The sequence below is a fragment of the Lithobates pipiens genome, unplaced genomic scaffold (assembly GCF_037356315.1).
Source record: "Lithobates pipiens isolate NorthernLeopardFrog02 unplaced genomic scaffold, aLitPip1_a1.2 Scaffold_1, whole genome shotgun sequence".
In the NCBI taxonomy this organism is placed as follows: domain Eukaryota; kingdom Metazoa; phylum Chordata; class Amphibia; order Anura; family Ranidae; genus Lithobates; species Lithobates pipiens.
The window spans coordinates 96,004,510-96,148,688 of NW_027507685.1; the positions used below are offsets into that span (position 1 = coordinate 96,004,510).

General features: G+C 46.6%; 2 protein-coding genes and 2 non-coding genes across 5 annotated transcripts; 3 read left to right on the top strand and 1 right to left on the bottom strand.

Moving 5' to 3' along the window:
• Positions 1-20,865: 20,865 nt before the first annotated feature.
• On the bottom strand, positions 20,866-84,777 carry LOC143951543 (transmembrane protein 47-like). Its single transcript, XM_077465196.1, has 3 exons — positions 84,418-84,777; positions 61,087-61,227; positions 20,866-23,131 (listed from the first exon to the last, which is right to left on the bottom strand). Exons 1-3 carry the CDS (start codon positions 84,626-84,628, stop codon positions 22,962-22,964), a joined length of 522 nt encoding a protein of 173 aa, XP_077321322.1. The 5' UTR covers positions 84,629-84,777; the 3' UTR covers positions 20,866-22,961.
• A 9,019-nt stretch (positions 84,778-93,796) lies between these two features.
• Positions 93,797-117,576, top strand: DKC1 (dyskerin pseudouridine synthase 1). Of its 2 annotated transcripts, XM_077465197.1 has the most exons (17): positions 93,797-93,905; positions 93,994-94,046; positions 97,954-98,040; positions 99,455-99,546; positions 101,642-101,826; positions 103,423-103,487; positions 103,808-103,934; positions 109,364-109,494; positions 109,700-109,843; positions 109,932-110,052; positions 113,580-113,698; positions 114,298-114,401; positions 115,124-115,175; positions 115,914-115,976; positions 116,202-116,252; positions 116,847-116,957; positions 117,276-117,576. In XM_077465197.1, exons 1-17 carry the CDS (start codon positions 93,890-93,892, stop codon positions 117,321-117,323), a joined length of 1,569 nt encoding a protein of 522 aa, XP_077321323.1. In that variant the 5' UTR covers positions 93,797-93,889; the 3' UTR covers positions 117,324-117,576. The 2 variants fall into 2 exon arrangements, with proteins under 2 accessions (XP_077321323.1, XP_077321324.1); XM_077465198.1 differs by lacking the exons at positions 115,124-115,175; positions 115,914-115,976; positions 116,202-116,252; positions 116,847-116,957; positions 117,276-117,576 and having other exon boundaries at positions 114,298-114,405.
• Positions 109,205-109,277, top strand: LOC143989700 (small nucleolar RNA SNORD83). Its single transcript, XR_013277063.1, has one exon. It is a non-coding gene; the product is annotated as a small nucleolar RNA SNORD83 (small nucleolar RNA).
• Positions 114,129-114,201, top strand: LOC143989693 (small nucleolar RNA SNORD83). The gene has a single exon (XR_013277062.1). It is a non-coding gene; the product is annotated as a small nucleolar RNA SNORD83 (small nucleolar RNA).
• Positions 117,577-144,179: the final 26,603 nt, after the last annotated feature.

Here is a 144,179-nt window from a genome sequence, read left to right on the forward strand (position 1 = left end):
GGTTGTAAGATTTGTTGTTTCACCGAGGAAAGAGCCACCCCCATTGCCTCTGATTTCGCATAGTTGATTTTAAAGTTCGCTAATGCTCCATACTCTTCAACTTCCTTCATTAAATTTGGCAATGAAACATGTGGACTGGCTAGAGAAAACAACAAATCGTCTGTGTATGCAGAGATTTTATAGTTGCAGTCTCCTAGTTGGAGACCCCAGATGTCTGGATTTTGTCTGATTTTATTCAGTAATGGTTCTAACAAAAGGGCAAATAGCATGGGGGAAAGTGGACATCCCTGTCGCATTCCATTTGATATTTTAATCGGCTCCGAGAATACCCCATTAACTTTAACCAGGGCCTGAGGGGAAGTGTATACCCCAGATATCCATTTTAACCACTTGCCGACCGCCGCACGCCGATGTACGTCGGCAGAATGGCACGGGCAGGCATAAGGGCTTACATGTACGTCCTTGCCTGCCCGCCGGTCGGGGGCCCGATCGGGCCCCCGCCCGGTGCCTGCGGCGGTCGGTATTCGTTCGGGAGCGATCCCGGACAAGGGGACGGCCATTCATTCATGGCCACCCCCTCTCGATCGCTCCCGGCGAATGAAAATGTCCGGTGACATCACTTCCTCTCCTGTAATGTAAACACAGGAGAGGAAGTGATGTATTCTCTCCTCCGTGTCGGTAGTTTTCGTTCCGGCACCGAGGAGAGAGGTTCGGTGAGTTGCACCAACACACCCCACATACAGTAGAACATGCCAGGCACACTCACACCCCCCCTTTACCCCCGATCACCCCCCAATTACCCCTGCCCCCCCAGTCACAGTGACACCAATTGCTTTTTTTTTTTTTTTTTTTTTTTTGCATTGGTGTCATTTGTGACTGTAGTAACTGTTAGGGCAGTTAGGGTTAGCCCCCTTTAGTTCTAATGTGCCCCCCCTAACCCCCCCAATAAAGGTTTAACCCTGTGATCACCCCTCGTCGCCAGTGTCACTAAGGCTGGGTTCACATTGCAGCGGTTTATGAGAACGAATGTGATTCGCACCGCACTGCAGTGCAAATCACATCCGATCTCTGTGCGATTCGAGTTCAGCCATACAGATAGTATGGCTGAATTCGTGTCGCACCCGCCGCAAATTCGCACGGGACCCTTTTTTTGGCCCGCAGCAGAATCGGATCGCATGGGTGTTCACACCATGCGATCCGAGTTTGCAGATCGCACTGCGATATGCGAACTGATCTGGGGGTGTCATTAACATTTCACTGACACTCCCAGCAGTTCGCATAGGGCAGTGTGAACTGCCGCCGGGAGGCATGCGATGCGGGAACCCGCCGCGGATTCATGGCGTTCCCGCATCGCTCCAGTGTGAACCCAGCCTAATAAGCGATAGTTTTTCTGATCGCTGTATTAGTGTCACAGGTGCCGTTTGTTAGGCAGGTAGGTATTTAGGTTCGCCGCAGCTTTTTATAGCGCCAGGGACCCCCATATACTACCGCATAAAGCCCCCTGATTGCCCCCTAGTTAACCCTTTCACCAGTGATCACCATATAACTGTTACAGGTGACGCTGGTTGGTTAGTTATTTTTTTATAGTTTCAGGGCACCCGCCATTTATTACCTAATAAAGGTTTAACCCCCTGATCACCCGGCGGGTGTCATTTGTGACTGTAATAACTGTTAGGGTTAGCCCCCTTTAGTTCTAAGGTACCCCCCCAACCCCCCCAATAAAGGTTTAACCCCGTGATCACCCCCCGTCGCCAGTGTCACTAAGGCTGGGTTCACATTGCAGCGGTTTATGAGAACGGATGTGATTCGCACCGCACTGCAGTGCAAATCACATCCGATCTCTGTGCGATTCGAGTTCAGCCATACAGATAGTATGGCTGAATTCGTGTCGCACCCGCCGCAAACTCGCATGGGACCCTTTTTTTGGTCCGCAGCAGAATCGGATCGCATGGGTGTTCACACCATGCGATCCGAGTTTGCAGATCGCACTGCGATATGCGAACTGATCTGGGGGTGTCATTAACATTTCACTGACACTCCCATGTGATGCGGGAACCCGCCGCGGATTCGTGGCGTTCCCGCATCGCTCCAGTGTGAACCCAGCCTAATAAGCGATCGTTTTTCTGATCACTGTATTAGTGTCACAGGTGACGCTTGTTAGGCAGGTAGGTATTTAGGTTCGCCGCAGCTTTTTATAGCGCCAGGGACCCCCATATACTACATAAAGCCCCCTGATTGCCCCCTAGTTAACCCTTTCACCAGTGATCACCATATAACTGTTACAGGTGACGCTGGTTGGTTAGTTATTTTTTTTATAGTTTCAGGGCACCCGCCATTTATTACCTAGTCTCACTAGTGTACCCCTAAATTTAGGGGTGTCTACTTTCCAAAATGGGGTCATTTGGGGGGGGTTTGTGCCATCTTGGCATTTTATGGCCTTCAAAACTGTAACGCCCTTAGAAAGCCTGAAGGCGGTGCTTGGTTTTCGGGGCCCCGTACGCGGCTAGGCTCCCAAAAAGTCCCACATATGTGGTATCCCCGTACTCAGGAGAAGCAGCATGATTTATTTTGGGGTGTCATTTCACATATGCCCATGGCATGCGTGAGCAATATATCATTTAGTGACAACTTTGAAAAAAAAAAAAAAAAAAAGTTTGTAATTTTCCCGCAACTTGTGGCAAAATATAAAATATTCCATGGACTCAACATGCCTCTCAGCAAATAGCTTGGGGTGTCTACTTTCTAAAATGGGGTCATTTGTGGGGGTTTTGTGCCATCTTGGCATTTTATGGCCTTCAAAACTGTAATAGGTAGTGAGGAGTGAAGTCAAATATTTACGCCCTTAGAAAACCTGAAGGCGGTTCTTGGCTTTCGGGGCCCCGTACGCGGCTAGGCTCCCAAAAAGTCCCACATATGTGGTATCCCCGTACTCAGGAGAAGCAGCAGAATTTATTTTGGGGTGTCATTTCACATATGCCCATAGCATGTGTGAGCAATATATCATTTAGTGACAACTTTGTGAAAAAAAAATAAAAAAAAATTAAAGTTTGTAATTTTCCCGCAACTTGTGGCAAATATAAAATATTCCATGGACTCAAAATGCCTCTCAGCAAATAGCTTGGGGTGTCTACTTTCTAAAATGGGGTCATTTGTGGGGGTTTTGTGCCATCTTGGCATTTTATGGCCTTCAAAACTGTAATAGGTAGTGAGAAGTGAAATCAAAAATTTACGCCCTTAGAAAGCCTGAAGGCGGTGCTTGGTTTTCGGGGCCCCGTACGCGGCTAGGCTCCCAAAAAGTCCCACATATGTGGTATCCCCGTACTCAGGAGAAGCAGCAGAATTTATTTTGGGGTGTCATTTCACATATGCCCATAGCATGTGTGAGCAATATATCATTTAGTGACAACTTTGTGTAAAAAAAAAAAAAAAATTTTTTTTTTGTCATTATTCAATCGCTTGAGGCAAAAAAATAAAATATTCAATGGGCTCAACATGCCACTTATCAATTTCCTTAGGGTGTCTACTTTCCAAAATGGGGTCATTTGGGGGGGTTTTGTACTGCCCTGCCATTTTAGCACCTCAAGAAATGAGATAGGCAGTCGTAAACTAAAAGCTGCGTAAATTCCAGAAAACGTACCTTAGTTTGTAGATGTGACAACTTTTGCGCAAACCAATAAATATACAATTATTGACTTTTTTTTACCAAAGACATGTGGCTGAATACATTTTGGCCTAAATGTATGACTAAAATTGAGTTTATTGGATTTTTCTAATAACAAAAAGTAGAAAATATCATTTTTTTTTCAAAATTTGCGGTCTTTTTACGTTTATATCGCAAAAAATAAAAATCGCAGAGGCAATCAAATACCATCAAAAGAAAGCTCTATTTGTGGGAAGAAAAGGACGCAAATTTTGTTTGGGTACAACATTGCATGACCGCGCAATTACCAGTTAAAGCAGCGCAGTGCCAAATTGTAAAAAGACCTCTGGTCATTTACCAGCAAAATGGTCCGGTCTGAAGGTGGTTAATATATGCTCTCCCAAACCCATATGCCTCAACACTTTGAACATAAAACACCAACTAACCCTATCAAACGCTTTTTATGCGTCAGTACTCCGAAAGATAGAGGGAGTTTTTGTATGATTAGCATAATGGACAAGGTTGAGTACCTTAACAGTGTTGTCTCTCGCTTCCCGGGTAGGAATAAACCCCACTTGATCCCGGTGTATCAACTGGTTTAATAGCGGCTGGAGGCAAAATGCCAGCAGTTTGGTAAAAAGCTTTAGATCTATATTCAGCAGTGAAATTGGGCGGTAGCTCCCGCATTTAACGGGATCTTTCCCTTCTTTTGGTATTACCGAGATATGTGCCCTAAGTGCATCCGGGGGGAGGACAGCCATATATGTATACCTAGAGTTGGGAAAAAGTTCTTATAATATTGAATTGTAAATCCATCTGGCCCCGGCGCCTTCCCGTTTGACTGTATTTATCACTGCACTTAATTCCTCTAACGTTATAGGGGCTTCCAAACTTCTACGCTCCAGGGAGGATAGCCTAGACAGGCGTGCTGAGGAGAGATATTCTTCCATTTTAACCCGAGGTACAGAAGTTGGTGTCAGATTATATAGAGAAGAGTAGTATTCTCCAAATCTCTTAGCTATATCTTTAGGTAGGGAAATCAATTGTCCATTTTCTCCCTTTATATGGGGGATATATATTGTCCTCCCCTGTTCTTTAAGCTTCCCTGCTAATACTTTACTACATTTATCTCCTAATTCGTACGTTACTCTCCTACCTGACTGAATTGCTACTTTAGCTTTAAATCGAAGGAGATCAGTCAATTGTCTCCTCAGATGTGCCAGCTCATTTCCTATGGATAAAGTCTGTACTCTTATTGTGTGCTTCCAGGTTCTGGATTTCTTCTGCCAATTTTACTATCTGCGCTTCCTGTACTTTCTTTAATCGAGAACCATGTTTAATCAACACTCCTCATTACAGCCTTATGTGCCTCCCATAGCATGCCCGGGTCACTCCCCGGGGTGTCGTTCATCCGGAAATATGCTTCCATTTCTTTTGCTACATCTTCCTGTATTTCCGGAATCTGCAGCAAGCTTTAATTTAGTCACCATCGCCACCCCGGGGAGGGAGCCAAGCACGACAGGGATATCTGGAGTGTCACTGGTGCATGATCTGACCATGTTATATTTCCTATCGTCACCTCGTGTACTGACAGTAGTAAGTAATGTGGTACCAGGAAGAGATCAATGCGGGAGTATAGTTGATGTGGGTTGGAAAAAAATGTACAGTCTTTCTCCTGCCTGTAACAACCGCCATGCATCCACCAACTGCATCTCCTGCAACTTCCGCATGATATTCCCCCTGGTGCCCCTGGAGATGAAGAAAATCCCTATGACCTATCTACCTTAGGGTCTAACGGTAAATTGAAATCTCCACCTAAAATCATTTTCCCTTCTGCAAATTCTGTTAATTTAGTCAAAGTTTTACTTATAAAGATATCTTGATGTGTATTTGGTGCATGCACCGTAGCCAGTGTAACTTTTACACTCCCAGTTTGTCCTTTTAAAAATAGGAAGCGTCCATTCACATCCAACCAACTATCCGTGAGGGCCCAGGGTATCCGGTTGGAAATTAAAATGGATGCCTCCCTAGACTTTGATATTTGATTCTGTGCATGGTATGCACAGGGAAAGAATCTATTCTGGAGATACGGAAGTCCACCCATCTTAAAGTTTTCTTCCTGTATGAAGGCCACATCCGTACAGGACCGCTTTAACTCATTGAGGAGCATCCTCCGTTTCTCCGGTACATTAAGTCCTTTCGCATTTATGGAGGTTACCCTTAAGGAGGAGAGAGGAAGAGAAAAAAAAACCCACCCTTCTTCTAATCCGCCCCTATCCTGCCCCCTTCCTACCGACCCCTAAGGGAGGCACCCACAACTGAACCTCTAAACATATGGTTAACGTGGGTGCAGACCTAATTAGGGGCTTGGCTTGAATCGGCCAGAGTGCTCCACTCCTATATCCTCTCACCCGCATCAGCCTATTTCCCTCCTCCTACTTACTCTGCGCTTTCTGTTTCGTAAAGAGGAGATTAGTTCCAGAAAGTTATCTTTGCTGTCTTCCTTCTTTTCCCCCCCTTCTCCTTTCTTCATCTCTCCTCCCCTTCCCCCCCCCCCCCCCCCCCTCTATTCTCTTAATTGTTTCATAGTTCCTATTCCAAGACCAATTCCTCGTCTTCTTGTCCCCTCTATCTCCTTTCTCCCTCCTATATTTACCTTTCCATTAGTTTTATTTCACCCCCACTTCCCTCCCCTTTCCCCCCATAAACCAAATTTCTATCTCCAACAATGTTAGTCCTTTATAATCATTGCGGCATCCCTTTCCTTAACATCACTCTTCTTATCCTACTGAAACTCCTAGCTCTTCTATTTGACTTCCTCAGATCCACCTCGTCACAAGAACATACCCAACCAAAAAATTAAATGGTGTACCCCCCCCCCCCATATCATCTTTCTTATAGTTATCCCCATCTCCCCCCCTCCTTCTATTCCTCTTTCCTTCTGTATACACCTTAACCTCTTAATTGGCAATATTAAATACATTATATGTGCCCTTATCCCACCCCTATTTCAGTCAGTGTCTATATAAGTGAATAACTTCCTAGTGCCACATTATTGAAAGAGGAGAAAAAAAAAGAAAAATTAAGTTACTTCCCGCAATATGGTGGATCTCTCCTGATAGGTGTTTTCTTCACTCAACCTATTCCCCGTGCCTGATTATTAAGGGTGGGGTGTTTGGAGACAGAGGGGGGGGCCCTGCACCGGCTGTCTGCTTCTCTAATTTCAATGAGATCAGCACTCTATTTATTTATTACCTTGTCAATATTATATATCTCTCCCTCCCATCCCTTATCCTAAACCTACCTATGTTTTTATTTTGTTTCATCTTTTATACTTTATATAGATCTTTGTATCAGCTTTAGTCTGAGCCCTCGCCCCCCCCCCCCCCCCCCCCTTAGAAAAAAAAATTCCATACCATCAGTGCCTATAGTGCCCAGGTATACATTCTATAACAAAAAATAAAAAATAAAATTTGTGCTTAATAACCACGTTCCAAAAAAAAAAAAAAAAGGGAGGGGGCGCCCTATTAATCTGTGGCACGCATGCATATGAACTCCACTTTACATCTTTATATTTAAAATTAAGCTCACTAGATAACTGTAGTGTTTTAAGTTAGGCAAAAAGGGAGAACCCAAGAAAAAAGAAAAAACACACACACAACTACACCTCAACATCTGTGATACCGAAAAAAAAATAGGGGGGGGGGAGGGATCTAATGACTCTCTCTTAATACCAAGCCTTATACTTATTTTCTAAGGGCTATTCCACAAAAGGGAGAGGGGAGAAAAAAAAAAGGAAGAAAAAAAAAAAAACAATATAAATCAAACCCCCAAGGAGATCCAAAAAATTCTCTTCAAATAGAGGGGGGTCTTACTCCATATCCCTCTATCAATTATGGAGACTACTATCTTATCTCAAAAGCCTCCACTTCTAGAAAGGAAAACAAGTCTGGGAGCTCAGCCGGATGCCGCAAGATGAAGGTCGTCAAGTTTTTCTTTCTAGTCAGCGATTATTGGGTATCCCCACCTTTAAGTCCACCCTAGTAATTTAATTCTGTCCAAGAGTGGGCGCATCATTGCCCTTCGCTGTAAAGTGGCACGTGATAGATCTGGCAATACTTTCACCATAACTCCCTCATACTCTATATCTCCTGCTTCACATGCCTTACGACTTATTAGCTCTTTATAGACAAAACAATAAAATCGGCATATAACATCTCTCGGCCTATTCGCATTTACTGATGGGGGCCCTAGAGCTCTGTGAATTCTCTCAAACTCCAGGTCCTGAGGGGGGAAAATTGCTTGGACCGTAGACTGCAGTGCGTCCCATCCCACCGCCTCAGGGATCCCCCTGAATCGAAGATTCTGGCGGTGACTGCGGTCCTCGAATTCCTCTAATTGCAACTGCATACTAGAAACATATGAATTTTGTACAGTCTGTATCTGTTCCAGATGTTGAACCCGCTTCTCTAGAGATGCCTGTTGATCTTCCTCTCCTTTGAGTCTTTTAGATAGGTGCTGTACTTCAGTTTGTACTAGCTTCATCTCCCGCCGGAGTGCATCTTCAAACCGGGTCGCCATTGCCTCTATATGTGCACGGGTAGGGAGCGCTTGAAAGAGCGCTCTTAGCTCTGGATCCCCCATAAGCTGCAGTAGATTTCCTTGATGTTCCTGGGGGTTCCAACCCCCCCCCCCTGCATCCTCTCTCTGTGCTCCCCGGGTCATACCCACTTGGGCCAGGGGGGTAGACAGTCCTCGCTCCTGCATCACACCAGTCTCCCCGCCGGGCTGCTCGTGTAGACACTTACTCGGCCTGTCTCCGCCCGCTGCTGCGTCACATGTTCCCGTCGTTTTTTTCCTGGACACCGTGGCTCTTGTGTGGGGGAAAAAGCGTTCTATCTCTGGCTGTTACCCCGGTTTTTGAGGCCCCTTCTTCTTCATCCCAGGGTGAGCACTGCTTCCGTCTGTGTCCTGCTGTATAAGGGGGGAGGAGAGAGCTAAGTGCGCTGAATCCGTAGCATCAACTCTGGGCGGACGGGTATAGGGTAGGAGCTCTACGAGCGTGTGTCTCTCCTACTCCGCCATCTCCAAACCACGCCCCTCCCCAGCTGGCGGACATTTTCAGTGTGGGCAAAGGACAGCATGCTTCTGGGCTTCAAGCGGCCATTTTCCTGGTGATTCCCTATTCTGGACACTGGCGGCCATTTTCTTGATTTTGTGCTCTAGCAGCAGCTTTTTCTTTATCGTACATCATAGGACACAGAGTCTCAAGTAATTACTTGGTGGGTTATAGGCCTACCTTCAGGTGTTGACACTGGTATAACCAATACAGGAAGTTGACTCCCCTATATAACCCCTCCTCCTTCCAGAAGCACTCAGTTTTTTCGCCAGTGTCTAAGGTGTTGGTCACGAGTGAAGATGTGCTCTGCGGAGCTCCAGGAGGGATTCATGCTGGATTTAAAGAAACCTCCACAATCAGACCCATCCTCGCCACTGAGGCCATAGGATGGTACCTGGACCTCGATGCAAGAATGAGGTTTTGCCTGTAATGCTTCTCTCTGAGAGCTAGACCCTAGGAACCAGGACTCTTTTTGGTCTTGCTACATTTCCTAAAATTGTCCTGAGGGGTGCTATACAAGGCCCAAAGGAGCGGAACCCCTTTTAAAAGGGCCCCAGTCTTTGAGCGTGTTTTTAAACGCAGCCCGCCGTGCTGGATGAAAGTTGGATCTGTCTGTTAAATCAGCAGTATCCTGCAGGGAGGACAGGGTAAGGGAAAGACGCTTTGCTTTTTCCTTCAATATACCTTATATGCCTTATAAATGTCTCCTCTATAAGGAGTAACTTACACTACCTATGATGCGTCTTAGTGCAGCTCTGTCTCAGAACATGTGTGATCCCAGCAGCAGATGGGCTTATTACTTAAATAGATCTTGTGGGATGTGATAAAAAATACAGCAGTTGCTAATACAGAGATGTGTATAAACTTCTCTATGGGCGGTGGCTGATTGGTTGACGCAGCTGCTTTAGCTGCATGGTTTAATTACAACCCAGCACTTCCACCTAGTAACATTGGGGAAATGCTTCTGTGGTTTAAAAAAAAATATATATAAATCTGCTGACAGAACCCCCCCTTCCCCTCCCCCCTTGTAGAGGTGTATAGTACATTCACCTTACTTTGTGTTGGCCATTCGAGTCCCTAGCAGGGCCTGAGAACGCAGAGGAGCATGTCTGCAAGGTCACGTGGCACTGTGTATGGATGTAACGTCCACACACACACAGCACTCGCCACATAGCCGGCAGTGTATCTGGCTCTAGAAACCTGGACCTCCAGGTTTAAAGAATTGTCCTGCCAGGATCCAGTCCGACAATGCCACGGCTGTGGCATATATCAATCACAAGGGGTCACCAAGAGTCGCTCAGTGAGAGGTGAACCAGATTCTAACTTGGACAGAAGAGAATGTCCCATGCCTATCGTCAGTTTTCATTCCGGGAGTAGAGAATTGGCAGGTGGACTATCTATGTCGCCGGCAGTTATTCCCAGGAGAATGGTCTCTTCACCCCAAGGTGTTTCAGGCTTTGCCAAAGATGGGGGACTCCGGGCGTAGACCTTCTAGCGTCCAGATTCAACACTAAGCTAGTCAACTTTGCATCCAGGACAGGGGACCCACTCGCAACAGATGCGTTGGCGACCCTGTGGGATCAGTTTTTACTGATCTATGCACTTTTGCCCGATTCAGTTGCTACCTCTACTTTGATTAATGCTAGGAAGCCAGCTTCTAGAGCTATATATTATAGAGCCTGGAAAGCTTATGTTTCCTGGTGTCAGTCCAAGGGTTGGTACCCTCGGAAATATATCATAGGCAGAATTCTTACCTTTCTACAATTAAGGATAGAGATGAAGTTGGCCCTGAGTACTATTAGGGCCAAGTCTCAGCCTTATCAATTTTTATTTCAAAGACTGCTTGCTATGCATTTTTTAGTCCAGGGTTTCATGCAAGGAGTGCTGCGGATCAATCCGCCAGTTAAATCACTCTTAAGCCCTTGGGACTTAAATTTTGTTTTGTCAGTGTTACAAAAACAGCCATTCGAACCGTTGCAGCATGTTCCCTTAGTCCTTCTGACTAGGAAGCTGATATTTTCGTTTGCTATATCCTCAGCAAGGAGGATTTCTGAATTGGCTGCTCTTTCTTGTAAGGAGTCATATTGGATTATTCATGAGGACAGAGTGGTGTTACGCCCTCGTCCAGGTTTTTTGACAAAAGTGGTTTCAGGCTTTCATCTGAATGAAGATATTGTCCTGCCAGGGTTTTTTCCCAAGACCTTGTTCCAGGGAAGAAAGGTCGCTACATTGTCTTGATGTAGTGAGAGCAGTAAAAATGTATTTAAGAAAACTGCTCCGATTCATAAGACTGATGTCTTATTTCTTCTGCATGAGGGTCCTAAGAAGGGACAGGCAGCGTCAAAATCCACTGTCGCTAAGTGCATTTGGCAAGTTATAATTCAAACTTATGATTTAAAGGGAAAGATTCCCCCTTTTCAAGTTAAGGTGCACTCTACCAGAGTGGTTGGTGCTTCTTGGGCAGTGCGTCACCAGGCCTCCAGGTCTCAAATCTGCAAGGCCGCGACTTGGCCTTCAGTACATGCATTTGCAAAATTTTATCAAGTGCATGTAAGATGGAATGAGGATATCGCCTTCGGGCGCAGTGTGCTGCAGGCTGCAGTATAAGTCCTCAGGTCTGGGGGTTACCTTACAGGGTTGTGTCTCCCTCCCCTCAAGTAGCATTGCTATGGGACATCCCACCAAGTAATTACTTGAGACTCTGTGTCCTATGATGTACGATAAAGAAAATACGATTTTTAAAACAGCTTACCTGTAAAATCCTTTTCTTGGAGTACATCATAGGACACAGAACACCCGCCCCTCTGTTTTATGGGGTGAGAGTATATTACTTATATTGCTTGGCTACAAAAACTGATTGCTCCTGGAAGGAGGAGGGGTTATATAGGGGAGTCAACTTCCTGTATTGGTTGTACCAGTGTCAACACCTGAAGGTAGGCCTATAACCCACCAAGTAATTACTTGAGACTGTGTCCTATGATGTACTCCAAGAAAAGGATTTTACAGGTAAGCTGTTTTAAAAATCCTATTGTGTGTCCTCAGCTTCCTGTTTTGTCATTACTGAGCGCTGGACACCCTTCTATGTATTCTGAGCACGTTTTTCAGATTGCTCAGTGATCGTTTACCGATCGTTCTGACGGACTGCCACGACACAGTTTTGGTTCCTCTGCATCTGGGAGCGCTAGGGGTCTACAGGCACTGCTGTAAACAGCGCAGAACTCCTCAGGGCAGTGAGTCCGTCAGGTTAGAACCCCTCAGTCAGCGGCAGCAAGGAGGGTGGGAATGTCACTGTCCTAAGTCCCCTTCGGGTGGCAGACAGGGTAGGGTCAGCATGGCTTCAGAAACTGGTGTTTCTTCCCCCGAAATCCAGGCAATTGCAACCGGGTCACCTGCGGGTGGCACAGTCCCCATGGACACCCTGACGGCTGTCCTCAATTCGTTCGTTGCCAAGATGGAGGCGGTGCGCAGGAAGAAAGGTGCTAAAAAGCAGCCCTTGCCACCCCCCCCCCCCCCCCGTCCTCTGGGGAGAGCTCTGACGCAGACTCAAGTCCTGCTGAGGCCGGTGACCCCTGCTCTGTCTTGTCAGTTGACGCTGACCAGGACCGTTCGGACAGCGAGCATGAGTCCCCGTCCGTGTCCGGGCGCGACAAAGCATTTGCGCACTTATCACAGCTGTGCGTGATACCCTGAAGATTCAGGAGCCAGCGGATCCATCTGCTGATGTACCGGTCCCTTTTGGGTCCGGAAAGCCAGCACGTTCACCCAAGGTATTCCCGTATCTGATTTATTTTGACAAGTTCATTTACAAGGAATGGGGTTGCCCGCAACGGACCTTTTCAGGCCCCAAATACATGGCGGTGCATTACCCCTTTTGAGGAAAGCCTTCTCAAGAAATGGTCGGCTCCTCCGGTCATGGACCCCCCAGTATCCAGGTTAAATAAAGTAACCACAATCCCGGTTGAGGGGACTCCTGCATTCAAGGATCGCACGGACAGGAAGGCAGAGGAGGTGGCTCGTTCCTTGTTTACGGTTGTGGGGTCAGCCGTGCGACCTGTACTGGCATCCGCACTTGTGTCGCAGACACTGACTGAGTGGGCAAAACTTTTGCACCACGAATTGGGAGAGCAACAGGCTTCCCTTGTCTGCATGGAACTAGCAGACCAACTAGTGCAAGGCCTTAAGTACATCTGTGACGCGGCCCTGGATACTTTCCCCCTGTTATCCAGGGCTTCAGGGTCAGCTGTGGTGCTGTGGTGCCTAATTTGGCTAAAATGCTGTTCTGCTGACCAGGCATCCAAAAAAGCCCTGACGGATCTTCCTTTCCTTGGTGACCAGCTCTTTGGAGCCTTGTTAGATTACATTATTAAAAATGCCACAGGTGGTAAGAGTACCCTACTCCCACAGGCCAGGAAAGCTAAAGAGCCACGCCGTAGGCAAGAGCCCTCTTTTTCCACTCACAAATGGCTTTTCCGACAGGAGTTTCAACAAAATGTCCCCAGCTCCACAGGACGCCCACGGATGGTCAAAAACGTCCTTGGAACCGCAAGCCTAATAAGCCTGCGAACAAAAGTGCTACCGCATGAAGATTTGCCCCCACCCATGTCTCGGGTGGGGGGTCACCTTCGGGAGTTTGCAGCTCGCTGGTCCTCCCGGTTATCCGACCAATGGGTCTGCGATCTGATTTCCACAGGCTACAAGATAGAGTTTCTCTCTTGGCCGCCAAACAGATTCTTCCCCTCCAGCATACCCGTATCCCCAGTCCGCCGGGAGGCCCTGTTGGGGGTGGTAAGGAATTTGCTGAATCGCGGGGTGATTGTACCGGTTCCGGACTCGGAATGCTTCCAGGGATTCTACTCAAATCTGTTTGGACGTACCCTTTCCTTCTTGGGAACCACAATCTTGGACTTAAAAGTGGGGTGCCCCTAAAAAAAAAAAAATTAAGTCAGCAGCTACAAATACTGCAGCTGCTGACTTTTAATAATCGGACACTTACCTGTCCCAGGGGCCAGCGATGTGGGGGAACGAAGTCCCCCCTCTTTCCCCGCTCCGTTTGCAGCGCCGTCATTCGTATTGTTCGAGTGGCACAGAGCGCCGTGATACGCCGCACAGTCACCTGGGACACGTGATGACTGTGTGGCGCGAGGGGAAGTGATGTCACCAGCCCGGGCAAGGAAGAAGGCAGACTACGAGGGACCCCCTAGCAACAGGTATTAGAGGAGTACATTTTTTTTTTCCCAATAAGTTTTTTATATATATATTTTTTTAAGAATGTTAAACAATTTTTTATTTTTTGGTGGCAACACCACTTTAAAAGCCCTCAATCACTTTGTAAAAGTGCAGAGGTTCAGAATGGAATCAGTTTGCTCAGTAGTCGCTGTGCTCCATCAAGGGGACTTCCTGGTGTCCTTAGACATCCAGGTTGCATACCTGCACATGCCCATATGCCTTCGGCATCAAAAGTTTCTGCGTTTTGCAGTTGGGGAAGCCCATTACCAATTTGTGGCTCTTCCCTTTGGTCTGGCATCAGCCCCCCGAGTCTTTACCAAGGTACTGGCTCCAATTTTGGTGTTGCTGCGACAACATGGGATCGCGATAGTGTGATACCAAACGATCTCCTCCTGAGAGCATCTTCCGCCTCAGAATTAGAGGAGGATGTGGCAATCGCCATGCAGACCCTGCAAGATTTTGGGTGGCTGTTGAACCTAAAAAAGTCAGTGCTTGTGCCGACCCAGCATCTGGAGTACCTAGGTTTGTTGTTGGACTCCAGGAAAGCGAGAGTTTTTCTCCCTTCAGACAAATTGCAGACTCTCAGATCCGGTCAAACTACTGATGAACCGCAAAGGGTCATCGCTCTGGTTATGCATACGAGTACTGGGACTCGTGGTATCCTCCTTCGAGGCAGTACCTTACACCCAGTTCCACAACAGAGTTCTACAGAAGGAGATCTTGTCAAAATGGGACAAATCTCAGTTGTCCCTGGATCGACAGATCTAGGTGAGCCAGTCAGTCAGGGACTCACTGATCTGGTGGTTGAGGTCCCCGGTGATTCAGTCCGGAAAATCGTTCCTTCCTCTGAAATGGACGGTGATCACAACGGACGCCAGTCTATCCGGCTGCGGTGGAGTGATGTGAGTTTAGTCGGCTCAGGGCCTCTGGTCGACGGGAAGAATCCGAGTTGCCGATCAATCTGCTCGAATTGAGAGCGATCAGGCTGTGTCTCCGCACATGGTCGATGAGACTTCAAGATCAGGATACAGTCAGACAATGCCATGGCTGTGGCATACATAAATCACCAAGGGGGAACAAGAAGCTCAGCCGCTGCAGGGGAGGTCGCTCACATACTTCGTGGGCAGAGCGACAAGTACCGGCCCTGTTGTCCATTTACATCCCGGGAGTGGAGAACTGGCAGGCAGACTATCAGAGTCGACAGATGCTGGACCCAGGAGAATGGGCATTGCTTCTGGAGATATTCAGGCTGCTGTGCCTGAAGTGGGGCACACCAGATGTGGATCTACTGGCCTCCCGTCTCAATCAGAAGGTGCCAAGATTCGTGTCCAGGACAAGAGATCTGTGGGCAGATGCGTCAGACGCGCTGGTGGCTCCGTGGGATCAGTAACAGCTGATCTACGCCTTTCCTCCACTGAAACTGTTGCCACATCTGCTTCACAGAGTGTAAGCCGAGGGGATCCCAGTAATATTGGTTTCCCCAGATTGGCCTCAGTGTCCTTGGTATGCAGATCTGGTGCTTCTGGTGGCAGACGCTCCCTGGCGACTGCCGTTGTGAGAGGACCTTCTATCTCAAGGTCCAATTCTCCATCCTGCTTTACCATCACTGGCTATAACAGCATGGTTTTTGAGACCCAGGTGTTGAGAAACTGGGGTCTGTCGGACTCTATAATTCCAACTATGTTGAGGGCATGGAAATCTTCTTCTCAGAAGATATACCATCGTACCTGGAAGGCCTACATCTCCATGTGTGTGCCATATCCAGGATCCTGCTGTTTTTCCAGCAAGGAGTTGACCAGAGATTGGCATTAAGCACCATCAAAGGACAAATTTCAGCCTTGGCTGTCTTTTTTTCAATGACCCCTGGCATCACACTCCTTAGTGAGTACTTTTGTCCAGGGGGTACGACACATAGTCCCTCCGGTGCGTCCACCGTTGCCCCCCTGGGATTTGAACCTGGTGGTGTCGGTGCTTCAAAGACCGCCGTTTGAAAATATCAGGGAGATTCCCTTGTTGACTCTTTCTTAGAAAGTGGTCTTCCTAGTGGCCTTCACATCGGCCAGGAGGGTTTCGGAACTGGCGGCCTTGTCCTGCAAGTCGCCCTATCTAGTTATCCACAGGGACAAGGTGGTGTTGCGTCTGCAACCGTCCTTTCTACTGAAAGTGGTCTTGGCTTTTCATATCAATGAGGACATTGTATTACCTTCTCTGTGTCCGAAGCCGAAGCACCCTAAGAAGGTGGCCCTTCACACTCTAGATGTGGTTAGGGCTCTGAAGGTGTACTTGTCTGCCACGGCTCCCTTTCGGAAGTCAGACTCACTGTTTGTTTCGGTGGCTGGTCCAAAGAAAGGCATGGCGGTCTGAAGTGTTGTATTACAACTTTGCCTAGTATCTCCTAGTGATAGGGCTAACAACCCATTTTGTTACAGAGAAAAGGATTTTATGGTGATTACAAAAAATCCTATTTTTTATGTCATTAAACCATGTTTAAAATACATCTTTATCTTAACCAGTCAAAAGCCTAATTTTAAATCCCAATTCCCTTCTTTTTGTTTGACGATGGGGATAGTGTTCTTGGGGTCATAAGCAGCATTCCTCCTCCTCCAAACACGTTGAGTTGATTTGATTTTGATCTCCTCTGACCACAAAACTTTCTCCCAATCCTTCTCTGAATCATTCAGATGTTCATTAGCAAACTTCAGACGGACCTGTAGATTTGCTTTCTTGAGCAGAGGGACCTTGCGGGAGCTGCAGGATTTCAGTCCTTCACGGTTTAGTGTGTTACCAATTGTTTTCTTGGTGACTATGGTCCCAGCTACCTTGAGATCATTGACATGATTCTCCCGTGTAGTTCTGGGCTGATTCCTCACCATTCTCATGTTCATTGAACCTCCACAAGGTGAGATCTTGCATGGAACCCAAGACCGAGGGAGTTTGACTGTTATTTTGTGTTTCTTCCATTTGTTAATAATAGCACCAACTGTTGTCTCCCTCTCACCAAGCTGCTTGGCGATGGTCTTGTAGCCCATTCCAGCCTTGTTTAGGTCTACAATCTGGTCCCCGGTCCTTGAACATCTCTTAGGTCTTGATGATGGTGGAGAGATTGGAATCTGATTGCTTCTGTGGACGGGTGTCTTTTATACAGGTAACAAGCTGAGATTAGGAGCACTCCCTTTAAGAGAGAGTGCTTCTAATCTCAGCTTGTTAACTGTATAGAAGAGACCCGGGAGCCAGAAATCTTGCTGATTGATAGGGGGCCAAATATTTATTTCACTCATTAAAAAGGAAATCCATTTAGAACTTTTTTGAAATACGTTTTTCTGGGTATTTTTGTTGTTCTGTCTCTCACTGTTAAAATAAACCAACCAATAAAATTATAGACTGATCATTTTCTTTGTCAGTGGGCAAACGTACACAATCAGCAGGGATCAAATACTTTTTTTCCCCTCACTGTAACCATTTACTACCAAATGCAAGCCCGATTTTCCTGAAAAATAAGAATAATTCACCTGGATGCACAAAGTAGTTGTGGTGATATGTACAGTTTTTCTAACACATGTCAAGTTGCAAAATTGAGCTTGGGCATTTAGATTTGTTTTACTCTTAGGTGTAAAGGGGTTCAAATATCTCTAAACCATTTTTTTTTTTTGATAGAATGGTGAGAGTTTAGCACTCCTGTTGGGTTTTGATTTTTGTTTTTATCTCTGCTGGGGAAAGTAACCACTGTTAGAGTGATGGGAAATCCAAAGCTTTACAGTTGTCGCTGGATTAAAGGGGTTGTAAAGCTTCATGGTTTTTCACCATAATGCATCCTATGCATTAAGGTGAAAAAACACCTTGCACTCTCCAGCCCTCCCCAGTCCCCATTTAACTTACCTGAGCCCCGAATCTCCGTGAGCTCGATCCCGCGTTGCTTTCTCCCAGATCCTGTGGGCTCTTCATTGGATGATTGATAGCAGCGCAGCCATTGGCTCCCGCTGCTGTCAATCAAATCAATAACGCGGCGCCGAGTTATACACTTGGTGGCGATGGCTGCTGAGTATCACACGGAAGCGGGCCTGCAAGCTAACCCCCCTGGGAGAGCACTTCCCAGAGGGCGGTTAGCTCTTACGGGGAGGAGCCAAGACAGCCGCCGAGGGACCCCATAAGACGAGGATCAGGGCCACTCTGTGCAAAACGAACTGCACAGTGGAGTTAAGTATGACATGTTTGTTATTTTAAAAAGAGAAAAAAAAAGAGGAACCTATACAACCCTTTTAAAGTGGTTGTAAACCCTTACAAACCACTTTGACCTACAGGTAAGCCTAGATTAAGGCTTACCTGTAGGTCCAAGCAATATCTCCTAAACCTATATGGTTTAGGCGATATTTGCCCGAAAACGGGCACCGCTGTCTACGGCGCATGCGCCATAGACAGCGGCGCGCAGGCGCACTGAACGCGGCAGTTCCAAGAATGGAGCTGCCGCATTTGTCGACTCCTGTGCGCATGCGCGGGAGTGATGTAATCGCGGCTTCGTCGAATGACAGCGGCGGAGCTGCGAGACGCCACCAGCAAGATGGATGCGGCAGACTACAGGGGACAGCGGCTACTTCGCTGGCTCCTGTGTCAGGTAAGTGACACATAATGGGCTACTATGCGATGCATAGTAGTCCATTATGCTTTACCTTTGCAGGGAAAAAAAGAGGAAGTAAACTCATCAGGGTTTACTTCCTCTTTAAGGTTCCATTGGACAATTCACCCTCACCTCTTGTCTCAAAGACGGGAATTCCCCTCGCATTGTAGAGATTTCTTCCTCGCTTCCTGCTGTCCTCCATTACAGGAAGTAAAGAGGAATCTCCCCCAACGGGACACAAACAAGATAAAATCTCAGTCAGTTCACGTTTCCAAACTTTTTTATTGAAAATATTAAGTACAGAAAATTATAAATATTAGCCAAATTCTTTTATTTAAAATCCACATTCACAAGAACAATGTGTTGCATCACTGCTATGAACTTAGCTTTGTTGCTGCAAACAAAGTTTTCCTGTTTCCCCCCCCCCCCCCCTTATTTCTAAAGGCTATGGTGTCGTTGCACACAGTTGTGCTTATAAGTTTACATACCCTGACAGAAATTATGATTTGTTGGCCATTTTTCAGTGAATATGAATAAGGCCGCGTACACACGGGCGGACTATCCGTCCAACTAAGTCCGTCAGACAATCCGACAGACAGTCCGTCCTACTTTTGAATGAACGGACTTGACCACACACGACGAACAGACAGTCCGCTGAAAGCTTGCGCGATGACGTGTACAGCACGTACGACGGGACTAGAAATACGACGTCCAATACACTGCAATGCAATCTTCGGCCGTGTAAATCCTTTCTGAGCATGTGCCATACTTAGTCCGTCCAACTTGCCTACTCGCGAGCAGACTGTCCGCTGAAACCAAGTTTGGACGGACAATATTACGGAAATTCCGAAAGACTTAGTCCGCCAGACTGTCCGCTGAAAAAGTCCGCTGAAGCCCACACACGAGCGGATTGTCCGCTGAAACACGTTTCAGCGGACCAAGTCCGTCAGACAGTCCGCCCGTGTGTACGCGGCCTAACACAAACTTTTCTTTCACTCATGGTTAGTGTTTGGCTGAAGCCATTTATTATCAATCAACTGTGTTTAGTCTTTAAATTATACTGACAACAGAAACTACCCAAATGACCCTGATCAAAAGTTTACATACCCTGGTTCTTAATACCGTATATTGTCCCCTTTACCATCAATGACAGCTTGAAGTCTTTTGTGGATGAGGCTCTTTATCTTCTCAGATGGTAAAGCTGCCCAATCCTCCTGGCAAAAAGCCTCCAGTTCCTGTAAATTTTTGGGCTGTCTTGCATAAACGGCACGTTTGAGATCTCCCCAGAGGGGCTAAATGATATTGAGGTCGGGAAACTGAGGTGGCCACTCCAGATCCTTCACTTTATTCTGCTCTAGCCAATGACGGGTCCACTTGGCCTTGTGTTTTGGATCATTGTCATGTTGGAATGTCCAAGTACGTCCCGTGGGCACCTTCCTGGCTGATGAATGCAAATGTTCCTCCAGTATTTTTTGATAACATACTGCATTCATCTTGCCATGAGTTTTGACCAAATTTCTTGTGCCTTTGTAGCTCACACATCCCCAAAACATCAGCGATCCACCTCCGTGTTTCACAGTAGGAATGGTGTACCTTTCATCTTAGGTCTTGTTGACTTCTCTCCAAATGTAGTGTTTATGGTTGTGGCCAAAAAGCCAAATTTTGGTCTCATCACTTTGTGCCAGAAGGTTTGAGGCTTGTCTCTGTGCTGTTTGGAGTATTATAAGTGGGATACTTTGTGGCGTTTGTGTAGTAATGGCTTTCTTCTGGCGACTCTAACATGCAGCCCATCTTTCTTCAAGTGCCTCCTTAGTGTACATCTTGAAAAAGCCACACCACATGTTTTCAAAGAGTTCTGTATTTCACCTGAAGTTATTTGTGGGTTTTTCTTTGCATCCCGAACAATTTTCCTGGCAGTCATGGCTGAAATTTTAGTTGGTCTACCTGACCATGGTTTGGTTTCAACAGAACCGCTCATTTTCCTCTTCTTGATTAGAGTTTAAACACTGCTGATTGGCATTCTCAATTCCTTGGATATCTTTTTATATCCCTTTTCCTGTTTTATACAGTTAACTACCTTTTCCCAGAAATCCTTTGACAATTCTTTTGCTTTCCCCGTTACTCAGAATCCAGAAATGTTAGTGCGGCACTGGATGAAAGATGAAAGGGTCTGCAGGAGTCCAGAAACTCATTGAGCTTGTATATACACACACACACACACACACACACACACACACACACACTAATTACAAACAAACAGATCACAGATGAGGATGGTTACTTTTAATAGCCATTCCAATCCCTTTGTGTCAACTTGTGTGCATGTTATCAGGCCATCATGCCAAATCACCAGGGTATGTAAACTTTTGATCAGGGTCATTTGTAGTTTCTGTTGCCATTATAATTTAAAATAAGCAAACACAGTTGATTTGATAATAAATGGCTTCAGCCAAATGCCATCCATGAGTGTGTTTTTGTGTTATCATTAGTATTCTCTGAAAAATGGTCAAGAAATCATAAATTCTGCCACGGTATGTGAACTTATGAACACAACTGTATGTTAGATCTGGGGTCTCCAAACTTTCTAAACAAAGGGCCAGTTTGCAGTTCTTCAGATTTAAAGTGGATGTAAACCCCATTTATGAAATCTGACTTGGGCATATATCTATAGTGTTTACTTATCTCTCTCCAAAGCCCTAAGTGCCTTGTCTTTCTACTGCTCAGTTCCTCTGTTATCAGCATGAGAACTTCTTACAATCTCTCCGACACAGGAGATAAAAGTAGCTGGAAATTTGTGTTGGAGAGGGAGCTTGGAGACAGATAAGCAGAGAGCTTGTCTATTCACAGTATAGCTGTGCAAGTTCCTCTGCCTATGTGAAGGGGGGGGGGGGGTGTGTGTGTGCCTTTCCTCCAATCAGCTCACACACCCTGTATGCCCAGACTCCCCTCCCACTGCTGAAACTGGAAGAAACCTTTCTAATACGATGTGCCCTTTCTAAAGAATATATGAAGCTGAAGACAGCAGATATACATGTAAAACTAGGGTAGGAGGATTTGTTTAATCTCTGTGTATCATCTGAGGCTGTTCACTTAGTATATGAAAGGGTTTACATTCACTTTAAGAGGGACTGGACTATGGCCATTGGGAGAAAAATAGGTCCCTACATCAATGCATCATCTTTGGTATCAGTGGGATTAACTGTGCCCTATCATTGATGTCATTGGGCCCCATCGTTGGTAGCAATGGAAGGAACTGTCCTCAATCATTGGTGTTGGTGAGAAGGATAGTGCCCCCATCATTGGTGTCAGTGGAAGGAATAGCACCCCATCGTTGGTATCAGTGGGAGGAACTGTACCCTATCATTGGTGTCAGTGAACGGAATAGTGTCCCATCGTTGGTGGCATTGGGAGAAATTCTGACCCTTTTTTGGTGTTAGTGGGTGGAATTATGCCCCATTGTTGGTATCAGTGGAATAAAATGGCGTCCCAAGGGCTGGATAAAAGTAAATCAACGGCCGAAGTTCAGAGACCACCATATTGTATCATAATGTGTGTATTTTTCTATCTGTGTGTGTGTATATTTGTAGATGTTCCTTAAAGATAGTCAATCTTTAAAGGGGATCCCCACCTTGTGGCTATAGCAGCCTCCATTCTTCTAGGAAGGCTTTCCACAAGATTTGGTGTGTGTCTGTGGGAATGTGTGGCCATTCAGGCAAAAGAAGATTTATGATGTTGGGGGAGAAGACCTGCTTGCAATTACCAATGTTCCACACGATTGGGGTCAGGGCTCTCAGTCCACTTGAGTTCCTCCGCACCAAGCTGGCCCAACCATATCTTTATGTAAATGGCTTCGTACACAGGGCCACAGGTATACTGCAACAGAAATGTAACCTTTCCCAAACTATTGCTGCAATGTTGGAAGAGTACGATGGTCTAAAATGTCTTTGTATGCTGTAGCAAGTACCCTTCACTGGAAACATCTGATCTTCATTATATGGAGGGGTATGCACATACGTTTGGCCTTACCGTGTATGTTTTTTTGCTATGCCAAACCAGAGTTCTCCTTTAATGTGCCCTATGCAAGCTTCAGTCAGTGTTTCCTTTCCCATTTCTTCACATGTGAGAAATGCCCACAATTCATATCTGCACTAAATGAAATACACACAGCTGTTAATCTCATAGAACTCGTTGAATCTGAGCTGCCTTATTTCCTGGATGGAACAAAAAAATCTGACATTTGTATTTAATAAAGCAGTTGAGTGTTCACACATTTTAGCTTTTTCTACAGAGGTCTTCAGGCAGTGATCCCTGCGATTTGTAGTGTTTCCATCTCATTTCAGAGGTTACGTGTGAAGTAATGGGGGTCAGTCCAAAGAGAGGCCAGTTCTCAAGCAACTTATCACAACTGTCCCAAGCATGAAGATGCAAGACCCCCATCCAAGTCCATAACCCCAACTAAACTGGGAGGAGCGGGGGAGTAATTGTGCTGCCAGAAGAAGTGAGAAGAGCAGGAGAGCACTTATCTGCAAGAGAACTTCAGAGACACAATAGGATTAGTAAACACATAATCAAAGGTAACAGCTACAGTCTAAAGCCTTGTACACACGATCGGATTTTTGGCCAACCGAGCGTCAGACTTTGGCCCGAAGGGCGTGTGCCAAGAACTTGCCTTGAATACAAATGGCACACAATTTTCGGCCAACAAACACGAACGTAGTGACGTACTACGTGGAATTTCAGCTCTTGAGTGCCACCCTTTGGGCACCTTCTGCTAATGTCGTGTTTGGTGAGCATTGATTCCGAGCATGCGTGTTTGGACTTCTGTTTGACGGACTTGTGTACACATGATACGAAAATCTGACAACAGACCGTTGTCCGCCAAAAATTTACTAGCCTGCCAATCAACATTTGTTGGCCGAAAATTGGACAATTGTCTGATGGACGGTCGGATTTTAGGCAAACAGTCTGTCATCACACAATTCCCTGCCGAACATCCGATCGTGTGTACGAGACGTTAGGGCTCCTGAAACTTTCTAAACAGAGTTCACTTTACTTCTGACTTAGTCTTTATGCACACCTGAGCATAGCACGTTTTTATGCGCAACTTGCACATTTTTATATAGCATTTTTGAGCTTTGACGTTTTTTTATTAGCCAATAGCAAAAACTATTCTGCATCATTTTTTGCTAGGTATTTCAGCTTTTTTTTAGCTTTTATTTTTATATTATTCATTTTTCGTTGGGGTAAGGTTAGGTTAGGCGTTGGGTTTATTTTATTTTATTTTTTTGTTAGAATGTTACTACTTCTACTTCTATTACTTCTACAACTTCTAAATCTACTACTACTACTGCTACCTTTTTACTTGTACTTCTACTATTATTTTACTACATCTACTACTTTTACTACTACTACTACTGCTACTACTTTACTACTAATAAATAAATACATAAATAACAAATAAATGGATACTAAAAATAAATTAACCCCTACCCTTAAAAAAATAAAAATAAAAAAATACAATAATAATAGACAAAACACCCTAACACATAATAAAGAAAAACATTCTTATTTTATTTTTATTTTGTTTGGGTGTTTATATTTTTATTATTATTATTACTAATAATAATGTAATATTTTGTAAGGTTAGGGGTTAATTATTATTTATGTATTACATTTTATCTATGGTGATAATTTGTAGTTAGCGGTGTATTTTTATTTAATATTCTTCATTTGGGCAGAAAAACTTTTCCATTCATTTCTATAAGAATAAAAGTGCGCCAAAAAAGTTTAAATCCTGACCGATTTCGAGCTACAAAAAAAACTCCAGAACTTTTTTTGAGCTTCAGGCGACTTGTAGTTGAGATGTAAACCGTCTCCATAGAGAATATTTGATTTTTATTTTTTTTTTCTCCTCGTGTTTTGGAGCTTTTAGCTATAAAACGCTGATATGTGAATGGGACCTTTAAAATGTTACTAAACCCACAACAGTAAAATCAGTCTGTATATGCAGTAAAGCATGCTTGTGCAACCTAATCATCTGCATTGTGTAAAAAGGCTGTTTGATCCTGTCTCCTCTGATCCTCCCCTTCTTCTACTGTCCCCAGTCCATCTCCTGATGGTACAGAGCCTTGAAGGCACTCTGCACATGCTCAGTTTGGTGTGTTTTGGGAGGGTGCATGTGATCAGCATGGTCCAGTCTGCACTGCCCAGACAAAAAGTCAGGGGTTATGCAGCCTCAGGACCATGGGAGAATGAAAACTACTACAGGCTTTAACCAAACACTGTTAGAAGTCACAGTACTGATATATACTGCTGATGAGAAAAGGTATTTAGAAGTTTATATTTACTAAAATAATTGCATTTGCATGTTCTGTGTACTGTCGGAGAGCAGATATAGTGATTGCAGGGTTTAGTAACACTTTAAGAAAGGCCAGACTGTGGCCAGTGGGAATAGAACATGACCTGGTGTCATTAGAATTTGACAATCTTCTTGTTGCAGTAGTGAGTGGGAATACAAAATGCCTCAGAGTTGGTTGTCAGTGGATGTAAATGTAACAAAACATCCCACACTCCGCTTGAGTGCTTTCGTCATATACCGCTTCCTCCCAGTCAGAATATAGATATCAGATATTCCAACCACTGCTAACCACGAACAAGACAATTCTCGTTTGGTTGCTGAACATGAACTGTTTATTGAAAACAGAGGTACACTACTCTACACTAATACTCAATATGGACAATTCCCCCACCTTTGCATTTTGGGCGGGGTAGACTGGCCAATCAGCAGTGAGAGCTTTTGGAGGAATTTGCCAACAATCTCACAGCTCATCTATTAAAGACACAGGGGCACTTACACATGGGTGCATGGGGAGCTGAAACAAGGTTCTCCCAACCACCCCCAAGGGATTCTGGGTTCCATGGGCCCCCCTGCCCAAAGTGACTTTGTCACAGTAAATGACCGACCTCCTGTGGGATACTGGTAAGGTTTAGTAAAAAAAGCACAACCTTGTCCTTTTAAACTACGCATGGAAGAAGGAATATTTCTCCATCCCGTGTGTCAATGGAAGGAACGGCCAGTTGCCCATCATTGGTATCAGTGGGAGGAATAGTGCCCCATCACCATCAGTGGTGGTAGGAAGAATTTAGATCCATCATTGGTGTCGATGCTCCTTTGAAGTGAGGAGGAATAGTTCCCCATTATTGGATCTTAGGCTGGATTCACACCTATGCATTTTTAGTGCTTTTTGCGTTTTGCAGATTTGCACTACAGAACGTGTTCCATAGGAAACTATGTTAAATGGACTGTAGTGCAAAATGCAAAAAGCACTAAAACTGCATAGGTGTGAATCCAGCCTTAGTGGGGAAGAATAGCTCCCCATCGTTGGTGTCAGTGGGAGGAATAGTGCCCCATCATTGGTATCGGTGGGAGGAATAGTGTTCCATCATTGGTATTGGTGGGAGGAATAGTGTCCCATCCTTGGTGTCAGTGGGAGGAACAGTGCCTCATTATTGGTATCAGTGGGAGGAATAGTGTCCCCTCATTGGTATCGGTGGGAGGAATAGTGTCCCCTCATTGGTATCAGTGGGAGGAATAGTGTCCCCTCATTGGTATCGGTGGGAGGAATAGTGCCCCATCATTGGCATTGGTGGGAGGAATAGTGCCCCATCATTGGTATCGGTGGGAGGAATAGTGCCCCATCATTGGTATCGGTGAAAGGAATAGTGTCCCATCATTGGTGTCAGTGGGAGGACTAGTTTCCCATCATTGGTGTCAGTGGGAGGACTAGTTTCCCATCATTGGTGTCAGTGGGAGGAATAGTATCCCATCATTGGCATCAGTGGGAGGAATAGTATCCCATCATTGGCATCAGTGGGAGGAATAGTGCCTCATCATTGGTATCGGTGGGAGAAATAGTGTCCCATTATTGGTGTCAGTGGGAGGAATCATTTCCCATCATTGGCATCAGTGGGATGAATAGTATTAGAGGTCGACCGATATGGGTTTTTCTCTGGCCGATGCCAATGCCGATATTTAGAAATCATGGCGGCCGATGGGTGATATATGATGCCGATTTCCTCCCCTCCCCCCCATCTCATTAAATTTGACAGACACCTTTCCCACTGGGGCGTTTTTCAGGCGCTTTTGGGCTAAAAATAGTGCCTGTAAAGTGCCTGCAAAATGGCTCCCCTGCAATCTGTGTGAAAGCCCTAGTGCTTTCAAACTGAGGCGATGCACTGGCAGGATGTTAAAAAAAAAGTCCTGCAAGCAGCATCTTTGGAGTGGTGTACACCACTCCTCCATCACTCCTGCCGATTGATATGAATGGGCATCACTGCCGGAGCGCATGCAATGCGATTTGGCAGCGGAGCTTCACGGGCGCATTTAACCTCTTCCTCGGCTGCTAGCTGGGTTATATGCGAATAGCACAGCTAAAACTAGCAGAGTTTTATCGTCAACGCCTGCCCGCTCCAGTGTGAAAGCAGCCTTAAAGTGGTTGTAAACCCTCCCCCACAACTTTGTCAAATGTAAATAAGCATAAAAAACCTAATGAACACTGCTTGTAGATATCTCCTTTACTTGCTTAGTATTGTTGTAATCCTTTTTGTTCTTTTATTTTTCTTTTTTTTTTTTTTCTTTTTTTTTTTTTTTTGCCAGCTCAGTGAAATCGATTAGTAGCCGTAGGACCAACCTCAGCTTGACGCTCAGCGTCCCTTTTGTGCACTCACATCATTGTGGCATTTTTACAGTATAACATTTTTTTTTTTTTTTTTTTTAAATGCATATATCCATGGTGTACACAAAACAGAAGCTCACCTAGCTAGACATATTCCCCTCTTATCTAAACACTATCCCTCTTACCCACCAATCCCCTTCCCCCTCCCACCGACTATATCTGCCTCCCCCCCTCCCCTATCCTAACTCGTAGATCATTTTTAACCTAACAATTGCTCATATCTATACCCGTTTGGGTTTAAACCCGTAATCCTTCTGAGGTGCTCCAGCTCCTTTTAAATGCTTGCCAGCTATTCCATTTCTCCAGCGTGTGTTTATTACTCCTGCCCCTCGAGCTATCCTCTAAGCATTCCATCTTATAGATCCCTTCTACGGCATCCACCCACTCCCATATTGTAGGTGCCTCCGGCTCTTGCCATTTTTTTGGAATTAATTTTTTCCCGGCATTTAAGAGATGTGGGGTCAAGGACATCTTATATCGCTCCGTGCTGCCCCCTGTAGCATGAAACAGGACTGCCCATAGGTCTGCGGTTACCACAGAACTGGTTATAGTTTTAATATGCCGTAGAATCTGGTTCCAATACCTCTTAATTTTTGGGCACTCCCACCATATATGAGCCATAGTACCTAGTTCCCCGCATCCACACCAACATTTCCCTGCCGTATCTGGTTGGAATTTGCTCTTTCTATCTGGGGTGTAGTACCACCTTGACAGGCATTTATAGTTTGTCTCTGCGGTTTTCGCATCAATGGCGGAGCCATGGACCAATTTAAATACTTTGCCTAACATTACCTTATCCTTTTGTGAACCTAATTCCCTTTCCCATTTTTTGACGAATGGAGGTATTCCCGACTCCCCAGCTGCCAACAGCAACTTATACCATCTGGAAACTAACCCTTTAGAGTTCTTTGTTATAGATAGTTGTTCCACCGTACTCAATTCGTCAGCTGCCCTTATCGGTTGCGGTAGTTTGTTGATAAAGCGGGAGAGCTGGCCGTACCTCCACTCGTCAATCACCATTATGTCAATTTTTTGTTTTATTTCATGATAAGGTGCTATATTGCCATCCTTCATTACATCTTTAAGCTGTGCTTCCTTTTTTACCCAGTTGCCTCCTATCTCCGAGCAACCAGGTAAAAAATATTTATTGTCCTTAAGTGCCATAAGAGGTGAGTTATATTTTCCATTAATGTGCTTATATACCCTGTCCCATATTCGAAAAGTGTTACGTGTTAAATTGTTTCCTATCCCTAGTTTCAGCCTCTCATGTGGAGGATTTCATATTTGTTTACCTAATTGTGCTCCACAACTTTCGTGTTCAAGTTTTACCCACTTTTTTTCTAAATTATCCCTTTTGGTCCATTCGCTCACCCTTGACAGGACCACCGCTTTGTAATATATCTGGATGTCCGGGATCGCCAGCCCACCTCTCTCTTTTGGTTGTCTCAAACTTGCAAAGGCTATTCTGGGTTTTTTATGCTTCCATATAAATTTATTTAGTACTAATTTTAGTTTAGTAAAATATGCATTGGGCAACGCTATCGGTAGCATCTGAAAACAGTATCAAATTTTAGGGAAAATTATCATCTTCACTAAGTTTATTCGCCCTAGCCATGATATCGACCCCTTACTACATCTCTTACACTCCGCCCGAATATCATTCAGTAGTGGCAAGTAATTGACTCGAAAGAGTCTCTTCTCCGATTTAGCAAGTTTTATGCGCAGATATTTAAGCTCTTTTCTCAACGGAAAGTTCCAGTTCTGTTGGATTTTTTGCGCCTCGATCTTGTTGGTATTTATATTCAATATTTCGGATTTCGATCGATTTATTTTGAAGTTCACCGTATTTTTCTAATATCCTTATTAAATTTGGGATTGATCGTTTGGGATTGCATATATAAAAGAGAATGTCATCTGCGAAAGCAGATAGCTTATGTTCCTCATTCCCAATTTTAACCCCCATTATATCCTGACACTCTCGCATTGATGCGAGGAGGGGTTCCATTGAAATCACAAACAGGAGGGGCGACAAGGGACACCCCTGTCTGGTCCCCCGTTTCAATTCGAATTTAGTGGACTCCTGACCGTTGACTTTTACCCGCGCAGTGGGTTGGTTATATAGAACTCTCACCTTCTGTATTATTTTCGGGCCCATTCCCATCTCAACCATTGTTTGAAACATGAACCCCCAGTCCACTCTGTCAAAGGCCTTCTGTGCATCTGTAGACAGAAGCAGGCTGGGGGTCCCTCCCCCTCGCATCCGCTGAAGCAGCAATAGGGTTCTGAGGCCGTTATCTCTCCCCTCCCGCCCTGGTACAAACCCCACCTGATCTGAATGGACCAGGCTCGTCATCAGGTGCTTTAGTCGCTCCGCTAGAATCTTTGCGTATAGTTTTGTATCTGTATTGAGTAGTGAGATTGGCCTGTAGCTAGTGCATTGTACTGGGTCTTTCCCTTTCTTATGAATTAGTGTGATTGTGGCCGCTAGGCCCTCACTGCTCATGCTTTGTTTCTCGCCCAGCCCGCTAAAGTAATGGCATATTTTTGGTATTAAAATTTCTCTGAATATTTTATAATAAAGTATTGTGAAACTGTCTGGTCCAGGGGTTTTTCCCAGCGCTGATTTTGTCAAAGCCTTGTTTATTTCTTCGGCCGAAATTGGCCGATCCAGAATCTCCCTTTCCAGCGTATTGATTTTGGGTAGTCTAATTTTTTTTTAGGAAGGCTGCAATATTCTTTGCGCGCGTCACGCCCTGTGCCTTCTGCTCACTGTCTGAGTAGGTCTCTTCAAAATATTTCCTAAATGTTTCTGCAATTGCTTTCGTTGAGAATGCCATATTACCATTTTTATTCGTTATTTTGCCAATGAAATTTTTTGTTTTTTCGCTTTGTACCATCTTGGCTAGGTATTTAACCGTTTTATCCCCCCAGAGATATCGTTTACGGTCCCGACCGTTAAAGACCCTCCTGGCTTCTTGTTCCAGATGGTCTTTTAATTCCTCTCGAGTTTTAGCAAATTTTTTGTATGCTTTATCCCCTTGGGGCTGGCTTTTTTTTTATGCTCTTGTTCTAGATTATAGATTTCATCCATTAATCTTTTGGTTTCCATTTCCCTCATTTTTTTTTTTTTTTGGACCCTACTGCGATCAGTATTCCTCTTATGTAAGCTTTGTGTGCTTCCCACACTATTTGACCTGGAATTTCCGGGGTATCATTTAATGCAAAATACTGTTCAATTTCTTTGCCAATCCTAATTCTATCCTCTTCATTGTATAGCAGATCTTCATTTATCCGCCATGTCGAGGGTCTTATCTTATTGCTTAAATTATTTATTTTGATCTTCACGGGAGCGTGGTCTGAGAGAGTAGTTACTCCTATGCTAGCGTCAATCACCTGATCTAATAACCCGTGGTCTATAAAAATATAGTCAATGCGGGAATATGTCGCATGTACCAGGGAGTAGAATGAGTAATCTCGGCTCTTTGGATTCATAACTCGCCAGGCATCAACCAGCTGGTTGGTGTATAGTTTTTGCAAGATATTTCTTAGTTGATCATTTCTCATCCTCTGTTTCCCGGACGTGCTATCTAATCCCGGATTGAGGGTAAAATTAATGTCTCCTAGCATTATCACGTATCCCTTCTTAAACTTGGTTAACTTGGTTAATATCGACTTTAAAAACCCCATGGGATTGGCATTAGGAGCATAGATATTTACTATAGTACAGTCTATCTCGTCTAATGTACCCTTCAGGAACAGGTACCTCCCTTCCACATCAGTCATCCTATCCACTAATTGGAAATTCGTTTTTTTTGAGAAGCCTATCGCTACCCCTCTACTCCTTGTGGATATTGTATCGCTGTAGTACCAACTAGGGAAATGCTTAGAATATAATCTAATATTTGATGTCAGGGAGATGTGCGTCTCCTGGAGGGCCACCACATCTGCCTCATATCGCTTAAGCTCTGCCAGGATCTTATGCCTCTTGGTTGGGGTGTTCAAGCCCTTGACGTTATATGTTAAGAAATTTATACCATTCATTTGGCTAAAGGTTTTACTTCCCTGTCACCTCCCTTCTCATATCTCGGGTACCAATTGTATTTTTCTAATGATCTACTTTTCCACCCAAACCCTTTTACCACCCTCCACATCCCCCTCCCCCTCCCTCCTCCCCTCCCCCCTTCCCACCCCCTCCTACCCCCTCCCAAACCCCCCTCCCCTACCTCCCCCCCCCCCGTACGGCCAAAACCCGGCCCTTGTTTGGTAGATGGTCGTGTAAGCCCATACCATCTCCAGACGCATTGTTCTGAGGGTTTTGGGCTCCTTGGCCTGCGCCTCCTCTCTCCTCTCCTAATTAGGCAGGATAAGAGGGTATAGTACCAACATCCCTTGTCTTCCTCCCACCTTCCTCCCCAGTCACCTTCTTCCCCCTCTTCCCACCCAGTCCCCCCTGACTGGGTTCTGTCTCGTGATTCCTCAAAATTAAGATAGGTCCTGCGGCTATCCTGTCCAGCCTGGGAGATCCGGAATACACAGATCTAATCTCTTGCAGAAATCTGCCAGATCTTCTGGAAATCTCAACTTCACAGTTTGACCATTTTTAAAGCCCATTAAACATGCTGGGAAGCCCCAACTGTATTTTACATTCCGCGCATTCATCTCTGCCAGCAGCGGCTTCATAAGCCGTCTTCTCGCTAGAGTCGCATGTGATAAATCGGGGAAGATTTGTATCTCGTGTCCCTTATATTGCGGTATGGTCTTCCCTCTGAGCTTCCTCCAGAGTGTTGCCTTTTCCTCGAAGTAGGTAAATCTTACAATAATATCTCTGGGTCTCTCTGTAGCCGGTTGGCGTATTTTACCTATCCTATGGATCCTGTCGATTTTTGGGGGATTTTTTCTCCCGTATCCACAGCACTCGGAGACTATGCTTTCAAATATCTTCCTTAAATCTTCTCCCTTCTCCTCCAGGACTGATCGAATCCGCAAGTTTTTCCTTCTACTTTGGTTCTCTTGTTCTTCCAGTTTATACCATATCTCCCGCTGCTCCTGTCTCATTGCTTCTACTTGCTCCTTCGTTTTACTTACTTCCTGGGATTGTTGTTCAATGCGTTCCTCCGTGGCCTCTACTCTCTCAAGCAGGCTTCCGAGGTCCTCTCGGAGCCCACGGATGTCTAGCTTAATTGCGTTTTCGAGACTCAGGAGCATCTCCCGCATTTCTCCTTTAGTTGGAGGAAGATCTATTACCCTTGACTCGTCCGCTTTGCTGTTGTCCATGTCACTCTCTGTCCCAATATCTTCTCTTAGGTGCGCGGTAGTGTTATCTTTATGTTTACCTAAACCTTTTTTGTGTTCTTGGTCAGGGTGTTGTCTCTTGCCAGTATCTGTATGTTTGGGACTTCCTCCTTGCATTAAATATTGTTGGATAGTAGTATCTAAGCCCTTCTCTTTAGAGGATCGTGAAGTTCCGCTTTTAGCGGCTTTATTCGCCGATTTACTCATGGTATCTTATACGGTTATTTACCTCCTTCTTTTTGATTGCTTCGTTCTTCTCCTTTCCCCCCCTCTCCTCTTCACTTCTCGTTTTACTTCCCGCCTATAATATTGAACTACCCGTAATTTTGACGCAGTGCTGCTCCAGTTGTAGTAAAATATAAAAACATGTAAACAAAAATTTGCGGTTATAATTGGTCTCGTAGGACTATTTCCTTGTTTTCTCCATTTAGAGACGGGTTTGCAAGGCACAGAGGCTCCTGTGTGTTGAAGCCCCTTACAAAGCTTTTAAGGTCCTTCTATGAAGGCATCCTTTCACCTTAATGTGAAAAAATCTACTTAGCTGACCTGGCGTATGTTGCACCCGGTGTTAGCATTATCAGATTACTGATAGAATTAGGCATGTATTTCGGGACCTACAGCAAATGTATGGGACGGCGCCAGGGAGAGAAGGGTATGAGGGTATGAGAAAAACACCAGAGGAATCAATATCTCAGTTCAATTTGTTAAAGCCGACCAGGGTGGGTCCGTATGACTTGCCAATATTGGTCTTCGCTACTCGTTCTCTCTGAGAAAGGTCTATTCATGTGCGTGAAAATGTTATTAGGACGAAAGACGAATAGCTATTTATATATTACCTGCTGAAGAAGGATTGAGACTAGGTTATAGCTGAATGTACCTGACAGCAACGCCTCAATAATTCTGCTTATATCTGAGGATTTCTGCGGGGTACTCTTCGTTTGAATTATACTACACTTTGTAAGTGAGATGTAAACCTGTAGGAAAAAAAAACATTGACAGTGGGGCACCCCCGAGGTCTGTCACGCTTGATTTATCCGGAATATTCCTGGTCTCCCAATCACCATGGAGCATTCATATAATAATGTCTATAGTTTTATAGAGAGAAGATCACGAGTAGGAAGAATAAGCACTGCAGACCAATAGCTATAGCTTTACCTACTGGGGGGGGATATACAGGATTGTTTCAGAGTATATCGCATTTAACTTAACACGTGCCTTATAACTGAGGCGCCCTTTCCGTGTAAATGTCCCTAGGCAAAGCAATAGCTTGTCTGTACGTAAGAGTCCTTTGGCAATGAAGCCCTGGAATACTTAGAGCAATTTCCTTGCTGGACTAGGGTTACAATTCACCAGACTCAACAGGCAGATAACATACAGCTGTGCATATAACAAACATTTAAGTTCTGACAGTTTAGTAGGTACGATACCGTCCTTTATGTATGTGCCGATGTTGTCCTGGTATTCGTCTGGGGTTCCGTCCAGGCCTCTTGTTAATATGGAGAGGGGGTATAGGAGGATCCGAGAGCCGCCGATCCGCAGCGCTCTGTTCAGCCGGTCAGTGTCTGGGAGTATAGCACGGGATGCGGCACAAGCGGCGTGTTGTAGCGGGGGGGTGCTCGCGTTCGCTCCGGACAGAGCCGCTCACTTCCTCGGATGGGAACGCGGCGCCCATCTCCCTCTCCCCGAGCACACGCCGCCCGGTAGCGCAGGTCAGCCCCTCCCCTCGGGCACGCCCAGCGACCTCACGTCCTACGCCCGCCCATCAGCGTGTGTGAGTTGAAACCGATGGACCGTTGAAATCCTTTTTGTTCTTAAAGAGGGATTCCACCTACAAAAAAAATATTAAAAGCCAGCAGCTATAAATACTACAGCTGCTGACTTTTAATAAATGGACACTCACCTGTCCCGGGGTCCAGCGATTCCAGCAGCCGAGGCCGATCAATCGATCGCTCGTCTCTCGGCTGCTGCCGCCACCATTCTAGGTGAGAGAATCAGGAAGTGAAGCGAATTGGCTTCACTTCCCGGTTCCTTACTGCGCATGTGCGAGTCGCGCAGCACAATAGGAATTGTCCGCGCTGTCTCTGGGATCCATGTGTGTCCCAGCAGACAGCGCGGCAGGACAGGAAGAAGCATAGACTCCCACGGGAGTCTATGCCTGGAAGTGGGTGTAAATACCTGTCTTTGACAGGTATCTCCACCCCCCTCCCCCCTGAAAGGTGCCAATTGTGACACCTGAGGGGGGAGGGTTCCGATCAGCGGAAGTTCCACTTTAGGGTGGAACCCCGCTTTAAGAATGATGTCAATGAGCATGCCCAGATCTCCCCTGATTTATGGCACACTCTCTGTCTTATCTATCTGTTATCAGGACCTCCTACAGCACACAGCACTGAATTCCCAGGAGGCTGCTAATCACTCGGAGCTTCCTCCTACACACCATGTGACCTCACATGGACAGAAATAACTGCAGTCTTATCAGCTGAAGCTGATAGGACTCATACAAGCAAACACTAGGTAATCAGTAGAAGTAAATACTATGAAATAAAACAAGTCAGCTATGAACAGGGAAGCAGGGTTTCCATAGAAACATTGGATTGAGAAGGAGGCTTGGTTAACAGTACAGGAAGTGATCAATGTAAGGGCGGAAATACGCTCCACTGTGGACTCAGAAAACAATACTTAAGATAGCGCTGCCTAACCCCTGGAAACAAGATTTTTAAAGGCCAGGCGTCGCACCTATTGTGGTGGGAGGCCGTCATATGACGTCCTCCCGTTTAAACAGAGAATGCGCGCTATCATGCGTGCTCATCCCTGTTCCTTCGGTGGCGGCGTGTCACGGAGACACTGCTTGCCACCGAGGGGGGTGAACAACCATTGGGCATGGCTGTTTACCACGTGATGGTTCCACCCCCACTGTGCACGGCGCGTGCGTGAGATCGTCGGCATCGTGTTCCCGGGAACACTGCTCAACACCGACGCTGGTAAACAGCCATTGGCTGGCTGTTTACCCACGTGATCGGCTGTGATCCTTTCACAGCCGATCACTAAATGTAAGCAAACCTCGGTAACGAGATGTTACCGGGTTCTCCTCACACACTGATTGTGTGTGAGGAAGGCATTGTGGTACATCTCGTTACCGCTTACAGTACACATCAAGCACACTGATTGCACCTCCCCCCATAAAGAGGACCTGTCACCACCCATCATAGTACCTGTCACTCACAGTCCATCAGAGTACCCAAGTACCTGTGACAGTCCATCAGAGTACCTGTCACGGCCCATCAGAGTACCTGTCACGGCCCACCAGAGTACCCGTGTACCTGTCACGGCCCACCAGAGTACCCGAGTACCTGTCATGGCCCACCAGAGTACCCGAGTACCTGTCACGGCCCACCAGAGTACCCGAGTACCTGTCACAGCCCACCAGAGTACCCGAGTATCTGTCACAGCCCACCGAGTACCTGTCACAGTTCATCTGAGTACCCGAGTACCTGTCACAGTCCATTTGAGTACCTATCACCGCCCTTCAGAGTACCCAAATACCAGTCACCAGGCCATCAGAGTGCCCCAGTACCTGTCACCAGGACAACAGAGTACTCAAGTACCTGTCACCAGGCCATCAGAGTACTCAAGTACCTGTCACCAGCCCATCAGAGTACCCGAGTACCTGTCACTAGGCCATCAGAGTACCCGAGTACCTGTCACCAGGCCATCAGAGTACTCAAGTACCTGTCACCAGCCCATCAGCGTACCTATCTGCAGCCCATCAGAGTACCCGAGTACCTATTTGCAGCCCATGCCTCATAGAATATACGTTGGGGTGTTTGCTTTCCAAAATGGGGTCATCTTGGGGGTAATTCCATTGTCCTGGTGCTCCAGGACCTTCAAAAGTGTGATGGGTAGGAATGAAATGAGATGTGTCCTTTATGCTCCTAGAACGCCTGAAGGTACTACTTCAATGTTTGGCCTCTGTATGTGGCCAGGCTGTGTAAAATTCCTACACATGTGGTATCGCCATACTTGGGAGGAGTAGCAGAATGTGTCTTGGGGTGTAATTTTTGCTATATACATGCTATGTGTAAGAAATATCTTATAAATTGACAACTTTGTGTAAAAAAAAAAACATGCGTTTTAATTTTTTTCCACATTTTCCAAAAACTTCTGGAAAAAAATGAACCGTTCAAAAGACTCATTATGCCTCACAGATTATATGTTGGGGTGTTAGCGTTCCAAAATTGGGTACTTTTATGGGAAATTCCATTGCCCTGGTACTCCAGGGCCTTCAAAAGTGTAATAGGTGGTTGTGAAATGAGATGTGTCATTTTTGCTCGTAGAACTTCTGAAAGTGCCACTTCAATGTTGGTGCTCTGTATGTGGCCATGCTGTGTAAAAGTCTCACATGTGGTATCGCCATACTCGGGAAGAGTAGCAGAATGTATTTTGGGGTGTAATTTGTATGCATATGCTGTGTGTGAGAAATAACCTCATAATATGACAATTTTGTAAAAAAAAAAAAAAAAAAATCTTCATTTTGCAAAGAATTGTGGGAAAAAATTACAACTTAAAAAACTCACCATGCTACTTTCTTAATACCTTGGAATGTGTACTTTTTAAAAATGGGTCATTTGAAGGGTATTTGTACTTTCCTGACTTGTTAGTGTCTCAAGAAATGAGATACACCTGATCAGATGTGATCAATTTTCAGTGATTGGCACCATAATTTGTAGACTCTATAACTTTCACAAAGACAAAATAATATACACTAATGTGGGTTATTTTTACGAAAGATATGTAGCAATATCAATTTTGGCCAAAATTTCTGAAGAAAAACTACTAATTAGCAAAATTTTATGACAGAAACAAAGAAAAAAATGAAAATTTATATCAAATACTTACCGTAATTTTCCTTTCCTGATAGGCTCCATGGCAGCATAAGGGTGGGTAGCCCCGCCTCCATAATTACCCAATAGGACCCAACTCCCATAAATCTTTGCTCCTAGCTGCTATCCGTGTTCCGTAACTAGCCTACTCCAGACATTTGGGAGGGAACTCTTGCTGCCATGGAGCCTATCAGGAAAGGAAAATTACGGTAAGTATTTGATATAAATTTTCCATTTTCCTGATAGGCTCCATGGCAGCATACGTGTGGGAAATAGCTCGCCAAACACACCCGGGTGGGCAAAATGTTGAGCAAAGAACTAAAGTTTATTTAGTATTATCAACCGACAAAACTTGCAAACCAAAATTAACAGAAGACAGAGCAGCTGGCTCTACACAATAATGGGAAACAAATGTATTAATGGAAGCCCAAGAAGCCGCTCTGCAAATAACTTCGGGCGCGACATTCTGAGAAGCTGCCCACGACATTGAGATACTTTGTGTCGAATGAGCCATTAATGCCTCAGGAGGAGGAGCCAAGCCCTTTGCTCTGTATGCCCTCTGGATGGTCTGAACGTTCCAGGAAGAGATAGATCTGGCGGAAGCTCGCATTCCTTTGTTTTTGCCATGAGGAAGAACAAAAAGAAAATTTGTCTAAAAGGAGCTTCCAAATATTGTCTTAGTGTGTGTCCTACATCCAGAGGATGAACATCCTGACTATCCGATGATTTGAAAGTAGGAAGCACAATTTCCTGATTCTCATGGAAGACAGAGGTTACTTTGGGGTTTGACCCCAACATGGGAATCAATACTGCTCTGTCCGGAAAAAAGGTCAGAAAAGGTTCCTCCGAACCTACTGTAGATTCCTAATCTCTGAAATTCTCTTGGCTGAGGTTATAGCTACCAAGGAGATGGTCTTGAGAGTGAGGTCTCTCATGGACAGAGGCTCAATAGGATCCTTTCCAAGGTTTGAAAGAAAGTCCAGCACTAAAGGGAGGTCCCATTTAGGGAACCTTGGTCTTCTTTGAGGTCTGAGCCTGATGAATCCCTTAAAGAATTGCTGTACTAGCGCATGATTCGCCCATGAAATTCCCATGAAAGCTGAAATGGCCGACACTTGCACTCTCAATGAACTGATTGCCAAAGGTAAATCAGGGCCTGATTGGAGAAAGCTCAATATATCTTGTACTGTTGGAGAATTACAAGAATTTTCTCTGGAGGACATATGGAAAGAAAACCTGGACCATATACACTCATATACCCTATTAGTACTCTTCCGTCTGGAATTAAGAAGGGTTGGAATAGCTTCTTCCGGACAACCAAGAGCTTCTAGCCTTTCCCTCTCAAAAACCATACTCTGACGTGTAGACATGACGGGCACGGATGTAACATTGTGCCTTGGGATAGTAAATCTGGCCTGAGAGGCAGGAGAACAGGATCTTGATAACTGAGGAGCAGCAACAGAGGGAACCAAGGCCTGTTGGGCCAGAATGGAATCACTGCAAGGATCTCTACCTTCTCTGTCATGAGCCTCCAAAGGAACTGTAGAATCACTGGAACTGGAGGGAAGGCATAAGCTTTCTGAAACCTCCAATGATCTGTGAGAGCATCTATCCCATATGCCTGAGGATCTCTGAACCTCGAGTAATATTTGGGCAACTTACGATTGCACGGGGAAGTGAACAGATCGACCTCTGGAGACATTCCCAATGTCAGAAGCCACTCGAATACTTCTCTGTGGAGGGACCATTCGTTGTTGTCCATCTCGACACACGTTAGGAAGTCCACCTGAACATTCTGCACCCCTGGGATGTAGACCGCAGAAATGTTGGACAAGTTCTTCTGAGCCCAGTTCCTTATCAGCTCTACTTCCTGTAACAGGGACCAGTTGCGAGTTCCCCCTTGCTTCCTTATGTAAGCCACCGCGGTTGCATTGTCCAACCTTAGCATTACCGAGGAATTCGCCACCAGATGGTGAAATGATAAAAGCGCCTGGAAGGCCGCCCTCAACTCCAGAAAACTGGAGACAACCCTTTGTCCACCTGCCCTGAGCGACATCTGAAAGGCAATGAGCGCCCCATCCCTGACTGCTGGCATCTGATGTTACCGTGACCCATGAGATGGGAATGATCGAATGGTGGTTGCGCAGATTCTTCCCGTGAAGCAACCAAAGAAGAGAAGTCCTCATGACTGGGGTGAGGAATATGCGCTTTCTGGCTGGATGAATCCCACTGCTGCAGAAACCCCTTCTGAAAGGGACGAGTGTGCCACTGGGCCCACTTCACCATGGGAATGGTGGCTGTCATTGTGCCAATCACCTTCAGGCATTGGAGAGCAGAAAGATGAGATGACGCAAGGGCTGCGTGGGCCCTGTCTTGTATGACTCCAACCTTCTCTTCTGGGAGGGAGATGGTGCCTTCCACCGTGTTGAACTGAGCCCCTAGAAAGATAAGAGATTGAGTTGGATCTAGATGACTCTTCTCTAGATTCAGAAGCCACCCAAACTCTTGCAGGGTAGAGATAGCAGCTCTTGGAGCACAAAAGTCTAGTTATCTGTCCTGAGATAGCAGAAGAAGGTCGTCGAGATAGTGGTGGAGATGAACACCTTTGACTCGAAGAAGGGCCACTACTGCTAAAAGAACCTTGGAGAAGACCCGCAGAGACTTCGTTAACCAAAAGGGAAGACATGTAAACTGTAGATGCTGTTCACCTACCGCAAAGCAGAGAAACTGTTGAAACTCCTTTGCCACGGGCACGTGAAAGTATGCATCCTTCAAGTCGATTGATATCAACCAGTCCCCCAGATGCACTGACTGCTGGATAGTAAGCAGAGATTCCATCTTGATTTTTTCCGTGCGAATAAAGGAATTGAGATGGGTCATATCTATTACCGGCCTCCACCTGCCGTTTTTCTTCCGAATCATAAACAGAGGGGAATAGATGCCTTCGCCACGTTCGTCTTCTGGAACGGGTACGGCTGTGCCTTGATCCAGTAAAGAGCTCACGTAGGTCAATAGGACTTGTTTCTTCTCTTCTGATCCTGGAAGAGTTGTGGGAACTAATCTTAACCTTGGGGTGTTGACAAAACCCCATTTGTGACCTGAGGATACTGTTTTGACTGTCCAAAAATCTTGAATTGAGGCTGCCCAAACATACCCGAAGTGGAGAAGATGAGCCCCCACCTGACATGTTTGAGTGGGCCCAATTTCAAAAGGATTTAGTGGAATCCTGCTTGCCAGACGAACCCCCTTTTGAGGTGTTTTTGAAGGAAGACTGCCTGGATTTCCATGATCTTGAGAACTCCCGACCAGGCCTATAGCTGCGCACTTCCCTGGCACGATCAGAGCTCTGCCTCCTTTGAAATGGACATTTTTGTTTCTGAAGACGTCTGTCCTGGGGGAGAAACCCAGATTTCCCACCTGTGGCTCGGGATATGGCAGTATCCAGCTTATTACCAAGCAAAGATGTCCCCTCAAAGGGGATACGGCACCAAGCATGTTTAGATGCTGGATCCGCCAGCCATGGGCGGAGCCATAATGCATGGCATACTGAAACAGCCATCAGGCGAATAACATCAATAGATGCCTCCCCCAAAAAAGCAGACGCCATTCTGATTTCTTGGATAGGAGAATCTTTGGCTGTTTTGATAGAAATACCCCTCAGGAATTCTTCCACATTATCAGCCCAGGATTCTATAGCCTTAGAGACCGCTGCCATTGCAAGTACTGGTTTGCATGCCATTCCAGATGTCAGGTAAATCCTTTTCAGGTCTGAATCGATCCGCCTTTCCAAAGGATCTTTAAAAGATACCGTATTTTCCAAAGGAAGAGTTACATATCTCACCAAATGCATGAGCGCTGCATCCACCAGTGGAGCTGACTCTAGGTGTTTCACATCCTCTTCCTTAAAAGGGTACAGTTTCAGGATCTTTGACTGCATGGAACTCTTTTTATCCATCTTGCTCCATTCATCAGTGATAATGTCACCGAACACCGAAAGGAAAGGGAAATATTGTCGCTCCTTATTAAGCTGCTTAAAAAATTTCCTCTGCTTTGGTGGGGAAGTAATAGGGTCTTCCCACTTCAGCGCCTCTCTCACTGCCTTGACCAATGAGGGAACCAGTCCATAATCAAATCCTAATCCTGGATCTTCCAAGTCAGATTCACTATCTGAGATAGGAGCAGAGTGGCGACTTGGTGGAGAGGATTCCCACGTCTCTTGCAATAAGTTTTCTCCTGCTGGAGTGCATAATAAATCCAACGGGGATTCACATGGATGTAGCGCTTCCCTCTCCTGCAGAGACTCCTTCACAACCCATCTTACTATTGACTCCAAGAGCTGGTCTGCACCATCCCTCTCATCTGCAGCTCTGGAGAAGCAATGATCGCATAGGGATTTGTCTAATGGAACAGGCATCCTGCACCCCCAGCATTATTTTTCCGGCCTCTTACTAAAGTGAGCAGCAGGGGGTGAGAATAATCCTTGTCACGCTGTTCAGACCTTGACTTATGATGGCTAGACCTTGAGGAGGATTTATGGCGGTGTGATTTTGGCGATCCACTGCGTCTAGAAGCATTATGCTGTGGATCAGACCCGGAAGGGCTGTGAAAACAGACAGAAAAGAGAAAAAGACACACAGTCATTCCTACCTATGCTTAACTCTCTCCAGAATATACACATAGATACTAACAACCTACCTAACATGAGCGGGCTAGCCACTAGGAGGCAGTAAGGCATCCATATCCCAATGGATCAATAGGAAAAAGAGACACTGCAAGCCAAAGAGAAATAAATACATTTTTATTTTTATTTTAAATAAGAAATGAAAAGCAAACATATCCCTAGCCTAAGGGACATGCTCTTACCTCAACCGCCGCACTGTCAGCCCCGGAAAGTCGCTGTGTCCTCTGCAAACAGTCCCAGGGCTCTGGCAGCTCCAAAAGGTTTTTAAAAGTGGCGCCCATGACGTCATTGCCGACGTCAGATGCGAGGCGCGCATGTGTGGAAACCAAGCCTCAGTTTCACTTCGGGTTGGCACATGCGCAGAACGCCTGTGCAACCCGGAAATAGGAGAGAGAGGTTTGCTGGAACGCGGAAGCGTCCGCAAAAAGCACAGAGAAGACTACCTAGACTCAGGACAAAGAGCAAATACACATAAACACTGCTGCCATGGTTAGACATGAAGCTCACCACTCCACCAATGATCACCTGGCTGAACGGACTGGAACAGACACACCGCACCTCCCAGCAGATAATGGTCACCCATAGCAATGGGAAAACAGACCGTGTACACTTCAAGTAAGAAGAACCTTTCTTCAGCGCTACTCTGCAATTACACTCCATACCCTGCTTAACAGCCAGGGCCTATCGGAGGACAAATCTTAGTCAATCGGCCGATCGATCGTCGTGAAGTTTTGTTCTGGGAAAAGAAACCACCTGGTCCTACGGGGGAGGACAAAAAAGGAACACGGATAGCAGCTAGTAGCAAAGATTTATGGGAGTTGGGTCCTATTGGGTAATTATGGAGACGGGGCTACCCACATGCATGCTGCCATGGAGCCTGTCAGGAAATGCATTTTTTTCACAAAATTTATGTTTTTTTTTATTTATAGCACAAAAAATAAAAAACCCACTAGTGATTAAATACCACTAAAAGAAAGCTCTATTTGTGTGGAAAAAATGATGCAAGTTTCATATGGGTATAGTGTTGCATGACTGAGTAATTATTCAAACTGTCAGAGCGCTGAAAGCTGAAAATTGGTCTGGTCAGGAAGAGGGTGTAAGTGCACTGTACTGAGGTGGTTAAACAGTGAGTAATATGTGATTTGGGCTGGATTACAGTGGCTATACTTTGATAATTACTTATTATAATGGACTAAATGAAAAGAAGAAGCATCAGAGTGGGAGAGTTTACTTTCTCTTTAATAAGTGATATAGCAAATTTCTTACATTTAAACATTTATTAAACAAAACAAACCTCCAATCAGTTTACTTGTATGTATAATTTAGATTAAAAAAAACTATATAGTAAATATTAAATAAAGACAGGTAATCAAAACTTTTGGACCAAAAAAAAATGGGCTAACTTTACTGGGTTTTTTTTTTTTAAATCATTAGTGTAATTAAAAAAAAAAAAATAGCGTTTGAAAATGCCGTGTGACATAAAATATTGCAACAACCGCTATTTTATTCCCTAGGATCTCTGCAAAAAAATATCTATATATTTTTTGGGGGTTCCAAGTGATTTTCTGGCAGAAAATACAGGATTTTTACTTGTAAGCAACAAGTGTCAGAAAAGATTTAGTCTTTAAATGGTTAAACTGAGAACTCTACACACAGAGCTCAGTTCATTCATTAGTGTAAACATTGTATCTCTTTGCTCTTTTCTTGGCAGACTGCCCAGAGAGGAAACAAGTCTTCACTGAAGACTCAGGCAACTTGCATTGACTTCTATTACAGAAGTCATTTGCAAGTCGTGCTGTAGTTATAATCAGACTTTTTATCAGCACAATCGGCCGATGACGATTAATTAAAAAACGGCAAATATCGGCCGATCTCTAAATAGTGTCCCATCATTGGTATCAGTGGGAGGAATAGTGCCTGTGACAAAACGTCTCACACTCCGCTTGAGTGCTTTTTTCATATACCGCTTCCTCCCAGTATGAATATAGATATCAGATATTCCTACCGCTAACAACAAGACACTACTCGTTTGCTTGCTGAACATGGACTGATTTATTTGAGATGACATACAAATATATATAGAAGGATGACAATACAAACTGTAACCAGAAACCTAAATGAACATTAGCTAATTATCTAATCATTTACCCAGACTTGGTGACTCAGAGACCTTTTTGGAGTAAACTTGCCGTCTCCTCACTCACAACTTACAATACACATAAGTATAAACGCATCCTCTAATAGTTTGCTAGGAGACAAAGGTGTGTTAATGAGCAAGATAAACAATTGCGTGAAAGACTCTGGCTTTTCCAGATCTCATTAATCAGCATTCCTTTCACATACATCTGTCTACTGAGTCTCAAGCATGCAGAGACCATCATGGCCTTCTTAATAATGTCCTTTTGCATTACATAACAGAATATCTTCCTAAATGCTTGTAGCTCCCTCAAATGCCAGGGCCCATAGTCGGTAGGCTAGAGGCTAGCATTCAGACCCCTCCAAAAGCCCCTCTCCCGTGTGAGTCTGTCACAATGCCCCATCATTTATGTCAATGGGGAGGAATAGCGCCCCATCATTGATGCCAGTGGGGAAGAATAGTGCCCCATCATTGATATCAGTGGGGAGCAATAGTGCCCCATCATTGTTATCAGTTGGGAGGAATAGTGCCCCATCGGTATCAGTAGGGAGGAATAGTGCCCCATCGGTAAAAGCGGGGAGGAATAGTGCCCCATCATTGGTATCAGTGGGGAGGAATAGTGCCCCATCATTGGTATCAGTGGGTGGAATAGTGCCCCAAGGGCCGGTTAAAAGAAAAAGGCTGCAGTTTGGGGGGGATCTGGTCTGAATGATAAGGAGGCAAGCTTGTGTGGAACCTCTCAAATCAGGAAACTGGAATGGTTAAGTCCTGTATTGGGTATGTGTGTATTATGCTTTAGTTGGTGGGAGTGTAAGACTAGGCTTTAACTATTCCTTATTCTATTCAAAATAGTAACCAAAGCAAGACATGCTTTGACCAAATAAGATATCCATTGCAAATAAATACTCATCTTACTGCCCACATGCAGGCAACATTGTACTCCAATGGACACAAGGAAATTTAAGGTGGGAGTTGCACTTTTTGGTTCATAATCATGTCATAGGAAAATTAATATTCAGAAAATGATAAGCAAGATCTTGTGATTCAAGATATGCCATTCAATTAATGAGGTAGTGTGTGTTGAAAAAACTAGTTTGTAAGAAGAAATAGACTTATAAGTCCTGACTGCATGACAATTAAAGATTTTTCCTCGCCCCTTGAGGGATACGCAAATTCATTCACCTGACTGCAGGAGGATTAGACAATGGCAAACAAAAAAAAATCTGTAGGCCATCTCATTATAACCCCTAGCTTTTTGCTGGCACTTTTCTTATGGCAAGACTCTTCTCTAGTTGGCTGCTAGAACTTTGTCTCTTTGATAGCAGGTATGCATTCTCTTCCGCAGCACCACATCTGGATCCTGCTGGACTGGACATTGCGAGATGGCTAGAAGTGACCTTCTGGTAATGTTTTCTACATGATGTTCTTTGCAGACTCTGTTATAGTAAAAGTTATACTATATTACCAAAAGTATTGGGGCGCCTGCCTTTACATGCACATGAACTTTAAATGCATCCCAGTCTTAGTCCGTAGGGTTCAATATTGAGTTGGCCCACCCTTTGCAGCTATAATAGCTTCAACTCTTCTCGGAAGGCTGTCCACAAGGTTTAGGAGTGTGTCTATAGCCCCGTACACACGAGCGGACTTTTCAACATCCAAAGTCCGTCAGACCGAGTCCATCAGACTATCCGATCGTGTGTGGGCTGCAACGGACTTTAGCTTCGCAAAAGTCTGACGGACTTTAGAAATGAAGCATGCTTCAAATTTTCCCGACGGAACTCCGCCGGACCCGGTCCCCTTCGAAAAATTCGCTCGTGTGTGTGCTACTCCGACGGACTAAAACCGACGCTAGGGCAGCTATTGGCTACTGGCTATGAACTTCCTACGTCGAATCCAGTCGTACGTCATCACGTTCGACTCCGTCGGAGTTTGGTGTGATGGTGTGTGGTCAAGTCCGTTCGGTCGAAAAGTCCGCCAGAACTCCGTCGGAACTCCGGCGGAACTCCTTTGGAGGTCTGTCAGACTTAATCCCTCTCGTGTGTACGGGGCATATGAGAATGGTTGACCATTCTTTCAGAAGCGCATTTTTGAGGTCAGGCCCTGATATGGACGAGAAGGGCTGGCTCGCAGTCGCTGCTGTAATTCACCCCAAAGGTGTTCTATTGGGTTGAGGTGCAGGCCAGTCAAGTTCCTCCACCCCAAACTTGCTCTTCCGTGTTTTTATGGACCTTGCTTTGTGCACTGGTGTGCAATCATTTTGGAACAGGAAGGGGCCATCCCCAAAATGTTCCCACAAAGTTGGGAGCATGAAATTGTCCAAAATGTCTTGGTATGCCGATGCCTTAAGAGTTCCCTTCAGTGGAACTAAGGGGCCAAGCCTGACTCTTGAAAAACAACCCCACACCATAATCCCCCCTCCACCAAATGATTTGGACCAGTGGATGAAGCAAGGTCCATAAAGATATGCATGAGCGAGTTTGGGGTGGAGGAACTGGCTTTCACAGAGTCCTGCCTCAACCTGGTGGAGCACCTTTGGGATGAATTGGAGCAGAGAGCCAGGCCTTCTTGTCCATATCAGTCTGACTTCACATATGCGTTTCTGAATGAATGACCAAATGTTCCCATAGACAGACTCCTAAACTTTGTGGACAGCCTTCCTAAAACAGTTGAAGCTGTTATAGATGAAAAGGGTGGGCCAAATCATTATTGAACCCTACAGACCAAGACTGGGATGCCATTAAAGTTCATACAAAGATGCAACTATATCAAGCACGGCGCTGTCCCATCCTATCCAGTTCCTCCAGAATACTTCTAAACAATATATATATTTGTTACATCCACTCCGGGCGTTGCTGCTCTTACTTGGGTCCACTGGGTGGCAGACAGTCCTAAAAAGTACAAGAGTGAGAAAGAGCGCACACCAGCCCTAGTGCATTAACGTTTATTAAACTTAGTAAAAAGATAAAAAAGCCAAGTATATCACTCACAAACAGCCGATTTAGTTGTTGCATTAACAGTTGAAGCCTCCACGGCTACCTCCTTCCCCGATTTCAAGCTCCCTGCAGCGGCTGATAACAGAGGTGACCAGGCACTCACTTCGCCTGCTTGCTGCAGGTACGCTATCCCTCTCTCCACGCCTCACACGCACGGACCTGCCGGCTGTGAATGGCGTCACTCGCGGCGGGGGGCGGATCTATCGGCGTGTGTGCTGACTCTAACGCTGACTTTAGCAGACTGTTTCCGTGACAACATGTTTCGGAGGCGTGGCCTCCTTCTTCAGGTGATGCCCTAGTGTGTGTTTACAATGTAAATACGCTGACACCCTCCCTGCTAGTGCCAATCACAGGGAGCTTAAGATCTGGGGGAGGGGACAAGCCCATCTACCAAACAGGAAGGGCAACATGGAAACAAAGGCAAACTCATAATTACAGATATTCTAAAGATACTCTAAAAATACTATAGTAGTGGTCACTATTGGAAGTGAATCTTTGTCTTTCAGTATATATCTGTGTATAGACCATAACAGAGTAATAGATTAATTCTACATAATAATGAAAAAGAAAAAAAGGGGAATTAAAAATAAAAATAAAAAAAATAAATAATAAAAATAAACATAAGAAATGAAAATAAAAATAATAATAAATAAAAATAAAAATGAATATAAAGATAAAAATAAAAATAAATGTAAAAATAAGAATAAAAATAAAGATGAAAATAAATATAAAAATAAACATGAAAATCATATGAAAAAATAGAATAACACATTATGAAACATCCCAAAAGTAACCATACAGTTACGATGGTACTAGAGGGAGCCAACACTATAACAGATATATCCATAATATATATAAATATAAATAAGAGAAAATAAAAAGTCGCCACTAGATACATAGAAAAATATATATATATACATATATAGGAGAATATACATACATATAAACAATATATATATAGAAAATATATATATATGTAAAAGAATATACATTTAATAATTTTCTTTTTCCTTTTTCTCCTTTTTCTGGCAGAGGGTGAGATCAGTCTCTTACAGAAAGGCCTAAATTTTGCCCCAAGTAGTAATGCAAATCTTTTTAAATTATTTAAGGACTTACATAAATATATTAGAGATATCACGGTGAGGCGTTTTTTTGGTTTAAAAACAGATGAAAATCCAAAAAAGGATGGGAGTATAGCTATGGGTGAACTAAGTGATACCCAGAAGGAATCAAAAAGTGTTTCTGAAATAGTCTGCGGTAACACTATAAGCAATAAAGCAGAAGAAGAAGCTCTAAATATCCTTGAGGAGCTATTATGGGAGGGGGGAATGGAGATGGAGGCACTTATATCTACACCATATGCCAATAAGATCATTGAGTCCACATTCCGCCCAAAGTCAATATTTTACCCACATCATGTGAAAAATTAGTTCATTAAAACATTCTGTGCCATGGTGTATACAGATTTTAAGAAAATATGCGAGGCACAGCACGGTAAAATGAACATACACAATTTATCGAAACAAGAGAGAGATGCGCTGTTGGCATTTAAAGAAAACAGAGACCTGGTGATCCGCACGGCGGATAAAGGAGGCGGTATTGTGATCCAGGATAGGGAAGAATACCTGAAGGAGGCACATAGACTCCTATCGGATAGTGCTACCTATGAGATACTCCGACATGACCCTCTGCAAGGCTATAAAGAGGAACTTACAACACTGATGAACCAAGCCTTCACTCAAGGATTAATACAAAAATCTGAAAAACATTTTTTTGTAACCAACTATTTCAAAACGCCATATTCCTATCATACACCGAAGGTCCATAAGGACCCGATATGTCCACCTGGCAGACCCATTGTAGCCAGTATGGATAGCATTACTAGTAGAGTGTCTCAGTATGTAGATGTGTTCCTAGAACCTCTAGTAACCTCCCTCCCCGCATATATAAAAGACTCTTCACATGTGTTAGAAACTTTACAGCAGTATAAGTGGGAATCAAGGTACCTTTGGCTATCTTTGGATGTCAGCTCACTCTACACATCAATCCCCCATTAGGGTGGATTAAGGGCAGTAGAACACTTCCTATCTGAAGCAGAGTTTATGAACCCTAATCAGTCCAAGTTTATATGCCAGTGTATCCAGTTTGCTTTAGAAAAGAATGATTTTAGTTTTCAGGATAAATTTGATAGGCAGATAGCGGGCACAGCAATGGGTGCGCATTTTTCACCCTGCTATGCCAATCTTTTTATGGGATACTGGGAAAAATTCTGTATTTGGCAACATAACCCATTTGCTAAACATCTAGTGTACTATGGTACATTGATGATATTCTTATCATCTGGGATGGGACATTGGATATAGTCCAAGAGTTCGTCTCATATTGTAATAATACCTTTGGCATTCACTTTACTCATGTAGTGGATGCCAGGTCTTTGGTAGTTTTGGATCTTGAGCTTAGCAATGACAAAAATGGTAACATCATGTCAAAAACACATTTCAAAGAGACAGCAGGCAACTCCTATTTACATCGTAAGAGCTGCCACCATCCCAGATGGAAAGAAAATATACCCCATAGCCAATTTTGTAGATTACGGAGAAACTGCAGCAACACTAAGGATTATGAAGCTCAGGCGGCCATATTGTCCAAAAAATTCTTGGAAAAAGGATATGATGAAAAACAAATAAAAGAAGCAAAGAACCGCTACATGAATGGAATTCCTGATAACAAGAAGGAAAACGTGTGGGAAAAAGACCAGCGTGATATACCTTTTATCACTACCTTCAATGACCAACACTGGGCCATAAAAAGAGCAGTACAAAAGTATTGGCCTATTTTGGGGCAAAAAAACCCCAGGTAGTGTTCAGACGCGCTAAAAACATAAAGAGCATTATTGCCCCCAGTCGTATCAAAAAGGTGAAAAGTTACAACCAAAATATGCGTACCATACCCCAGCTTTTTGATATTATAGGCAGCTTTAAATGTAAAAACAAAAAATGTAAGGCATGTAGATTCATTACACATGAACTAACAACATTTAACTGCAAGGATGGCCGTAGGTTTCAGATTAAACAATTCATATGTTGCAGTACACAGTTTGTAATCTATGGGTTAAGGTGCCCCTGTGGGTTCCTCTACGTAGGTAGGACAGTACGCGAAATGAGGACCCGCTTTGGTGAACACAGGAGATTCATAGAGAAGAAAATTGAAAAACATAGTGTACCCCGCCATTCCAAACACAAGCATGAAGGTAGCACTAAAGGGTTAGAATTGTTTGGTATAGAAGCCATTCCGATGTCCATACCGGAGGGTGAACGTTTTGACAGATTGTGCAAACGTGAATCCTTCTGGATTTTTACGTTAAATAGTATGGCGCCGGAAGGGCTAAATGAGGAGCTGGAAATTGGGGCCCTCATATAACCACATGCTGTGTATACCGTCTACCAGATGCAAGGTGTGTTTAAGTTGATAATATGCATGCTGGTATGCAGGGGTGTGCGTATGTATGTGCATGCATATACAGATATAAATGTATGTGTGTGTGTATGTATACACTTGCTACAAATAAATAGTTCTTGTTTCCATATGAAGAATCTATATCTCTAGAAATCCACTCCTACTGATCCCCCATAATAGACTATTTAACTTTTTAACTTTTTATTGTTTATTCATTCATTTATTTTTAAAAAAACGTTTTGAACCTTCTAATCACATATCGATCTTCCAAAAGGAGAAAAGGGAAAAAGAAAATTATTAAATGTATATTCTTTTACATATATATATATTTTCTATATATATATATATATATATAAATCTAAACAAAAGGTATATTTCAAAAACCGCCCTATACTATACCCCTCAGCGCAAATCAAGGACTGCACCACAGATTCACAAAAATATATTAATGTATATCCCTATGTATATTTCTGCATATGAGATATCAATAGAACCCACCAAACTGGAAACAGGTATGCCAGGTCTATTATGACCAAGCAGTCCGACCAATACTAGCATCCGTTAAAAAATATGATAATTATATAAACCAGTAATACAAATAAAAAAAAATATATATATATATATATATATAAAAATATCTGTATTAAAACGGACTGGGGAATATAAGCTGGCTATTGCCGTCGTGTGGCCACGCCCTCCGTAGAAGTCGGAAGTGACGAAACGCGTCAGCGCGTGGCCTACACGACGCTCCCGGAAGTGAGGTGTGCGTTCCACCGCTGACCAGTAACGAGGAAGCCCTTCACAGTGTACACAGAGGAACATATGTGGACGGCCCTGGGATCAGGAACACTGGTGAAACATACACACTTTTAAATGCTTATTGCTGTCTTTATTAATGTACGCAGATATTGAGATGGGGATATTTTTTGTGTTTGAGCAATCTTTTTAAAGAAATAAAACGGTATTATGCTATATGCAAACTTTGTTTTATTCTATGATAATCTTGGAGTATTGCTGTGAACCTGACCCCTGAGTGAGGACGTAGAATTTCTGGGTGACCACTTCTTAACCACTTCAGATCCGCGCTATTGCCAAATGACGGCATTAGCGCGGACCTACATTTCCGGGACTACGTCTATTGATGTCGTCCCGGTTACGAGCGGCCTGCGCGCCCCCTGAGGGGCGCGCGCGGCGCGCTCTGTGATCGGTGAGTCCGTGAGACTCGCCTGATCACCGATCCGTGTAAGGGGTCGATCCCGACCCCTTATCACGTGATCAGCTGTCAGCCAATGACAGCTGATCATGTGATAAAACGGAGCCGGTAATCGGCTAGTATTCCTCCTCGCGCTGACAGCGCGAGGAGAAAAAAAAAAAGCCGATCGCCGGCGGCCGTGTTCGGGACATCAGTCCCGATCACGGCCAGCAATTCAAGCGGACACCTGCCCCCTGCCAGTGCCCACCTGCCACCCGCAGTGCCATCCTGAAATAAAGTAAGTGCCCCCCTGTCAGTGCCACCCAGCAGTGCCCATAGTGCCCACAGTGCCACCCAGCAGTGCCCACAGTGCCACCCAGCAGTGCCCACAGTGCCACCCACAGTGCCACCCAAAATCTGCCTCAAAGGTGCTGCACCCCAGTGCCGCCCATCAGTGCCCAGCAGTGCCGCCCATCAGTGCCCAGCAGTGCCGCCCATCAGTGCCCAGCAGTGCCACCTATCAGAGCCACCTATCAGTGCCCATCAGTCCCATCTATCTGTGGTACCTATCAGTGCCCATCCGTGCCACCCATCCGTGCCACTTATCCGTGCCACCCATCCGTGCCATCTTATCTGTGCCCATCTTTGCCCATCAGTGCCGCCTTATCTGTGCCCATCGGTGCCGCCTTATCTGTGCCTATTAGTGCCGCCTTAACTATGCCTATCAGTGCCCACCAGTGCAGCCTATCAGTGCCCACCAATGCAGCCCATCAGTGCCCACCAATGCAGCCCATCAGTGCCCACCAATGCAGCCTATCAGTGCCGCCTAATCAGCGCACTTCAATGAAGGAGAAAAATGACCCGTTTGCAAAATTTTATAACAAACTATTAAAACATGATTTATTTTTTATTTTTTTTTGCATCTTTTTTTGTTTGTTTAGCAAAAAATAAAACTCCGAGCTGTAACTAAATACCACCAAAAGAAAGCTCTATTTGTGGGAAAAAAATGATAAAAATTTCATTTGGGTACAGTGTTGTATGACCGCGTAATTGTCACTCAAAGTGCATCAGCGCTGAAAGCTGAAAATTGGTCTGGGACTGAGGGGGGTTTAAGTGCCCAGTAAGCAAGTGGTTAAAGCTGATTTTATCAACGGTGTCTGGTGAGTTTAACCCCCTGTGGGGGATGCATTGCATGCGGTGAAGCACTCCCAATTTATGGAGGAAGAAATGTCAACAGCACTTTGAACACCTCGCAACGTTGATTAAAATACTACTACTCTCACCTTTTCTGCACATTAAGGACTTTTTTTGACTGTAGAGCTCATGCATGATTATTTGCGAAATTAGTGAACTCTATATAGAGCGCTGTTTTAATACGGATATTTTTATATATATTTTTTTTTATTTGTATTACTGGTTTATATATATATATATATATATATATATATATATATATATATATAGTTTATATGTATGTATATTCTCCTATATATGTATATATATATTTTTCTATGTATCTAGTGGCGACTTTTTATTTTCTCTTCTTTATATTTATATATATTATGGATATATCTGTTATAGTGTTGGCTCCCTCTAGTACCATCGTAACTGTATGTTTACTTTTGGGATGTTTCATAATGTGTTATTCTATTTTTTCATATGATTTTCATGTTTATTTTTGTTTTTATTTTTATCTTTATTTTTATTTTTATTTTCATTGTTTATTTTTATTATTTATTATTTTTTTTTTTATTTTTTTTTTTTAATTCCCCTTTTTTTCCTTTTTCATTATTATGTAGAATTAATCTATTACTCTGTTATGGTCTATACACAGATATATACTGAAAGACAAAGATTCACTTCCAATAGTGACCACTACTATAGTATTTTTAGAGTATCTTTAGAATATCTGTAATTATGAGTTTGCCTTTGTTTCCATGTTGCCCTTCCTGTTTGGTAGATGGGCTTGTCCCCTCCCCCAGATCTTAAGCTCCCTGTGATTGGCACTAGCGGGGAGGGTGGGGAGGGTGTCAGCGTATTTACATTGTAAACACACACTAGGGCGTCACCTGAAGAAGGAGGCCACACCTCCGAAACATGTTGTCACGGAAACAGTCTGCTAAAGTCAGCGTTAGAGTCAGCACACACGCCAATAGATCCGCCCCCTGCCACGAGTGACGCCATTCACAACCGACAGGTCCGTGCGTGTGAGGCGTGGAGAGAGGGATAGCGTACCTGCAGCAAGCAGGCAAAGTGAGTGCCTGGTCACCTCTGTTATCAGCCGCTGCAGGGAGCTTGAAATCGGGGAAGGAGGTAGCCGTGGAGGCTTCAACTGTTAATGCAACAACTAAATCGGCTGTTTGTGAGTGATATACTTGGCTTTTTTATCTTTTTACTAAGTTTAATAAACGTTAATGCACTAGGGCTGGTGTGCGCTCTTTCTCGCTCTTGTACATTAAAGTTCATGACCGTGTAAAGGCAGGTGTCCCAATACTTTTGGTAATATGGTGTATTTCTGGAGCGCTTTCCAGAACTGCTGGCATTGCTTCAGTGCTTTCCCTGTCTCCATGATTAGGCCGGTCAGTGCCTTTATTTCCCATGTTTTTGGCCATGCAAGAGATAACAATGTGGGACTAAAGCCTCGTACACAGGGTTCGACTGTTGGCAGGGGATTGTCTGTTGGCAGATTGTTGTCCTAAAATCTTACCGTTGGTACGCTCCTTTTGACAACTGTTGTCCAATTTTCCGCCAACAAAAATCCGTCGCACAAAAGTCGAAAGTACAAACACGCATGCTTCTAAATCAATGCTCACCAAACACGAAATTAGCAGAAAGGGCCCAAAGGGTGGCGCTCAAGAGCTGAAATTCCTCGTATGTCACTACGAACGTGTTTGCGGCACGACAATTGTGTAACATTAGTATGCAAGACTAGATCCTGGCACACGCCCTTTTGACAAAAATCAGATGCTCGGTTGGCCAACAATCGTACCGTGTATACAAGGCTTCAGTGTAGATGTTTTCTGCTGGGTGGAGTGTCACTGAGTGCTCCATACTCTCTTTTGGGTCATTTGGCGTTAAGCATATTCCCGCTGCTGCTCCTGCTTGCAAGAACAACGTGCAACTTCAGTCTATTTCTATTGCCAGCCTAAGGTGACCTTGTGACGCTCACCTGCTACCAACTGTCTGGGGTTTAAGTACCTGAGGACTTGTCCCTTACCCTGAGCTTATACAATGTCTTACTACTATGCGCTTGCATCAGATTCTTGACACAGTCTTGCTGTACCAGATGCATCCAACTTGCTTTCTATCAGTGGCTCTAGGGCTGCTTGCAGTATGCCTACTGACGGTGCTGAGGTCTGCAGGCTGGAGTCATGTTGCCTTTTGCTCTTGGAGTCCGTTCTCTCCTCTTGTGTTAATACTGCTTGCTCTTCTGCCATTTTGGTCTTTAGCTGGCCAATACGCATATTAAAATTCGGCTGGTCCCACCTTAATTGGCTGAATTTGGTCAAAGTCTGGCCTCCCCCTGCTGAATAGAAGGTAATTATCTAATTGACTTCTGTCAAAGGGATGTCGAAAAATGTTGGGCCAGCTTAGAGCACAAGGGCCCCAGTGCCCCCTCTAGAAGAGTCTGTATCTGTTTTGCCTGCAGCCCTATTGGCTTCCAAGCCAACAACTAAGATGCTCCAGTCTTAGACAGTTCCATTTTTGAAGCCTGTATAGCTGTAATGCCGCGTACACACGATAGGAATTTTGGTCAGAAAAAGCTCTGATGGTTTTCCCGACGGGATTTCGCTCAAGCTGTCTTGCATACACATGGTCACACCAAATTCTGACCGTCAAGAACGCAGTGACGTACAACACGTACGATGGGACTAGAAAAAGGAAGTTCAATATCCAGTAGCCAATAGCTTCCATCTCCAATTCAATATGAGCATGCGTGAGTTTTTGCGCGTCAGAATTGCATACACACGATCGGAATTTCCGATAGAAAGTTTTTCCGTCGGAAAAACTGGCAGGAATTCGGCTAGCTAAATTCCGATGGAGCATACATACGGTCACATTTTCCGATGAAGAGCTCTCATCGGTCTTTTGCTGGCCGAAATTTTGATCCTGTGTACACAGCATTAAAATAGCTATACAGTGGCTGCATTTGATTGGATGCAGCAGCAACCCCCCCCCTTTTTTTTTTGGTGGGGTGGGAGGCAGGAGATGGCCACCCACTAATCAAATTTTGTACAGTGTATGGCCAGCTTTAGTGTACAGTGCACACTTGTCCGGAACCAGGGGATTGGCCTTAGTGCTGTTTCCAGCCTTGAGGTTGCCTACAATGCCTAATATCCCTACACACGATCAGCATTTTGGTTGGAAAAAGCTCTGATGGTTTTCCCGACGGGATTTCGCTCAAGCTGTCTTGCATACACACGGTCACACTAAATTCCAACCGTAAAGAACGCGGTGACTTACAACACGTACAACGGGGCTGGAAAAAGGAAGTTCAATAGCCAGTACCAATAGCTTCCATCTCGTAGCTGAATCTGAGCATGCATGAGTTTTTGCGCGTCAAAATTGCATACACACGATTGGAATTTCAGACGGAAAAATTGAGAACCTGCGCTCAATCTTTTGCTGGCGGAAATTCGGCCAGTAAAATTCTGATGGAGCATACAAACGGTTGCATTTTCCGACAAAAAGCTCTCATCTGTCTTTTGATGGGCGAAATTCCGACCGTGTGTACGTGGCATAAGTCTGCAAAATGTTCCCTTTCACTTCCTTAATACAATTTTTGCTCTATGGAGATTTGGAAGCATTTTGGTACCTTATTTGCTCTCCCAAGCACTTATTAGCCCTGTAATCCATTTGGTGAGGATTTTGTACAGAAGTGGTCAATCCTCAATGTGGATCCAGCCTACGTCACGTTTTAACGCATTTAGTATTCCAGTAGTAGAGGCACCTGTCTCCAGCCAATTAGCGGTTGAAAGCCCTTTCTAGAGCTCTTTTCTCTCTGGCAAGTCATGCGCCTCACCTGACCCTGGCCGCGCCCTTCATTTGGTAAACCATGTCTGGCTGGTTAAAATCGTTTAAGAGATCTATCCACTGCTGCAGTTGAACCTTTTCTTATTAAACGTGTGGAGCCGATGACTGACTTTAGCATTAAACTTTAGCTGTGGTGGTTTGATGGAAGCCTCTCATCTCATTTCCTGCATGTCTCTCATGTTGGTTCAAATGCATTTTAATTTGGCTTAAGTGGTGTACTGCAGAACCCTTTTGTAGAGATGTCTGACCTGAAAAAAACATCTTTGGATTGCCTTTGGATAATAATAAGGATGCTACTGGTGGCAAAATCACCCTTCATCCTCAATGGAAGAATACTAAGGCCCAGATTGGTAAGTCTTCTCCTTTCCTGACTGTTAGAAAATATATTTTTAATTTCTGCACTCCTTTGACCTCCCTTTCAAGACCCGCCTAAGCTCATCTCCCAGTCCTCCTACAGGGTATTGCCCTCAGTTTGTCAAATTTCCAGACAAGCCTTCCTCTACATGAAGATACACCTCAAACTACAGAGTGGGGGGAGGACATTTGCTAATCTTGCATCTCAGACAGTTGGGTGCAGAAGGAGGTATCCTAGGGCTACAATCTGTCACCTCCTTGGGTTTTCACCTCCAACCTTCCTGTCTTACAGCACAGATTGTAAGATCTCTATTTAGCCCTCTACAGCTTTCCGGCTCAAGGCGTAATTCTTTCCCTGTGGCAGGACGGTTTCAGGGGGTTTTACTCCAAACTGTTTACTGGGGCATCAGCATCATCTTGGATCTGAAAATTCTGAATGTCTTTATTTAGGGTTAAAAATTTCATATTAAATCCACAAAATCTGTTGCCTTCTTGCGACCAGGGAGACTTTTTGGCTTCTGTGGACATCAAGGATGCTTGCCTTACCATCTTTCCAGTGCTTCGATAATTATTACAATTTGCTGTATGACTCCTGCACTACCAATTCATGTCCCTGCACTTTGGGTTCTTGCCTGCACCAAGGGTATTCATCAAGGTGTTGGCCCTAGTATTAGCCATGTTGCACTTATGTTGCCTCCCCATTGTGGGATACTTAGGCAACCTCCTTTTGAAGGAACAGTTGCTGTGGACTCTGTTGGACATTTCTCTGGCTGTCCGGGTGTTACTGTTGAGCTGGATCCTAAGCCTATATAAATTATTGTTGTAATTGACTCATCATTTGGAGAACTTGGATCTGTCTTGGACACAGCTCAGGCCATAGTGTTCCTTCCATTAGGAAAAAAAATTCAGACTGATCTCAGGTCTCAACTCTTTAGTCAAGGAGTGATCGTCTTCTCCACTTTTGACACTCCTTCAAAACAGTACTGTTTTGCCAAGTTTCACTCCAGACCTCTAGTGCCCAATAGTCTGTCATCCTGGGGCAAGTTGATCTGGACAGGTTTGTTTGGTGCCTCTGGAGTCACGTCCTTCCTGTGCTTAAGAGGATCTTCACAACGGATACCTGTATGTTTTGCTACTCAGGCATGCTTGTAGTAAGGGGTTATCCTGGGCTGGCGTACAATTAATTTTTTTCTTTTTTTCTTTCAAGTGTCCAGTCCTGTAGGTGGTAGTATAAACCAATACGCAGACTTCCTGTCACCCTAATGGACTCCAAAAATGATTTTACAGTGAGTACAAATATCCTATTATAATTAAAGAGGAAGTAAACCCTCATGAGTTTACTTCCTCTTTCATTCCCTGCAAAGGCAAAGCATAATGGACTACTATGCATCGCATAGTAGCCCATTATGTGTCACTTACCTGACACAGGAGGAAGCGAAGTCACCGCTGTCCCCTGTAGTCCGGAGCGTCCATCTTCTCGGTGGGGTCTCCGCCGCTGTCATTCGGCGAAGCCGCGATGACGTCACTCCCGGGCATGCGCACGGGAGCCGACACACGCGGCAGCTCCGTTGTTGGAAATGCCGCGCTCAGTGCGCCTGCGCGCCGCTGTCTACGGCGCATGCGCCGTAGACAGAGGTGCCTGTCTTCGGGCAAATATCTCCTAAACCGTATAGGTTTAGGAGATATTTCTTGGACCTACAGGTAAGCCTTAATCTAGGCTTACCTGTAGGTCAAAGTTGTTTGTAAGGGTTTACAACCACTTTAAGGTATTTGTATACAAAATAAGACACTAAATATACATATATAGCAGGGGGTTGTGTCAATCGGGGTCGTTACTACTGATTCACAAGCCTGTAGCTCATTAAATCAGTGCTTTGAAAGCACAACATACTGCTGGTCAGAACTGCTGCACTTTTACTGCCCCCTCCAAAACTGCTACCTTCATTTAGGCTTTCAATGGAGTCAGTTCACATGTATGCAAGCCAGTTACAGTGCGTATTAAACAAGGGTCCTTTGCATTATTCAGTCCGGTTCAGTGTCAAATTTGCACTTGAACCACGTAGTGGAAACCGCACCCGCATATGCACTATATTACCAAAAGTATTGGGATGCCTGACTTTATACACACATGAACTTTAATGGCAATCCCAGTCTAAGCCCTTTTACACACAGTCGGACATTCCGATGGACAATGTCCGATAGCACCGTGTTGTCGGATAATCCGACTGTGTGTGGGCTCCATCGGACTGTTTCTGTCGGAGTATCCGACGGACCAAGTTTTCCAGCGGGGCTATAAAATTTTCCCACAACATGATCCGATCGGACTTTGTCCGATCATGTGTAGAGAACTCCGATCAGACAAAGTGCCATGCATGCTCAGATCAAATTCCTAGACCAAAGCTATTGGCTACTAGCCTGAACGTAGTCCCGTCCTAACAAAATAACGTCATCACGTTAAGTACGATCGGATTTTCTGAAAACTTTGTCCGACTGCGTGTATGCAACATTTTCAGCCAAAATCCGACGGATTTGGTTGTCGGAATGTCCGACCGTGTGTACAAGGGCTTAGTCTGTAGGGTTGAATATTGAGTTGGCCCACCCTTTGCAGCTGTAACAGCTTTAGCTCTTCTGGGAAGACTGTCCACAAAGTTTAGGAGTGTGTCTATGGGAGTGTTTGACCATTCTTCCAGAAGAGCATTTGTGAGGTCAGGCACTGATGTTGGACATGAAGGCGTGGCTCGCAGTCTCCACTCTAAATTTATTCCAAAGTTGTTCTATCGGGTTGAGGTCAAGACTGTGCAGGCCAGTCAAGTTCCTCCACCCCAAACTCACTTATCCATGTCTTTATGGACCTTGTTTTGTGCACTGATCCAAATCATTTGGTGGGGGGGGGGGATTATGGTGTGGGGTTGTATTTCAGGGGTTGGTCTTGGCCCCTTAGTTCCAGTGAAGGGAACTCTTAAGTTGTCGGCATAACAAGACATTTTGGACATTTCATGCTCCCAACTTTGCGGGAACAGTTTGGGGATGGCCCCTTCCTGTTCCAACATGACTGCGCACCAGTGCACAAAGCAAGGTCCATAAAAACATGAATAGGCGAGTTTGGGGTCGAGAAACTTGACTGGCCTGCATAGAGTCCTGACCTTAACTCGATACAACACCTTTGGGATGAATTTGAGCGGACACTGCGAACCAGGCTTTCTCGTCCATATCAGTGCCTGACCTCACAAATGCGCTTCTGGAAGAATGGTCAAAAATTCCCATAGACACACTCCTAACCCTTGTGGACGGCCTTCCCAGAAGAGTTGAAGATGTAGCTGCAAAGGGTGGGCCAACTCAATATTGAACCCTACGGACTAAGACTGGGATGCCATTAAACTTCATGTGCGTGTAAAGGCAGACAGACGTCCCAATACTTTTGGTAATATAGTGTATGTATGTGAACCCAGCTTTAGTTGCAGAGGCAGCGGCTGGGTTGTTCAAATGCTGCGGAATTAACCAAGCATAGCACCCACCTAACGCAACCCATGCAATGAACCTGGTTAAAGCGGGTGGTATGGAGGCGACTCCTCACCGCCTGTCAAATGCTCTGCGAAGAGCGATCTGAGTGCAGCTCTGTCTTCAGAGAACAAAGTGCAAGTGAACTAGCCCAAAAAATGCTGCATTTTACAGTACAGGAGGCATGAAGTACCCCTAAGAGAATTCCCGTAGCTAAACCTTTCATATTCAAAATGTTACCTGATATAATGAGTAGAAACGACAGATTGCGGAACTTCAGAGGCTGCTTCACTTGGCAGATCCACAGAACACTCGCAATGAACCACAGGCCAGAGAGAAGCGTGGCACATAACACAAGGATAAGGGAAGCCACTTGCCAGTCTGAAAATAACAAAAAAATTGTTAAAGAGAATATTGCAACAAGGGAGAATGAATAGAGGATATACAGAGTTTAATTTGGATAGATTCAGGGTTAATCTGGATCTATTGTGTGCCCCATCTTTAGCTCCACCAGTTGTCACCAATGTAACATCCCACAATGTACCATAAACAGCTGCACATTGCTCTTTTTATTACATGTCCCAGACTGATTTGTCGTGCCCCGATGTAGAGATGTGGACTACGTGAATACTACCCCCATTGTATGGGATGAATATTGAATTGCTTAAACATTTCCTTGTAATATGGATGTACAGTACATCTCTACACCGGGGCGCGACAAATCCCAGGCGTCCCGGCGACTAGAAATTGCCTCCTGGCGCCTGGGCTTTAGTCAGCCCATTTACTGCTGACACCACCCAGCATGCTCCAAGCCTGGCGCAGAGGGTTCCCCATGATTAAGCTCCAAGGGGCTGAGCGAAACGCATTGGAGACATGGCCTGGCTGGAGTCTGGGCTGAGACTATTCATCTCACTTCATGCACATGGGTCTGCCTCCTGATGTGCAGCTTATGGACCTTTTCCTTCGACATTGATGGGGCTGGGTAGGCGGGGTTTCACTCTGAGGGTCGGGCAATTAAATTCTATTTACTATTTACTCTTGCTTGAAGGTGGCTCCTGTCTTAAAGGGGCCGGACCTTCCATCTCCTGGGGCGTGTGCTGGGCCAAGCTATGAAGCTGATTGGGTGTGTCCTTCGTTCTGGGGCCTGGGCCCTGTGTGGAGGTGGGCAGCTCCCTATCTCAGTCAGTATGGCAGTGTGGGGTGTAGCAGGCTGTCAGCATTCTGCTTTGCTCTCCGGGTGATTGGGCGGGAGGAGGATGGAGCATCGCCGCCATGGGCTGCACGGTAAGCGCAGAGGACAAATCGGTTGTTCCACACACCCCGCGTGTGTCTCGGGTTCTGCTTGCCCACCTGTGGGCCCACGCCTGGCATAGCAAGTGCCACCAGGTACTTCCAGGTCCCTATTGACAGTTTCCTTGGCCATCAAGGCTGGGAAAGAATGTTGCTTTACATTCAGTGAAGCACAGGGGAGACACCCTCACATTTTTGTAAACATTTTCTTCTATCTTTTCATTTGCCAACACTGAAGAAATGATACTTTGCTACAATGTAAAGTAGTGAGTGTACGGCTTGTATAACATTGTAAATTTGCTGCCCCCTCAAAATATATCAACACACAGCCATTAATGTCTAAACCGCTGGCAACAAAAGTCAGTACACCCCTAAGTGAAAATATCCAAATTGAGCCCAAAGTGTCAATATTTTGTGTGGCCACCATTATTTTCCAGCACTGCCTTAACCCTCTTGGGCATGGAGTTCACCAGAGCTTCACAGGTTGGCACTGGAGTCCTCTTCCACTCCTCCATGATGACATCACGGAGCTGGTGGATGTTAGAGACCTTGTGCTTTTCCACCTTCCGTTTGAGGATGTCCCACAGATGCTCAATAGGGTTTAGGTCTGGAGACATGGTTGGCCAGTCCATCCCCTTTACCCTCAGCTTCTTTAGCAAGGCAGTGGTGGAGGTGTGTTTGGGGTGGTTATCATGTTGGAATACTGCCCTGCAGTCCAGTCTCTGAAGGGAGGGGATCATGCTCTGTCACAGTACATGGTGGCATTCATGGTTCCCTCAATGAACTGTAGCTCCCCAGTGCTGGCAGCACTCCAGCAGCCCCAGACCATGACACTCCCACCACCATGCTTGACTGTAGACAAGACACACTTGTCTTTGTACTCCTCACCTGGTTGCCGCCACACGCGCTTGTCACCATCTGAACCAAATAATTTTATCTTGGTCTTATCAGACCACAGGACATGGTTCCAGTAATCTATATCCTTAGACTGGCCATATACCTATAGATTATCTGCAGATTTTCTATGGTCAGATGGAAAAAGTGGACCAGATTCCTCCATCTACGCTGAACTGTGTGGGTGGAAGAATCTCCCACTGGCCCAAGCTTCCATATCTTGCTAGGCGGCCCCCGCTGGCTCTCACAATACCTGAACATTCTGATTGGGTGCAGGCATTGTTTAGGTTGAGAGCCAGCGGGGCTGACTAGCAAGATAACAAAGCTTGTCTCAGTGGGAGATTCCTCCATCGACACAGTTTAACATACATGGAGAAATCTGTTGCGCGTTTTCCATCTAACCATAAAAAATCTTCAGATAATTTATAAGTGTATGGCCAGCTTAAATCTACTTGTCTTCAGCAAACTGTTTGCGGGCTTTCTTGTGCATCATCTTTAGAAGAGGTTTCCTTCTGGAACGACAGCCGTGCAGACCAATCTGATGCAATGTGCGGCGTATGGTCTGAGCACTGACAGGCTGACCTCCCACCCATTCAACCTCTGCAGCAATGCTGGCAGCAATCATACGTCTATTTCCCAAAGACAATCTCAGGATATGATGCTGAGCATGTGCACTCAACTTCTTTGGTGGACCATGGAGAGACCTGTTCTGAGTGGAACCTGTCCTGATAAACCGCTGTATGGTCTTGGCCACCGTGCTGCAGCTCAGTTTCAGGCTCTTGGCAATCTTCTTATAGCCTAGGCCATCTTTATTTAGAGCAACAATTCTTTTTTTTCAGATCCTCAGAGAGTGTGGAGGAGTCTGATGAGGGCCTTATAGAACAACGAAATGCAGTGCAAGGGAGAATCCTTGGGGTAAAACACTACCTCAGTTTCATTTAGAGTTTTGGGACCTCTTAGTGGTCGGGGCAAGGCCCCCAGGAAGCACTGCAATTGTGCATACCTCCACCTGTCCAGGAATGTAGTCGGTTTAGCGCAGAGTATTTCCGAAAAAAGGCTTAATGGCAGTGTTCCGGAGGACCTGGTGTAGCATCAGGGGCCCATCCGAGGACCAGGCACGGAAGCCTGGATCTAGTAGTCCTGGTAGAAAGTACCGATGGTAAAGAAGTGGCATTAGAGGGGAGTTGTAAGACCAGCAGAACTGTTTGTGTAAGTTGTCCCATACAGCCAAGGTGGAGGAAGTAAGCGAGGAGGTTTCAGCGCCAAGATGTCTGTGTATTCGAGGGATCCACAGTGCAACCGTGAGGTCTGCCCCACATAAAGTGTTCCATGGACACCCACAGCTTGGCGTTAGCAGCGTACTTCCAATCTGCTATCCTGGAGAGTATGACTGCATAATAATACATCCTAAAGTTTGGTACGACCAGGCCCCCAGCATCTTTGGCACGGTATAAGACATCCCTGGATACTCTGGGATGACTGTTCCTCCAAACATAGCGGGAGATCATGGTCTGTAACGTTGCAAAAAAACCTATGGGTACCCCCATGGGGATCATTTGGAATAGGAATAAGACTCTGGGCAATATGTTCATTTTAATAATGTTAACTCTCCCTAGCCAGGAGTGTGAAAGGTTCTTCCATTTTCTCAGGTCTTCCCTGATATTGTTCAGTAGTGGGAGGAAGTTATATCGAAAAAGAGAGTGAATATTTGGTGTAAGGTAGATTCCTAGGTATTTCATACTGCGCTGAATCCATTTAAAAGGAAAGAGGGGTCGTATTAGATCTGCTTCTCGTCTGGGGAGATTAATGTTTAGAATTTCCGACTTAGAAAAGTTAATTTTAAAGTTTGAGAGTTTTTGGTAGGTAGAGAGGGCCGACGTTAGATTAGACAGGGAAATACGGGGCTGTTGAACAAAAAATAAAATGTCATCAGCATACGCTGCATATTTATGGGTTGTGGGACCTATCTGAACCCCATGGATATTAATATTATGTCTAATTGTGGACAGGAAGGGTTCGAGGGTAAGAGCAAATAGGAGCGGGGATAAGGGGCAGCCCTGTCTGGTCCTGTTGTACAGCGAGAATGATTCACTCAGAGAGCCATTTATGCGGACACGAGCTGTGGGAGTGGAGTAAAGTGAGGTTATGCGGTAGAACATTTTAGGGCCAAGACCTAGGTGGTGCAGAGCCGTTTTTAGGTAGTCCCAGTCCACCCTATCGAACGCCTTTTCGGCATCCGTAGAAACAAGTAGGGTGGGCTGGCAGCACCGTTGAACGTATTGAATCAGGGATATGGTCCGGAGGGAATTATCCCTGGCTTCCCTACTAGGTATGAAGCCAGTCTGATCCTTAGAAATCCAGCTAGGTATTAAGGGAAGTAGCTGATTGGCCAGGACCTTAGAATATAACTTGACATCCACATTAAGCAGGGAAATTGGCCTATAGCTGCTGCACGCTGTGGAGTCTTTACCTGGTTTAGGTATGACTGTTATGTGGGCCGCGAGAGATTTCGGGCGCAAACAGGATTTGCAAGATATAGAGTTGGCGTAAGCCGTGAGGTGGGGGGAGTAGAATGTCACTAAACGTGCTATAATAGCAGACAGTGTACCTGTCAGGGCTGGGGGCCTTTCCCGTGGGAGATGACTTTAGGGCTGCCCGGAATTCCTCCACCGTAAGGTCCTCTTCTAGGGCCTGAAGTGCGGAAGTTGATAACGTGGGCAAATTGGCCTCTCTTAAGTATGCCTGTATGCGATTGCGTTTTTCCCCCGGAGTTAGCGAGGCCGCTTCGCTCTGTACATTATACAAATCTGCGTAATAATCGCTAAAAGCCGCAGCTATGTGGGGAGTAGCGTGTATTAAATTGCCATTGGGGAGTTTTATTTTGGGGATGAAAGACCTGGTTTGTTTCGCCTTGAGGGATCTCGCCAGTTGCCTACCGGGTTTATTTCCCCACTCATACAACGACTGAGCGAAGCGTTGGAATTTCCTGTTAGTGTCTAGATCAAGGAGGGTTTTTAATTCCCCACGTTTCAGAGTGAGGGCTTTTAAGTGAGCCATGTGTAAGGTAAGTTTATGCTGCTTGTCCAGTTCTGCAATTTGACTGATGACCTGTTCAACCTGCCGACCATGCTCCCTCTTCTTCCTAGATCCCAGTTCAATGAGTCGTCCCCGCATGGTAGCCTTGTGAGCTTCCCACACAACAGAGGAGGAGGACTCGGGAGAAGTATTTTCGGTGAAATACTGTTTCATATGTGAGGCTAACTCAGTGTCACGTACCTAGTAGTTGAGCCTGGAATGCAGGGAGCGGCCCCTCGTATCCCCTGGCTAATGAACCCCTGGAGATGGAGACAGGTATTCAAAAGTTCAGGGGGCACAAGTGCCTGGCAGATGGGACCGGTCCAGATAAGCAGCTGGGCACCGACAGCGAGTAGGTAGAGCTGATGGTACTTGACTGTAGCAGGCAGGCACAAGTGAGGAGACTGGCAGGCAGGTGGACGTCAGGAAATACAGGAACCCCAACAGGTAAGCAGGAACAGCAGGGTCAGGTGCAGGCCGGGTCAGCAGGAATCGATCAGCAAGGTACAAGAGGATGAGGCAGAGACGTGGTCAGACAAGCAGAGGTCGTAGGCAGGCAGCAACGGATCAGGGTCAAAGAACAAGCCGGGTATCAGGAATCAAGGTAACAGGTACAGGTACAGGAAGCAAGGTCACGGACGCGCTGTAGACTGGACAGCATGGATGGAAGGGAGCAAGTGCCTTAAGAAGACCTTAGGGCGCCAAACGGTCGTACGACGGGTCAGCGCGCCCCCGCGAGTAGACGTGCGCCCGTTCGTGACCCGCGTGCGTGCGCTCGTTCATGTTGACGCGAGTGCGTTTGTTAGCTTTAGCGCGCGTCAAGGGGAAACGACGGGTTCTCCACGACAGGTTTCTACGGGTAAGTCTCCTGTGTACGGCCGAAACGCCCGAGTGATCGTGACATTGCCCCCCCCCAAGGGGCAGCCTCCGGATGCCCAACTGAGCCAACTTATTCGGGTGGGAATTCTTGAAGGCACGGATGAGTCTCTTGGCAGGAATGTTAGCTTCTGGCTCCCAGGAGTTCTCCTCGGGTCCGTACCCCTTCCATTTGACTAAGAATTGGACCTGGTTCTTTCTCTTCCTACAGTCCAGAATGGCCTCGATTTCAAACTCAATCTCCCCATCGACCAACACAGGTTCCGGGGGACTGGAGGTCCTGTCAGCGAAGGGGTCCGCGACTGCGGGTTTGAGAAGCGATACATGGAACACTGGATGAATTCGGAAAGATTCAGGAAGTTTGAGTTCAAACGCCACGTCATTTAATTTCCTCTTGATCGGGAAGGGACCCACGAATTTCGGGCCCAACTTCTTGGAGGGACAGGACAGTCTAAGATTCAAGGTGGACAACCAGACCCGATCCCCAACTTTAAGATCCAGCTCCCCTCTTCTCCTTCTGTCGAAGACTTCCTTGTTATGCTCCTGTGACCTGGCCAGGGTTTCTTGTAAGAGCTTGTTATTTTCTTCAAAGAAGTTAAGTCTCTTCTGAACCGCTGGTACCGAACACTCGGGAAGACTGCCAGACAAAAACAACGGATGGAACCTGAAGTTCGCATAAAAAGGGGACTGCTTGGTGGCCGAGTGGATTGTGTTATTGTAAGCGAACTCAGCCATCGGTAACAGAGAGACCCAGTCGTCTTGAGAGAAGGACGAAAAACAGCGAAGGTACTGTTCCAGTGTCTGATTCGTCCTCTCGGTCTGACCGTTGGTCTGCGGGTGGTAGGCTGAGGACATGCAAAGATCGATCTTCAGAGTTCCACAGAGCGCCCTCCAAAATCTTGAGGTGAACTGCACCCCCCTATCAGATGTGATGTTGGCGGGAATGCCATGGAGTCTCACAATTTCTTTAACAAAGGCGTTAGCTGTCTCTGCGGCTGAGGGAGTGCCCTTCATGGGCAAGAAGTGAGCCATCTTAGTGAGTCTGTCGACTACGACAAAGATCGTTGTATGGTTCTCCGAAGGGGGGAGTTCGACGATAAAATCCATGGAGATCATCCTCCATGGTCTATCAGGAACAGGTAGCGGTCTTAGTAGACCCCAGGCTCTTGACTTGTCGCCCTTACTCCGAATACAGGTGGCACAGGCCTGTACATACCTCTTGCAGTCGTCCTTCATCCGTGGCCACCAGAATGTACGCCTGAGTAGTTCCAGGGTTTTGAATACCCCAAAGTGGCCAGCCAGAGGGTGGTCATGACAGGAGGCCAGAACCAGGGTCCGAACTGCCTGGGGGACAAAGATCCTGTTCCCATGCCACAGAAGGTCATCGTTGGAGGACAACAGGGCACCGGGTGGAGGTGTAGCGCCTACGGAGGCCCGCTTGACCTGAGACACCACATCTCCCTGGAGTAGAAGAAAGTTCCCAGCAGAAAGAATGGTATCGGTAGGTGGCGAGTTTTCTGGCTGACTAAACATGCGGGATAAAGCGTCTGGCTTAGTATTCTTGGATCCGGGACGGTAAGTGATGTAGAATACAAATCTTGAGAAAAAGAGTGCCCACCTGGCCTGACGAGGCTTCAATCTCTTAGCTGTCTTTAAATATTCCAAGTTTTTGTGGTCGGTATAGACCAGGATTGGATGGATAGCCCCCTCCAGCAAGTAGCGCCACTCCTCGAGTGCAGACTTAATTGGTAATAGCTCACGATCACCGACGTCGTAATTTCTTTCGGCCTCTGATAATTTGCGAGAGAAGAAGGCAACCGGATGGAGTAAGGACTTGGGTCCCTGCCTCTGGGAAAGTATAGCTCCGACTGCTATTTCTGAAGCGTCAACTTCGAGGGTATACGGTAGAGCGGGATCGGGGTGCTTCAGGACCGAGGCTGAGACAAACAAATCCTTCAGGGTTTTGAAGGCCTCTTGTGCTTCGGGGGTCCAACGGAACCTTTGGCCCTGCTTGGTCAGCCCGGTAATGGGGGCGATAATAGAAGAGAATCCCTTTATGAACTTACGATAGAAGTTAGCAAAGCCCACAAATCGCTGAACTCCCTTCCTATCGGAGGGGGCAGGCCAGTCCTGGATTGCGGAGATCTTCTGGGGATCCATCTCTACCCCTCTAACCGAGATGACCAGGCCGAGGAACTGAATACTCTCCTTTTCGAAAACACATTTTTCGGGCTTGGCGTACAAACCGTGAAGGCGGAGACGGGTCAGAACCTTCTTAACATGTTCCCGGTGGATGGCTAGAGTGGAGGAAAAGATTAAGATGTCATCCAGGTAAATAATTACAAACAAATCAAGATAATCTCTAAAAATGTCATTGACAAAATGCTGGAACGTGGCTGGGGCATTACACAACCCGAATGGCATCACTAAGTATTTGTAGTGCCCGAAGCAGGTACGGAAGGCTGTTTTCCATTCATCACCCTTTCTGATACGGACGAGGTTGTAGGCACCCCGAAGATCCAGCTTTGTGAACAACTTAGCGGAACCCAGTCTCTGGAAAAGTTCAGGTACTAACGGCAGGGGGTAGCGATTTTTAATGGTGATCTTGTTTAGAGCCCGATAGTCCACACATGGGCGCAGGGAGTGGTCTTTCTTTTCCACGAAGAAAATCCCAGCGCCGGCTGGGGAGGTAGAGGGTCGGATAAATCCTTTTTCAAGGTTATCATCCAAGTAGGACTTCAGGGTACTCAGTTCAGACTCGGATAGGGGGAAGATTCTTCCGAAGGGGATTTCTGCCCCCGGGAGCAGTTCTATAGGGCAATCATATGGCCTATGGGGAGGAAGAGTCTCTGCCCCCTTCTTACTGAAGACATCCAGAAAAGCATGGTATTCCTTAGGTACAGCTTGTCGGGTTTCATCATCCGATTCCAGACAGAGAAGGGCCGAGGAGTCCCCGTTGGGAGTCGGGCAGCAATGCTGGAGACAGTAGTCCGAGGGGAATTCAATTATTCCAGTGGCCCAATCAATGCGTGGGTTGTGTGCCTTCAACCAAGGCATACCTAGAATGATGGGGAACAGAGGAGACTGGATGACGTCTAGGCAAAGGAGTTCTTGGTGAGTTCCGGCGATGATAGGGGGCTAGTCTCCTGGGTCACTGGTCCTGATCCCAAGGTAGACCCGTCAGCCAGGTATACCGAGAGCCCCTTCTCTCTCGGTCTAAGGGGAATCCTGTTTTTTCGGGCGAAGGACGAGTCTACAAAGCCACTGCATGCCCCGGAGTCAATAACTGCGTGGGTTGAGACAGTCCTTCCTGGAAGCTGTAAGAGAACAGGAACAGCCAGATGAGAGATGTTATCAGACAACACAGGTGAGGGAACAGGTGGAACAAGGAGTCACTTACGCATCTTAGCTGGGCAAGAGCGAACAAAGTGCCCTGGTTCTCCGCAGTACAGACAGAGGTTGTTGACCCGGCGACGTTGACGTTCTTCTGGAGTCAGAGATGGGCGGAGTAGCCCCAGCTGCATGGGTTCCGGGGTGTCCAATGTGGATGCGACTGGAACAGGAGGAGTTGGGTGACTAGGCACCCGTGGTAGCATCCAGATCGGGCGAGCAGTTGTGGAAGAACGTTCTTGGCGGCGCTTCCTCAAACGCCTGTCAATTTGGACAGAAGTGTCTATCAGGGCTTCCAGAGTCTCAGGGACACCCACACGTGCCAACTCATCCTTCAGAGCCTCGGAGAGGCCCATGCGGAACTGATACCGCAGGGCTGCGTTGTTCCAGTCTGTGTCTGCGCTCCATCGTCGGAACTCTGAGACGTAGTCCTCCACAGGCCTGCGACCTTGTTGCAGGGCATGTAAGGCTGCTTCTGCGGTTGCGGCGAGTTGGGGGTCCTCATAGAGTCTGGACATTGCCTGGAAGAAGGTGTTCATGGAGTCTAAGGATGGGTCCTTCCATTCCAACAGACGGTGTGCCCAGGCCTGGGGTTCATCAGTTAGCAGAGAGATGACAAATCCCACCTTCGTCGCCTCAAGGGAGAAGGTCCTAGGTTGCAGGGCGAAATAGAGTTCGCAGGAGTTGCGGAAGGCCCTGAACTTGTTCCGGTCTCCTGCGAATCGTTCCGGAGTTGGGACCCTGGGTTCGGGTGGCAACATCATGACTGACGGTGGAGCATGGGCCCCAGGAGCAACTGGTACAGAAGCGGATAGCGCCTGGACTTGTTCCTCCAGTCTACCATAGCCTTCCTGTAAACTCTTAACTGCCTGAGTAAGGCCGGCCAGGTGGTGGCAGAGCTCGTCCATGGGGGAGGCTCCCTGCGCAGGCTCGGACATGGCTGTCCAGTACTGTCACGTACCTAGTAGTTGAGCCTGGAATGCAGGGAGCGGCCCCTCGTATCCCCTGGCTAATGAACCCCTGGAGATGGAGACAGGTATTCAAAAGTTCAGGGGGCACAAGTGCCTGGCAGATGGGACCGGTCCGGATAAGCAGCTGGGCACCGACAGCGAGTAGGTAGAGCTGATGGTACTTGACTGTAGCAGACAGGCACAAGTGAGGAGACTGGCAGGCAGGTGGACGTCAGGAAATACAAGAACCCCAACAGGTAAGCAGGAACAGCAGGGTCAGGTGCAGGCCGGGTCAGCAGGAATCGATCAGCAAGGTACAAGAGGATGAGGCAGAGACGTGGTCAGACAAGCAGAGGTCGTAGGCAGGCAGCAACGGATCAGGGTCAAAGAACAAGCCGGGTATCAGGAATCAAGGTAACAGGTACAGGTACAGGAAGCAAGGTCACGGACACGCTGTAGACTGGACAGCACGGATGGAAGGGAGCAAGTGCCTTAAGAAGACCTTAGGGCGCCAAACGGTCGTACGACGGGTCAGCGCGCCCCCGCGAGTAGACGTGCGCCCGTTCGTGACCCACGTGCGTGCGCGCGCTCGTTCATGTTGACGCGAGTGCGTTTGTTAGCTTTAGCGCGCGTCAAGGGGAAACGACGGGTTCTCCACGACAGGTTTCTACGGGTAAGTCTCCTGTGTACGGCCGTAACGCCCGAGTGATCGTGACACTCAGATACTTCAACCTCGGTAGAGAGGAGAGAGTCATTGAGCTTCCAATTATTGCAGCATTGTGCTAAGGAGGGCATGGTCATGCACATCGACACAGGCGCATGATCAGATATAGTGGCTGTACCTATATGAGCGGACTGCAGAAGTTGAAGATGATGGTGATCTAAAAAGATATCAATGCGCGAGTATGATTGATGCGTTTTAGAAAAGTGAGAGTAATCCCTGTCTTTGGGGTGGGGTATACGCCAGACATCGATCAATTGTAGCTCGATGAGCCTGCGTTTTAGTGTGGACAATCTTTTAAATGGAATGTGGGAACGGCCCTGGGAGGTGTCCATGATGGGGTCAAGAGGTATATTGATGTCACCCTCTAGGATAGTTAAACCATCGGCGAAATGGGCTAATTTAGAGAGAATCTAGGAAAGGAAGGCAGGTTGATGCTGGTTAGGGCAATACACGTTAGCCAAGGTGCAGCGCGTATTGCCCAGAAATCCCTTTAAAAAAAGATACCTACCATGATCACCCGCTAGCATTTCAACAAGACGGAAGGGAACACTGCTGCTGAAGCCTATGGCCACTCCCTTCACTTTATTAGTATCAGACAGGCTGTAGTACCATTGCGGAAATTGGGGGGAGGTCAGCTTAACCAGTGTTGTAGGCGTCAAGTGCGTCTCTGGAAGAAAGGCAATTGAGCATGCAGTTTTTTTCAATTCACGGGTAATCTGGTGTCTTTTTGCGGCAACATGTAGGCCCCTCACATTATATGAAGAAATTTTTAGTGAAGCCATATCATCAGCAGAGTGTTACCTTTAGGCTTAAATTTCCACGCAAGCCACTTAGGGGGGAGTAAGAGGGGAGAGAAGGAGACAGAGGGAAGAAAGAGAAATTGAAGTAGAAGAAACAGTCTGAAGCTTCTAAAAATAATTTCTGACCATTGGGAACAATTAGTAAGTCACGCAGTAATCTGCAGTGATCCCTGGGGGGAAGGGGAGAGCAGGCGGCAATTCCATCCTCAAACCAGGAGTCAGGATTCATAAAGTGAATGCCATCCGCTCCTCTCAACCCCAAAAGGGGGGGTAGGGGGTTTACTAAGCGAGAGGCACATGGGAGCAATGTGCCCCGCCAGCGTTCAGCAAAGCGTTCATGTAGAAGAGAACATAAAAATACCAATATGAAATGTATTAAGTAGCAGCAACTGAAACCTTCGACTGCACTTAAGAACCGGCGAGCCTATTGAACAGTGTCTCGGCAGACAGGAATATGTACTTGCAGGGTACTCCCTTCGGTCCAGGACATAAAAAAAAGACAAAAAACACAACAGACCCCTACTCGAAGTCCACTAATGTAGTGCATAGCAGTCAAACTGTAAGGAGTTGTGGACCCACTCTCAAAAGGTAGGCATGTTTGATCCAAACAAGGGCCATGAACGTCCGGTAGTGTTGAACAAGTGATCTGGAGCGAGGGATGCAAGAGGCAAAACAGGATTTGAAAAAGCAAGTAAAAAGAAAAAAAAAGGAAGAACAAAGCGCTCACCAGGTAGCTTCACTCATCCGTTCTTTTGTGTAGATCCTGGAAGGGATGTGCGTCTTTTTTTTGACGAGGTTCTCTGCCATTGAGGATCTGAAGTATAGGAGAACTGGGGGATGTGGGCCTGCTATCCTAGGAGATCAACTTGTGGTAAATTGAGATCCTTCAGGAACGTGGGTAGATCTTCTGGAAACCGTAAGGTGTGGGAATGGCCGTTTTTGGTGGCAATTGGGCAGGACGGGAACCCCCATCTGTAATTGACCCCATCAGCGCGAAGGAGATCCAGCAGGGGCTTGAGGGCTCTGCGATGGTCAAGTTTCCCAGGATCGTGTTAAGGATGCCCCAGATCGATGGTTCAAGATCATTGTCACCATATTCCTGCGATTTCTGTTCTCGAGGTCTTCAAGCTTATAAGATGAGGCCCTCTGGGCAAACACCAGTTGTGTGACCGTCTCTTGCAACTCTTTAATAGCGGAGGCCTGCGAGTCCTGTCTGAGCTCCATCTCCTCCACCCTATCCAGAATGTGCACCATATCCGCTCTGACTCCAGTAATCTCCTTCTTTATAGATTTTTCCAGACCATGGAACATCCCCGCCAACTCCTTCTTAAGACCGCTGACTAAGGTTGACATGTCAGAGCCCCCTGGGGACCCAGGGTCTTCCATAAGCTCAGAGCAGTAGGAGGAGGCTGGTGAGCTTTCCCGGATAGAGGCGGCAAGAGAGGAGGGGGAGAAGGTGCGTTTAGGGGTTCTCGCGTGGCTACCCTGTTCGCCCGACACCGATTTCCCTGTGGCAAGGAAGTGCTGTATTGATCCGGAGCCTGATTGGGTTAATACTGGCCCCTTTCCAGATCCTTTGTTAGTTGTGGAACGAGATCTAGGTTTCCTTGTTGGCATAATTGTGGCGATGAAGCTGAATGCTGGACGGGGCTCAGGGTCGTTCACATTTAATTAAGCATAACATGTGAGGGTTGTGAGAGTCATTAGCAGCTGATGTGGGGGACACAGAGTACAGCGTACTTGGCAGTTCAAAAGAGGGGAACCCCCCCAGGCTACAGTCGTCCCCCAAGACAGATGGAAGCCTGGTCGTCACTATGGGTAGCTTCTTGCAAAGCCAGGAGGCGTTCGGAGGGACCCGGCTTTCTAGCAAGGGGGGAAGACCCCGATGTGGCCACAGTGGGGAGCCGGGGGTGTTCTAAGGGACCCAGGAATCATGGTGTGCTGCCACTAGGCTTCAGACAGTTGCCCAGGCCTCTGAGGGTGGGAGATGGCTCCGACAGTAGTAATGGGGTAGTGACCATAGGGTGGTGGCAGTCTCTTGAAAATCCGACCCCCAGGGAGCTTACAGGGTGTCACAACAGACCTAATCAGCACTCACCCTGGTGTTGGGCCCTCGGGCCTAGTCAAGATGGCGAGATTCCAATAAGGCCCTGGGTGCAGGGAGGCTCCTGATGTCGTCCGGAGTCCGGCAGGGGTCCCCGGTTTAGCTGTGGCTTTGGATCGGCACCCGGCGGTCTGCCGCAGCCTCTGGAAAGGCACCCGCGGCGAGTAGGCCGCAAGATGGCGGCGGCAAGCTGCGATACAGGCCCGGGCCGCGCGATCGAGGCACCAAGGTGCTCCGCTACCTCCAGGTGCTTGCGACGGGCAAATATTGCTGCGTAGGGCGGTGGATGGCTCGGGATTGTGGACGGTGGAGCAGAGCTCTGTCTCCACACGTCCTCTCAGCTGCACATCCGGCCACGCCCCCCCCATATATTATATTTATATATATATATATATATATATATATACTGTACACACACAGTGCATCTGAAAGTATTCACAGTGCTTCACTTTTCCCACATTTTGTTATGTTACAGCCTTATTCCAAAATGGATTAAATTCATTATTTCCTGGAGCAGGTTTTCATCAAGAATGTCTATGTACATTGCTGGAGTCATCTTTCCTTTGATCCTGACTAGTCTCCTAGTCCCTGCCGCTGAAAAAACATCCCCACAGCATGATGTTGCCACCACCATGCTTCACTGTAGGGTGGTTTCCTCCAGACACCGCTTTCCATTCAGGCCAAAGAGTTCAATCTTTGTTTCATTAGACTAGAGAATTTTTTTTTCTCATGGTCTGATAGGCCTTCAGATGCCTTTTGGCAAACTCCAGGTGGGCTGTCATGTACCTTTTACTGAGTAGTGGCTTCCGTCTGGCCACTTTAACATACAAGCTTGATTGGTTGAGTGCTACAGATATGGTTGTTCTTCTGGAAAGTTCTCCTATCTCCACAGAGAAATGCTGGAACTTTGTCAGAGTGACCATCAGGTTCTAAGGCTCCTCTCCCCGGATCAGTTTGGCCGGGGCGGCCCGTTCTAGGAAGAGTCCTGGTGGTTCCAAACTTCTTTTATTTACTGATGATGGAGGCCACTGTACAATCAACTGAATTTACCACAAGTAGACTCCAATCAAGTTGCACAAACATCTCAAGGATGGTCAGTGGAAACAGGATGCACCTGACCTCAGTTATGAGTATCATGGCAAAGACTGTGAATACTTATGTACAGTATCTCACAAAAATGAGTACATCCTTCGCATTTTTGTAAATATTTTCTTCTATCTTTTCAACACTGAAGAAAATAGGATTTTTATATACAGCTTACTTGTAAAATCCTTTTCTTGAGAGTACATCACAGGACACAGGAGCTTCATTACATAGTGGGTTATATAGGCACCTCTGGTGATTGGACACTGGTTAACCCCCAATTAAGGAGAATTCCTCCCCTATATAACCCCTCCCATATGGGAGGCACCTCAGTTTTGCAGCAAAGCAATAAGAAACCACGTAAAACCCAAGAGGGGCGGGAGCCCTGTGTCCCGTGATGTACTCTCAAGAAAAGGATTTTACAGGTAAGCTGTATATAAAAATCCTATTTTCTTGATCATACATCACGGGACACAGGAGCTTCATTACATAGTGGGATGTCCCAAAGCAATGCTCAGATTGAGGGGAGGGAGACACAGATCATAATTATAGACCGCCAAGGACCGGAGGACCTAAACTGCAGCCTGCATTACACTGCGCCCAAAGGCGATATCCTCTTGCCCTCTGACATCCACCTGATAGAATCTGGTGAATGTGTAGACTGATGCAGCCTTACAGATCTGAGCCAGGGAGGCCTGGTGATGCACTGCCCAAGAAGCACTTACAGCCCTAGTTGAGTGCGCTTTCACTTGAAAAGGAGGGATCTTCCCTTTAACACTATAGGCCTGAGAAATAATCTGTCTAATCCACCTTGAGAGAGTGGATTTTGATGCCGTCTGGCCCTTCCTAGGCCTTCCGGCAGAATAAATAAGCAATCAGTTTTCCTTATCTGAGCAGTTGCCTGAAGATAGATGCTGATTGGCTTTACCACATCCAAAGTGTGCAAAGATTCTTCTTCTGCGGACTGTGGGTCCGGAAAAAAGGATGGTAGGATTACATCTTGATTCAAATGGAATCCTGAAACCACCTTAGGCAGAAAGGACCTGTTGGGACGCATTACCACCCGGTCCTTATGAATAATTAGATACGGCTCTTTGCTGGAGAGAGCTGCTAGTTCTGACACTCTTCTAGCCGTGGATATGGCTATGAAAGAAAACTAATTTTTTAGTCAAAAGAACTAACGAAGCCTGATGCAAAGGTTCAAAAGGTTGCCCCTGCAAAGCCGAGAGAACCAAATTCAGATCCCATGGGCATACCGGAGGTTTGACTGGCGGCCTTATCCGCATAGCCCCCTGTATGAAAGCCCGCACCAGGGAATGCAATGCAAGTGGCTTCTGAAAAAACACTGACAAGGCCGAAATCTGCACCTTGATAGTGCTTGCGACCAAATTCATTTCTAGGCCTGACTGAAGGAAGGCCAAGATCCTGCTAATGACATACTTTCTAGGATGCCATTCCCTGAGTTCACACCAGGAAACATATGCCCTCCAGATTTTGTAGTAAATAAGCCTGGAGGCCGGCTTTCTGGCATTGACCAGAGTAGAAAGGACTGGCCCCGAAAACCCACGGTCTCTCAGAATGTGGGTCTCAGCAGCCAAACCGTCAAATTCAGACTGTGTGAAGCAAGATGGTAAATTGGACCCTGTGAGAGCAGATCTGGCCGGAGAGGGAGGATCCATGGCCTGCCTACTGCCAACTTCATGATCTCTGCGTACCACGGTCGCCTGGGCCAAGCCGGGGCTAACAAAAGAACCGACTTTGTCTCCCTCTTGACTCTTCCCAGGAACCGCAACAGAAGCGAGCACAGGGGGGAAGGCATAAATCAAATTGTACTGATCCCAGGGAACTGTCAGAGCATCTGACCCCTGAGCGAGTGTATCTCTTGTCCTTGACACAAATTTGTCCAGTTTTCTGTTGAACCTGGACGCAAACAGATCTACGTCTGGAGTACCCCACCTGCGACATATGTTCCAAAACACGACTGGGTGCAGAGCCCATTCTCCTGGGCACAACTGCTGGCGGCTCAGAAAATCCGCCTGCCAATTTTCCACTCCTGGAATGAAGACTGCAGAAAGGCATGGAACATGCCTTTCTGCCCAGACAAGTGTGCGATTCACCTCTTTTTGCGCAACCAGACTCCTGGTACCGCTCTGGTGATTGATATAGGCCACTGCTGTGGCATTGTCGGACTGAACCCGAACAGGGAGACCCCGTAGTCTGAAAGACCAATTTATGAGAGCCATATAAACTGCCCGGATCTCCAAGACATTTATGGGCAATAGCTTCTCGATCGCAGACCATTTCCCCTGCGAGCACGTCTCCTCTAACACTGCTCCCCAGCCTGTCAGGCTGGCATCTGTCGTAACAATCTTCCATGGAAGAGGAAGAAAAGTTTTGCCTTTCAGCAAATTCTCGGTTTGTAAACACCAGACGAGACTCTTGCGTGTCCCTGGGGATAGACGCATAGGAAGATCCAAGGACTGGGGCTTCCTGTTCCAAGCCGCAAGGATGCATCTTTGCAGAGGCCTTGAGTGGAACTGGGCGAATGTAACGGCCTCGAAGGAGGCGACCATTTTCCCTAACAGTCTCATACACAACCGAATGGGGGAAGATCTTCTGCCCAGAATTAGGAGCACCAGATCCCCAATGGCCAAGGCTTTTGGCCTTGGTAGAAACACCTTGCCCTGAGTGGTGTAGATAACCATACCCAGGTATTCCAATCTGGTAGCAGGCTGTAGGGACGACTTTTCTAGGTTTATAATCCAACCTAGGCGTTTCAGGTGTTCTAGCAACACTGTGGTTCAGGAGCGCTACTGTTTTCTCTATGAGAAGCAAATTGTCTAGATAAGCCATGACGGCTATACCCTGAGCTCTTAGGTTTGCCAAGAGAGGGTCCAGAATCTTTGTGAAGACTCGAGGGGGCGTAGCGAGCCCGAACGGCAAGGCCACAAATTGAAAATGGCACCGCTCTACCGCGAACCTTAGATACTTTTGGTGTGCGGGACAAAATTGGCACATGGAGATATGCATCCTTGATGTCTATTGATGCCATAAACTCTCCCCCTTGCAGGGAGGAGACCACAGTGCGAATAGACTGCATTCGGAAGGACCGGATGCGTAAAAACCGGTTCAGATCTAGGATAGGTCTGACACTTCCATTTGGCTTTGGAACGGTGAAGAGATTCGAGTAAAACCCTGAACCCTGTTCTTTTGGGTCCACTTCTACTATCACCCCCTGGGATAGTACGTGATCTAAGGCCAGAAATAGCGGTCTTTGCTTTACTGGGTCCCTGGGGATCCTTGACCTTAGAAAGCGAGAAGGTGGAATCTCCTGAAACTCCAGCTTGTAGCCCAGAGATACGGAAGAGACCACCCACTTGTCCCGGATCTCTTCCCGCCAGGCTTCCGCAAATTGCAGGAGCCTTACCCCCACTCGGCCGAGCGGGGGTGCCCCTTCACAAGGAAGCTTTTGGGCTCTGCTTGGCTGGCTTTCGCCCCAGGATTTCTTCTGCCCCTGGGCCCGGCCTTGAGCCTTTCCTGTAGAGGGGGGTTGAGAAGGCCGTTGCCACTGCTTAGAGCTTGATGCTCCGGGAGAGAGAGAACGCCTAAATGATGGACGTTTGCTCCTTTTGACTGGAAGGAGAGTAGATTTACCCCCTGTAATTTTTTGGACGAATTTGTCGAATTCTTCTCCAAACAAACGTTCCCCTTTAAACGGGATCCCAATCAAATGCTTCTTGCATGATAGCTCAGCTGCCCAATTCTTTAGCCATAGGGCCCTTCGCATGTGCACCAACAGGAAAGACAAACTAGATGCTTGTTGGACAGAATCCAAAATCGCATCAATCACGAAACACAGAATTTGAGGTATTTCTGCATAATTCTCCACTTCCTCACTGGGAAGGAGGCCAAGCATCTGCTTAACCTGTTCCTTGAGGAACTGACACAACCCCACAGCTGCGACTGTAGGTTGCACTACAGCGCCAGTCATGGAAAAGGAGGCTTTTAATAATGTTTCCAGCTTCTCATCAGTTGGATCTTTAAATACCTGAGCATTATCCAAAGGACGGGTCAGGTTTCTATTCACGCAAGAAACAGCCGCATCGACAGATGGGACCCCCCATTTCTTGGTGAAACTTTCCTCCAGAGGATAAAGCATAAAAAACCTTTTAGGAGGAGCAAACAGTTTATCGGGATGTCCCCAATCCTCATACAACAATTTATCCATTAAGGGATGAATTTTAAAGGAAAAGGCAGTCTGTGGGACTTTCCTGACTCCCAGGGAAGAAACAGAGGACGTAGCGACCTCAGCAGCAGGCATTCTGAATGTGGTACGCACCAATTCAGTATAATACTGCACCTGCTTTCTGAGCGCCTGGGAGGAGGGGACTCTCTCCTCTTCCTCTGATTCATCCGACTGCTCAAGGTCCCTGTCCCAAGATAGGGATCTCTCATTGTCAGAAGTGTCATCTGAAAGAGGTATCTCAGCAGAGGGAGGGGATCTACCCCTTTTCCTGCTATCTTTCAGTGAAGCTGAAATAAAATTCATGATTCTCCCTTCAAAACCCTCCAATGTAGCCCTAAGGGAGTCCTCAGTGACGTATACCGGGGCTGACATATTAGGAGAGGCTGCAAAACCTGACAGGGGCACTGACTCATCCTGTGAGGCTGGCTCCAGTCTTGCAGGGGGGATGGTAATCTACAGGCATTTTTAGAACCCCTAGACCTAGGCAGTTATTTACCAGTGCCCTTGTTACCTCCCCCTGAGACCCTCTTATGAGGAGACATAGTCCTAAGCTACAAAGCAGAGGTACTAGTACAAAGTGCAATCACTGTTGTGCTTAAAGTCTCACAATAAATATATATGCTTAAACTGCACAACCTAATGCTGAATAGGTGTCTTAGGTTTGCCTGGATCCAATCCCTTGGGATGCTTACTGCCCACAGCTCCTGTGTCTCCACTTACAGCCCCCTGACGCTCTGGGCTTTTTAAATCTGCCGCCTGGCGCCTGCGCAGTACAGCGCCGTGCACACCGACGTGCACGGCTCGCAACCACACTCCCCCCTCCTCCATCAGCACGGGAACGCGCTCTGCACCATTATCTAGGGGGGAAGGGAATCGCCATCAGAGCTGCGTGGGACCCCCAGACTACGAGGGGACCCCTGTATTACCGTCATTGTGGCAGAGATTGCAGTGGAGACGTGAGTCATCTGGGAGAACCAGGCTTCACTGAGCGTGTGTATCTGAAAGGCATGTAAGTATGCATCAGGCTGCTCTTACTCCCTCTACTGGTGGAAACCAGGTAAGACATACAACTACTCAATGAAGAAATCCATAATATAATTTATATAGGATTAACTTCCCTTACCTGTCCTCGCTGCAGGAATTGCTGAAAACAGACAGATTCCAGCCTTCACCCATCACGGCGGGCAGAGTTGTGCCAACCTTCAGGGTTTTTTTGGGGTTCCTTCTCAGAAGAACCTCCTACCTGGACCTTGTAAAAGACTCTGCCAGAAACTTTCATGCCACTTTGTAAATAGTACACCAAGTCTGGCTTTCCCAGAGCCCAGTCTTCCAATAGGAGAGGACTTACAGGCAAAACCTTGTTTCTTCGGATGACGAGGCCCAGGTACCATATCATCTTGGGAGTCAAAATATCGGCCCGAGATATGGATCCGGTTTGTTGTAGCCCTTAGGCCCCGCAGGGACCTGTACAGAGCTTTCTTCATAGCACATGTTTTACGTGACCAACCACCATAGACAGTGGCGAAAAAACGGAGGTGCCTCCCATACGGGAGGGGTTATATAGGGGAGGAATTCTCCTTAATTGGGGGTTAACCAGTGTCCAATCACCAGAGGTGCCTATATAACCCACTATGTAATGAAGCTCCTGTGTCCCGTGATGTATGATCAAGAAATGACACTTTGCTACAATGTAAAGTAGTGAGTGTAAATCTTGTATAACAGTGTAAATTTTCTGTCCCGTCAAAATAACTCAACACACAGCCATTAATGTCTAAACCCATGGCAACATAAGTGAGTACATCTCTAGGTGAAAATGTCCAAATTGGGCCCAATTATTGATTTTCCCTCCCCGGTGTCATGTGACTTGATAATAGGTCTCAGGTGTGAATGGGGAGCAAGTGTGTTCAATTTGGTGTTATTGCTCTCACTCTCTCATACTGGTCACTGGAATTCCAAAATGGCACCTCAAGGCAAAGAACTCTCTGAGGGTCTGAAAAAATGAATTGTTGCTTTACATAAAGATGGCCCAGGCTATAAGAAGATTGCCAAGACCCTGAAACTGAGCTGCAGCACGATGGCCAAGGCCATACAGCGGTATAACAGAACAGGCCTCGCCATGGTCCACCAAAGAAGTTAAGTGCACGTGCTCAGCATCATATCCAGAGGTTGTTTTCCAGCTGCCCACATTGCTGCAGCTGGAAGACAACACTGCATCTAATTGGTTTGCATGGCTGTTGTCCCAGAAGGAAGCCTCATCTAAAGCTGATTCACAAGAAAGCCGCAAACAGTTTGCTGAACACAAGCAGATTACCAGAAACCATGTCCTGTGGTCTGATCCCAAGATAAACTTATTTGGTTCAGATGGTGTCAAGCGTGTGTGGGACAACCAGGTGAGGAGTACAAAGACAAGTGTGTCTAGCCTACAGTCAAGCATGGTGGTGGGAGTGTCATGGTCTCAGGCTACATGAGTGCTGCCGGCATTGGGGAGCTACAGTTCATTGAGGGAAGCATGATCCCCTCCGTTCAGAGACTGGGCCGCAGGGCAGTATTCCAACATAACGGCCCCAAACACACCTCCAAGATGACTACTGCCTTGCTAAAGAAGCTGAGGGTAAAGGTGATGGACTGACAAAGCATGTCTCCAGACCTAAACCCTATTGAGCATCTGTGGGGCATCCTCAAACGGAAGGTGGAGGAGCGCATGGTCTCCAACCTCCTCCAGCTCTGTGATGTCGTCATGGAGGAGTGGAAGAGGACTCCAGTGCCAACCTGTGAAGCTCCGGTTAACTCCATGTCCAAGAGGGTTAAGGCAGTGCAGGGAAATAATGTTGTCCACACAAAATATTGACATTTGGGCCCAATTTGGACATTTTCACTTAGGGGTGTACTTGCTTTTGTTGCCAGCGGTTTAGACATTAATGGCTGTGTGCTGAGTTATTTTGAGGGGCAGCAAATTTACACTGTTATACAAGCTGTACACTCACTACTTTACATTGTAGTTAAGTGTAATTTCTTCAGTGTTGTCACATGAAAAGATAGAAGAAAAGATTTACAAAAATGTGAGGGGTGTACTCACTTTTGTGAGTTACTGTACATGGGATTTTTTTTTGTTTTTTAATAAATTTGCAAAGATTTCAAACAAACTTCTTTAACGTCATTATTGGAGTATTGTTTGTAGAATTTTGAGGAAAATAATTAATTTAATCCATTTTGGAACAAAGGGGTAAAAGGGGCAGCTGCCCTGGGCCCTGTCATTGTTGTGGGGCCCAAAGAAACTGCCTCATACTTGCCAACCATTCCAGTTAAAATTCTCTTGTTTCTTGAAGTTTTAGACCTGTGCTGTGTCCCAATATCTGTATGAAGTGCTGCTACTAATGCTGCCCAGCTCTTCCCTATTGTTGTGTAAAGATGACTCACCTGCAGACCCTGTGTTGACATGTAAATAACCGTTGTTCATATGTAAATAGCAATGACATTCATATGTAAATATCTGAGCCCGGGAGCATTGATATGTAAATAAAGGTGGCCCCCCTGCAGAGAGGAGAAGATGTGCTGTAACCTATAGCAACCAGTGAGCAGTATTACTGTACAGTAATCTCTAGCAACCAATCAACAAGCAGAAATCATGTGCTGTAACCTTTAGCAACAAATCAGTGAGCTTTAATGTGTGCTGTAACCTCTAGCAACTAGTCAATAAGCGGTAATGATATGCTGTAACCTCTGGCAACCAATCCCAATCGCTGCCTGATCTGATACAGTAAACTGATTTTAAGTGTAGCTGCTATTTATTTATATTGTATGACTCAGAGAAGGTGGAGAATGAAATTGCATGGGGGGGGGGGGGGGGGGGGCAAGCTAATTTTTGCCCTCGGGTCCAATCAATATTAAAGACGGCCCTGGCCATAACATAACAACATGTGTAAAGAGTGAAGTGCTGTGAATACCTTCTGGATACACTGTGTTTCTGTATGTATATGAATATATATATATATATATATATATATATATATATATATATATATATATATATATTCCACCTTGTTTATCAAAGTTACCTATTATAAATGGAAAGATCTTGAGATGCTAGTTTATTCTGATACAAAATATAACAATCTTGTTTTACGTTCTATATTACTCACCGGTGCTCAGTGCAGATCTGCAATGCCACGCATTGCTTTGTTGGCTGCAGATTTCCCACAGAGACAGAGAGAAATGCTTGGATGTCACCCAGGAAGGGCTGACCAGGGCCACCACGTTCATAGACAATGCCAGGAACCCGCAGAGGAGCACAACAAAAGTGAACTGTCTGGGAGGCATCGCTGGAGGTAAACTTCCAATCTCAGGGGACATCCTTTACTCCTCCAAGAATATTCCAATAACCCACTCTCCAATGTATCACAAAGGTGTTCTTCAATAGTCTCAATTAACCTCTCAATGTCTGCACCCTGTTAAGCTTTACCAACATAATCCTGCAAAATGCCATGTAAACTTTGTACTGGTTATATCCTGCAGGGGCACATGATGCTGACAGCATAACCCCACCAAACAATGTGCAAAGCAAAACGGCAGGCATGACATTCTGTGGGCTTCAGCACAGAGCTCTCTGGATTCAGCTGGCAGGAAGGTTTTGTTAGGAGTGCAGCACAGTTAAACATCGCCATACATGTTTATAATGAAAAAAATATAATCACCTTATCAAAAGCAGCCAGGATCTGAGGGCTACATGGCCATACCTGGTTTCACAGCAGGGGGTCATCTGCCTAAATTGGGTTTGAAGGCTACTATAGAAGACATAAAGATGTAAGCAACCTCAGTCCAAAGCTGACCATACATTATCCTTGTACCATTTTCCTTTAGATTTACCTAAACCATATAATATAAGGTCAAACCTAAACATTTTCAATTTGTGTGCGATCAGGCAGGCCCTTGCACTACATACAGTGCCTGGGGAGGTGAGATGGAGAAGAGCAGTGACACTCTGGAGAGGAGAGCAGGGTACTATGGAGTGGTGAGGTGAAGGAGAGGAGGGACACTACAGAGAGGGGAGATGGAAGAGAGTAAGGGACACTATGGAGAGGAGAGGAGCGCCATGACAGAGAGGGAAGAGAAAGGTGCTGCAATAAAGAGGGTGGGGGAAGGAGATTTGCAACACTACGTTGAGGGGAGGTGGTGGAGTGGAATAACACTAGGTAGAGGGGACGGCTATGGCTATGCAGTGGCATATATGGAGTAGCAGTGTATTGGGAGAAGCAGCATATGGAGTGTAACAACGTATGGGGAGTAGAGGTGTATGGAGTGTAGTGACATATGGGGAGTAGGGGGTGTTTGGAGTGTAGCAACATATGAGGAGTAGGGGTGTATGTAGTGTAGCAATATATGGGGAGTAGGGGTGTATGGAGTGTAGTAAAAGATGGGGAGTAGGGGCGTATGGAGTGTAGTAAAATATGGGGAGTAGGGGCGTATGGAGTGTAGCAACGTATGGGGAGTAGGGGTGTATGAAGTGTAGCGACATATGGGGAGTAGGGGCGTATGGAGTGTAGCAACGTATGGGGAGTAGGGGTGTATGGAGTGTAGTGACATATGGGGAGTACGGGTGTATGGAGTGTAGCAATATATGGGGAGTAGGGGTATATGGAGTGTAGCAACGTATGGGGAGTAGGGGCGTATGGAGTGTAGTAAAATATGGGGAGTAGGGGCGTATGGAGTGTAGTAAAATATGGGGAGTAGGGATGTATGAAGTGTAGCGACATATGGGGAGTAGGGGCGCATGGAGTGTAGCAACGTATGGGGAGTAGGGGCGTATGGAGTGTAGTAAAATATGGGGAGTAGGGGTGTATGAATTGTAGCGACATATGGGGAGTAGGGGCGCATGGAGTGTAGCAATGTATGGGGAGTAGGGGTGTATGGAGTGTAACGATGTATGGGGAGTAGGGTGTATGGAGTGTAGTGACATATGGGGAGTAGGGGTGTATGGAGTGTAGCAACATATGGGGAGTAGGGGTGTCTGGAATGCAATGACGTATGGGGAGTAGGGGTGTATGGAGTGTAGCAATGTACGGGGAGTAGGGGTGTATTGAGTGTAACAACGTATGGGGAGTAGAGGTGTATGGAGTGTAACAATGTATGGGGAGTAGGGCGTATGGAGTGTAGTGACATATGAGGAGTAGGGGTGTATGGAGTGTAGCAACATATGGGGAGTAGGGGCGTATGGAGTGTAGCAACGTATGAGGAGTAGGGGAGCATGGAGTGTAGTAAAATATGGTGAGTAGAGGTGTATGGAGTGTAACGACGTATGGGGAGTAGGGGTCTATGAAGTGTAGTGACATATGGGGAGTAGGGGTGTATGGAGTGAAGCGACATATGGGGAGTAGGAGTGTATGGAGTGTAGTGACATATGGGGAGTAGGGGTGTATGGAGTGTAGTGACATATGGGGAGTAGGGGGTGTATTGAGTGTAATGACGTATGGGGAGTAGGGGTGTATGGAGTGTAGCAACGTATGGGGAGTAGGGGCGTATGGAGTGTAGTAAAATATGGGGAGTAGGCGCGTATGGAGTGTAGTAAAATATGGGGAGTAGGGGCGTATGGAGTGTAACAACGTATGGGGAGTTGGGGTGTATGGAGTAGAGTGACATATGGGGAGTAGGGGTGTATGGAGTGTAGTAAAATATGGGGAGTAGGGGCGTATGGAGTGTAGTAAAATATGGGGAGTGGGGGTGTATGGAGTGTAGCAATGTATGGGGAGTAGGGGCGTATGGAGTGTAGTGACATATGGGGAGTAGGGGTGTATGGAGTGTAGCAACATATGGGGAGTAGGGGTGTATAGAGTGTAACGACGTATGGGGAGTAGGGGTGTATGGAGTGTAGTGACATGGGGAGTAGGGGTGTATGGAGTGTAGCAATGTATGGGGAGTAGGAGCGTATGGAGTGTAGTAAAATATGGGGAGTAGGAGCGTATGGAGTGTAGTAAAATATGGGGAGTAGGGGCGTATGGAGTGTAGTAAAATATGGGGAGTAGGGGTGTATGGAGTGTATTAAAATATGGAATGTAGCAACGTATGGGGAGTAGAGGTGTAAGGAGTGTAACAACGTATGGGGAGTAGGGCATATGGAGTGTAGTGACATATGGGGTGTATGGAGTGTAGCAACATATGGGGAGTAGGGGTGTATGGAGTGTAGCAATATATGGGGAGTAGGGGTGTATGGAGTGTATTAAAATATGGGGAGTAGGGGCATATGGAGTGTAGTAAAATATGGGGAGTAGGGGCACATGGAGTGTAGCAACGTATGGGGAGTAGGGGCGTATGGAGTGTAGTAAAATATGGGGAGTATGGGCGTATGGAGTGTAGCAACGTATGGGGAGTAGGGGCGTATGGAGTGTAGTAAAATATGGGGAGTAGGAGTGTATGGAGTGTAACAACGTATGGGGAGTTGGGGTGTATGGAGTAGAGTGACATATGGGGAGTAGGGGTGTATGGAGTGTAGTAAAATATGGGGAGTAGGGGCGTATGGAGTGTAGTAAAATATGGGGAGTGGGGGTGTATGGAGTGTAGCAATGTATGGGGAGTAGGGGCGTATGGAGTGTAGTAAAATATGGGGAGTAGGAGCGTATGGAGTGTAGTAAAATATGGGGAGTGGGGGTGTATGGAGTGTAGCAACGTATGGGGAGTAGGGGCGTATGGAGTGTAGTGACATATGGGGAGTAGGGTTGTATGGAGTGTAGCAACATATGGGGAGTAGGGGTGTATAGAGTGTAACGACGTATGGGGAGTAGGGGTGTATGGAGTGTAGTGACATGGGGAGTAGGGGTGTATGGAGTGTAGCAATGTATGGGGAGTAGGGGCGTATGGAGTGTAGTAAAATATGGGGAGTAGGAGCGTATGGAGTGTAGCAACGTATGGGGAGTAGAGACGTATGGAGTGTAGTAAATTATGGGGAGTAGGGGTGTATGGAGTGTAGCGACATATGGGGAGTAGGGACGTATGGAGTGTAGCAATGTATGGGGAGTAGGGGAGCATGGAGTGTAGTAAAATATGGGAAGTAGAGGTGTATGGAGTGTAACGACGTATGGGGAGTAGAGGCGTATGGAGTGTAGTGACATATGGGGAGTAGGGGTGTATGGAGTGTATTGACATATGGGGAGTAGGAGTGTATGGAGTGTAGTGACATATGGGGAGTAGGTGTGTATGGAGTGTAATGACATATGGGGAGTAGGGGTGTATGGAGTGTAGCAACGTATGGGGAGTAGGGGCGTATGGAGTGCAGGAAAATATGGGGAGTAGGGGCGTATGGAGTGTAGTAAAATATGGGGAGTAGGAGTATATGGAGTGTAACAATGTATGGGGAGTTGGGGTGTATGGAGTGTAGTGACATATTGGGAGTAGGGGTGTATGGAATGTAGCAACATATGGGGAATAGGGGTGTATGGAGTGTAGCAACGTATGGGGAGTAGGGGCGTATGGAGTGCAGTAAAATATGGGGAGTAGGGGCGTATAGAGTGTAGTAAAATATGGGGAGTAGCGGTGTATGGAGTGTAACGATGTATGGGGAGTAGGGGCGTATGGAGTGTAGCAACATATGGGGAGTAGGGGTGTATGGAGTGTAGCAACATATGGGGAGTAGGGGTGTATGGAGTGCAACGACGTATGGGGAGTAGGGGTATATGGAATGAAGTGATGTGTGGGGAGTAGCGGCATGTATGGGATTGCAGCGGCGCATATGGGGGACTAGCAATGTGTATGGGGCTGCAGCGGTGTGTATGGGGACTAGCGATGTGCATGGGGTTGCAGCGGCACATACGGTGGACTAGCGATGTGTATGGTGTTGCAGCGGCATGTACGGGGGTGTAACGCAGTGTATGGGCTTTCAGCAGTGTGTATGGGGTGTAGCGGCGCGTACGGGTTTGTAACGCCGTATGGAGTGTAGTGGCGTATACGGGGGTGTAGCAATGTGTATGGGGGAGTTAGCGGCGTGTACGAGGGAAGTAGTGGCGCGTATGGGGTTGTAGCGGCGCGTATGGGGTTGTAGTGGTGTGTACGGGGGTGCAGCGGTGTGTATGGGGTTGTAGGGGTATGTACAGGGGGAGTAGTGGTGTGTACAGGGGTGCAGCGTCGTGTGCAGGGGGAGTAGTGGCGTGTACGGGGGTGCAGCGGTGTCTATGGGGTTCTAGTGGCGTGTACTGGGGTGCAGAGCCGTGTACAGGGAGAGTAGTGGCGTGTACGGGGGTGCAGCTCTGTGTATGGGGTTGTAGTGGCGTGTACGGGGTGCAGCGCCCTGCACGGGGGAGTAGTAGCGTGTACGGGGGAGTAGTGGCATGTACGGGGGAGTAGTGGCGTGTACGGGGGTGCAGTTGCGTGTACAGGGGGTGCAGTGGCGTGTACAGGGGTGCAGCGCCCTGCACGGGGGAGTAGTGGCGTGTACGGGGGTGCAGCACCCTGCACGGGGGAGTAGTGGCGTGTACGGGGGTGCAGTGGCGTGTACTGGGGTGTACGGGGGTGCAGCGGCGTGTACGGGGGGAGTAGCAGCGTGTACAGGGGGAGTAGTGGCGTGTATATGGGGAGTAGTGGCGTGTATGGGGTTGTAGTGGCGTGTACAGGGGGAGTAGTGACGTGTATGGGGTTGTAGTGGCATGTACAGAGGGAGTAGTGCCATGCACGGGGGTGTAGAGGTGTGTACAGGGGGAGTAGTGGCGTGTATAGGGTTGTAGTGACGTGTACAGAGGGAGTAGTGGCATGTAAAGGGGGAGTAGTGGCCTGTATGGGGGTGCAGCATGTACAAGGGGAGTAGTGGCCTGTACAGGAGTGCAGCATGTACAGGGGGAGTAGTGGCGTGTACGGGGGTGCACAGGGGGAGTAATGGCGTGTAGGGGGGTGCAGCGCTGTGTACAGAGGGAGTAGTGGCATGTACGGGGGTGCAACGCCGTGTATGGGGATGCAGCGCTGTGTACGGGGGTGCAGCGCCGTGTACAGGGGGAGTAGTGGTGTGTACAGGGGGAGTAGTGGCGTGTACGGGGGTGCAGCGCTGTGTACGGGGGTGCAGCGCCGTGTACAGGGGGTGCAGCGCCGTGTACAGGGGGTGCAGCGCCGTGTACAGGGGGTGCAGCGCTGTGTACAGGGGAAGTAGTGGCGTGTACGGGGGTGCAGCGCCGTGTACAGGGGAAGCAGTGGCGTGTACGGGGGTGCAGCGCTGTGTACAGGGGAAGTAGTGGCGTGTACGGGGGTGCAGCGCCGTGTACAGCGGAAGTAGTGGTGTGTACGGGGGTGCAGCGCCGTGTACAGGGGAAGTAGTGGCGTGTACGGGGGTGCAGCGCCGTGTACGAGGTGAGTAGTGGCATGTACGGGGGTGCAGCGCCGCGAACGGGGGGAGTAGTGGCGTGTACGGCGGTGCAGTGCCGTGTACGGGGGGAGTAGTGCCGTGTACGGGGGTGCAGCGCCGTGTACGGGGGGAGTAGTGCCGTGTACGGGGGTGCAGCGCCGTGTACGGGGGGAGTAGTGGCGTGTACGGGGGTGCAGCGCCGTGTACAGGGGGAGTAGTGGCGTGTACGGGGGTGCAGCGCCGTGTACAGGGGGAGTAGTGGCGTGTATGGGGGTGCAGCGCCCTGCACGGGGGAGTAGTGGCGTGTATGGGGGTGCAGTGCCCTGCACGGGGGAGTAGTGGCGTGTATGGGGGTGCAGTGCCCTGCACGGGGGAGTAGTGGTGTGTACGGGGGTGCAGCACCCTGCACGGGGGAGTAGTGGCGTGTACGGGGGTGCAGCACCCTGCACGGGGGAGTAGTGGCGTGTACGGGGGTGCATCGCCCTGCACAGGGCAGTAGTGCCCTGCACGGGGGTGCAGCGCCCTGCACAGGGGAGTAGTGGCGTGCACGGGGGTGCAGCGGCGTGTACAGGGTTGCAGCGGAGTGTACAGGGGTGCAGCGCCCTGCACGGGGGAGTAGTGGCGTGTACAGGGGTGCAGCGCCCTGCACGGGGGAGTAGTGGCGTGTACAGGGGTGCAGCGCCCTGCACGGGGGAGTAGTGGCGTATACGGGGTGCAGCGCCCTGCACGGGGGAGTGGTGGCGTGTACGGGGGTGCAGCACCCTGCACGGGGGAGTGGTGGCGTGTACGGGGGTGCAGCGCCCTGCACGGGGGAGTAGTGGCGTGTACGGGGGTGCAGCGCCCTGCACGGGGGAGTAGTGGCGTGTACAGGGGTGCAGCGCCCTGCACGGGGGAGTAGTGGCGTATACGGGGTGCAGCGCCCTGCACGGGGGAGTGGTGGCGTGTACGGGGGTGCAGCACCCTGCACGGGGGAGTGGTGGCGTGTACGGGGGTGCAGCGCCCTGCACTGGGGAGTAGTGGCGTGTACGGGGGTGCAGCGCCCTGCACTGGGGAGTAGTGGCGTGTACGGGGGTGCAGCGCCCTGCACTGGGGAGTAGTGGCGTGTACGGGGGTGCAGCGGCGTGTACAGGGTTTTAGTGGCGTGTACAGGGGGTGCAGCGGCGTGTATGGGGGTGCAGCGCCCTGCACAGGGGAGTAGTGGCGTGTACGGGGGTGCAGCACCCTGCACGGGGGAGTAGTGGCGTGTACGGGGGTGCAGCGGCGTGTACGGGGGGTGCAGTGGCGTGTAAAGGGTTGTAGTGGCGTGTACAGGGGGTGCAGCAGCGTGTATGGGGGTGCAGCGGCGTGTACAGGGGGAGTAGTGGCGTGTATAGGGTTGTAGTGACGTGTACAGAGGGAGTAGTGGCGTGTACGGGGGTGCAGCGGCCTGCACGGGGGAGTAGTGGCGTGTACGGGGGTGCAGCGCCCTGCACCGGGGAGTAGTGGCGTGCACGGGGGTGCAGCGCCCTGCACAGGGGAGTAGTGGCGTGCATGGGGGTGCAGCGGCGTGTACAGGGTTGTAGTGGCGTGTACAGGGGGTGCAGCGCCCTGCACGGGGGAGTAGTGGCGTGTATGGGAGTGCAGCGCCCTGCACGGGGGAGTAGTGGCGTGTACGGGGGTGCAGCGCCCTGCACTGGGGAGTAGTGGCGTGTACGGGGGTGCAGCGCCCTGCACTGGGGTGTAGTGGCGTGTACAGGGGTGCAGTGTCCTGCACGGGGGAGTAGTGCCCTGTACGGGGGTGCAGCGGCATGTACAGGGTTGTAGTGGCGTGTACAGGGTTGTAGTGGCGTGTACAGGGGGTGCAGCGCCCTGCACAGGGGAGTAGTAGCATGCATGGGGGTGCAGCGGCGTGTACAGGGTTGTAGTGGTGTGTACAGGGGGGGCAGCGGCGTGTACAGGGAGTGCAGCGGAGTGTACAGGGGGTGCAGCGCCCTGCATGGGGGAGTAGTGGCGTGTACGGGGGTGCAGCGCCCTGCACTGGGGAGTAGTGGCGTGTACAGGGGTGCAGCGCTCTGCACGGGGGAGTAGTGCCCTGCACGGGGGTGCAACACCCTGCACGGGGGAGTAGTGGCGTGTACGGGGGTGCAGCGGCGTGTACAGGGTTGTAGTGGCGTGTACAGGGTTGTAGTGGCGTGTACAGGGGGTGCAGCGGAGTGTACAGTGGGTGCAGCGGCGTGTACGGGGGTGCAGCGCCCTGCAAGGGGGAATAGTGGCGTGTACGGGGGTGCAGTGCCCTGCACTGGGGAGTAGTGGCTTGTACGGGGATGCAGCGCCCTGCACTGGGGAGTAGTGGCGTGTACGGGGGTGCAGCGCCCTGCACTGGGGAGCAGTGGCGTGTACGGGGGTGCAGCGGCCTGCACGGGGGAGTAGTGGCGTGTACGGGGGTGCAGCACCCTGCACGGGGGAGTAGTGGCGTGTACGGGGGTGCAGCGATCTGCACGGGGGAGTAGGGGGGTGCAGCGCCGTGTACGGGGGTGCAGCACCCTGCACGGGGAGTAGTGGCGTGTACGGGGGTGCAGTGGCGTGTACGGGGGTGCAGTGGCGTGTACAGGGGTGCAGTGGCGTGTACAGGGGTGCAGTGGCCTGTACAGGGGGAGTAGTGGCCTGTACAGGGGGAGTAGTGGCCTGTACGGGGGTGCAGCGCCGTGTACAGGGGGAGTAGTGGCCTGTACGGGAGTGCAGCGCCGTATACAGGGGGAGTAGTGGCCTGTACGGGGTGCAGCGCCATCTACAGGGGGAGTAGGAGTGTGTACAGGGGGTGCAGCGGCGTGTCCGGGAGTGCAGCGGCTATGGAGAATGGACTGGTAGGAGATAGGTGGTACTGACAGATGCAGACACACAGTAAGTGACAACACTGCTGCTAATTGCTGAGCCGAAGCTTAGGGTTGTCACCCTGAAACAGGAAGTGCAGCGACTGGCAGGATCTCCAGGGGAGAAACTTATCATCATATTTCATATAATAGCCCTCTATATATAGTGGAGAATGGTGAACAGAGTTTAGCTACGTGTCCCCCATCACTCCACACACATTCCTTCTCTCCTCCTCTGCCATGAGGTGACAGTCACACCCTCAGGCCCCGCCCCTCTCTCTATCAGCCATACAGAGAGACCATCCAGACTCCAAGATGGCGCCTGTGGGCGTCGAAACCTGACCCGGACGGAAAGGGGCGGGACCGCGTGCGTGTTCCTCCCACGTGCTATATCCGGTCCATGCCCGCGTGCTCAGTCTCTTGTACCGCGTGGAGGAGAGAGGAGGGAAGATGGCGGAGGGAGAAGGTAGGTGTGCGGGCTTCGCGCCCTACTCCGGGTCTCTCTAAGGTGTGAGTCGCCTCAACTCTGACTTGGTCTCTGTGTTCTTCCGCAGGATCCAAGAAGAAAACCAAGAAACGGAGGAGCCAAACCGCCGGGGAGATCGCTGTAAGAATGGGGGGGGCCTCCCCTGTGTGTGATGATTGGGGGTGGATGTGGATACTATTGTGCAGTGTTAGGTGTATATAATAGGGGAGGGGATTGTAGATCAGGCAGTACTTTATTTTTATTTTTTTGTTCAAATATTTTATATTCTGCAATCTTTCTTGTTTTTGGGGGGGATAAATTGCTGAGGTTGAGCCACACTACTTCTACTCCTGGTTGCAGTCTGGGGAGCATGCATGGCTTGGTGCAGTGGGCGCTATGCCCCCTGTTGCTCTGTGGGCATAGCGTCTGCTGAACACAGCCATGTGCAGTGCATGAGGTGGGGGATCAAGATGGTTCAAGCCGTCATTGAGATATGTCATGCTCTCTGAAGAGCACTTTTAACACGGGTTGCTCTTCAGAGAGCTCCTCACATGTAAATGAGGCCTGAACAGCATGTCTCTTTTGGCAAGCATTGGCCACCAAGGGGGTGCAATGAATGTAGGTCTATTGGGGGGGCCATTGGGGCATGTAAAGGGCTAAGTCAGGAGATGGAGGCAACTATCAGATTTCAAACACCTGAGTAGCCTGTCTGCCTGTGGATCGCTTTTCAGAGTGGCAGTCCCTGCCGCATGTGAGCCAGCAGTCAGGACTAATTCATGCTTGTGATTGAGGGGCAATAACCCCCCCCCCCCCTGTTGGTGCTGCCCCCTTTAGCTCCAGGGGGGGTGTACCTGTACAGCGCCTGTGATAACTATACGACTGCCTTAAACGCGGCCCGTTGGGGGGGCAGGACTGTATGGAAAGTGCCCCGCAACAGTGAGTGATGCATGTGGTTGTGGCACATTGGTGTAGGGATCGAGGGGTTAAAGCAAGAGGTGACAATGTCTCCTTGCCAAATGCTCTGATGAGTTATCTGAATATGGATTGCTGCTCAGAGGGCAACACATGGGACGGGGCAGTAAAACTAGGTAGGTGTACCTCCAGTTTTGCTGCACATTTGAGGGGCTGACTCCATATGGACACAAAGGCAGCCTTCAGACTTTTTTTTTTTAAATCAGTCCGACTGCTAGATTCATCAGAATCCCCCAAGGGTTCTGACGTCATATCCATAAGGGGGGGGATTAAAAATGTGCAGTTTTTTATTTTTACGCACCAACCTAAAGCCTGACATATACGTGGGGGGGGGGGGTTAACATGTGCCGCACCTACAATGCTTTGTATGTCGGCTGCATAAAATATAGACTGCATGTGGTGGGTGGCACGGCTTGTCAATAAGATGGTGCCGATAACTGATACAAACACTTGTGGTGGTCCAAACACAGGACTCTGTTGCACACAAAACAAGGGTGCGCAGGAGGTGGTCATATCACCCACCCGAACACCTCTCCACAGCTACCTTTTTGAAACACGACCCACATTGCGAATGGGAGAAGAGGGGAGGCCCAGATGGAAGGTGAATGTAAGGGGAGCTGGCGATCAGGAGAAGGGCCGTTGTGCAGGATAGAGGGCTAAGGAGGACCACGGTGCAGGCTAGTGCACCAATGGCGGGCTGATGGGAGAAGGGCCATAGTGCAGGGCAGTGTGCCGGTGGGGTGCGCAGAACATCAGGGATAGGGGGCACTGCAGGGTAGTGTGCTAGGGAAGGGCAGGAGGGGTACAATGTGGGGAGAAGGTTCAGGATGCGTAAAACATCAGAGATCGGGACAAGGTAGTGTGTCAATGAGGGAGGGCAGGATAGTAGTAGGTAGATGGGAGGAGTGGAACATCAGGGATAGGGGCAGGGTAGTGTGCCAATGGGGGGGGGGCAAGATAGGTGGATGCAAGGAGTAGAACATTAGCGGCAGGGTAAGTGTGCCAATGAGGAGGGGGGGTGGGACAGGATAGTAGATAGGTGGGAAAAGTGGAACATTAGGGGCAGGGTAAGTGTGCCAATTGGGGGGGGGGGGGGGGGCGGGATAGTAGGTGTAGATGGGAGGAGTGGAACATTAGTGATAGGGACATGGAGTGGGATAGTAAATTCCTGGGATTTGGCTGTGTAAAAAAAAAAACAGCTGCTGGTGTCTAACAATGTTTATAAACATCATTCAAATGAGAGGGATACAAAGTAACATTGTTAGTTTTGTATTCACATAGTAGGCGAGGTGGGGGAAAAAAGGACCCAATTCCAACCTAGAAACCTGTTTGTTTCAGCAGAGGGGATGATATTCTCTGCAACTTGCATATATCCATTAAAGCAACCCAACAAGCGGCAGTCTTTATTTGATTTTATTTACCCCTTAACTTACCCTAATTTAACCACTTTCAGACCGGACCATTTTGCTGGTCAAAGACCAGACCACTTTTTGCGATTCGGCACTGCAACGCTTTAACTGACAATTGCGCGGTCGTGCGACGTGGCTCCCAAACAAAGTTGACGTCCTTTTTTTTTTTTTTCTCTCCCACAAATAGAGCTTTCTTTTGGTGGTATTTGATCACCCCTGCGGTTTTTATTTTTTGAGCTGTAAACAAAAATAGAGCGACAATTTTGAAAAAAACGCATTATCTTTTACTTTTTGTTATAATAAATATCCCCCAAAAATAAACATTTTTTTCCCCTCAGTTTAGGCCGATACGTATTCTTCTACATACTTTTGGTCAAAAAAATCGCAATAAGTGGTTATTGATTGGTTTGCGCAAAAATTATAGCGTTTACAAAATAGGGATAGTTTTATAGCATTTTTATTAATAATTTTTTTTTTTTTTACTAATGGCGGCGATCAGCGTTTTTTTTTTTTTTTTTTTTTTTAATTGTGACTGCGACATTGTGGGGGACCCATCGGACATTTTTGGGACCATTGTCATTTATACAGTAATCACTGCTATATAAATGCAGGGATTCCTGTGTAAATGACACTGGCAGTGAAAGGGTTAAAGTGGTTGTAAACCCTTACAAACCACTTTGACCTACAGGTAAGCCTAGATTAAGGCTTACCTGTAGGTCCAAGAAATATCTCCTAAACCTATATGGTTTAGGAGATATTTGCCCGAAGACAGGCACCGCTGTCTACGGCGCATGCGCCGTAGACAGCGGCACACTGAGCGCGGCATTTCCAACAATGGAGCTGCCGCGCATGTCGGCTCCCACACGCATGCGCGGGAGTGACATCGCGGCTTTGCCAAATGACAGCAGCGGAGCTGCGAGACCCACCGAGAAGATGGATGTGCCGGACTACAGGGGACAGCGGTGACTTCGCTGGCTCCTGTGTCAGGTAAGTGACACATAATGGGCTACTATGCGATGCATAGTAGTCCATTATGCTTTGCCTTTGCAGGGAATGAAAGAGGAAGTAAACTCATCGGGGTTTACTTCCTCTTTAACCAGTGGGTGGCAGTGTAGGGGTTAAGTGTTCTTAGGGGTGTGTTACTAACTGGGGGGGGGTTGGGCTTTCATTTAGTGAACACTTATCTCTGCTCTAATCACATGGAGCAGAGAGATCAGTGTCACTAGTTGCTAGGCAGAATGGAGAAATGCTGTTTACACGGCATTTCCTCCATTCAGCCGTCCCGTGAGACGATCGCGGGTATGCCCGCGGCGATCGGGTCCCGCGACCGGACTCACGGGGGTCCCGACCAGCGCGGGAGCGTGCCGCCAGCGGTGCGCTCCCGATGGCAGGGCGGCATTGAAGATTGGACGTACATGTACGCCCATATGCCTGCCCGTGCCATTCTGTCGACGTACATCGTCGTGCGCTGGTCGGCAAGTGGTTAAAGTGTCTCCTTTGGAGATTTTTTATTTTATTTTTTTTCTGTGCCATGGGCGTGCTCAATTTTAGAGTGACGTGTTGAGTTTCTATTACTTGTCGTACCAGCTGTTTTACTAAAAAAAAAGAAAAAAATTGGTTTATATAGTTTTCCCTCCTAATATTTTAACTTCTCAACCTCTTTTCAGGATATACAGCATGAAGAAAGCTTTTTAATAAAACCAGAGTCCAAAATAGCCCAGCTGGACACCTCTCAGTGGCCACTCTTACTCAAGGTCTGTATAAGGTCTGTCTGAAATCGTGACTTAATTTTTAGTTTTGTTAAATGACCTCTTTACTGGGGTCTTGAACTGTCCTGTTTCCTCAGAAATAAACCAGGCTTGACAATTTATCACCAGGGGGTGATCGGAGAACTGGAGGTTGATTTACTAAAGGCAAATAGACTGTGCACGCTGCATTTTGCAGTTGCTCCAGAGCTTGGTAAATGAGTAGAATGTCTAACTTCCATCCAATCATGTTCATGCAAAAATGTTTAAAAAAAATTATTCCTTGCGTGTGATTGGGTATTCTTTGCATACTGAAACTTTACCTCATTTACCAAGCTCTTGCGCAACCTCTTCACAAAGTGCATAGTCTATATAGTCTACCTTTGCTTACCTAATCAACCCTTTTGTCTTATCTGGTGGCTGTAAGACAATGATGAGACTATGAAACAAGGTTTTAAGGCTAAGCAAAAATGCACATAAAATCGCTCTTTATTGCAAAACTTTATATCACATGACAAGGTAATCTACAAATTTTGCCAGCAACCAGACATTTGTACCTCCAGCACATGCTGCAAGCCCCATTACTGGTAAGGGGGCAGGGATTGTGGAAAACTTATTTTCTCTTATATTCACTGACTGACACAGGTCCTCTCTAACTAAATGGGTTTGTTAGCCTGCCACTAGGAGTACTAGGCAAAATTGTAACACAATACACCGAATTGTCAGTACTGCCGAGGGGCGGACCCTGTGCTAACAACCCTCCCCGTTGCCCCAGGAGCCTGTTATATTTTGTCTAGTGAATTATTATTATTTTTTTCATGCAGCATTTATACTTTTGCACAAGATAGAAGACCCCAGGATCTTTCATAAACTGCCGGCTGGGTGACAGGCTGGTTTGAGTTATCCTTGTAGTCCGCCCAGCCCCCCCCCCCCCCCCGTCCGGCCATCGAGCGTGTGCAGGTCGCTGCTAAGGCTTGGCAGGCCACGGCATACCTCAGCTCCAGAGGTGGTTGGTGAGCTTCAATGCTCCGCGGTATGCATAGGACCATTCGGAAAAAACGAGGATGATTCCCCATCCGGGCACGACACAGGAGCTGGTTGGAGAACTTAGCACAGCTGTGCGTGATACCCTGAAGATCCAGGAGCAGCGGACCCCTCTGCCGATGTGGTGGTCCCCTTTTGGATGTTGCCTTAAAACAGCTAATTTTGTATGTTTTTCAAAGTCCACTCGTGTGTACGGGCCTCTAGTTTGAGAACAAAGTCGGTCTTGAGTCAGACAAAAGCCACTATTGTGATCTGCTCTCCATTGTCTGGGGGGGGGGAGTTGGATAGATCCCTCTATGACCGTGCTCTACCCTTGTAGAATGTTTGTGGTCTATGGGTGTTAACTTTTTTTTTTTTTTTTTTTTTTTTTTTTTTTTAGAATTTCGATAAACTGAATGTTCGGACGACGCACTACACTCCTATTCCATCCGGCTCCAACCCCCTGAAAAGAGACATTGCTGAGTATATTAAGTAAGTGTTGAGGTATGTGAGTTGTCTTGTGAGGGATTTTTGTGGGGGGGGGGGGGGTTTGGGTGTGTTAAGAGTAGAAAATGCCCCAGGGGTCATGGGGTGCCTCCAACAAACATGGAGCATTATTTGCTGCATGCCCGCTTTATGACTGATCCACCAGACAGGTTAACAGTCCCAGAACATGGCACTACAAGCAGTTAACATATTCCTATCCTCGTGGGTTCTTTAACCGATTCCCAACTGCCTCTCGCAGATATATTGCGGCAGAAGGGTGCTTAAAGGCAGACTAACGTAACTGTACGTTGCCCTTTAAGAGGCGGCACACCCGCCGGGAGCTCCGTGACCCTGGTCGCGGGTCCCGATGTCTGCAGGGATACCCGCGATCGTCTCAGAAGGGAAGAATGGGAGATGCTAATGTAAACAAGCTGTTCAGCTCTCCCTGTAATCTGGAGCAGTGATCAGTGATGTGTCACATGCAGTGCCCGCCCCTCCCCAGTTAGAATCACTCCCTAGGACACTCAACCCCTAGAGTGCCACCTAGTGGTTAACCCCTTCACTGCCAGTCATTTTTAGTAAAAAAAATATTTTTTTTTTGTTTTAGCATTGATCGCTGTATTAATACCAATGGTCCCAAAAAGTGTCAAAATAAAAAAACGCAGAGGTGATCACATGCCACCAAAAGAGCATGGTTTCTGGGGGAAAATTTTTAACTTGGGTACAGCGTTACATGGCCGCAATTGTCATTCAAAATGACAACGCTGAAAAATGGTCTGTGCAGGAGTGGAAATGCCTGGTATTGAAGTGGTTAACACTTTTTACAGGACATAACAGGTTAACACGTGTTTGTAATTGCATAAAACAATGCAGCCTGAAGCAGTTACCACACAGGTTCAAAGCTGTGTGATTCCTAGGCATATAAAATATGGCAAAGGGCCTGCTTTTGAAGAATGTATTGCGCTTTTTTTTTTTTGGGGGGGAGGAGTTCCACTGTAGACGGCCAGCTTTAATCTTTTAAGATCTTAAAATAAAGATGGCAAGTCCCAGAACTGTCAAACCCAACAGAACGGCCAGGTATTTCAGGCACTTGAAGGCTGCTTTTTAGATGTAGATACCCTGCAACAGTTGCATTAAAATGGAAGTAAACCCTTCCAAACAACTTTGACCTACAGGTAAGCCTAGATTAAGGCTTACCTGTAGGTCCAAGTAATATCTCCTAAACCTATATGGTTTAGGAGATATTTGCCCGAAAATGGGCACCGCTGTCTACGGCGCATGCGCCGTAGACAGCGGCGCGCAGGCGCACTAAATGCGGCAAGTCCAAGAATGGATTTGCCAAATTTGTCTACTCCCGTGCGCATGCGCGGGAGTGACGTCATCGCGGCTCCGGCGAATGGCAGCGTCGGAGCTCCGAGACGCGACTCCCGTGCGCATGCGCGGGAGTGACGTCATCGCGGCTTCTCCGCTGTCATTCGTCGGAGCTGCGAGAGACGCCACAACCAAGATGGATGCGGGGGACTACAGGTGACAGCGGCGACTTCGCTGGCTCCTGTGTCAGGTAAGTGACACATAATGAGCTACTATGCGATGCATAGTAGTCCATTATGCTTTACCTTTGCAGGGAAAAAAAGGAAGTAAACCCATCAGGGTTTACTTCCTCTTTAAGGATTGCAGCCAAGAAATGTGAACAGAACACCACCATAGTCTTAAAGTGGAACTTTACCCATAACTTTGAAAAAAAAAAAAAATCTTTAGCAAGGAACATTGTGCTGTAAATTTCCTCCAGTGTCGCTTTCTTACTGCTGGATGCTGCCATTTTGCTGAGGCCCTGAGCAGCAGTAAATCTTTAGGCCTTCAGCAGGTCGGACTCTACATTTTCAGCACAGAGTGGCGAAAAATAGATGGAAACTGAGCATGTGCAGAGCAGGGTGAGGCTGTGTATTACAGTATAAGCACCTATTTTTTACATTTAGTCGGTGATCTAGCCAGGACTTAATGTGGCTCTTGAGACTTTTTTTAAATCTCCTTTTTTATCTGGGGTATGTCTTCCTTTTGAATGTATCACTTGGTATTCACCTTGGGTTTCAATACTGTTCAGGACAGGATTCATAAACCTTGACAAACCAGCCAATCCATCATCGCACGAGGTTGTGGCATGGATCCGCCGAATTCTACGCGTGGAGAAAACGGGTCACAGTGGAACGTTGGATCCGAAGGTGACTGGCTGTTTAATTGTCTGCATCGACCGCGCAACCCGGCTTGTCAAATCGCAGCAGAGTGCAGGTGAGGGATTTTATTTATGGTACTTGTCACCTGGGGAAAAGCGTACCAAAAATTCAGAATGCACTTCACTGAAAAATGCACTTCGCTGAAAATGAGTTATATTATGTTTTAATATTTTATATTATAATATAGTTAATATATAACTATATAATATATGGGCGGCACAGTGGTGTAGTGGTTAGCACTCTCAGCTAGCAGTAAAAAGGGTCGCTGGTTTGAATCCCAACCACGACACTACCTGCCTGGAGTTTGCATGTTCTCCCTGTGCCTGCATGGGTTTCCTCTGGGTACTCTGGTTTCCTCCCACACTCCAAAGACATGCAGGTAGGTTAATTGGCTTCTGTCCCAAATTGACCCTAGTATATGAATGGGGACCTTGGATTGTGGGATCCTTGAGGGTAGGGACCGATGTGAGTGTGCAATATACAGGTATAGGGACAATTGTAGAAACTCACTCGGGTTGAACTGGATGGACTGGTGTCTGTCTTCAACCTTACTATGTATAGTTGCGTTTTTATTATAAATATGAATTTATTTTAGGCCCTTATTGGCACTTAGAAAAAAATCAAGAATAATGTATCCCACTTTGCATTTTTGGCCAGTAAACACACAAATTGCCTCCCTATTTGAAATGCATCAATAATGCACGTGTGTGTGTGTGTGTGTGTGTTTTTTTTTTTTTTTTTTTTTTTTAATATGTTGAGTCGCAAGACCTCAAACGCAAAATACACTTGGTAAAATTGCATGCATTTTTGGCATTGCTATCGGGGCTTTATTTTCCTCTGGACTGTGGAGGGAGCAGGCGGCGCAGCAGAAGCCTATCTGCAGGTCCTGGCTTCTCTATTTCCTCTGGCACCCGCTGATGGTCTGTCACACTCAGAACGGGGATCTGCTGATGTAAACAAGGCAGATCTCAGCTCTAACAAGGGGAGGGATAGATTCTGTTTGCTGCAAAGCAGGGGCTAGACTCCATCCCCCCCCCCCCCCCCCCCCCCAGTAAAAACGGCACAATACAGTACACAAACGCTGACTAGGCACAGTTAAAACCCTTTGTTTAACCCCTTCACCAGCCAGTGTCATTATAGTGGCAGTGCATAATTATAGCACTGATCACTATTGGTGTCACGGATTCCCACAGTCGGTGTCCAATTGTCCCTGCAATATCGCAGTCCTGCTATAGATTGCTGATTGTTGCCGTTACTAGGATTTAAAAAATCCCTAAATTTATCCCATAGTTTGTGGACACTATAACATTCGCATTAAACAATCTATACACAAATTTATTTTAACAAAAGTATGTAGGATTCATATTGGCCTAAATTGTGTGTGTTTTTTTTATTTTTTTTCATTGACTCTGTCTTAAAGAAAACTGTGTGTTTGTGTGTTTCTTTATGGTGCAAAAGATTAAACTGCAGAGATGATCAGATATCCATTTGTGGGAGGAAATTACAATTTTATTTGGGTATGGTGTTGCATGACTGCACAATTGTCAAAGTAACAGTGCCGTATCGCCAAAAAAATGGCCTAGTCATGAAGGGGGGGGGTACATTTTTCTTCCAGATGTCAAGTGGTTAATTCTCCCTTTCTGGTTCCTAGGCAAAGAATATGTTGGTATTGTGCGACTTCACAATGCTCTGGAGAGCGAGCAGCAGCTTTCACGGGTAAAGAGTTTGACTTATTTTATTTTATTTTTTTTTTTTTTTCATGGCTGTATTTAAGCCTCCAGTACACATGATGACACAGTTTATCCATTCTCTGAGCCTATGTCTTTCTCTGAACCCGGAACCCGGGTGCGCTCTTCACGCTGGAACTTGTTGCATTGCGTTTTGCAGTGTGACGGGGACCATGGTGAGCAAAGGAGCAGGAGAATATGGTCTATGGTCAAGAAGAGGCTAACTGTCTGATAAAGCTGGAGATGTATAATGAGTATTAATGGAGTTTTAATCTAATCGATCTTATTTTTCAAACCATTTGTATCCAGGCTCTGGAGACGCTCACTGGTGCCCTCTTTCAACGACCTCCGCTTATAGCTGCTGTGAAAAGACAACTGCGCGTGAGAACAATTTACGAGAGCAAACTCGTGGAATATGATCCAGAGCGTCGACTAGGTAAATGTTCAGGAAACAGTATGAGGGGGATACTAGTTGTAGCAACGCCAGCAGTTCTTCTGCCTCTGTCACAGGTGGCATTAAATTATTCTGGAGCATTGGCTGGTTTCGGGGAAATTAAGGGATCATGACATCTTGCTCTGGTGGTTTGTTGCTAGACTTAAACATTGTCACATGCTCCCTCATACTTGGCATCAAGGGAGTGCTGGCCATGTACAGATGTATCACTGCCTTAAATCAACACGGCGACTGGTGCTCTTTAACCACTTCAATACTGGGCACTCTTTACCCCCCCCCTAGTGGCAAGGGGCCTGTCTGGGCACTAGAGGCTGACTGGTTGTTTCTTAGTGCACCTGTGTGGTGATCCTTATCAAAGCAGAGACTAGGTCTCACTAAGGGTCCCCTGGTTTTTTTTTCCACTTTTTTTTTGTCTTTTTCTTCATAGGCTAAAAGCTCTGACCCAAAGAGATGTCCTTCTTGCAGCGCCAAGTTGGGAGAAAATTGGAAGAAAACCTTATGCAGTGCCTGCATTACTACTTTAGTTAAAGAGGAATCGCCCTCTGTATGTGAGGATCTGGTTGCCTCTGTAAAGGAGCTATACGCCACGATTCAGAATTTCGTGACTCACTGGTAAACCCGGCTGTTAGTCAGCCTTCCACTTCAGACTCCTCCCAGGGGTCGTTCTCTAGCCCAGTGTTGGAATCTCTGCCTGAAGACCCTTCAGATAGGGAAAAGCAGTCCCCTGCTCTTTCCGTTAAAGATTCGGTAGAGGAGTTGGAGGAGACTGAGGTGGTCCCCTCTAAATTCAAACTGTCCCTTGAAGAGGTAGATGGGCTCCTTTAAAGCCATTCATGCTATGCTTGGCTTGAGTGAGGAAAGAAAGGAATTATCACTTCATGACCGCATGTATGCAGGGTTGGACTAGCCTAGGGGCCAAACGTTCCCAGTTCATCCAGTCATCTGAGGCCATTAGGAAAGAATGGCAAGATCCAGAGAAAAAGCCCTTTTTCTCCAAAGCCCACAAGAGGTGTTTTTTTTTTTTTTTTTTTTTTTTTTTTTTTTTTTTTCTTTTGAGGACCCTGCAGCAGTGTTGAACAAGGTGCCCAGGCTGGATGCCACCTTCTCCCAGGTCTCAAGGTCCACAGATCTGTCTTTCAAAGACATGGGAGTTTTGAGGGATCCGATGGACAAATGCATGGATCTTTTGCTCAAGAGATCATGGCAATCCATTATGAGCAATTTAAAGCCAGCAATGGCCACAACATGTGTAGCCAGGAATTTAGAATACTGGGTCAACCAGCTAAAGTCGCATATAGCGGCAATTTCCCCCAAACAGGAAATCTTAGATTCTTTTCCTACCCTGACTGCGGCAGTTGCTTATTTTGCAGACGCCTCAGCTGAGGTAATTAAGAGGTCAGCAGCTTTAACTAATGCTGCAAGAAAGGCCTTATGGCTTAAAACCTGGCCCAGTGATTCAGCATCAAAGAACAAGCTGTGTGGGATGCCCTTTTTGGGTGACCTTTTCGGCCCTGACCTTGATGATAATCTTGACAGGACAGCCGATAAAGAGATCCTTCCCGGTCAAAACGAGAAAACGGGTACCAAAACTTTTTCGACCTAAAAAAACTCAGAATCAAGACAGCAAGTTGCAGGGGAGAAGGAAAAATTGGTCCGCCCCGAAACTGAAAGGTAGAGGCGGAATTCTCTTCCGTACTACACAGGCTGAAAAATCTCAATGACTCGTCTCTGCGGGTGGGCAGAAGACTACAAGAATTTCTTCCGTAGTGGTCAAGGATAACTTCAAATCAGTTTATTTTGACCACTCTCTCTAACAGGGTTACACACTCGAGTTTGCCAGGAACCCCCCCCCCCCCCCCCCCCCAAGAAGGTTCTTGATTACAAACGCCCTGCGGGACTCGTTAAGGGCCCTGGCCATGAAGTCCTCTCTCGAGGAACTGATGCAGCAGGGTGTAGTAGTCCCAAGTACCGCTACAAGAACAGCAGGAGGGGTTTTATTTGCATGTTTTCCTAGTAAAAAAAAAAGTCAGGAAAATTTCGGTTGATTCTCAACCTAAAGCCTTTAAACAAGTCCATCAGGTACAGAAGGTTCAAGATGGACTCTATTTTCTCAGTCAGAATTCTTCTGATGCCAGGTTGTTTTATGGCGTCGCTGGATTTAAAGGATGCATACCTGCATGTCCCGCTCTCGCCCAAGTCTCAGAGGTTCCTCAGGCTGGCGGTGAGGTTGGGGGGTGTGGTTCATCTCCAGTTCAGAGCCTTACCCTTCGGTCTGTCATCAACCTGAATTTTTACCAAAGTGATGGCAGAAGCTTTAGCTCCGCTGCACCTTCAGGGAATCGCAGTTATTCCTTATTTAGACGATCTGCTATTTTTCGCCCCATACAGCGAAGAATTGCAGATCAATTTAGGCAAAGCTAGCAACCATTTGGAGGCTCTGGGGTGGATTTTTGAACCTCCAAAAGGGGGGGGGGCTACCAGAGGTGGACCTGTTTGCCTCAAAGGAGAATGCCCAGGTCCCCCAGTTCTTTTCACTGGACAGTCACGATGGGTCGCTGGGCACAGATGCGCGCTAGCATATCTATGGGAATTCCGTCTTTGCTATGCCATTTCAGTTAATTTTAAGGAAAATTCAGAAGGAAAAGGTGCCAGTCATACCACGCCCTTTTGGCCAAAGAGGGCCTGGTTTTTGACCATTCTAGGACTGACAATCAAGCCTTGTTGGCATCTGCCCCTTAGGCACGATCTGTTAAAGGGCCCAGTAAATCATCCAGGAGTGGCCAGATTGGCACTCATAGCCTGGTTTCTGAAAAGCAGCTCCTTAGGAGCAAGGGTTTTTCCAGCCGTTTGATCTTAACTCTTTAGGCAAGTAGGAAAAGGGTTACAAGGGTCATTTACTCTAAGGTTTGGAAGCTTTATAAAACGTGGTGTATTTCATCCACCCAGGTCCCAGGGAGCCTTGTCTCCATCTTTGAGTTTTTACAAGATGGAGCAGACAAGGGACTAGCAGTTAGTACCCTGAAGGTGCAGGTAGCGGTACTAAAGCCTCATACACACGATCGGACTTTGTACAAACTTTCCCTTGGATTTTTGTACAAAGGGCGTCGGCCCTGAACTTGTATTGCATACACACAGCAGGACTTTTTCAGCCAACTTTCACCAAATCACGTGGTTTTTCTGCTCTTTACTGCCACCTTTGGTCAACTTCTGTATTGTTGTCTGATCTTTTGCATTGGTTCTGAGCATGCCTGTTTGTACTTTGTACAAAAGTCCTATGGTTTTCTGTACACACGATCAGACTTTGCTCCATCAGACTTTTGTTGCCAGAAAGTTTGTCCGTTCACACAGCCAACAAAAGTCTGATGAAAACCAAAAAAGTTTGTCCGATGGAGCGTACACACGGTCGGATGTTGCTCCAAAACAGCTAATTTGCATGTTTGTTGTCAAAAAGTCTGATCGTGTGTATGGGCCTTAACAGTGTTTTTTAGAGAGATCTGTGTCCTCAGATCCGCTGGTAATCAAATTCTTTAAAGCTCTCAAGAGGTCTAGACCAGCACCTCTTAAGGTTTTTCCTAGATGGGATTTGTCGGTAGTCCTGCAGTCTCTAACAAGGGGTCCTTTTCAGCCCCTGGATGAGGCACCCCTTAGGTTTCTCACATTAAAGACTAGGTTTTTCTGATTGCCATTGTCTCTGCACGCAGGATCAGTGAGCTAAATGCTCTATCAATTAAAGAACCGTATCTGTCCATTTTTCCTGATAGTCATTCTTAGAACAGATGCAAAATTCTTACCGAAGGTAGCTTCAGGACATAGTACTTCCAACCTTTTGCATTAACCCAAAAGGAGAGGAGACCCTTTTCCACATGTTGGACTTCAGGAGGACTCTGTTGTGTTACTTAGAAAGGACAGAGCTGTTCAGATTCACTGTTTGTACTTTTTTCAGGAAATAAAAAGTGTTTCCAGGCTTCTAAATTTTCTTTAGCTAGATGGCTGAAATCCTCTATCTCAGAGGCATATTCCCAAGCAGGGATTTGAGCACTCAACCAGGGCTCTGGCGTCTACATGGGTAGAGAGCTGCTGCCAGCCCTGAACAGATCTGCAAGGCGGCGACATGATCGAGTTTCCACACACTTGTGAAACATTATAGACTGGACCTCACATCTGCCAGCGATCAAGCGTTTGGCAGAAAGGTCCTGAAAGCTGTTGTCCCGCCCTAAGGGGTAAGTCTCTTGTCCTCTCAGGTGCTGTCCTGAGAGACTCCTTGGGAAAAACCAAGTTAGACTTACCGGTAACTTGTTTTCCGGAAGTCTTTCAGGACAGCAACATCCCGCCGTATTGTATTATGCTACGCTGTGACTGACGTATGTTTGTGTTCCAGCCGGGGATGGAGGTTCTCTTCTACAACTGAGGTGTGGTAGGGAGGTACCTCTCTTTAAAGTTTGGAGGGAAGAGTCACCATCTCTCAGGTGCTGTCCTGAAAGACTTTGGGAAAACAAGTTACCGGTAAGTCTCTAACTTTGTCTTTCTTCACTGGTGGGCACTGTTGGAGCAACTACTCAGAGCACTGATTTGTGTAAATGCCCCCTTGCTGGTTACCAGCCCTCTTTTCAAGGAATACCAGTATATATTTACATGTGGTGAGCTGTAATGGGACACAGCTTGTCGCATGGTAAAGGACCTCGCAGGCCCTTTACCTCAATCTATGATCAGCTGTCATCGATCACAGGGCGCCCGGTAGGCATGTTTTGTGAGGACAGTCACACTGAAGCAGTCTTTTGGCTGTTATGTAGTGAAGTGGTTAAATATACACATCTAGCCCATCATGGACCAAAGCATAACTAAATGCAAAACTTTTTTTTATTTTATTTTTTTCCCCCGGTGCGCTTCTGTTATGGAGATTCCCCCTCTCCTATTTGTCTTGTTTTTAGTATGATCGTTGCAATTGAAAAGTAAAAATCCAAAATTTTGGGTTGTCCTCAGAAAAGTAGTAAAGGATCTCTTCCAATATGGACTTTAGTTCTAGTGACCTGGGGGTCCCTAGGGAAATCCCTGCAAATTAAGGGCATTCCTTAAGGAACTGTCCAATGGGACACAGATGGCAAAAAGATGGGGGTTATAACCCTCCCTTGCTCTATCCCAAAATGAGAATTTATTTACTTTTTTTTTTTTTTTTTTTTTTTTTTTTTTCACTTTATAAACGACAAGTAGTTGCTCTTTTTATACTTTGAAAATTCATGGAAACTTTGCATTAAGCCAAATGATGGAGTTTAGATTTTCATGAACTTGTGATGTTGACTATCATCTATCACCCAATAACTGATGGCTTTGATTGCTAGGAATCCAAATCTATTTTCCCACTTTGTGAAAACCTTAACTTTTTTTTTTTTTTTCTCCTTCTGTTCCTCCCCAAGGTATATTCTGGGTAAGCTGTGAAGCTGGAACATACATTCGTACTCTCTGCGTCCACATGGGCTTGCTGCTTGGGGTTGGAGGACAGATGCAGGAACTGCGCAGAGTTCGCTCGGGCGTGATGGGTGAGAAGGTAACCACCACATCTGACCTCGTTCACCCCAAAAGTGTTGAGTTCAGCTGCAGGCTTCTCCCTGGGGCTGGTAGTTTACTTTTGGGACAGTAAAAGGCTTTCAGGACTTTAGGCCATATTTGGGTCTTGCCTGGAGCTGACATTTTTATTTTAAATTTTTTTTTTTCATCAATTAGATTTGAAGCTTGTTTATCTCTTCATCTAGGATAACCTTGTTACGATGCATGATGTGTTGGATGCTCAGTGGCAATATGACAACAATAAAGATGAAACCTACCTTCGTAGGGTTATCTTTCCACTGGAAAAGCTGATGGTATCCCATAAAAGACTTGTTATGAAAGACAGTGCGGTAAGCTGTAGTTTTATTATTGGGCATCACTTTTTTTTTTTTTTTTTTTGGGGGGGTTTTCCTTATGGTGATTTTCTATTTAATGCAGGTTAATGCTATATGCTATGGGGCAAAGATCATGCTGCCTGGACTTCTGAGATATGAAGATGGCATAGAAATAAATCAGGATATCGTGGTGGTCACAACCAAAGGAGAGGCAATCTGCATTGGTAAGTTGACTATACGAGGGAGATTTACTAAAACTGGTGTAGCTGTTCATGGTAGACAATCGGCTTCCTGTTTTATTGTGAAAGCTTAAATGAACAAGCTGAAGGGAGCATGCAGTTGCCCCAGTTTTAGTAGGTGTATAATTTATACCATATGGCCAAATGTTTTGGACACCACCTTTTTTACTTAACCACTTTGTGCCTGCTCTATAGCCAAAAGACGGCTACAGAGCTGCCGGGAGGGCGTCCCTGGATGTCCTCCTTTTTTTACTTCCCTCAATGCGCACCGCCGCGGGCACGTATCGGAAGTTCTGTGTTGGCCGTGTCCCTCGGACACAGCCAATCACAGATTGTGCTAAATGGCCACTTATCGGCTAGTCCAATGAGAGGATCTCGTATATGAGATCATCTCTCATCGCCGGCTCCCCTCCTCACACAGACAGCGTGTGAGGGAGAGCTTCCGTGCTGTAGCAACAGTTAGTACGAGCGCGGAGAGGGGCGCGCACACAGGGGGGGGGAGAGAGAAAGGCGGGAGTGGGGTCGCGCGCACACAGTGAGGGGAGGGGGTCGCGCGCACACAGTGAGGGGAGGGGGTCGCGCGCACACAGTGAGGGGAGGGGGTCGCGCGCACACAGTGAGGGGAGGGGGTCGCGCGCACACAGTGAGGGGAGGGGGTCGCGCGCACAGTGGGGGGAGGGGGTCGCGCACACAGTGGGGGGAGGGGGTCGCGCACACAGTGGGGGGAGGGGGTCGCGCACACAGTGGGGGGAGGGGGTCGCGCACACAGTGGGGGGAGGGGGTCGCGCACACAGTGGGGGGAGGGGGTCGCGCACACAGTGGGAGGGGCACGCGAGGCGCGCACAGGGAGGGTGGGGGGAGAGGCGCGCACAGGGAGGGTGGGGGGAGAGGTGCGCACAGGGAGGGTGGGGGGAGAGGCGCGCACAGGGAGGGTGGGGGGAGAGGTGCGCACAAGGAGGGGGAGACCATGGGGAGGGGCGCACAAGTTAGATGTGTAATTTATGCTCCTAGAACGCGTGACGGTGCTCCCTGCATGTTAGGTCTCTCTAATTGGCTAGGGCTGGCTGTGAAAGTTCCACACATGAGGTATCGTAATACTCAGGAGTAGCAGAATTTATTTTGGGGCGTCATTTGTGGTATACACGTGCCATGAGAGAAATTACCTATTGCAATGACAACTTTGTGGGGGGGGAAACAAAAAACTTAATTTTGCAAAGAATTGTGGGGAAAAATGACACCAAAAACCTCCACTATGCCTTGGAATGTCTACTTTCCAAAAAGGGGTCATTTGTACTTTCCTGGCTTGTTCGGGTCGCAAGAAATTCGTTTTTTTTTTTTTTTTTTTTTTCGCACCACAGCTTTGTAGACTCTCTAACTTTCACAATGACCAAATATCCACTAATTTGGGTTATTTTTACCAAAGATATATGTAGCAGTATAAATTGTGGCCAAAATTTATGAAGAAAAATTAATAATTTGCAAAGAAAATGCGTTTTTTTTTCCAATTTTCGGTCTTTTTTCATTTATAGCGCAAAAAATAAAAAACCCAGAGGTGATCAAATACCACCATAAGAAAGCTCTATGTGGGGGGACAAAGACAAATTCATTTGGGTACAGTGTTGCATGACTAAGTAAATGTCATTCAAAGTGAGAGCGCTGAAAATTGGTCTGGGCAGGAGGGGTGGTTAAGTTGGACATCCTATACCAAAACCACAGGCATTTAATATGGTGTGTCCCCTTCCACTCTTTAAATGCTTTCCACCAGATTTGAGGGTGTCCATGGAAATGCGTGCTCATTCAGCCAAAAGAACGTTTGTGAGGTCAGGTTGGATGAGAAGACCTGATCTAGTTCAAGTATTTAATCAGGAAAAAGATTTAAAACCAACATCGGTCCATGCATGGACAAAAAAAATTTGCACAACGGTAGCAGCTATTAAAGAGGAAGTAAACCCTGATGAGTTTACTTCCTCTTTCATTCCCTGCAAAGCATAATGGACTACTATGCATCGCATAGTAGCCCATTATGTGTCACTTACCTGACACAGGAGCCAGCGAAGTCACTGCTGTCCCCTGTAGTCCGGCGCATCCATCTTCTCGGTGGGTCTCGCAGCTCCGCCGCTGTCATTCGGCGAAGCCGCAATGACGTCACTCCCGCGCACGGGAGCCGAGACACGCGGCATCTTCGTTATCGAGAATGCCACGCTCAGTGCGCCTGCGCACTGCTGTCTACGGCGCATGCGCCGTAGACAGCGGTGCCCGTCTTCGGGCAAATATCTTCTAAACCGTATAGGTTTGGGAGATATTTCTTGGACCTACAGGTAAGCCTTAATCTAGGCTTACCTGTAGGTCCAAGTGGTTTGGAAGGGTTTACAACCACTTTAAATGTGAGGAATTATACAGGCGTATAGACCTGAAATACATGGGTATTGAAGGGTAAAACTTAGCTCAGTTCTCAACCCTGTTGAGTACCCTGAACAGGCCAGGTTTTGGGGAATCTCTTCGATAAAATGGCTGACTAAAATACCAAGCCATTGACTGAAAGCACAGTATAAGATGAAGGAAAAACTGCAAGCGTGATCTGTTGTGGGTACTTGAGGGCAGGGTTGAGAACCTCTGATCTAGATCACGTGAAGATTGCCTAAATTACTTTTTAAGACGCGATTGAACAAGTAAAATTTACACAACTTGGTGGCAAAGGAGCACATGCATGAGAGCTTACTCAGGTGCAGTGGTGAATTTCAGAAAAATTGGCTCCTTAATAGAGAAGAGCCGTAAGAGTAGCAGGAGATGGGCAAGAAAGTGGTGAGGAAGAAACACCAGGTGCCCCTAGACCAAACCTAGTGGAGAAAATCAAAGCAAAGGTTGCCAATCATGGGAGTAAAATTTGGAAGGAAATGTGCCATCCCAAAGAACTTTTTTTTTTTTTGTGTCAAAGCTTAATTGCACAAGCTGAAGTTAGAAGCTGATTAGCTACCATACAAAGCTGCACCAGATGTTGTGCTCGCCAGTTGCGTAAATGCCTGTCTTTATGGGGCTGGCTTGGTGCACAGCTGTACTAAAACAAGAGGTTCTTCCCTAGACTGTTTACGCAAAGTTTGAAGCACACAGTTGTCTAAAATGTTTTTTTTTTTTTTTTTTATATGCTATAGCATTACCAGAAGGATGTCTACAAACTTTTTGGCCATACTGCGTAATATTTGCAACCTCAATACACATGTCTGAGTGTTTTTGTGAAATGATGAGTAAGTTTATCCATTCTCTGAGCCTGCAGACATACTTGACTTTGTTCTTTTATTCCTTGGAAATGAGAACCCTTCTTCCTATTGGCCCATATGCTGCGTTTTGCAGTATATTGTGCACACGGGTAAGATTGGACAAGATGTCTGAAGTGGTAAAGATGAAATGAGCTATCTGATCACAATTCTGAAGACCAACTTTTATATATATTTTTTTTTCTTTATTTTTTGCTAACTTGTATATTTATATATATATTTTTTTATTATGGCGTACAGCTACTGCCCTTATGACGACTGCAGTGATCTCTACGTGTGACCATGGTATTGTAGCAAAGATCAAACGCGTCATTATGGAGAGGGACATTTATCCACGCAAGTGGGGCCTGGGTCCTAAGGTGAGACTAAAACATTTTCAGTTTGGGGTGGTGCATTTTAACGCCTCACCGACCGTTTGCATATATGAGGCCTCTCGGTGGGTCTTAACAGCAAGAGGCTGCATATATGCGCTCCTAAAGATAAACAGAGCATGTGCTCATGGCAGTTACTGGTGGCTAAGCACTTCTGATCTTTACTTGCGATCGGGAACTTTCCAATCGTGACAGACCAGAACGGCGGTTACATAATCGGACCACGCCCCATCTCCTGGCATCTGAAACCCCGAAATGGGCAGTAGGAGCTGGTGCCAAGGGGTTAAACGTCATTAAATTTGACATATGGCCTACAAAATTTGCAAAACAATTGCAGTGTGTGGGGGTGGGGTTTCTCCCCCCCCCCCCCCCCCCCCTCCCTCACAGCAGCTTGTAGGGTATGCCAAAAGCAGTTTGAGCCAAATGATGTAGATTCAGATCCGTGAATCTTTTGATGACGACTTTCATCTATCACCCTATAACTGATGGCTCTTGTAGAAATGGACTAGGCCTCTGTAGATAGCAGCAATTCATAGAGGAAGCAAAGTGTGTAGTTAAATTATAACGTAATTTGACTTTATTCCTAGGCAAGTCAGAAGAAGATGATGATTCAAAAAGGTTTGCTGGACAAACACGGCAAAGCCAATGAAAATACTCCAAATCAATGGCGGGATGAATATGTTGATTACAGGTAATGGGTGGTCCATGGAGGGTGTTCATTTCAGGAAATGGTTGGCCCATTAGGGGGGGGTGCATTTTAGGAAATGGTTGGCCCCCTTGGGGGGGGTGCATTTTAGGAAATGGTTGGCCCCCTTGGGGGGGGTGCATTTTAGGAAATGGTTGGCCCCCTTGGGGGGGGGTGCATTTTAGGAAATGGTTGGCCCCCTTGGGGGGGGTGCATTTTAGGAAATGGTTGGCCCCCTTGGGGGGGGTGCATTTTAGGAAATGGTTGGCCCCCTTGGGGGGGGTGCATTTTAGGAAATGGTTGGCCCCCTTGGGGGGGGTGCATTTTAGGAAATGGTTGGCCCCCTTGGGGGGGGTGCATTTTAGGAAATGGTTGGCCCCCTTGGGGGGGGGGGGGTGCATTTTAGGAAATGGGGGGGGGGGGGGTGCATTTCAGGAAATGGGTGGTCCATGGAGTATTTGCCCGGCAGTGTTAAGTGGGTTTCAGCTTTTTTTTTTTTTTTTTTCGTAGAAGGGAGCATAGAAGCTCCTCCTGTGGTGCACTTGCTTGAGTCTGGCAGCTGATTGCCAGGCACAAACGCTGTCACATGAATTGTGCGGCAGCTGCAATGAAGGAAAGTACAATGTTGAATGTGATGCCCCAATAGGGTGACTTTTACTTAAAGGGTTTTTAATTTTTAAAGCCAAAACTAATATATAATTTTCTTTTTTTTTTTTTTTTTTTTGCAGTGCTAGGGCGAAACAAGCAACTCCTGCACCAGAAACTCCTGCGCCTTCTAAGGTGTGTGTCGGTGATATTGCAGACTTGGCTCCCGCAGGAAGTTATCCCCCTTTTATCTGTTTGTGGTATTATGGGGGAGTCATCCTGCAAAATAAACTCGCTACTGCCTATTGGGGGGGCTGCAGTGTGCATCCCGTCAGGCTTGTAGCTCACATAATTGACGTGTGTGTTTTTAGTCTCTTTAGTTTGGCATTTAAATGTTCTAATAAAATTTGAGTTGGGGCAGCCCTGTAAGCACCACAAGGCCGAATAAATGTATTTAAAAATCAACTGTCGAGTGGAAAACTATCAGCCGATTAACGACTACATCTTATCAGAAGCCGACAAACGGGGGGGGGGGGGGGGGTAGATTTACTGAAACTGGAGAGTGCAAAATCTGGTGCGGCTGTGCATGGTAGCCAATCTGCTTCTGACTTCAGCTTGGTCAATTAACCTTTCACCAAAAAAGCTGATTTTTAATGTAGTTTTGCACACTCCAGCTTTAGTAAATCAACCACACTGTTTGGGTATTGAGGAGCATGGCTGCTGGGAATATTGCCAGGCAGTGGATTTCTCTATCCCTGCTTTTGGCATAGCTGAGCTAATAGTTTTTGAGCAGTGCATGGTGGCCTTCCATATAGATGGATATATCTATCTCCTTGGTTATAGGAATGTTTGCCGTTCGTTTTAATGGGATAAAACTAATACTGAGTTTTTATTTTTAAAAAATTGTCTAAAACACATTTTTGTTTCTTGCAGAGAAAGCATGAAAGTGGATCAGACAGCGAAGCAGCAACTCCAAAGCCTACCAAAAAGAAAAAGGTAAGTGTGGAGTTTTTTTTTTTTTTTTTTTTTTTTTTTTCTTGGAACGGTACAATTAGGCCATACTTAAATATCTGTAAACCCAAAATTTCTAAGTTTATTCCATAGCCAATATACTGGCCAACCTCTTACAGCTCATCTTCCAAACTAAAAGGCACTTCTCAGTGTAAAGAACTTTGAGAATATTGTTGGCACCCTTGTAACTCTGTGAATCATGTCTTTCAGAAAAAGCCTGCAGAAGAGGCACCAGCCGAAGAAGAGGAAGTGGTGATCAAGGTAAAAATCAGAAAACAACATATTTTTTTATACCTTTTTTTTTTTTTTTTTTTTTTTTTTTTGCAAAGTACATCTGACAATTGCAGCTCGGATGAGTCTGTGTACACTCACTAAAACCTACAACCGATTTTTCTCTAAACCACTTGCCTACCGCACCAAAAGTCTATTGACTCTCCCAGAACACGGCCCGCAGGGCGCACTCTGTGATCGCCTTAAAGGGCTGATCCCATCCAAAAGCTATTAAGCAGAGGTAGGCAACCTGGGGGCCCTTAAGCTGTTGAACTAAATTTCCCAAGAGGCATTGCAAGGCTGGCAGGCAGTTGCTCCCAGAGGCATGATGGGACTTGTAGTTCTGCAACAGCTTGGAGGACCCCAGGTCCTCTGTATTAAGATTAAAAAAATAAAACCTTTAGCCGTAGAGCGACTTTAAATTTACACACAGTGTGTCCTTGCATGATTGGGTTTTGATTTACATGGCACTGGGCTCTTTGGCCTGCTGTAAACCAGACTGTCGCAGTTTGGTTACCAGTATGTTCTAAAATGGGCCACATTGTTATCCAGCACTCAGATTGCATGTTATATTTTATCTTGCAGGAGGAGCCAGAGGGGGTTGATGAAAGCACTGTAATGAAGAAGAAGAAGAAGAAGAAAAAGCACCAAGAATCGCAAGAAGAGGAACAAGTGGTGTCAGAAGACTCTGCAAAGGTAATTGCTGGGACATTCTATGGCAGTGATGGCGAACCTTGGCACCCCATATGTTTTGGAACTACATTTACCATGATGCTCATGTACTCTGCGGTGTACTTGAGCATCATGGAAAATGTAGCTCCAAAACATCTGGGGTGCCAACATTTGCCATCACTGGTCTATGGTGCTTGCTGAGCTTTTATTGGAGCAGGGCCCCTTTGGGTATATGGGAGGGGGGGTCAAGGGGGTGCCAAGAACGGTCAGATGACAGGGCCTCTTAATACTTTGGAATCTTATTATGGTCCTAATGTGTTTTTTTTTTTTTTTTTTTTTCAGGTAAGCAAGAGTGCTAAGAAGAAGAAGAAACGCAGAGAAGAGGACTGATCTCACTTTATAACTGAGTTCACAATGGTGGATGGAATATCCAGGTCCTGTACTGCCAAGGCCTTGATGGAACTTATTGTCCTGTTTTAAGGATTGTACAGTCTCCTCCCCCTTCTCCCCTTTTTTATTTTATTTTTTTAATTTTGTCGTTTAAGATTGGGATTACAATAAGCTCTTTACGTTTGACCGTGTATCAAAGTCCACCTGCAATGGTTTTTCTTGCATATTTTAGTAAAAATTACTAAAGTTTAAATTGTGTCGGTCTTATGTTTATACACTTTAGCCTTGCATGTAATAAAAAAAATGGCTACACCACCTGGATGATATCTAACCCTCAGGAGGCCAATTTATTAGGTACACCTTGCTAGTCAAGGATTGGACCACCTTATTGCCTTCATGGGTCCAACAAGGCGTTGGAAATGTTCCTTAGATTTTGACATGATGGCATCACACAATTGCTGCAGATTTGTCAGCTGCACATGCATGATGCCAATCTCCTGTTCCACAACATTCCCTAAGGTGCTCTACTGCAGTGGTTCTCAACCTCTGTCCTCAAGTACCCCAATGGGCCATGTCGGGTTTTCCTTTGCTTTGCAAAGCTGCTTTAAATCAATATCGATGACTTTGTATTGATGAGAGCTATTTTATCTAAGGGAAGCTCCCAAACCATGGCCTGTTGGGGGGCTACTTGAGGACTGAGGTTGAGATCCACTGCCCTATTGGATGGAGGCCATTGAGTAGAGTGTCCTCATTGTCCAGTGGCGAGATGATTGGAGCTTTGTGACATGGTGCATTATCCTGCTGGAAGGAGGTGCCATCAGAAGATGGGGGGGACACTGTAGTCATAAAGTGATGGACATGAGATCTGGTGAGTGTGGAGGCCATTGGTCAATGGAGTCATGAGATCTGGTGACGGTGGAGGCCATTGGAGTACAGTGACCTCATTGTCCAGTGATGAGATGATTGGAGCGTTGTGACATGGTGCATTATCCTGCTGGAAGGAGCCATCGGAAGATGGGGGGAACACTGTAGTCATTAACGGATGGACATGGTCAGCAACAATACTCGGGGTGTGGTGTTAAATCCATGCTCAGTTGGCACTAAGGGGCCAAAAGTGTGCCAAGAAAATATCCCCCACACTATTACACCCCCACCACCAGCCTGAAACGATGATACGAGGCAGGATGGATCTATGCGCCAAATTCTGACCCCCACCATCTGAATGTTAAATAGAGGCTCATCAGACCAGGCAACATTTTTATAATTTAGGGCTGAAACAACTAATCGATTATGAAAATCTATTACCATTTTCGTAATCGGCCACTAACATAATGGGGTTAAAAAAAACTAAAATTAGCCCTTTATAGTACAAAGAGCAAATCACTACTGTAAATATTACTTTCACTGTCCCATAGTAAAAAATTAGCCCCTTATGCCGCGTACACACGATCGCAATTCTCGTCGGAAAAAGCTCTGATGGTTTTCCCGATGGAATTCGGCTCAAGCTGTCTTGCCTACACATGGTCACATCACATTCTGATCATTTATAACACGGTGACGTACGACATGACCAGAAAAAGGAAGTTCAATAGCCAGTAGCTTCTGTCTCATAGTTGAATCTGAGCATGCGTGATTTTTGGCGTGTCGGAATTGCATACACACGATCTGAATTACCGATAAAGTTTTTCCGTCGGGAAAATTGAGAACATGCTATAAATTTTTAGCTGGCGGAAATTCGGACAGCTAAATTCCGATGGATTGTACACACGGTCACATTTTCCGATGAAAAGCTCTCATCGGTCTTTTTCTGGCCGGAATTCTGATCGTGTACATGGCATTACAGTTGAAATGATTTGCTCTTTTTGTACAAATTTGTATTTTTTTTTTTTTTTAACCCCATTATGTTAGGCCTGGGTCACACCTTTCCTTTTTTTTTTTTTTTTTTTTTTTTTTTTTTTTTTTTTTGGTGCTTTTTGCAGAAACACAATTCATTTACATGGTGTCCTATGGGACATGTTCACATCCATGATTCTTTCAGCTGCTGCGTATTTGGAAAAGACGAGGACTCTTTTTTTTAACGCAAGATGGTGCTATTTTGGTTTTTCGGTTCAATATACTTCAATGGAGAAGCTGCAGAAAAGCATGTAGTAATTTGTGTTTTTTAATCTGCCCAACAACAAATAAAAAAAAAAAGTAAAAATGCAAATCACATTTTGTTTGTTTTGATTATGAAAATAATTGTTATTTGCAGCCCTAAATCTATTGTCCAATTTTGGTGATCCTGTGAATTGTAGCCTCAGTTTCCTGTTCTTAGCTGACAGGTGTGGTCTGCTGCTGTAGCCCATCTGCTTCAAGGTTGGATGTGTTGTGTGTTCAGAGATGGTATTCTGCATAATTTGGGTGTAACAAGTAGTTATTTGAGTTACTGTTGTCTTTCTATCAGCTGGAACCAGTCTGTCCATTCTCCTCTGACCTCAAAAAGGCATTTTCCTTCACAACTGACACTCACTGGATATTTTTTTTTCTACCATTCTCTAAACTCGAGATGCTTGTTGAAAAATCTCAACTCAGTCAGAAGTTTTTAAAATGCCCAGCCTGTCTGGCACCTACCACCATGCTGCTTAAATCCCCTTTCTTCCCCAGGCTGATGCTCAGTTTGAATTTCCAGTCTTCACCATGTCTAAATGCATTGAGTTGCTGCCATGTGATTGGCTGATTAGCAGTTTGTGTAACCCAGCAATTGAACAGGTGTGCCTAATAAAGTGGCCGGTGAGAGTATTAGAGGCTATCCCCTCTTTACTTCATTGGCGGTACGTACACAGCAGCCTGTTTTATGGTCCATTCATAAAAAGCTGTGGTACCCTATGGCATTTTCTGCTTGATGTAGTAGACATGTCTGACTGGGGGACTGATGCTGCAGCCACCTAGGTAAGTATGCTTCTAATAGGGGGGGAGAGAGACATACTTTTAGTCACCTTTTTAAATCCGATATGCATTTTTTAGTTTAAAGTGATTTTTATGTTCTGTATTAGGATGCAACAAAGAAAAGAGAGCTAGTATTGTGTGTTACACGACAAGACGTATGCCTGTTACCTGAGCAATACAAATGAAGGAGCAGTCATCCCTAGTAGGGATGGTTAACCCTGACAATCCAGCTGTAGTGGAACTAAAAGTACCATTATGCCCCTGGCTGCAAGTCTTGCAATTTGTAGTTTTCACCACAGCTAAAGAGCAATAGTTTATCCCTGGTCTATACTTCCATCACAATTTTAGGGACACCCCCACCGTGCTGCAATGAGGGAGTGTGGCTGTGAGCCAACTGGGGCTGCGGGCATCGCATTCAAGATGGCAGCACCTGGCAGATGTCTCTCAACCTTTTCAGTATCTACACAAGGGATGGTTTACAGGTAAATAACATTTACAGTATGGTAAATGTACATATAATCTTATTGAAACTTTTTTTTCTTTTGTGAGTGGTCTGCCAACAGGATCTCTTATGCTAGAAACAATCATTAACCTCTTCCTTTATTTAAAAAAAAAAAAACCGTTCATGATGAATCAATTTACAGCTAAATGTCTATTCAACATCACCCACAACCTTAGGCCAGTGGCTTCCAAATTGTGGCTGAATGTAGTTCTTGGCTTACCTTTAGCAGGCCACTATTCCTCCCAGTGACCCCAACATGGGGACACTATTCCTCCCTAGGGGTCTCTAATCTTTCTAAACAAAGGACCAGTTGACTGTACTTTTTATGGGGGCTGAACTGGCCAGTGGGAGTAAATTATTATTTTTTTTCTGGCATTGGTGGGAGTAAACATTGTCCCATCTCTTGTAATATGTGGCAGAATAGTGCCTCATTGTTGGTGAGCAGAATAGTGTCTCGTATAAGTTTAACAAATAATGGCCCAGTATTTGAGACCAGTGCTCTAACGGGTCGCTATCCCTCCCAGTGGTGGAAGGGGGGGGGGGGGGGGAGGGTCGCTATCCCTCCCGGTGGTGGAAGGGGGGGGGGAGGGTCGCTATCCCTCCCGGTGGTGGAGGGGGGGGGGGTCGCTATCCCTCCCGGTGGTGGAAGGGAGAGGAGGGTCGCTATCCCTCCCGGTGGCGGAAGGGGGGGAGGGCCGCTATCCCTCCCGGTGACGGAAGGGGGGGAGGGCCGCTATCCCTCCCGGTGACGGAAGGGGGGGAGGGCCGCTATCCCTCCCGGTGACGGGAGGGCCGCTATCCCTCCCGGTGACGGAAGGGGGGGAGGGCCGCTATCCCTCCCAGTGACGGAAGGGGGGGGGGGGTCGCTATCCCTCCCGGTGACGGAAGGAGGGGGGGGGGGGGGGGTCGCTATCCCTCCCGGTGACGGAAGGAGGGGGGGTCGCTATCCCTCCCGGAGGGGGGGGGGGTTTTGCTTTGCCTCTCACGGACGGCACTAGCCCTTCCAGTGACGGGGCGCTATCCCTCCCTCTGACGCCAAGGACAGGGGCACTGTCCCCCCCAATAATTGCACTGACACCAGGACATTGTCTATTCCCACTGGCCACAATCTGTGTGCCTTCTGAAGAATGGACAACTGGCCCTTTGTTTGGAGACCCCCGACCTAGGGGGAGGGTGCTGTCAAGTACTTCTCAGCTGTCAGAATACACCGATCTGCAGCCACTAATCAACTAAAAGTTTTTCAACAGTCGCAGTGTATGGATGGGAACAGCTGTAGATGGATCAAAATTTGTCTGGTGCTTGCTGAACTGGAGACATTTTGATCCATTTATTGGCGGCTTTATATGAGAAGATTTCATTGTATAGACATGGCAGACACAAACGCTGGTAAAAAAAAAAAAAAAAAAAATCTATATTTCAAAAACTACACAATGTAACTGGTCCTAAACCATTTTTTATTATATAAAATATATTTAGTCCTCCATTGTTGAATTGTGCTTGATCATAAATGATCACATCCGCATCCACCACTCTCTGTATAATTATAGAACTTGTCTAGCGGAGTTCTTCCTTGATTGTCTCGCTATCAATTTTTCCATCACTTGTTTTCTGGTCGGAAAAGCCGGAGCAACAAAATGACTTTTGGTTGACTAGTTTCGAACAACAAGTCCGCATTTCTTGAAACTCGGCCTGGCACTGCGACTCCTTGTAATTGTGTGCTGTTAATGGAAGAAAAAAAAATGTATGGTTTTACAATTTATTACATTACTATATCATCAGTTGACCCAATCGCTAAAATCTCCAACGAGCTGCACCATCTTAGACCCCCTTCACACTGAGGCAGTTTTAGCGCTAGAAATGGCACCTGAGAACTGCCTCCCATGCTGCCCAAGTGCTTTCACACTGGGGGGTGGTGCGCTTCCGGGATGTTACAAAACGTATTGTTTGGAAGCCCCTGCCCATTGCAATGAATGGAGAGCACTTCGGAAGCACCGCAACACGGGCATTTTTAACCCCCTTCTTTGGGGTTAAAAGCAGCTTGCTAGCGGCTGAAAATCGCTTAGTAAAACGGCGGTAACGAGCAGCGTGCTAACGCACGGGCGGCACTAGTGTGAAAGCAGTCTTAGTGTCCTTTTTAAAGCTGAATTCCAAATATGGCATGCAGTTGCAGGGTATTGTGAATTCATGAAGAAATGCATTTAATATTCATTGGCAGAGATGAGAGATTTCAGTAGGCCTCAAAGTGGATGAACTATAATTTTGATATTACTGAACTGTTACCCTTTTGGAGACCTTTAAAACAAAACACATGATCTCATACTTTTTGTTTTTCCAAATGTGCAGGGGATTAGTTATCTGTAACTTTTACAAACCCTGTGTTGGAACAATGGAAGCTTTTGTCACCAAACAAAAAGATGTGTACTTATTTTGTTGGTTAGAGAAGACCAAACTTGCATAGGGAATGATCACATGGAAATAACCCTTTACTAGAAAACCCTAAATGTGCTCAAGTAAAGACTGTTTGGACAATATTCAACCATGAAGACAAAATTCAATAGTTGACACCTTGTCCAACAAAACCTATTGCGTGAATTTTTAGGAACTGATGGACATAGCTAAGCTATCTAAACATTTATTGGACGGCTCAAAGTCCATCTCAAAACATGGTGTTATAAAATATGTCTGACTTGCATATCCCTCTAAGTCAGGGGTTGACAAATTTGCTTGGAATCTAGGAGTTAGGAAAAAAGTTAGGAGCCAGGTCTGTGACGGCGATCTGAACCTGTCCCTGGCCTGACATGGAGACGAGTGAGGGGAAGATAGTGCCGCACGCGCGCCCTCCCCGTCTCCAAGTCATTGCCCATAGCTCTTAGAGGGACATTATTTTTTTCAAATGACAAATGTTTTTTAAATTGCATTTTAGTGTAAATATGAGATGTGAGGTCTCTCTGACCCCAGATCTCATATACAAGAGGACCTGTCATGCTTTTTTCTATTACAAGGGATTTTTACATTCCTTGTAATAGGAATAAAAGTGACACAAATTTTTTTTTTAATTTTTTTTTAAAGAACAGTGAAAAAAAGTAAAAAAAAAAATATATATTTTAAACGTGCCCTGTCCCGCCAAGCTTGCGTGCAGAAGCGAACGCATATATGAAAGCGGTGTTCAAACCACACATGTGAGGTATCGCTGCGATTGGTAGAGTGAGAGCAATAATTCTAGCCCCAGACCTCCTCTGTAACTTAAAAAGTGCAACCTGCAGAATTTTTTAACCCTATGGAGATTTTTTTTTTGTAAATAGTCTTTATTAAAATTTTTAGTATACAGAAATACAGGATACATAGAGCGAAAAGAAAATACATTGCCCTGCAATTAACAGATGCCGATCTCCACGTGTATTAGGCATAATGGCAAGAAAGGGAAAGAAAAGAAAAAAAAAAAACAGGAAAAACACAAAACAGAAACCCCAGTTACAGGATATCGGTACAGTGATGTAAGTAAACCAACAGATGCAAATTGCGACAGAAACGCAGTCAAGGGAATATCAGGATGTGAATCATGTATATAATATTAACCCATTCGTAAAGCTAACCATCCGACATCCCTGGGCTGCGGAAGCACATTCATACCAGTATTTAGCTATAACAGTATTCTACCGAATATTGTGCACACAAGAAATTGTAATAGGGGGCATAAGGAAGGGAGTCAGAGAGGGGGTGGGGAGGGTGTAGTCGGTCTGGTCCAGTCTACCTGGCTGGGGTACCAATCAGTTCGTACGTTTATACCAAGTTGTCCAACATTTCCATTTGTTATCAAAATATTTTTTGTTTCCCCCCGCTGCTGCTATTAGTGACTCATAGGTATAATGGGTCTGCATAGTAGTAAAAACCTCGGCTACATCCGGGGCTTTGTTCCTCTTCCAATGTCTTGTGATTAGAGATCTGGCAATTATCAATACGTGGGTAACCACTACTCTAAATTCTGGTGGGAAGGAGTCTATTCCCAAATTTAGTATGGCCAGGGTCGGGCTGGGGGGAGTGATAATGCCCGTGATGCTGGAGAGCGAGCGGAATATGGAGTTCCAGTAGCTAGTGAGATGTTTACAGGTCCAAAACATGTGGAGTAAGTTGCCTACCTCCCCACAGCTCCTCCAGCATAACGGTGAGCTATCTCTAATAAACTGGGCAACCCTGTATGGGGTAAGATACCACCTCAGGGCAATCTTTTGTGACAGTTCCCAATGGTTCACACATTTTGAGGCTCTGTATAGCCACCTGAAAGCCTCCTTCCACTGTGGAATAGTAAAGATCTTCTGTAGGTCGGCTTCCCATTTGAGATAGGGGGGTGATTTAACAAAGTCCATTTTACATTGGAATAGATTATAAAATAAAGAGATGCCTTTAGCAGATATAGGGGTAGTATTATAAAATTGCCAGGCCTCTTTTGGAAGGCGAATGGTGGGTGATGCGATGGATCTGCAAAAGTGATGGATTTGGTTATATTTATATTTATCGGATGATGATAAGTTAAGACGAAGTTGGAGAATGTCGAACGGGATAAGGGAGTTCCCATCATATAGGTCAGAGATAAGTTGTAGCCCCTTTTCCCCGCCAGCTCGTGAGTGACAAGTTGGGTATGGCCTGTTGTAGGGTCAATAAGGGTATTGGGATGGTAGTCAGCCTGTCAGATGGCAGAGGAAGTTTTAGAAAAGTCCTCCAGGCATCTAGGGAGGCACGGAGAGTGGGAGGTAAAACATGTGTGGGAGTTGGATGTAGGGCGTCGACCATCAGAAGCTGTTTAAGATCCTTGGTCGGGCTCAAGGCACGTTCGACACTGCACCAAGGGGTGTCCGACGGTTGGTGGAACCACTTCCGCAGTTGAGTAAGGATAGAGGCTCTATAATAGTCCTGTATGTCGACCAGACCCATCCCCCCGGCCGATCTATGTTTGGTCAGTAAAGGCTTTGCGCATCTGGGCCTCGAATCTTTCCAAATGAAATTCTTAAGTAGAGAATTTAGAGCTTTGATATGTTTCGATTTTACCGGGATAGGTAGGGTCTGGAAGACATACAGCACTTGAGGGAGAAGTAGCATTTTAAATGTAGCAAGTCTACCCAAACAGGTCAGTTCAGTATTAGCCAAGCGTTTGGCTTCTTTAGTAAGTTTGTCTATGAGGGGCCCGTAATTAGCGTCTGCTATCTTCTTTTTTTTTTTTCCATAAAATGTTTATTTTCAAAGAAAAAAGTATAACAAGCATGACTTGATGTACTAAATAGGTAAAGTACAAGTCGGTATCACAGACAATAACAATGGAATTAATAATACAGGTGAACAGTCGAACAGAGCTTAGTTTCAAAGTTGAGATCAGAGGTGGGTCCTTCCCAGCATCTCTTGTTCAAACCTAACACAGTGCTATATCCCCTACGTCTCAACTCCTTTCCGTTTCCTCTCCAAGATTGCAATCACAATAAGTGTTAAGGGGTATCTGTTCGTCTGCCATCTTCTTGATATCGGTAATTTTTAGGCCAAGGTATGTTATACTATCTGTGTTCCAGGTGTAGGGGAAAGCGTTCTGTAAAGATTCACAAAGGGGGGAGGGAAGTCCTAATGGGAAAATAAGCGATTTTGTGCAGTTGACCTTATAGTAGGATAAATTACTAAATTCTATAAGTGTGCTATGGGCGTAAGGAAGGGAGGTTCGTGGTGAAGTTAGAAATAGAATGATAGCGTCCGCGAATAAATTGATAACATGTGAACCATGCGGGAAGTCAAAGCCAGCAATATTAGGGTGAGTTCTAATCCTTTCCGCTAAGGGCTCTATGAGTAAGTTAAAGATAGTAGGGGATAGGGGGCACCCCTGTCTGGTACCATTAGATATAGTAAACGTGGTCGACAGCATATTAGATGTATACACTTGCGCACAGGGGGGACGAGTAGAGGGCCATTATGGCCGATAGGATAGGGCCTGTAAATCCATATTTTTGTAATGTGAGTCTCATATAACCCCAATGAATCCTGTGGAATGCCTTCTCCGCATCCAAAGAGAGGAGCAGAGAAGGCACCCGACAGGCTCCGGCGTATTGCATAATGTTAATAACTCTTCTCGTGGCATCAGAGGCTTGCCTGCCCGGAGTGAAGCCTGCCTGGTCAGCACCTACCAGTCCAGGCAGGATCGTGAGTAGTCTATGTGCGAGGATTTTCGCATATAGCTTAACATCAGAGTTAAGCAAAGAGATCGGCCTAAAGTTGGCTGGTGAAGTGGGTTCTTTTAATGGTTTCGGAATGGTAACTACATATGCTTTAAGCATTTCTGCAGGAAACGAGGCAGAGGACATTGCTGTTGAATAAACATTCATAAGTGTTGGTATAAGGTTGTCTTGAAAAGACCTATAATAGTCATTGGAGAGCCCATCTGGGCCTGGAGACTTCCCCAGAGGGAGGGTTCTAACGATTTTCCTAATCTCAGGCTCCGTAATAGGGGAGTTCAAGGAGTTAAGTTGATCAGGGGTAAGGGAGGGCAAATTAATTTTCGCTAAGAACTCCTTTATAGTATGTTCATTCGGTTGAGGGGTGTTGGGGTCGTTTTTTAGGTTATAGAGTGAGGCATAGTACTCAGCAAAGGAGTTTGCTATTTCCTTGGGGTTATAGATCTTCCGTTTAGTTGGAGGATGTATAAGGTACGAAATTTTTGACTTAATTCTTGCTGCTCTAAGCCTTTGAGCAAGAAACTTGCCTGCCCGATTCCCAGAGGAATAGTGGGACAGTTTGAAATATCTGACATGTTTGTCATATTGTTCTATCAAAAGAAGTCTGAGATCAGAGCGATATTGGGCAAGACTTTGACCCTATGGAGATTTTAAAGGGTAAAAGTTTGTCGCCATTCCATGAGCGGACGCAATTTTGAAGCATGACATGTTGGGTATCGATTTACTCGACGTAACATTATCTTTCACAATATAAAAAAATTGGGCTAACTTTACTGTTGTCTTATTTTTTTTTATTAAATACATTTTCCCCAAAAAAGTGCGCGTGTAAGTCCGCTGTGCAAATACGGTGTGACAGACAGTATTGCAACGACCACCATTTTATTCTCTAGGGTGTTAGAATAAAATATATATATATATAATGTTTAGGGGTTCTGAGTAAAGGGAAGGAGATAGGCTGGCAGGCGGGGGAATTAGCATTGCTGGTTGTAATTCCAACGGCCACCACAAGAGGACGCCAGATTCCAGAAGGAACCATAGGATCGTAGAAGGCCTCAAAGCCGGGGGCTCAATTACCGGCCGCCGGCGGCGCGGCCCGACGCGATCGCGCCGGGGGGTCCGCGGAGACAGGATACCCCCAGCTGTGCTGCCCCAGGTCACTAATTCTAGTCGCAAATGCGACCTGGCGCCCGGGTTTTGTCGAGCCCTGCTCTAAGTACTCATACGGTGAATATAAGTCATTCAAATTACATGTGATATTTGTAGGTCATAAAAGATATATTCTAATTTTAGTATCTAATGATCTAAAGAACTTTGTCATAAAGAAAATATATATGAAAGTGTGATCATAAGGAGAAGTGTTTTAGCAACGAATTAGTATTATGAAAAACATAATCGTGATTATAACTGTATAAGAAATGAACCTATGTCTAGATAAACAAATATTGATTGGATACCCGAATTATACATGTATCCATATAGATAAATTTTTTTATGTGATTTTGATTATATATAAATCAAACCTGTATCCTTTCTAAATAGACTAGTTTTCATTGATATATATATATATATATATATATATATATATATCAAACCATTTTATACAATGGGGATTATTCAAAATTATGTTAAGCGTATTTTCTATTATATCGGTTACTATCATTCCTGACCACTGGAGATATATTCGTTAGAACATCTATAAAAAAAATGAATGCATATTATAGAAATAAAATAAAAAAATTAACTTAAAGAGATAAACACCAAACACATCTGAGACGCCTGGTGGTTAAAGATGCTATTACCTTAAAATCATTAGACTTCTGGGAAAGAGAATTATTACATGTTGCCTGCCAATGAGGAGGGAACACATACCTTTTGGGCAGAACTTAGTATAATTTTATGATCTTATTGTTTAAGAGGATATTTAAGAAGCAAGAAAAGATGACAAGGGGAAAGCTCAGGGACACACCCTGGAGGGACACTGGGAGACTACCAGACAAACTGATACTTGTGCACCATGCATGAATACATATTTTCTCTTATATTCACCGACCGACACAGCTCCTCTCTGTAACTACATGGGTTGTATAGCCTGCCATTAGGAGAAACTAGGCAAAATTGTTACACAATACACAGAACTTTAATCCCACCCCAGGCTATCAACCCTCCTCTTGCTGCTAGCAGCTTCAGTTTTTATTTTGCCTGGCAAAGAGAATGACTTAGGAAACCCTGCGGGCCTCTCGGTCCATATTTTTACTGCAGGTTTGCTGCTTTTTGCGCAAGATGAGAGATCCTGAGATCTTCTATCAACTGCCGGCTGGGTGACAGACTGGTTAATGATATCCTTGTAGTCCCCCCAGTTCGGCCATCAAGCGTGAGCAGGTCGCAGCTATGGCTTGGTAGGCCACAACATACCTCATGCTCCAGAGGTGGTCGGTGAGCTTCAATGCGCCGGGGTATACATATGACCGGGCTACTGATGTCTGGATCGCAGTATACCGGGCCAGCAGCTACCCGGTAACAGCGTAGGTCTGTGATGGAATGTCTGCCAGCTCTTCAGGACTGGTAAGTACGGCTCTCTGCTTTGGTGGGGGGGAGCAGCTGGGCATTCCATGGGGGGTCGATTCGGGGGCCACCTCACCTCCTTATCTTCTCTCCCAAGTCCCTATCACCTCTCCCTTCCCCCTCTGAGGGGGATGTCTGCATGCGCTGCGGGCAGTGTGTGTGGGTCGCTGTTTCTCACCTGTGGGGGCTCTGTGCGGTTGCTGTCAGTCCTGGTCCAGGTCTGGGGGGTCCCAAAAAAGCAGTTTTTGTGGAGGTTGTCTGTCTGACAGCAGGCAGCTTGTTTAATTTTGCTCTGTTCACCACATGGAGCCATTCCGGCGGCCATCTTGGATTTGGGAAAGCTATAGATTCCTCTGGGGAACTTCAGCAGCCATTTTCCCTAGGATTCCTATTGATTGCATTGGCAGCCATTTTGTGAAAGCCTGAATGCTTTCTTCACCGCTGGCCTCTTGTGCCAGCATGCAATGTGCTTGCTCTTGTTAGTTCCTGTATTCCCTGTGTGTGAGGGACACTGGATGGCTCTGTGTTTGAACCCTGAAGCTGTTCTGCAGATCGTTGCACCGCTGTTGGAGCTGCTGACAGAGTTTTTTCTCCTCTCTGCATCTGGGAACCTCCTAAGGACTACAGGCACAATTGTTGGCATTCACAGAACGCCCCAGGGTGGTGAGTCTAGCGCTAAGCACCCCCCCACATGGCGGCAACAGGAAGGTGGGACCTTCACTGTCCTAAGTCCCCTCGCAGGTGGCAGACAGCCTAGGGTCAGCATGGCTTCAGAAACTGGTGTTTCTTCCCCCGAAATCCAGGCTATAGCAACCGGGTCACCTGCGGTTAGTGCGGTGCACATGGACACCCTGACGGCGTTCCTGGCCTCCTATGTTGCTAAGATAGAGGTGGCACGTGGCAGGAAAGGGCACGTAAGAGGCCCCTACCCCCCCCCCATCCTCTGGGGAGAGCTCTGATGCAGACGCGGGCCCTGCTGGGGCTGGAGACCCCTGCTCTGACTTATCAGACTTGGCTGACCAGGACCATTCGGACAGTAAGGATGATTCCCCGTCTGGGTCCGTGCGCGACAAGCGCTTGTTGCAGCACTTATCACCGCTGTGCGTGATACCCTGAAGATTCAGGAGCCAGCTGATTCCGCTGATGTACCGGTCCCTTTTGGGTCCCACAAGCCAGCACGTTCACCTAAAGGTGTTCCCATATTTGACTTATTTTGACAAATTCATCTACAGGGAATGGGGTCGCCCGCAACAGACTTTTCAGTCCCCAAAAACTTGACGGTGCGTTACCCCTTTGAGGAAAGCCTTCTCAAAAAGTGGTCGGCTCCTCTGGTCGTGGACCCACCAGTATCTAGGTTAAATAAAGTAACCATGATCCCGGTTGAGGGGACTCCTGCATTCAAGGATCCCACAGACAGGAAGGCCGAAGCAGTGGCTCGTTCCTTGTTTACGGTTGTGGGGTCAGCCATGCGACCTGTACTGGCATGCGCACTGGTGTCGCAGACACTGACTGAGTGGGCAAAACTTTTGCACCGCGAACTGGGAGAGCAGAATGCCTCCTCTGTCTGCGTGGAGTTAGCAGACCAACTAGTGCATGGCCTTAAGTACGTTTGTGATGCGGCCCTGGATACTCTCCCTCTGCTATCCAGGGCCTCGGTGTCAGTCGTGGGGCTGAGGTGCCTTATTTGGCTGAAATGCTGGTCCGCTGACCAGGCATCCAAGAAAGCCCTGATGGATCTTCCCTTCCTTGGCGAACGGCTCTTTGAAGCCTCGTTGGATGACATTATTAAAAATGCCACGGGTGGTAAGAGTACACTACTCCCACAGGCCAGGGAGGCTAAGGAGCCACGCCTTAGGCAAGGGCCCTCCTTTTCCCGCTCACAAGTGGCTTTTTTGTCCGCCCGGTGCTTCAGCAAAATGACCCCAGCCCGACAGGACGGTCAGTAGCGTTCCTGGAACCGCAAGCCTGCGAACAAAAGTGCTATCCCATGAAAGTTTGCCCCCACCCGAGACGTCTTCGGGAGTTTGCAGCCCGTTGGACCTCCCGGTTATCAGACCAATGGGTCTGCGATCTGATTTACGCAGGTTACAAGATAGAGTTTCTCTCTTGGCCGCCAAACAGATTCTTCCCCTCCAGCATACCCACGTCCCCGGTTCGCGGGGAGGCCCTGCTAGGGACTTGCTGAATCAGGGGATGATTGTACCTGTTCCGGACTCGGAACGCTTCCAGGGGTTCTTCTCAAATCTGTTTGGACGTACCCCTTCCTTCTTGGGAACCACAATCTTGGACTTGAAGGCCTTCAATCACTTTGTGAAAGTGCAGAGGTTCAGAATGGAATCAGTTCGCTCAGTAGTCGCTGCACTCCATCAAGGGGACTTCCTGGCGTCCTTGGACATTCAGGATGCCTACCTGCACATACCCATATGCCTTCGGGATCAAAAGTTTCTGCGTTTGGCAGTTGGGAAAGCCCATTACCAGTTTGTGGCTCTTCCCTTTGGCCTGGCATCAGCCCCCCGAGTCTTTACCAAAGTACTGGCTCCAGTATTGGCGTTGCTGCGACAACGCGGGATCGCGATCATGGGTTACCTAGACGATCACCTCCTGAGAGCTTCTTCCGCCTCAGAATTAGAGGAGGATTTGGCGATCACCATGCAGATCCTGCAAGAATTTGGGTGGCTGTTGAACCTAAGGAAGTTGGTGGTTGTACCGACACAGCATCTGGAGTATCTGGGTTTACTGCTGGATTCCACGGAAGCGAGGGTCTTTTTCACCCACAAATTGCAGACTCTCAGGTCTGCGGTAAAACTACTGATGAACCGCAAGTGGTCATCACTCCGCTTTTGCATGCGAGTGCTGGGGCTCTGTAGCCTCTTTCGAGGCAATACCTTATGCCCAGTTCCACACCAGAGTCCTGTAGAAGGAGATCTTGACAAAATGGGACAAATCTCCGTTGTCCCTGGATCGGCAGATCTAGGTGAGCCAGCCAGTCAGGGATTCCCTGATCTGGTGGTTGAGGTCCCCGGTGATTCAGGCCGGCAAATCATTCCTTCCTCTGAAATGGACGGTGGTCACTACTGACGCCAGTCTGGCCGGCTGGGGTGGAGTGATGGGGATTCAGTCGGCTCAGGGCCTCTGGTCGATGGAGGAATCCAAGTTGCCGATCAATCTGCTCGAATTGAGAGCGATCAGGCTGTGCCTCCACACATGGGCTATGAGTCTTCAAGGGGCGTCCGATTAGAATACAGTCAGACAACGCCACGGCTGTGGCGTACATAAATCACCAAGAGGGAACAAGAAGCTTCGCCGCTGCTCGGAAGGTCGCTAACATACTTCGGTGGGCAGAGCGACACGTTCCGGCCCTGTTGGCCATTTACATCCCAGGGGTAAAAAAAATGAAAGTTACGCTTACCGGTAACGTCTTTTCCTGTAGTCTTTCAGGACAGCCACTATGAGAGATTGTCTCCTCCTCTATGAAACACTGCGCCAGCCCATAAATTCTTACTTCCCCTGCCTGACCTCAGTTCTTTCAAGATCACCTCCGGCCAGCTGGGGAGACACAAAAACACATTAATAACATACACTCAAATATCATTGTCATGTGCATTCTGGTCTTTAACAAGACCCCCCCCCCCCCAAAGCTTCGGATGGGTAACTAGGGCTGTCCTGAAAGACTACAGGAAAAGATGTTACCGGTAAGCGTAACTTTAATTTTCCCTTATCGTCATTCAGGGCAGCCACTATGAGAGGATAAAGCGAGCACTTACCAACTAGGGCGGGACTACAGCTTGCAGAACCTTCTGACCAAAGGTCTGCTCACTTGCCGATACCAGGTCCACTCTGTAATGCTTTACAAAGGTGGAGTAGCTGGACCATGTTGCTGCCTTGCAGATTTGTTCTGGCGTTGCTCCAGCCCTCTCTGCCTGAGACGTTGCCATGCCTTGATACCCGTAGGGTTCTCTTTCCCTGTTATGTATAAGCCTGCGCAATGGTTGACCTAAGCCATCTGGCAATAGTGCGACGAGATGCTCTGCAACCTTTTCTGGCACCGGAAAATAAAATAGAGTCTGACTTCCTCACTGATCTAGTCAGCTCCAGGTATTGTAGGACACTTCTCCTTATATCCAGAAAATGAAATTTCCATTCCCCTTCACCTGAGGGGTTGGGACAAAATGAAGGTAGAACTACCTCCTGGCTTCTGTGAAACCCCAAAGCCACCTTAAGCAAAAAAGCCGGATCAGCCCTGAGAACTATCCGGTCTGGAAAAATAACACAAAAAGGAGGTCTAATAGATAAATCTCACTGACTCTCCTGGCAGTTGTTACTGCAACTAAAAATAACGTCTTTAGGGTGAGATCCTTTAGCAAACAAACATTCGTCTAAAGGCTCAAAAGGAATTCCCGTTAGGCTCTGCAAAACTAAGGATAGGTCCCAACTGGGAAAGGGAGGACCTCCGACCGGTCTCTGTCTAGACAAGGCCTTAAAAAATCTGACCACCCACGGGTCGGTGGCCAGAGATCTTTCTAAATAAGCACTAAGTGCTGATACCTGACTCTTCAGGGTAGCTATGGATAATCCTTTGTCCGCCCCGCACTGTAGAAATTCCAACACCGCTATGGGGCTCTGCACTGAAAAAGAGCTTTCCGCACACCAATCGTTGAAACAAAGCCAGACCTTTTTATATATCCGGCGTGTCTCCTTTCTCCTGCTATTGAGGAGAGTATAGATTAATCTCTCTGAAAACCCCTTTGACTTTAATAAACCCTCCTCAGTAGCCAGGCCGCTAATTTCCACTGATGAACCTGTGAACAGAGGACTGGGCCCTGCGAGAGGAGATCCTCCAGTGGAGGAAGGAAAAGGGGAAGTTTTGCTGCTAATTGCCTGACACCGAAAACCATGCCCTTTTCGGCCAATGTGGAGCTACCAGAATCCGTGATGTGTCTTCTAGTTGAAACTTCCTCAGCACTGCCGACAACAGAGCCGGAGGGGGGAAGGCATAACATATCCTGAACCGCCAACTCTGGGACAACGCATCCACTCCCAGTGCTCCCTCTCGGTTTAGGGAGAAAAAATGGGGTTTTCGCGTTGTCTCTTGACGCGAATAAGTCCACTTCCGGGGGTCCCCATTTCTTGGATATGTAGATTGAAGACCCAATCTCCCTCCCTCAACCTCCTTCGGCTGAGAAAGTCCGCTACAACATTGCTTTCCCCCCTCAGGAAGATTGCAGAGCGAGAGTGTTGGACCAGGGCCATCAGGGCTTCGCTTCTTGTGCCACCCTGCTTGTTTATATAGGCCACAGCCGAAGAATTGTCCGACCGTACCTGGGCGTGGTGGTCCTGGAGTTCTTCCCTGAAGAACCTGAGGGCTAGTCCCACTGCCAATTCTTCCAATTGGACGACCTTTTTATTTTGTCGCCTTCCCAGGAGCCCTGAGCCAGAAGGGAAGCCAGATGCGCCCCCCAGCCCCTGCCGCTTGCGTCCGTGGTTACTATCTGAGAGACTGGCAGGAACCACAGACGTCCCTGCGACAGGTTCTCTTCCCTTCTCCACCACCAGAGAGATCTTTTTGCGTGGTGAGGAACATGTACTAGAGCATCTAGTTCTCCCTGACTGTGATCCCATACCCTTAGGACAAACGTCTTCAGGGGACGAAAGTGCAGTCCTGCCCACTGCACTGCTGGGAGAGTAGTAGTTAGAAGGCCCAGAGTCAACATCAGACACCTCTTGGAGACCCACTGGTTGCACTGTAGAGAGGCAACCGCGCTGTCCAGTTTTAGGAATTTCTCCCTTGGAAGGAACACCCTCAACTGTGTTGAGTCCAACAGGTATCCAAGGTACATAATCCACTGTGAAGGGATCAGACTGGACTTTTCTAAGTTCAGCAGCCACCCCAAGCCTATTAGGACCCTTTTTGTTAGGTCCAGCTTCTCTGGGGATACGGCAAATAGGAGTAGGTCGTCCAGGTACGCTATGACTGAGACTCCCTGGAGTCGCAGCAAAGCTATGGCCTCCGCCAAGACTTTGGTAAAAATGCAGGGTGAGGAGGATAGCCCGAAAGGCAGTGCCTGAAACTGCAGATGCACTATTACTCCATCCAGGTCTATAGCTAGCCGGAGAAACCTCTGAGATAGGAACGTGTACGCGTCCTTCAGATCCAGCAAGACCATGAAGCAATTGTGCGGAAGCAGGGCTCTGACCGTAAAGATAGATTCCATGTGGAATCTATGTAAGTGACTGACCTGTTTAGGGGTTTTAAATTAAAAATTTGTCTGAATTTCCCCGAGGGTTTTTTCACCACAAAAATGTGGGAATAGAATCCCTCTCCTTCTTCCCCTCTTGGAACTCTGCGAAACTACCCTCTGTTGTTCTAGATCCCTTAGAGCCTCTAACAGAGCCTCTGCCTTTGCAACTGGAAAGGTGCGTGACAAGGAATTTCTGTGGGGGAGGTCTTGTGAACTCCAGGAGGTACCCCCTTCTTATGACCTCCAGGATGAATTGGTTGGGGGAGATTAATTCCCACTGCGGAAGGAAGGCCCCCAGTCTTCCTCCTACCGCACCAAAGGAGTCATTGTTCCTTACAGGCCTTTTCAGGAGGGTGAAAAATCACCCCTCCTCGGCCCCCTACCTTTTTGGCCCCAAGATTTCTTTTGACCTTCAGGCTTTGAAGTTTCCCTACCCTTTTGCAGACAAAACCCTTTCTGAGCCGGGACTTTCCGTTTGAGAGGGAAAGACTTATTTTTGTCCGTCGTACGGTCTAGAACAGTATCTAAACCGGGACCAAAGAGGAGATCCCGTCAGGGGTATCCCATACAACTTGACCTTAGAGGCGCTGTCGCCGGGCCAAGTTTTCAGCCAGTGGGCTCTTCTGGCAGAGTTGGCCAGAGCCGCTGACCTGGATGACATGCGGACTGACTCTGCTGAGGCGTCTGCAATGTATGCGACACCACGTAGAATCGTGGGGAAAGAGGATAGAATAGACTCCTTAGCTGTACCAGCTTCAATGTGCGCCTGGATCTGAGAGAGCCAATGCTCCCCCCTCGGAAGGGCCTGCAATTTCCTCTGCCCTAGCTGAAGTCACAGGTCGGGCAGGTACAGAGACCTGAGCCTGTGGCGGGGTTGTATCCTGCGGATTGGGATTAGGGGAGCTGGAGTTTTTCAAAAAGCGTTTTAAAATGAAGAAAAGGTCGATGAGAGCTCCTTTACAGAAGCTGCCAACCCAGACTCCTGCTCAGCTTCCCTCTCTTTGACCAGGGAGTCTATGCACCCTTTACACAAAACGTTTGTCCAGGACTCCCCTAAAACATCTCTACATGAGGCACACTTCCTCTTAGAGCCATGAGTTGATTTAGTCTTTTCTGTAGCTTTCTGCAAAACATGGACCAAAAAAGAAAAAAAACATATTAAAAAAGCAGGCATACGACGACAACCCCCCCGGGAGTGCACTAGACCCTCCTTACATGGGATCTGAGCCCCCCCCCAGATAGGAACCATACTAGGAGGGGCAATCCCGGATAGAGAGGACCCTTCCCCAGGGTGCCCTTACCTTAGGAAGGCTGGAGGTGGTGTCAGTATGAGTCGTAGCATCTGCTTCCGACATGACTGCAGGTGGTTGCTGTCCAGGGAGTCCCACGATGCCTGTGCATGTTACAGACTCTCTCCAGCCTGTGCCTGGCCCCCTATCAGCTCCGTGACCTGGAACCGGAAGTCACGGGTCAAAGGTAACACTTCCACCCTCCGCCGGAAATTACGTCACTCGCCGTCCAGCGATCAGGTTCCAAACTATCTCTCATAGTGGCTGTCCTGAATGACGATAAGGGAAATCGGACTATCTGAGTCAACAGATGCTGAACCCAGGAGAATGGGCATTGCATCCGGAGATATTCAGGCTGCTGTACCTGAAATGGGGCACACCAGAGGTGGATCTATTGGCCTCCCGACTCAATCGGAAGGTCCTGAGATTCGTGTCCAGGACAAGAGATCCGTGGGCAGACACGTCAGATGAGCTGGTGGCTCCGTGGGATCAGTACCAGCTGATCTACGCCTTTCCTCCACTAAAACTGTTGCCATATCTGCTTCGCAGAGTGGAAGCCGAGGGGATTCCAGTAATCCTGATTGCCCCAGATTGGCCTCAGCGGGCCTGGTACGCAGACCTGGTGCGCCTGGTGGCAGACGCTCCCTGGCGTCTGCCGTTGCGAGAGGACCTCCTATCTCAAGGTCCAATCTTTCACCCTGCTTTACCATCGTTGGCTTTAACAGCCTGGCTGTTGACAGCCAGGGATTGAGGAACCGGGGTCTGTCGGACTCAGTGATTCCGGCTATGCTGAGAGCGTGGAAATCTTCTTCCAGGAAGATATACCATCGTACTTGGAAGGCCTATATCTCCATGTGTGAGGAGAAAGGGTGGCATCCGTGCTCCTTCTCTATATCCAGGATCCTGCTGTTTCTTCAGCAAGGTGTAGGCCAGAGATTGGCGTTGAGCACCATCAAGGAGCAAATTTCAGCTTTGGCTGTCTTTTTTCAGCGAACCCTAGCGTCTCACTCATTGGTGAGTACCTTTGTTCAGGGGGTGTGCCATGTAGTCCCTCCGGTGTGTCCTCCGTTGCCTCCATGGGATTTGAACCTGGTGTTGTCGGCGCTTCAGAAGCCGCTGTTTGAGAATATCAGGGAGATTCCTCTGTTGACCCTTTCACAGAAGGTGTTTTTTCTAGTGGCCATCACATCGGCCAAGAGGGTTTCGGAACTGGCGGCCTTGTCCTGCAAGTCGCCTTATCTGGTCATCCACAGGGATAAGGTGGTGTTGCGTCCGCAACCGTCTTTTCTACCGAAGGTGGTCTTGGCCTTTCATATCAATGAGGACATTGTATTGCCATCATTGTGTCCTAAGCCGAAGCACCCCGAAGAGGTGGCCCTTTACGCTCTAGATGTGGTTAGGGCACTGTAGGTGTACTTGTCTGCCACAGCTTCCTTTTCGGAAGTCAGACTCGCTGTTTGTTTCGGTGGCTGGTCCTAAGAAGGGCATGGCGGTCTCGTCGGCCACCATTTCCAGGTGGATCAGACAGATTGAAGGGTGCCCCGCTTTTCAATCACGGCCCACTCTACAAGAGCAATCGGAACGTCTTGGGCTTTCCGACACCAAGCGTCTGTCGCTCAGGTGCGTAAGGAGGCAACCTGGTCGTCTGTCCATACGTTTACCAAGTTTTACAAGGTAGATGTCAGTGCATCGGCTGATGCTGGTTTTGGCCGCAAAGTTTTGCAGGCGGCCGTGTAGTTGCTATTGAGTTTTTTTCCGATAAAAACACAGTACTGTTATGTTAATGCACTGTTGCATTACTTCGCAGTTGGCTGCAGTCTTGGGGATCACTCCTGCTGAGGATACCCTGTTGTTTTGTGGTGGTTTTCCATGCACTGCTGTTTTTTTGTTGGTTTAATTTCACTAGTTCCCACTTGCCATGGCAGATGTTTTTAATGCTGTTTTTTTCCCCACCCCTCGTTTGTAACTCCATGGGACGTCCCCAAGCAGTGCCAGAGAGTAGCTGTGTCAGTCGGTGAATATAAGAGAAAATAGGATTTTTGTACTCACCGTAAAATCCTTTTTTTTTTGTAATTCTCCGACTGACACAGCACCCACCCCTCCTTTTTTTTTTTCTACGTTATACTGCTTGTTGACGTACTGAAGCTGCTAGCAGCAGGAGGAGGGTTGATAGCACAGGGCCCGCCCCCCAAGGGCGGGATTAAAGTTCTGCGTATTGTGTAACAATTTTGCCTAGTTTCTCCTAATGGCAGGCTATACAACCCATGTAGTTACAGAGAGGAGCTGTGTCGGTCGGTGAACTACAGAGAAAAGGATTTTACGGTGAGCAAAAAAATCCTATTTTTTATTTTTACATTCACGAAGATCCCTGCTCCTTGGAACTTGGAGGTCACATAAAGTAATTACTCTGTACACAGTGGGTGGGAGATCTGTTCCGACCGCCCTTGAAGCCCTGGCCTTCAGTAAACCCCTCCAAAAAAGTTTCCCCACATATAATTTAATACAGAAAATATGGAACAAAGCCAAATATTTGCAGGGAGCCACGGGAATTAGTGAATATAGCCCTATGTGGGCTAATGAGTCGTATCCTGAATTAGCAAAGCTACAGCACAAGGAGAGGTGGCAGAGGAGGGGGGTGTTTTATCTTACACAGATAGTCAGCAATGGTAAATTATTACCCTTCGATACCCTGAGAGCAAGATATCAACTTATCAACATTATATGAAACTTAGGCATGCCTTCCTAGCCCAATCAAAGGTTTCGGATTGGCAGCTGGAGGGACTGCCTCTTGTTTCCCAGCTTAAATCAGCCGAAAACTCAAAAGGATTTATCTCGCAGAGTTACGCTACACTTTTAAGCAGATTTTTGTCGAAGCACCCCCTGACTGTTAAAAGGAAATGGGAATTAGATTTGGGGCCCCTGGAGGACGAGCAGTGGGAGGAAGTGTTGCAATCTGTGGCGGTATGCTCGCTGAATGTGACGCACAGACTTACACAACTGTACACCATACTGAGAATTTACTATACTCCCCACAGGCTACACTCTATGGGACTTACACCGACATCTGTGTGTACCAGATGCGAAAGGGATCATGGAGACTTAATACACATGCTGTAGCGATGTCCCAAACTCCATGTTTATTGGAGAGGGGTGACTGGCACCCTGAGCACCGTGTTTAGGTCAGTCCCCTGGGATCCTCGGTGTTGCATTTTGAACTTGCTGGATGAATTGGAGTGGGAATCCCATACTAGAGAGGCCCTGACTAGGGCACTCTTTGCTGCCCGCAAGTTGATAATGCTCCACTGGAAATCGGACTCACTTCCATCGGTCCGGGAGTGGACCACCACTGTTGGCAATACGCTGAGAATGGAAAAAATTGTATATCAGCATAGAGGTTGCCCTGATAAATTTGAAAAACTATGGGGGCCGTGGCTGGACACTCCGGGTCTTGCCCCGGATGATTTAGTCATGGACCGACTGCTTGGACCAGGGGTGCGATAAGCGCTGCAATATAAATATATTTCTATTTGCATGGCTGTGGATTAATGTTTTGGTGTATGTAAAGATTACTATCATTATCGGGTTGTAGATGGGAGGGGTGGGGGGGGGACTCAAACGCCCTCATGTACTTTATGTCCGCGGACCACTTTGCACTGTACTGCATTGTTTTGTACTGTCTGTGATTATTTGGACTGTATGTGTGCACTACTGAATAAAGTTTTTTTTCTGGATAAAAAAAAAAGTAATTCCTCTGTAAGAGAATCCATGTTGAAAGCCACGGCAGCCATCTTATAAATCCTGGTAACCAACAATCCAGACTAGTAACCATTTGGAATGGGTAAATATGCCATGTTGATTATATCTTGCATGTTCTCTTAAATATTGATGTATTGAATATACTATTATTGAAAATCGTTCTCCCGAATCAATAACCGCCTTTTAGATTTTTCTCTGAATTGAATTTTTCATTATATATTTCTTTTTGCATAGTTGCCAATTTTATTGACAAACAAACGTCTAACTTATTTAACATTGTTAACCACTTACCTGCAGTATAGTAACGGTTGGATGTGTGAAATACAGACGTTCTGTTTAATTGTCAATTATCAAAAGGTTATTGATTCTACCGAGAAGTGATAATGGTGATATTAAGTCCAAAGTACGACACTCCCATATTGTGGGTGTTTCCATTAATTGTCAAGGTGTTCATGTGACGCAATCGATATTTTAATTTCATGTAAATATTTGTCTTTTGTCAACCAATAAATGTAACTATTTTGTATGATCACTTGTCTCTGAATAAGTTTCACATGTATAGACTGTGTCATATAGATTGATTTTGTATCTTAAAAATATCCTTGTTAAAAATTACTTAATAGGGGCGCATGCGCTGAGCTGAGCGGTAATGCTGGCTTAGAGCTCCGTATTTGGCGGAACGACAGAGCTATATAACGGAAGAGGTAACCTACCCTTCCACACATATATAATATAAAACAGTAGATAAGCCTCCCTACCTCACTCTAAAGCCACTCTGGGGGGGTCCGAGGAGACATATGAGGCCGAAAACAGGCATGAAAACGCCGCCTCACAAATCCAGTAGTATGGCGCTGAAGCCCTCCTCCTCTGAGGGGAGACACAGGGAGGAGAATAAGCAGACAGCCCCTTCTGCTACATCACACAGATGATTATTCATTAAAGGCACATAGTCTTTCTAATCACCTACCTGATAAAAATGTGTAAGTTTTGGAGAATTTAGAACTTTCTTCACATAAAGACTTGTCTCCCCCTGTAACACTGAAACAAATTGAAAATTTGCTTCAAAAATCACTAAAATCCACCGCAGACCTTATCACCACAAATCTTACCAAGGAAATTAGAGAATTAGGCCAGCGTACATCTGCACTGGAAATTAGAGTAGATGATTTGGAAAATAATACATCAGACGTTGCCTCAGAAATAGATTTTCTTAAAGAGGAAAATGACATATTACAATCCAAATTGGAAGACTTCGAAAATCACGCAAGACGCTCCAATATACGCATTAGGGGAACACCCGAATCGGTGACTGACTTACAAAGTGCTATGATTGCACTTTTTCAAGAACTGCAACCAGCTATTCCATTAGAACGTCTTGAAATAGACCGGGTTCATAGAGCCCTAGCACCGAAAAAAAACAGACGGCCCACCCCGTGACATTTTGACAAAATTAAATTTCTACCGTACTAAGGAAAAATTGCTAAGTACAGTAAGAAATGAAGAATCCTTAATTTTCCAAGGTCATAACTACCAACTATTCTCAGATCTCTCACAAATAACAATCAACAAAAGGTCTCTGAAACCACTTCAAATACTACAGCGTAATGACATAATTTACCAATGGGGCTTTCCTTTCTCAGCGCGTTTCACTTTTCAAAGTCGCAAATACTTGTGCCGTACTGCTAAAGACCTGCAAACCACCTTACAGAATTTAGGGCTGATAAATACAATCAGAGACTCTGTTGACACTTGCCAAAAATTGTCCTCATTTGCTGGCAATTCCTCTTCTGCTTCCAGGAGAGAAGATCACAACCCACAGAAAAGAAGTCACATACAATCCCCAGTTTCAGATCTGGCTGATACTATGGATTGATGAACATCTTGTACCAAGACTACTATCTTTTTTTCCTTAAGCTGGCTGCTACTGAGATTTTCCTCTGACTTCCAGCCAATATTTACATCATACAATTAGTTGAGATAAGTTACTAATGATTCAGGCACCTTGTTGTTTTTTTCTTTATTTTTTTGGTTACCTCAAACTTTTACTCTGTGTTCGTAAAACTAAAATTTATGATTGGCTCTAGATGTTCTGCAGGGATGTTCCTTGCACCCTCTCTTGCTACCCTCAGCTGCTCAGTGTTTAACGGGCAGTTGACAGTGGCTTGTGTACCCTTGGAGGGAGATTTTTTCTCCCCTCAATGGATGTGTTAGGAATATAGATATGTTAAGCTATATTTCCATGTTGAATATAAATTGCACTTTCTTTTTCAGTTTTTATCTCCTTTTTCCTTCCTCCCTCTCCCCCTATACTCTGGAGACAAATAATTTCCTATATGTTCCATGTTTTAATATAAACTTCAACATATTTTCATTCCTTTCAATTCCATGGCCCCATTGAATATCCTATCATTAAATACTCAGGGATTTAACATCCCATGCAAACGCACTAAAGCCTTGCGCACATTTTCATCCAAAAAAAAGCACATATAGTATGTCTCCAAGAGACCCATTTTGCTACACAATTCACTCCTAAATTCTTCAGTAAAGCCTACCCTCAAGTATTTACGGCCTCCTCTAAAAAACGAGGCGTGTTTATAGCATTCCATCACAATACCCCATTTTCACTAATGAAAGAAATTAAAAATCCAGAAGGTCGATATCTGATTCTTAAAGGGCATTTACTTGATACTGCTATCACCATTACATCATATTATGCACCTAACAAAAATCCTAATTCTTTTTTCTCCCATTTATTACAAACAATAGAACACCATAAAATAGGTACTATGATTTTATGCGGAGATTCTAATGAGACCATTTTTCCATTTTTAGATAAATCACCAATCCCACAGACTCATTGATCAGACAAACAACCTTTCTCTAAACTAATCACAAAACATAATTTAGTAGATACCTGGCGAGAATTGAATCCCACCAAGAGACAGTACACACACTACTCATACCCTCATTGCTCATTTTCTAGGATAGACCATATATTTATGTGCACAGGGATACTTCGAGAAATAATATCTTCAAAAATTGTTCCCATCCCATGGTCCGACCATAGTGCAATTCACATTACTGTAGCCTCTATAATTCCAAAAAAAAAAGATCCAACATGGCTATTAAGAGACTTTATACTCGAAAATCCAGTTCATAAAAACAATATTGGAATTGCGCTCAAAGATTATATAAAACATAATTCCACACCCGACATCTCTCCAACTACATTATGGGAAGCACACAAACCTGTTCTCTGAGGCATATGTTTACAGCAAGCTAATATATTCAACAGAGAGCGAAAGACACTTTATCACATTCTGGAAACAAATTTCAATACATGCTACACAGCATTTCAAAATAATCCCTCTTCTTTA

Excerpts from the sequence above, each read along its gene's own strand:
- LOC143951543 (XM_077465196.1), bottom strand. The coding sequence starts at position 84,628 with ATGTCCCCTGAGATTGGAAGTTTACCTCCAGCGATGCCTCCCAGACAG. Across the intron at positions 61,228-84,417 it reads CAGATCTGCACTGAGCACCG|ACTGGCAAGTGGCTTCCCTT; the intron begins GTGAGTAATATA and ends TGTTATTTTCAG. Across the intron at positions 23,132-61,086 it reads GTTTCTACTCATTATATCAG|TTCTCTTGCAGATAAGTGCT; the intron begins GTAACATTTTGA and ends GTGTCTCTGAAG.
- DKC1 (XM_077465197.1), top strand. Across the intron at positions 103,488-103,807 it reads GCGAGCAGCAGCTTTCACGG|GCTCTGGAGACGCTCACTGG; the intron begins GTAAAGAGTTTG and ends ATTTGTATCCAG. Across the intron at positions 109,844-109,931 it reads TTGTTATGAAAGACAGTGCG|GTTAATGCTATATGCTATGG; the intron begins GTAAGCTGTAGT and ends TATTTAATGCAG.